The 114,259-nt window shown below is 23.4% G+C and overlaps 12 protein-coding genes across 19 annotated transcripts; 2 read left to right on the forward strand and 10 right to left on the reverse strand.

Annotated features, from left to right (window-relative positions):
* Window positions 1-17,929: 17,929 nt before the first annotated feature.
* LOC122501534 (putative leucine-rich repeat-containing protein DDB_G0290503) lies at window positions 17,930-31,287 on the reverse strand. 2 transcript variants are annotated; one of them, XM_043611079.1, is made up of 16 exons: window positions 30,928-31,287; window positions 27,316-27,488; window positions 26,752-27,042; window positions 25,299-25,688; window positions 24,904-25,098; window positions 24,697-24,837; window positions 24,319-24,501; window positions 24,028-24,228; window positions 23,574-23,768; window positions 22,770-22,903; window positions 22,114-22,486; window positions 21,718-21,915; window positions 21,484-21,552; window positions 19,998-20,104; window positions 19,715-19,889; window positions 17,930-18,695 (listed from the first exon to the last, which is right to left on the reverse strand). In XM_043611079.1, exons 1-16 carry the CDS (start codon window positions 30,971-30,973, stop codon window positions 18,456-18,458), a joined length of 3,111 nt encoding a protein of 1,036 aa, XP_043467014.1. In that variant the 5' UTR covers window positions 30,974-31,287; the 3' UTR covers window positions 17,930-18,455. The 2 variants fall into 2 exon arrangements, with proteins under 2 accessions (XP_043467014.1, XP_043467010.1); XM_043611075.1 differs by having other exon boundaries at window positions 24,697-25,098.
* A 746-nt stretch (window positions 31,288-32,033) lies between these two features.
* On the forward strand, window positions 32,034-37,476 carry LOC122501564 (tumor suppressor candidate 3). Its single transcript, XM_043611123.1, has 8 exons — window positions 32,034-32,230; window positions 32,788-32,966; window positions 33,490-33,607; window positions 34,340-34,480; window positions 34,663-34,803; window positions 34,885-35,035; window positions 35,235-35,400; window positions 37,385-37,476. Exons 1-8 carry the CDS (start codon window positions 32,147-32,149, stop codon window positions 37,398-37,400), a joined length of 996 nt encoding a protein of 331 aa, XP_043467058.1. The 5' UTR covers window positions 32,034-32,146; the 3' UTR covers window positions 37,401-37,476.
* Window positions 37,477-37,570: 94 nt separating this feature from the next.
* Window positions 37,571-42,723, reverse strand: LOC122501578 (polyprenol reductase). Of its 2 annotated transcripts, XM_043611155.1 has the most exons (6): window positions 42,311-42,723; window positions 41,254-41,255; window positions 39,324-39,472; window positions 38,994-39,182; window positions 38,237-38,529; window positions 37,571-38,076 (listed from the first exon to the last, which is right to left on the reverse strand). In XM_043611155.1, exons 3-6 carry the CDS (start codon window positions 39,409-39,411, stop codon window positions 37,984-37,986), a joined length of 663 nt encoding a protein of 220 aa, XP_043467090.1. In that variant the 5' UTR covers window positions 39,412-39,472; window positions 41,254-41,255; window positions 42,311-42,723; the 3' UTR covers window positions 37,571-37,983. The 2 variants fall into 2 exon arrangements, with proteins under 2 accessions (XP_043467090.1, XP_043467082.1); XM_043611147.1 differs by lacking the exon at window positions 41,254-41,255.
* Window positions 42,724-43,440: 717 nt separating this feature from the next.
* Window positions 43,441-48,151, reverse strand: LOC122501589 (polyprenol reductase-like). The gene is made up of 5 exons (XM_043611170.1): window positions 47,686-48,151; window positions 47,270-47,418; window positions 46,811-46,999; window positions 45,657-45,949; window positions 43,441-43,592 (listed from the first exon to the last, which is right to left on the reverse strand). The coding sequence occupies exons 1-5, from the start codon at window positions 47,859-47,861 to the stop codon at window positions 43,500-43,502; spliced, it is 900 nt and encodes a 299-aa protein (XP_043467105.1). The 5' UTR covers window positions 47,862-48,151; the 3' UTR covers window positions 43,441-43,499.
* A 147-nt stretch (window positions 48,152-48,298) lies between these two features.
* Window positions 48,299-54,636, reverse strand: LOC122501571 (polyprenol reductase-like). Its single transcript, XM_043611135.1, has 6 exons — window positions 54,593-54,636; window positions 50,096-50,305; window positions 49,622-49,770; window positions 49,254-49,442; window positions 48,783-49,075; window positions 48,299-48,424 (listed from the first exon to the last, which is right to left on the reverse strand). The coding sequence occupies exons 2-6, from the start codon at window positions 50,293-50,295 to the stop codon at window positions 48,332-48,334; spliced, it is 924 nt and encodes a 307-aa protein (XP_043467070.1). The 5' UTR covers window positions 50,296-50,305; window positions 54,593-54,636; the 3' UTR covers window positions 48,299-48,331.
* Window positions 50,391-55,024, reverse strand: LOC122501544 (TNF receptor-associated factor 5-like). Of its 4 annotated transcripts, none has more exons than XM_043611087.1 (7): window positions 54,968-54,997; window positions 54,397-54,497; window positions 53,939-54,011; window positions 53,707-53,846; window positions 52,951-53,257; window positions 52,679-52,809; window positions 50,391-51,239 (listed from the first exon to the last, which is right to left on the reverse strand). In XM_043611087.1, exons 3-7 carry the CDS (start codon window positions 53,993-53,995, stop codon window positions 50,633-50,635), a joined length of 1,242 nt encoding a protein of 413 aa, XP_043467022.1. In that variant the 5' UTR covers window positions 53,996-54,011; window positions 54,397-54,497; window positions 54,968-54,997; the 3' UTR covers window positions 50,391-50,632. The 4 variants fall into 4 exon arrangements, with proteins under 4 accessions (XP_043467022.1, XP_043467040.1, XP_043467030.1 ...); XM_043611105.1 differs by having other exon boundaries at window positions 54,397-54,425; window positions 54,968-54,983; XM_043611095.1 differs by lacking the exon at window positions 54,397-54,497 and having other exon boundaries at window positions 54,968-55,024.
* A 667-nt stretch (window positions 55,025-55,691) lies between these two features.
* On the reverse strand, window positions 55,692-60,964 carry LOC122501696. The gene is made up of 9 exons (XM_043611364.1): window positions 60,703-60,964; window positions 58,942-59,506; window positions 58,321-58,370; window positions 58,093-58,236; window positions 57,539-57,704; window positions 57,257-57,351; window positions 56,798-57,023; window positions 56,582-56,710; window positions 55,692-56,466 (listed from the first exon to the last, which is right to left on the reverse strand). The coding sequence occupies exons 1-9, from the start codon at window positions 60,760-60,762 to the stop codon at window positions 56,111-56,113; spliced, it is 1,791 nt and encodes a 596-aa protein (XP_043467299.1). The 5' UTR covers window positions 60,763-60,964; the 3' UTR covers window positions 55,692-56,110.
* A 510-nt stretch (window positions 60,965-61,474) lies between these two features.
* LOC122501718 lies at window positions 61,475-75,749 on the forward strand. 2 transcript variants are annotated; one of them, XM_043611412.1, is made up of 3 exons: window positions 61,475-61,785; window positions 74,375-75,096; window positions 75,176-75,749. In XM_043611412.1, the coding sequence occupies exons 2-3, from the start codon at window positions 75,024-75,026 to the stop codon at window positions 75,478-75,480; spliced, it is 378 nt and encodes a 125-aa protein (XP_043467347.1). In that variant the 5' UTR covers window positions 61,475-61,785; window positions 74,375-75,023; the 3' UTR covers window positions 75,481-75,749. The 2 variants fall into 2 exon arrangements, with proteins under 2 accessions (XP_043467347.1, XP_043467357.1); XM_043611422.1 differs by having other exon boundaries at window positions 74,560-75,096.
* Window positions 67,397-82,416, reverse strand: LOC122501741 (protein sneaky-like). The gene is made up of 10 exons (XM_043611457.1): window positions 82,263-82,416; window positions 81,520-81,705; window positions 78,281-78,474; window positions 71,808-72,023; window positions 71,380-71,681; window positions 70,957-71,144; window positions 70,345-70,871; window positions 68,710-69,316; window positions 67,889-68,080; window positions 67,397-67,639 (listed from the first exon to the last, which is right to left on the reverse strand). Exons 2-10 carry the CDS (start codon window positions 81,701-81,703, stop codon window positions 67,440-67,442), a joined length of 2,610 nt encoding a protein of 869 aa, XP_043467392.1. The 5' UTR covers window positions 81,704-81,705; window positions 82,263-82,416; the 3' UTR covers window positions 67,397-67,439.
* LOC122501688 (protein sneaky-like) lies at window positions 68,098-73,084 on the reverse strand. The gene is made up of 6 exons (XM_043611350.1): window positions 72,156-73,084; window positions 71,808-72,023; window positions 71,380-71,681; window positions 70,957-71,144; window positions 70,345-70,871; window positions 68,098-69,316 (listed from the first exon to the last, which is right to left on the reverse strand). Exons 1-6 carry the CDS (start codon window positions 72,435-72,437, stop codon window positions 68,645-68,647), a joined length of 2,187 nt encoding a protein of 728 aa, XP_043467285.1. The 5' UTR covers window positions 72,438-73,084; the 3' UTR covers window positions 68,098-68,644.
* Window positions 82,417-93,007: 10,591 nt separating the features above from the next.
* LOC122501700 (transcriptional adapter 2B) lies at window positions 93,008-103,035 on the reverse strand. 2 transcript variants are annotated; one of them, XM_043611379.1, is made up of 10 exons: window positions 102,892-103,035; window positions 102,738-102,801; window positions 102,482-102,579; window positions 101,277-101,478; window positions 100,509-100,726; window positions 100,138-100,367; window positions 98,875-99,103; window positions 97,810-97,859; window positions 95,357-95,678; window positions 93,008-93,447 (listed from the first exon to the last, which is right to left on the reverse strand). In XM_043611379.1, exons 2-10 carry the CDS (start codon window positions 102,742-102,744, stop codon window positions 93,343-93,345), a joined length of 1,461 nt encoding a protein of 486 aa, XP_043467314.1. In that variant the 5' UTR covers window positions 102,745-102,801; window positions 102,892-103,035; the 3' UTR covers window positions 93,008-93,342. The 2 variants fall into 2 exon arrangements, with proteins under 2 accessions (XP_043467314.1, XP_043467323.1); XM_043611388.1 differs by lacking the exon at window positions 93,008-93,447 and having other exon boundaries at window positions 95,407-95,678; window positions 97,810-97,899; window positions 102,738-103,035.
* Window positions 103,036-105,082: 2,047 nt separating this feature from the next.
* Window positions 105,083-111,573, reverse strand: LOC122501752 (protein PFC0760c). The gene is made up of 9 exons (XM_043611470.1): window positions 110,996-111,573; window positions 110,203-110,335; window positions 109,453-109,626; window positions 109,016-109,169; window positions 108,591-108,735; window positions 107,921-108,147; window positions 107,559-107,807; window positions 105,895-107,427; window positions 105,083-105,837 (listed from the first exon to the last, which is right to left on the reverse strand). The coding sequence occupies exons 1-9, from the start codon at window positions 111,119-111,121 to the stop codon at window positions 105,192-105,194; spliced, it is 3,387 nt and encodes a 1,128-aa protein (XP_043467405.1). The 5' UTR covers window positions 111,122-111,573; the 3' UTR covers window positions 105,083-105,191.
* Window positions 111,574-114,259: the final 2,686 nt, after the last annotated feature.

The raw sequence follows: 114,259 nt of genomic DNA on the forward strand, positions 1-114,259 counted from the left end.
TATTTTCCGATAAGTTTCCTTTTTATCGTATTTATTCTGCAGTTTCGTTTCTTTCGATGCAAACTGATTTTAGAATTTTTTGAACCAGATGATTTTTTGAATCTTCTGGTAATCCGTAACCTGAATTCCAGAAGAAGAGTTTTATTAGAAACACGAAGGGTTCTGTAGTTTCTATTTTGACTATATCTCCGGCTATGATGTTGCTTTTAATTCCCGTGTTCTGGGACGCAGGAAAGGTTACATATACCACATTATTTGATGGCTGCTGCATCACCTCGAGTAAAACATCCAGACGAGAAACACGTACGATTACTAAGATATCATCTGCATAACCATATAGTTACATGGAATCCCTTATCAGTAAGGAGTCCTAATAGATCATCAATTATCAGATTGCAAAGTTAGAGTGATAATACTGCTCCTGAGTACGGAGCAGATTCCTTAGTCGACAGTCGAACAGTCATCAAGATTAGATGCTGGAGTAACTAGAGTTAGGGAAAACGCCAACGGGATATTAGTATAGTAGGAGTATTAGAAAGATGAAAATTTAAAACCACCGATAAAGTGGACCATGAATTCGAGTTTGAATGCAAACAATGGATTTAGAATTATGCTTTGAAGATAGTATAATAGTATTTCACCACTTTCACTTTAGTATTAATAGTATTTCACTTTCTTCAAAGCATAATTGTCTACTGTTACCAATTAGACCTGATATACTGAAGGGAGTTCCTAAATTCTTACCAAATTGTCGAGTTTTATAAAATAAATGCAAGTGGCAACACAAAAAAAATAGGTATCATGTTACAAGTGTGGAAAGACGGGACATATATGACAAAGGAACGTCAGCAAATTTTCACGTCTGCTGGTTGCCGGAGTGATCACCGGAAATAATCAGAGTGACACTCGAACACCAAGAGTTTTTAGACTCTTAGCCAATGATCGAGGGAAGAACAATAAATTCAAAACCACGAGGATTGTGAAACAAATGCCGAATAACAATAGTGTGTATGGACTCCTACAATCCTGCTTACGTTATCAATCCTTATTATCTTTCGCACTGATAAATTTTTTTTTGTATAATAATTCTGGTTTAGTGTTTGTTTAACAATCTAAGTTGCATAAGGACAGTCACAAATTTGTAAGGAATTTTCAATTCTAAATATCTCTAAGGCCCTTTATTTACATTTATATAAGGATAGATAGATCCGTTTCAATCTGAGGTACATTTTGGTAGCAGCATTAATTTTTTAAAAAAAGAATATTGGATTTTCTCAATTTGATTAAAATATCTTAAGCCCCTTAGTTACGTCCTATGATCATAATACTAGTCCTCATTCACGTCCTCAAATGGTTGCGAATATTAATATTCAATAACGTCCTCATAATTATCAAAACGAATATAATGAATATTATAAAATGAACACGAATACAGCAGGCGATTGTAAATTTATTTTCTCCTACTCGAATAAAGATGGCGGTAGTAATCACGCTCCTGAAATACGTCTCATTACGGCCATCGAATTGAAGGAGAGAATATAAGTGAAGTAGAGACAGTTAAAGGGGAGAAGGACAATTGTAAAATGGAGTTGCAAGTGGCACAATGAGAGGGAGAGAGAGAGGTGAGCATCCCGGAAGCTACCAACTGCCTCTTCACCTTATTCGAACTCTCGGAGGCACCCGGGGCTCTGATAAAATCTACCATGAGGTACATTTCAAGGAAGATCGAGCTAGAGGTCATCTAGAGATACGTAATTAAGGAACGTCTTTAAGAGCTCCCACTGCTCCCTCAGGACAAAATCGCGTCAGTTAATTTCAACTCCTCATAAATAGATTTTACTTCCTCTTCTTAATCGTCTTCTCCACTTCCTACTGCTTTTTGAAAGGCATTTAAAAATTTTATCCTTACCTTTTAGAGGAATTAGGAATAATTTCCCGTAAAGTGTCCCAATGGACACTTTGTAGATTCCATCAGAATTACTCCAAAAGTCCCTTTGGATTACAAGTAATTTTCTTAAAAAAAGATATATTTATACCAAAATATCTAGGTTAGAAATTACAAAAATAAAAATAATTACACTCGCAGAATTGAAAACCTTTGGAATTATAAAATTGTTTCTGAAAAAATGAACAAGGGATTTGTCAAAAGAAGTGGGATTCTTTTCCCGTTTTTTTGCTTAGTATATTGTTGTTTCAAATCACGTTCATCACGACCGCGAACAAACGATTAGTTTAGTAGTAGCAGTACGATGACCGTCTTAGTCAAGTCTCATCCTATTTCATAGCCAACGTGTTTTCTTTCTATTTCTTTCTCAATCGTTTCTCTTCCTTTCTATTATGTAGACTGTTCCTCTAGCTATATCAGTTTTTCTGCAAAAAAAAATTTTTTTTTTACCTTTCTCTTGCTCTTCTCCCGCTCCTCTTTATAATACTCTCTCGTTCTGTGCTGAGAAAGAAAGAGAGAACTATGGCGCAATAATTGCGTCACACCTTCATTTTCCTTAAGACAAATAATAATAAATTAAAATATTAAAAAAATTTTCTTTTCATAACTAAATAAATACCAGCTGTGACTCGTCATTTTATTACGCACAATATTTTTTTATCCTTTGTACTTTGAAAATATTGTTAATTTCTCATTATTCATCAGAATGGGAATCCCTTTCTTGAGTCGAAAAATTATCTATATTTTAATTTATATCATTTTTATTAATTATTTCAAGTAAATAAATAAAACAAGGTGATAATAAATTAGCCATCTTGAGTTACGAGCTATATCAGAAGGGGTTTGACTACGGATGAATTGGTGTTCTACTTTATCGACCGCGGATAATTACCGATCGTGGATAACGAAATTTATAATTCGTAATTCATTTGGGACTCACTATCTAATAGTAGGCGTTGAGTCATGACGCCTAGGTTGGCAGATCGGCCATTAAATCTCATTCTCGTCTTGGTGGTGACAGTGGGCACATCTCGAATAATTAAATTGTTGAGAGTTACAGGTAGTTTTAGTATAAAAACTAAAAAGTGCAATCGTCGCTAAGAGGAAAGGGAAAAATGATTCTTGAAAACATGAAAAAGACAAATTACAAATACCAGCACTCGTTAAAAATTCCAAATTGTGGTGAACTTAATTTAAAACATAACCTTAAAATACAAAGGGGTAAATTTTAATTATTTAGTCTTGTATCTATTTTAAAATCTTTAGTTTTGTTATTTTTTTTAGTTTCGAAATTATTTTTCCCCCCGTAATTTGATTCAGTCCTTGGAGTGTAATATTGCAACAATAATGTTTATTTCTTGTAACTCCTGCGTATTTTCTTATCTAATAAATATATATATATATATATATATATATATATAACCTTTTTTTATAACCTTTTTTTTCGCTAACCTTTTCTCGCGCGCCGCATAATATTCGCACCTTTCTATTTTTATGTTTATTACCAACAGAGAATTATTATGCACCTTTTCTACATCAAATACAAAACAAATATTTTTTTTATTCTTTATTTACTCTATTTAAAAAAATGTACTTTCGACTTGAATACAATATATTTATATGTACACGTATACATTTAATGCGTATGTACACCATATTTCACGTGGATGTTTTATGCCCCCTTATTGTTTACCTTATATTTTAGTATCCTTTTGAAATTTTACTTTTTACAATAAAAAAATTTATTGGAATTTGTATGGTAAAATTTTGAAATCTCTCAAGTGTGTCAGGAATAATATTTAACGATTTTTCTTCTCTTATTTTTAAGGCACTTATATACATAAAAGGGAATAATATTATATATATATGAAAAGCTATAGATATTGACCGCGCCACTTTTGCCAATGCGGAGAAATTCTTTTGGCATTCAAGGTGGAATTCACAATGCGACCAAGTTCCGTTCTCTTGAATCAAGAAAAGATGCTCGCCGCATCGTGGATGATGATGATGCGTCAACCTCTTAGTGAATCCCGTGGGAATTCCTAAGGCGATCTCCGCCTTCCTCTGATTCCTCAACTTTTTGCCAATTACCTTTGATAATATAATACCTTCACGGGACTATTGAGATCGTGATTAGTCCTCCAGGAACTGTCTCTTCTCAACATCATCTTTGCCATTTCCTAGAATAATCCTCTTGGTGGAAGTCTTACTTTAAAATAACAATTTCCACTTATTTTTTTTTTAAATTTACAAAAGTTAAAATTTTTTTTCTTATTATAAATATCATTTTTCGCAATATTTAATCAGATTTATTTATTTACAGATCGAGATTTACTATCATTATACTGATGGGCTCTTTATTTAAGATGGAGGATCCAAGACACGGAACAATCTATTGTAAGACATCATTATTATTATTATCTAATTCTCCAAAGAGAATTATTTATGAAAAACTGAAAAAGACAATTCCAAAAATTCCCAAAAAAGAAGTATTTATGAAAAACTGAAAAAGACAATTCCAAAAATCCCCAAAAAGAATTATTTTTGAAAAACTAAAAAAGACAATTCGATATGGCCCCAAAAATAATTATTTATGAAAAACTGAAAAAGACAATTCCAAAAATCTCCAAACAGAATTATTTCTGAAAAACTGAAAAAGACAATTCTGAGAGGCCCCAAAACGAATTATTTATGAAAAATTGAAAAAGACAATTCCAAAAGTCCCTAAAAAGAATTATTTTTGAAAAACTAAAAAAGACAATTGGATAAGACCCCAAAAATAATTATTTATGAAAAACTGAGAAAGACAATAGTGTATTTTTAACCCCAGTTCCAGGGTCAGTTAGTCACCATTTTATTAATTTATTAATTTAAGTACTTATATAGTAATTTATTTATTTAATGTTTTATCCATTCAGTACTTTATTTATATTTAGGGCTACATTCATTTAGTAATTTAATTATTTTATTTTATTACAAAACAAAATTTTTTTACATATAAACCGTTGCTATTTTTGTATATTTAAAGTCACCGCTCGATCGTTGGGTGGTGGAGTAAAATAAAAATTTTTTTATTTGCAGACACATCCGGTTCCTCAAAGGCAATAAAATTCGCCGATACGCGTATCGTACAGGGGGTAATGTGTATTTTTTTTCATTTTTTTTTTTATTTTTTTGCTTATACATGTCGCGATGTTCACCATTTGAACCATTAGTATTCTATGGTGGAAGAAAGCCTTGTTGTACGGTGCTTGTAAAGGCTGTGAATACCACTCCACGTGAGTGGCCTGCTGAGGTGCGTGCATCAGCGTGAATCTCGATTCGTTGCCTCCTCAAAAAGTTTACATAACATATAACTCTAACTATTTACGAATTCATATAAAGTTCTGCATTCACCTCGAGCCAATTGCTTTGCACTCGGAAAACAAATTAAAAATAACCTTTTTAAGTAACTGTATATTTTTTATTATTATTATTATTAAATTTGCCTTTTAAATAATCTACACGAACTTTTGAACATAGAATTTTTATTTATTTTCTCAGTTCTTTTTAGTTTACTCTTTATATCTACTTTCGAATTTAGTTGTTATTATTTATTTCTAGACGCAATTGAGGATTTTTGGTATTTCGTTCTTAAGCAAATATTTAGTGAAATCCGGGACGTTTCTGATTTACCACTTGCGAGAAAGTTTTAATCTGCCCTGCCGTGAAAAACAGACCAGGACTTTAAATATTTGAAACTGTTGAACCACTTGTGAGAGTAGTCCAAAAGGTCAATTTTTAAATTGAAAAATGCAAGAAAAATTACGTCAAATAGTGGAAATTTATTTACCGCTTGTGAGAGAATAGACCAAACGCCAATTTTTAAATTGAAAAATGCAAAATACGTCAAATATTACAAAAATATTTCACCTCTTGTGAGAGAATAGATCATCTTTCTAATTTTTAAATCTATTATGCCAAAATCTTTAAAAATTCAAAATCAATGTCAAATGTAAGAAAATAATTTACCACTTGTGAGAGAATAATTCCTATGTAAAAAAATCTCTAAGGTCTTCATTTTTTTAAATGTTTGTAATAAGTATAAACGATATGCAACAATCATGTTAACTCCGGATTTCCTTGAAAGATTGTTTTAAAGAGTGTTTTATAATAATAAATATAATGGAGTCGGCACTTAATTCTCAAGCACGACTTCCGCGTGAAGTGCCTCGGGCATTTCTGTTCGACTTCGCGACATGACCAATTTCCTCGATTTTAATTGCTGGTTCAGATGCACTTCAGTAACGGTAAACAGTTGGCAAACATTGAATGCTTCGTTTTTATAAATCTTCTCTTACAAAAGTATGTATTACACACTACTATCGAGACGATATGTACGTGACCCTTTTTTAAAAAATTATTTTCTTCTTCAATATATATCGATAAAACCGCAATTTAACTAATTAGGCTAATTGATGATGTTAATATCATAGTAATTTAATATAAATCTATATATTGATAATTAATTACTAATTACTGTCGTTAATTATACTTTTTGTTACCTACTCTAAATTTTTTATGAATTTAGAAATTTTTAAATTTGTATTCTAGAAATTAAAATTTGAATAATTTTAACTTAATTAGAATTTTTTTTTGCTTTGTTATGTAATGTCGAGAGTAGGCGAGAATGAATATATTTTAATTTAAGATGAAGTGTAATTTGGTAAATGTTAATTTTTTCTTGAAGAAAAGAAAATGTTATTTCTTGAGCAACATTTGAGACGTAGTGAGAGGAATATTTAGAGGAAATAAAATATCTATAATGGCTCTCTCGTCCATGATGAAGTCGCGATTATGAAAAGGTGCTATATAGACGTTGATATTTAAACGCCCCGTACACTATGCGCTCATAATCATTGTAATTAGTACCGTACTGTTAAGTTTGATTACGAGACTTCTTCTTGAATCTTGACTGTCATCGCTCGCGGTTAAAGTTTACGCGAAGGAACAAAAAAAATTTTATCTCAAAAATTATATTTATATATGTGAAATTTATTATTATTTATCAATCAAAATAAATAGTAATTATTAGAAACTGTCTGTTGGAAGCAGAAAAGTTAATTTTTTTTTATTTCCTTAGAAATTAAAAATTTTTTAATACATAGAAGGTAAAGGAAGGTGTATCGACCTCGGTTTTAGTTACATGTGGCGTCATCTACGAACTCACGGAAGAAACTTTATTCCGTATAGTCAGGAATTGACTCTTAATTTTCACTTAGACGTTAAAATTTAATTTTAAATATAAAAAATGATAAAAATATATTTTTTCAAGGGAGAAATGAATATTAAAAAAGAAAAATTTGCAAAAAAATGTTAGAATTTCAAAAAAAAAAAAACACTCTCGATGATCTCATGATAATGATTGACCCACTAACGGGGAATACCTGCGAAGAAGTGCTAATCAAAAGCATGCGAATTGCATGCAATTGAAATAATCATGTATTTTTTTTTTCTTTAAAGGGGGGTTTCTTGAAGAATCATCGTTTTATAGGTCAGACTAGACACGACATGAAAACACTCCTACATTTAGAAATACCGCGCACACCTCTTTATAGAAGCTCGAAATCTCGATATTATGCTGAGGAAATAAAGGAGTAGAGAAGAGAGCGAAGACTCATCCCATAGTTGTTGGAATGTCGAGGAATAATCGAAGAGCATTGCTAAGGTTGTGTTGATGCTGATGTAATGATTGTCGTGACAAAGGAATGCTCCTATACACTAGTCAACAATATAAATGCGAAAGAATATAGGAATTTTTCTTATACAAACGTCTTCATAAAAATGGGGAAATCGGATGAGACTTCACTCTCTTCATTATCCATCAAGTGATCTTGTTAATTTAAATAATCAAAAAAATTAATAATAACCAACAAAAAAAAGCGCTGGAAATCGTTAAATTATTGACTTTCAACCCCATAATACAAAATCCTGAGAGGTTTCAAAAGCAAATCGTAAGTTTATTGAATTATGTGCCATGTTCATATTTACTAATAGACTATATCGAAATAACAGTTTAAAAAATTCAATAAATATTGATCGTACGGCTAAAAATTTTATTATTCCGCATTGGAGATAAATCCACTTGAATTATTTAGTTATTTTTCAAATAAATTCCTCAAAACGAATAACATTTTAATTAGACTAATTCATAAGTTACAGTTGTAACGTCCCTAATATAATTAAGAAAAAATGTCAAATTTTTAAAAGCTCGAACTAAAGACCAATAAAATTTCTTACAAATACTAAATTTATTTTATTAAAATTAGCAAACACTGATTATTGAAAATAAGTACATGACTCATTCAGACATGTAGTATACAAAATATTAACAGTAATAAAACATTTACAATTCTTTTTGTACAATATAGGATAGTAAAATAGAATGTTGACTTTATCGTGATACAGATGCTGACGTGCTGCGACAGTGTCTAGAAATTATAAATTTTGTCCTGTGAATTCCAGGTGCTTATCATTTTTCGATATTTAGAAAAACTCCCAATCTGATGCATCACTTCAACTAAAAATAAAGATTTCGAAACTTCAGTTAGATTCAGCATTAGAAGAATAAAGTATAAAATTTAAAAACAAAATTGTTAAATGTATGAAAAATCAAATTAGACGTTTTCCATATATTTACTGCAAAACTTAAGATTACAATTGACAAAGTTCTACAAAAACAATTAATTTATGAAAAACTGAAAAAGACAAGTTCGCAAGTACCCGAACAGAATTATTTGTGAAAAACTGAAAAAGACAATTCCGAACGTCCCCAAAAAGACTTATTTATGAAAAACTAGAAAAGACAATTTAATAAGACACCAAAATGAATTTTTCATGAAAAGCTGAAAAAGACAATTCTGAAAGTCCCCAAAATGAATTATTTTTGAAAAAACTGAAAAAGACAATTCCAAAAGTCCCCAAAAAGAATTATTTTTGAAAAACTGAAAAAGACAATTCCAAAAGTCCCTAAAAATAATTATTTTTGAAAAACTGAAAAAGACAATTCCAAAAGTCCGCAAAAAGAATTATTTTTGAAAAACTGAAAAAGACAATTCCAAAAATTCCCAAAAAGAATTATTTATGAAAAACTAGAAAAGACAATTTAATAAGACCCCAAAATGAATTTTTCATGAAAAACTAAAAAAGACAATTCTGAAAGTCCCCAAAATGAATTATTTTTGAAAAACTGAAAAAGATTATTCGATAAGACCCCAAAATGAATTATTTTTGAAAAACTGAAAAAGACAATTCCAAAAGTCCCCAAAATGAATTATTTTTGAAAAACTGAAAAAGACAATTCCGAACGTCCCCAAAAAGACTTATTTATGAAAAACTAGAAAAGACAATTTAATAAGACCCCAAAATGAATTTTTCATGAAAAGCTGAAAAAGACAATTCTGAAAGTCCCCAAAATGAATTATTTTTGAAAAAACTGAAAAAGACAATTCCAAAAGTCCCCAAAAAGAATTATTTTTGAAAAACTGAAAATGACAATTCCAAAAGTCCCTAAAAATAATTATTTTTGAAAAACTGAAAAAGACAATTCCAAAAGTCCGCAAAAAGAATTATTTTTGAAAAACTGAAAAAGACAATTCCAAAAATTCCCAAAAAGAATTATTTATGAAAAACTAGAAAAGACAATTTAATAAGACCCCAAAATGAATTTTTCATGAAAAACTAAAAAAGACAATTCTGAAAGTCCCCAAAATGAATTATTTTTGAAAAACTGAAAAAGATTATTCGATAAGACCCCAAAATGAATTATTTTTGAAAAACTGAAAAAGACAATTCCAAAAGTCCCCAAAATGAATTATTTTTGAAAAACTGAAAAAGACAATTCCGAACGTCCCCAAAAAGAAGTATTTATGAAAAACTAGAAAAGACAATTTAATAAGACCCCAAAATGAATTTTTCATGAAAAACTAAAAAAGACAATTCTGAAAGTCCCCAAAATGAATTATTTTTGAAAAACTGAAAAAGATTATTCGATAAGACCCCAAAAATAATTATTTATAAAAAACTGAAAAATACAATTCCGAACGTTCCCAAAAAGAATTATTTTTAAAAAACTAAAAAAGACAATTCCAAAAGTCTCCAAAAAGAATTATTTATGAAAAACTGAAAAAGACAATTCGATAAGACCCTAAAAATAATTATTTATGAAAAACTGAAAAAGACAATTCCAAAAGTCCCCAAAATGAATTATTTTTGAAAAACTGAAAAAGACAATTCTGAACGTCCCCAAAAAGAAGTGTTTATGACAAATTGTAAAAGACAAGTCCAAAAAATTAGTTATTAAGGAAATACTGAAAATGATATTTTCCATGATCCCTAGAAATATTATTTATAAAAATCAGAAAAAGACGATAGAAGTCGTCTGACTATGCTAATTAAAAACCACTGAAATTCTCTTACCCTCTAAGAAATTCGACTTCCATCCAGTTCTGCAACATTTTTTTAATTTACATCTCGAAATTTCCAAGATTTCATAAATTTGTCTGCAATTACTTCAAGAAGAAAAGCAATGATAGAAAGAGAATATCCAACCGCCAAAACACAACACAGAACAACTGGTAGTCCATCTTTAGTGATCACGTTCGGTGACAAATTGACACTTTTCAAATATTTTCCAAACCGATGAATATACTTAACAAAGTTGAATTTTGACACCTTTGGAATTATTTCATTCAAACGATCAATATAGGGTGAAAAAGTTCTTGACACTGAGGTAGATACCAAATGTCCAATAGTTTGAATGTTTGAATAAAAGTAACAGACATAGACGATGCTTGCAATCAATAGGAAGCCAAAAATTATCCGTTTAAACCAGTTCCTAGATTTTCGATTAGTAACCATTTCCATTATAATTCGACTGATCTTCAAAGTTTGCCATGTTGATTTTTTAAGTTTAAGCAATTTAGAATATAGCTTGAATCGTATAGTAGCAATCGTACAGATTGTTATCAAGATCATGTACCAAAGTTCTGGTGATATTCGATCTTCAGTTGCTCTATCATTAGAAGCAATTTTCGAATCCGTAAATTCTTCAATTCGTACATTCCAACCTGTCATAAAATCATGAAGACGGTACCACAGTAATAGTGAATTCATTTCGAGAAACATTTTCTGACGCTTTGCATTTTCATTAGTTTTGTCAATTTCGTTCGTTGGTTGTCGATTGTTATTCTTAAAAATCCCTCTGGGTATAAATTTCCTTCTCTTGGATCGATTTCCTTCTATTGTTTGATTTGAGAATTTGGGAAAGGAACTATTCTGATTGGGCACTTTATTCGGCAACCATTCACTTTTTGATGATTGCATCCGAGTTGTATTCTTGTTTATACAAAATTTTAGGTAACCAAAAGTTTTTGTGATATTTCCCTGAAGTGTTTCTTGATTGGAAAATGACAAACTTCTGCGTGGAGAGGAACTAATGTTCAAATTCTGATATTCCGAGAAGGGATGCAAAGTATTGTTGATAACACCAAGAGTTGAGTGATAATTCCATCTTGGTTTTGATGACATATCGTCACTCAGGGAATCCATTTCCCATTTTCGTGAATACTTTATCAATCCATCATTGTAATTAATTACCGAAGATGACAATCCCTGAATTCCGATAAGCAATTTAGGTAAAGGGTTCAGAATCAGAATGCGGAAAATATTTATTAACTTCATTGTACACAACCACCTTGTTCAGGTAACGGGAACTGACTGCTTGTTTTTTTACCTCAAGACCCTAGTTTTCGAAATATTATTTTAATTCCGAAAAAAAGAATATTAAGAAATTGAATAGTGATCGATAAAGCCAAAGCATATTGGATAATTGGAATAAGTACTCCACCATTTCGTTTCAGGCTATTTTAATTAAAAGAAAAGTGAAGTGTTTTTCGTTCACTGTAATTTTTGACATTAAGGGGAACTCGAAAATTAGGGTAATAATATTTCTAACTACCTTTAGACCCTATTGTCGTTCCCCTCGTTTCCTTGACGTCCTGAAGGTTTTCCCCTCTTTGCTCTTTCTCCATTCTTCAGTTCCATTATTTTCGATTTTGCAAAATTTGACCATCTTTGCGGATTCCACTTCGATGACTTCGAAAATACTCTGCCTTCACCAAAACATCCTAAATAATTACCGTATAATTCTTTACTGTGTAGGAATTCCAAAGAATCATCCATAATAGTAGATACAATTTTCTTGGTATAAATATTGGAGAATTTAGCGCAAATGTGGAATTCATGAGTGTGGGTTGAACATAACTTTTGAGATTTAAAGCGCCACACCCTTGACTTGTACTGACAAGATTTCCTGAAGAAAGGTACGGATGTGCTAACAAGTAGCGTTGTACGAACATGTCGTACGTGTACCTTTAAGTTGTAAGGTGCACAATTCCAGTATAATAATTGTCAGTCAGAGCACGCATAACCGTCCTGCTGTAATACTTGGAACAGGACGACCCACACATTTCAAACTGTCTATTGCTGCCTACACGTGATGGGCAATTCTAAATCAGATACCACACTGGTGGTAGTAGTACATCATCTAGGAAATACTCTCTCACAATCCAACTTTCCTTCCCAAAAACACGTCCTCAATATATTCACTAATTTAATTTCAATATTTCCAGTCTTAAGGTCTTAAAAAAAATTATTAATAGAAACAGAAGAAGGAAATTTCTAAAGTCCCTAAAGGAAATCGATGTCAAATGAAAATTTCCAAAAAACAGGAAAATTAAAAAATAACTCTTCGGATCTAGAATGAAAGGTGAGATCTAGAAGAATTTCTAACAGTCCCACTTCAAAAAAAAGATTCTTGAAAAACTGAAAAAGACAACTCAAAAAACTTAATAATTACAGGAATACTGACAATGCCGTTTTCCATGATCCCCAAAAATAATTATTTATGAAAAACTGAAAAAGACTTCCGAAAGTCCCCGAAAATAATATTTTATGAAAAACTGAAAAATTCAATTCCCAAAGCCCCCAAAAAGAATTATTTATAAAAAACTGAAAAATACAATTCCAAAAGTTCCTAAAAATAATTATTTATGAAAAACTGAAAAAGACATTTCAATAAGACCCTAAAAAGAATTATTTATGAAAAACTGAAAAAGAAAATTCCAAAAGTCCCTAAAAAGAATTATTGTTAAAAGACTGAAAAAGACAATTCTGAAAGTCCCCAAAATGAATTATTTTTGAAAAACTGAAAAAGACAATTCGATAAGACCCCAAAATGATTTTTTCATGAAAAGCTAAAAAAGACAATTCTGAAAGTCCCCAAAATGAATTATTTTTGAAAAACTGAAAAAGACAATTCGATAAGACCCCAAAAATAATTATTTATGAAAAACTGAAAAAGACAATTTCAAAAATCCCCAAAAAGAATTATTTTTGAAAAACTGAAAAAGACAATTCTGAGAGTCCCCAAAAAGAATTAATTATGAAAAATTGAAAAAACAATTCCAAAAGACCTTAAAAAGAATTATTTTTGAAAAACTAAAAAAGACAATTCGATAAGACCCCAAAAATAATTATTTATGAAAAACTGAAAAAGACAATTTCCAGAGTCCCAAAAATTAGTTATTAATACAAAACTATAAAAGAAGATTCCTAAAGTCCCTAAAAAAATTTAAAAAGGCAATTTTCAATTTTTTGAAAAATTTGAAAACGATAATTTCCAAAAGCCCCCCCCCCCCCCGAAAATGGTATTAATAAAAATCTGTAAGAAACAATATTACAAAAAATTTCCAGAGATTTAAATTAAATTGAAATATGGCATATTTTCCATTTTTCTTTTGCAAAAATTTAATCCCCCTTGACGATAGAGAACGAAAATACGAAATTATTTCCATTTGACCGATAAATTAAAAATTCTGACGTACTGTCTGCACCGATAATAAAAACCTTTTTATGTCCCACATATCGATTGTCATGAAAATAAACCCTCTCTCGTGATACGTTAAATTATATGTTACATCAAGAATAAATTTAAACGTATTATATCGTTTTTGTTTAAATTATCACTTTGTCTGGGAAAAATGAATTTTCTCCAGAAACGATATAATACACGTATATGTTCAAAATAAAATTGGGTCGAAATATATATGAAAATAATTTCTCGTGGTCTTTGAACCTAATAATTTATTATCTTATATATTTATTATTTCTCGCCAAGTTGGAGAGAGAACGAATTTTTATAATTAATTAATTTTCTCAACTGCATACGTTTGTATATATAAAATTTTCACGAAATTGAAGATTTTATAAGAAAATTATAATTTTATATTCTGTCGATATTCGATAATTTAATATTCATTTCGTCTACAGGTTTTTTTTTCTCAAATTTGTTATGAATGATTAAAAATTTCGAACAGTTTTTTTAATTACTCTAAAAAATTTATCTCCGAACAGAAATGGAGAAACGTTTTTTAATTACAAATTCTGTGGAGGTGACATATCCTCTTTAATTAGAATCCTGATATAAAAAATTTTATGAAAAATAATTTTTAACATAAATATAATTTTTTTCGAATAGAAATTAAACACTTTTTTCTTAAATTATGAATATTATTATTAATGTTAGTATTATTATTTTTTATTATTATTAATTAATAATATTATTATTGATTCTATTATGATGATTTCTATTTTTATAATTATTATTATAATACGAAAAAATTGTCCCACATAGCACAATAGTATGAGGTAAGGTTATGTTGAGTACTAATCGAAAGGCACATAAGGTTACACAATATTGCTGCGGTAGACCTGAGGTGAACTAAAAACTTCCGCCATGGAGGTAAGGTTACATGTTAGGGTGTGGTGAGTATATATGATAAGGCCATGGTAACCTTACACGTTAAGGTTAAGGTAACCTTACACGTTAAGGTTGATGTAACCTTACACGTTAAGGTTGAGGTAACGTTACATGTTAAGGTTGAGGTAAGGTTACATGTCAAGGTTGAGGTAAGGTAATTATTAAGTTGTAAGGTTGAAGTAAGGTTGTGATAAATTTACCAGTTATGGAAAATATTGAAAAAATAATTAATAAATAAATATTCAATTAAAAAGTTAGTTTGTTGCTCTTCTCTATTTTGGAAACCTGACATGAAGCAGAAAATTTTAAAAACAAATTTGGGGGGACTGGGATTTGAACCCGGGATCGACGCGCATAAACCTATCATTCTAACTAACTGAGCTAAGTAGAGAACTGGTAGAAGGAAAATTAATATTGCCTTTAAGGAGTTAATCATCTTCTTGGTTCACCTTAAAGGCAACATTAATTTTCCTTCTGCCAGTTCTCTACTTAGCTCAGTTAGTTAGAATGATAGGTTTATGCGCGTCGATCCCGGGTTCGAATCCCAGTCCCCCCAAATTTGTTTTCAAAATTTTCTGCTTTATGTCAGGTTTCCAAAATAGAGAAGAGCAACAAACTTAACTTTCTAATTTAATATTTATTTATTATATTATTAATTATTTTTTCAATATTTTCCATAACTGGTAAGCTTATCACAACCTTACCTTAACCTTACAACTTATTAATTACCTTACCTCAACCTTGACATGTAACCTTACCTCAACCTTAACATGTAACGTTACCTCAACCTTAACGTGTAAGGTTACATCAACCTTAACGTGTAAGGTTACCTTAACCTTAACGTGTAAGGTTACCATGGCCTTATCATATATACTCACCACACCCTAACATGTAACCTTACCTCCATGGCGGAAGTTTTTAGTTCACCTCAGGTCTACCGCAGCAATATTGTGTAACCTTATGTGCCTTACGATTAGTACTCAACATAACCTTACCTCATACTATGGTGCTATGTGGGGTATTAACTTTCTTTTGTATATTTAATATTTTTCCTTGCTTTTTTAATAAAGAAAATGAAGTAGGGATTTGAAAAATTCGAATATTTTTTGTAATTTACGGAGATACTTTATTCGAGGAGGAAAATAACTTTGACTTATCGTCTAATAAAACGTCCAAGAATTATGACTTTACCAGGCAATTGTTAAGTCCGAGTAGTTCGTTTCGACTCGACGGTTTTTCCATATTAGTGACGTCAAAAATATTCCCTGACAGTAAATAATTTCCACGAAAATATAAAATTTTTATTCTTTTGTTTATTCTTCTGTTTGTGTTTTATTCTGTATTCTCAATTTCCTCGGTTGTATACAAATTGCAGAATTGTGTATAGATGATTTTATTTTTGAATAATTTTAATTTTATTCTTGATATTATTAATCTGCTTGTCGGATTTTTTACATTAAATAACAAAAATAAAAGTTTGCAATTAAAAGTTTGTCGTGGGTACCACGATATCTGCTTACGGCCCTGGCGTCCGATCGACAGTGCCACGTCTACTGCGCATGCGCCTCTCCCCTCCAGCAACCGTTTTCCGAGAAGTGAAGTTCTAACTCCCGACTATAAAAGTCAAACGCACCACACGAGATCTCCATTCTACTAGAAGCAGCCCTAACGTAAGCAGCTCTCAAACAATAAAATTAAATAATTAATAATAAATTATTAATAAAAAACTAAAAAAAAGAGTAAAAAAAGTATTCATGAAAAAATGAAAAAGACAAATTCCAGAATCCCTAAAATTAGTTATTAAAGGAAAACTTAAAAATACGTTTCCCAAGGTTCATTACTTAATATATTTTTATATTTTTTAAGTAAAACTGAAAAAGGCAATTTCCTGCGTCCCAAAAAAGTATTTATGAAAAAAATGAAAACCAACAGATAAACTAAAATGAATAAATTTAATTTTTAAAAAATTTATTTCAAAAACTAATTTTTATATATTAAATTAAAAGATGGAATTATAATTATCAGTTTTTATTTTCAATTAATAAAAAAGTGAATTTTCAAAATTACTTTTTTTACATATCAGAACGTAACATATAATAATAATAATTAATAAATAGTATACCCACAATTTTCATCAAGTTTTTCATTGATTTCAAAGTTATATAATTTTGAAAAACCAGCAAAATTTTCGTCTTTGCAAAATCAATAAATAACCGCAAATGTTACATATTTTTACTATCTTATATATAAAATAGAATAAAATGTATAATAAATAAATACGACCGCATAAAAAATATAACGTTGATTAATAATTTTTTCCCACTCTATTTCATACAAATATTCGCAAGAAAAAAAAATTTTTTTTTCTTTAAATTTTACCTAATATTAAAAATTAAACTTTAAAATTAACGATCAAGATATTTTATGAATCTTAATAGCGAATTCTTCTAAAAATAATAATTATTATTATAGTGAATAAATTCAATTATTTTATTTTTATTAAAGAGTAAAATAAATAAATTAAAAATGCAATTTGAAAATTAATTAAACATTAAATAGAAATTATTGAAAAATTAAATACAAGTTAATTAATAAATAATTGATTGCATTATTGGATTAATTAATTATTGAATCGCTAAAATACTTGATTGGGTATTAATTATACAGCGATTGATTTAATTAGTAGAACATTAAAACAATTATAAAGCGAAATAAATAATTAAATAGATGAAAAAAATATTAATTACAAGAATAAATATATTTATTTATCGTCAAACTAATTTATTAATCAATTATGAATCTAATTAATTAATCGATTATTCAACTAATTTATAAATTAAAGATTTGAATATCAATTAAAAATTGAAAATTATTTATCAATTAATAATTGAAAAATTAATCTAATTTAGTAATTAATTATTAATTTGTTATTCAATTATTGTATTAATATTCATTCAAAAGCTTAAGAATTTACCCATTAAACTATAAAAAAAATCTTAAAATAATTGTACATTTAATTGAGAATTATACAAATATATTGGTAAATGTAGTTTTTAATTTTTTTTTAATTAAATAATATTAATTTACTTTATAAAATATTAGTCGGAAATTTTAAAGTTTAAATATAACTTTTGGACGTTGATTTAAAACAAGTGTTTAAAAAATTTAATTTAAAAATTTAAGAATAGAAAAAAGAAAATATTAATTCTCTTTTAATCTTATTGTCTATAAAAATATATGATATTGTTTTCTTAGTGATATAAAAATTTCCCTCGTTGGGAAAAATGTAAATTGTTATCTAATATAATATATAATTTTTTTTTCGACTCTCTGAATTTTTTGTCGACTGTCGAAAGTAACAAAAACGAATTTGAAACTCCAATATAAAAATTATTTACAGAATTGCATATTATTTCTTTTTTTTTTGTAAATTATTATTTCTTTTCATTTAAAGAATTAAAATATTTTTTTCATTTAAAATAATTTTCTCTAGAAGTCTGTTTCTTGTGATTGCAAATGTTTTCTTTTTAACAGTTATTTCCTTATAATGATGAATATTAATTTTACTTATAAAATATAATTATAGTTTTTCTTGTGATTTTTTTTGTATTTTTATAGTTTTTTTTAATGAAATTTTATATTTTCTTTTTGTTAGTCGTTTCGATTACGTAGAGGCGTTAAGGGTTTACTTGGCGATGCTGTTGGCGTTGTATTTGCACTTTTCGATAGTGCAGTAGAAGAATTTGTACGTATTTTTTGCGGCGCCGACGTTTTTCCCAAAGAGCACACATTCTCCTTTCCTTTGGCCAATTTAACAATTTTCTCTGTGCTTAATTTTGTCGTCGTTGTCATCGTTAATTGTTCAATTAGCTTCGTCTTGCATTCAAGTTCCTAAAAAAATTTCAAAAATATGGAAATGACAAAAAAAGAAAGAAATAAAGACAAATTTCGCGAGGAAATGAGTTTTTATTTTCATCAGGAAATAAATCCTCTATTTCAATGTAATACAAAATACAAAAAATATAGATTTTCGGATAAAAAAAAAAGATTTACTATTTACTTATATAACTAACATATTGTTTTTTTTAAATATATTAAATTTTACAGGATCGCAGACCCTTTTCTTGTTCTCTTAGAATGAGAAAGTTTAAAAAAAAAATTTTTTTATAACAAAATTTTAACAAAGAAAGTTTTACTTTTGAAAGCAAATTTTTGAAATTTACTTTTTTTTTAAAGCTTTTTGGAATTTAATACCTAAAATTTAAAAAATTTGTTTAATTTTTAAAAGTTGCAAACAATTATTTTTCAAAATGAAAACAAATTTTGAAAGTTGCAAACGATTATTTTTCAAAATGAAAACAAATTTTTAAAGTTGCAAACAATTGTTTTTTTAAAATGAAAACAAATTTTGAAAGTTATAAACTATTTTTAAATTAAAATAATAAAATTTTTAAAAGAAAAGCTTTTTTGAAACTTTAAAACAACTTTAGTATGAAACAATTTTTTTTTTTGAATTTGCAACATTAAAAAATTTAAATTATATTCTTCTTTGAAAATATTAGCTTTTAAAAAATCTTAAAACTGTTGCTGAAATTCAAAAAATTCTTTTGAACTTTAAATAATTCTTTGAGAATTCAAATAATTTCTTTAGAACATTTTTTCTAAAATTCTAAATTAATAAAAATGAAAAAACTTCTTTTTTTCTGCTAATAATGCAAGCTCCGGGCTCTTAAAGTATAAAAAAGTTATATAAAAAAAATAAAATTGAACAATTGGCTTTGTCTTTTTGTTCTTTTGATTTAGTCTTTAAAAAGGACTTTTGGAACGTTGAACGATAATTGTTTAGATGTAAAATTCAACCAAATCCAATAAAGGCCGAGCAGAACGCCAACGGCAAGGAGCAAACGAACCTGTTTTAATTTTAGATTATCCTTTTGTTGACTGAGAATTTTATCCTTCAATTTTGAGATGTGCTTGATCCTTTGATGATTGTTGTGATGTCCCAAAACTTCGGCATATTTCTCATTTAATTCTTCGTATTCACTTTTAATTCGCTCGAAAGTATCCGAAAGTACGTTCAATTCTCTGAAATTAAGAAAATAAAAACAATTAATATCTATATTCATAAATAAAATATTTAATTTAAAAAAAATTATTGATAAAAGAAAGGAAGAACAAAATTTTACTAGTTACCTTTCACTATTCTCTCGGAATAATTTTTCTTTCTTCAAATTTTCCATTAATGACGTTTCCACTGTTTTCCAACTTTTCTTCTCTTCCTCGGATTTTTCAATTTTTTCCTAGAAACCAAAAAAAAAAATGTCACTAAGTGAAATTTAAATTTATTGTATAGTTCAGATAAAATTCTTCGAAATAATTCAATTATTTTTATGAATAAAATAAAAATAACAAAAAACCCTCCACAAGAATTAATTTATTTTCCTATATAATAAAATTCTTCGCAAAAATTAGAATATTTTCGTAAATAATAAAATTCTTCAATGGAATTCAATTATTTTCATAAATAATAAAAGGTTTCGGAGGAATTTAATTATTTTCAATACAATTTTATTATAATTTCTCGCAAAAATACAATTATTTTTAAAAATATTTAAATTCAATTATTTTCAAGAGTTTTAATAAAAATTCAATTATTTTCAAAATTATTTTTAAAAAAAATCCTTTCTTTCCAAAAAAATTGAAATAAATTCAATTATTTTCAAGAGTTTTAATAAAAATTCAATTATTTTCAAAATTATTTTTAAAAAAACTCCTTTATTTCAAAAAAAAATTGAAATAAATTCTTCAAAACAATTATTGAAAAAAATGTTGATGAAATTCTTCAAATGAATTCAATTATTTTCAAATTTTTTTTATAAATACTTTCGAAGAATTCATTGATTTTCAGTACATCGACAATTTAATTATTTCTGAAAATAATTGAATTCTTGAAAAGAATTTTATTAAAACCTTATTAAATAATTGAATCCCTGCGAGAAAATTTATTATTTCTGCAAATAATTGAATTTTTGAGAAGAATTTTATTAGAATTGAATTTAAAATAATTGAATTCCTGTGAAAAATTTACTATTTATTGTTATTATTGAATTCTTTCGATGAATTTAAAAAAAATGTTTAAAAATAATTTAATTTTCCCTGGAATTCAAATGAAATTTTATTTAAAATAATTGAATTGCATCGAAAATTTAATTATTTTCAAAAATAATGGAATTCTTCAATTGGATTTTATTAAAAGTTTTTTAAATAATTGAACTTCTGTGAAAAATTGAATTATTCTTTAAAATAATTGCATTTTCTCGGAGAGTTTTTACAAGATTTTTAAAAATAATTGAAATTTTCGAAGAAATCAATTAAAATTTTATTGAAAATAAGTGAATTCCTGTTAAGAATTTTATTATTTATATAAAAATAATTGAATTTTTTACGAAGATTTTTATTATTTAGAAAGTGAATAAACAATTTTATTACAATTATTGAAAATAATTGAATTTTTCATAAAATTCAATTATTACAATGATTATTAAAATAGATTGTATTTTTAATTTTAATTATAAAATTTTGTTTTCTATAATTCTAATTTTAATTTTAATTAAAATTTTAATTACGATTTTAAAAATCTTTCTTCGACAGAATATATTTCAATTTGTAAAAAATTTACCTTCATATGAAGATTCGTTGCTTGTATATCTTCAATTTTCACTCGCAGTTCTTTCAACTTTTGTAGATTCTAAAATTGAAAATAATAAATTACTAATTTAGTCGGTAATTTAGTTTAGTAATTAAAAAAATCAAGTTTAAAACCGTAAATACTAATAAATAAATAAAAAATAAACAATTTAAATTTTTTTCGTGAAAATTGCAAAAACGGTAAATTTACATTCTGTTTATTTACCTCTTCATTTTCGAATTCTCGCGTTTTGCTCTCATTTAAAAGATTCACTTGATTTTTGAGCTCGATTTCCAATTTTGCATTTTTAATCTCTAAATTTGCAATTTCAATCGATTGCTCGTCCATTTGTTCTTCGAATTGCAATAACATTATTTGCACATCATTCCATTTTGTTGACATTTCGTCCAACATTTTTTTCAACTGGAAAATTCAAAATAAAATAAGTAAAATTTCTTAAAAGTAAAGTAAAAGTAAAAGTAAATAAGAAACAAAAAGCAAATAAAAAATTTACTTAAAATTAAATAGAAGAAAATAAGATAGAAAATATGGAAAAACTAGACAAAAAAAATATAGAAAAAAATATGAATACAATGAATTTTTCGTTTTCTATTCATTTACCTCAATATTGAGTTTAGTTTTATTTGTGCATTCCTCTTGTAGTCGTGACACTTCATTTGCAGTTGTCTCCATGACAGTGTCAATTTTTTTCTCAAGTGACAATTTTATCGTTTGAATTTCAACGCGACAATTTTCCTCAATTTCATCAATGAGATTCTCCTTTGTTTTCAATTGTTCGGAAATTAATTGCATTTGTTCCTGATGATGTTTCACATTATTTTGCATTGTTGACAATAAATCACGATAATCGCTAATTGAAGTATCACTAATTTCCAATTCACGCTGAAGTCTTTTCACTTCATTGTCACTTTGTGCGAGACGATTTGATAGGGCTGCAAGAGACGCTTGATTCTCTGACATTACCACCTCGAATCTGTGGAAAAAAATCAATATTTTTTTATGGTAGAAAATGTTTTGTACCTACTTTTTTCTATTTTCTTTTAAAAAGATGAAATATTTGTATTTTTCTCTGTCTTTCAAAAGAGAAATCATTTCAATCTTTTTTCTGTTTTCCGAAAGAGAATATTTTTCTTTATTTTTCATTTTTCTCTCGATTTTTCAAAAAGGAAAATTTATTTCCTTTTTTTCTATGTTCAAAGGGAAAGAAAAGGTGACAAATTGTAAAATTTAAACAGATGGGAGATGAAAATTTTTACCTTCTTCTTCGCGAAACCATTTCTGCAGCTTCAGTTCTGATGTGATCCTTAAAATTGCGAAATTCTTCTTTCTTCTCCGCTAATTCGGCCTCGGCTCGATCCAATTCCGCTTGTAAACTTTGACTGAAACTCTCCTAGGGGATTAATTTAAAAATTATTAAAAAAATTTTCGGTTTTTAATTAATAATTAACAAGCAAATATATTTAAGAATCAATAAAACTAATTCAATCAAGTTAGTGAAAATCTTATAATTTAATTCTTATCCTTAATTAACTTTATATTTTCATTAATTTCCTTAATTAATTTTGTGAATTATATTATAAAACTGATAATTATAATAATAAGGAACAAAATAAATAATAAAATTATAAACTTAAGTTAGTAAATCAGTTTTTGTAATTCTTTTTCTTAAATTAACTCTATAGTTTTATTAATTTCGTTAATTATTTTGTAACTTAATTTTGTTAATTAAATTTTTCTTTTTAAATATTTTTAATTTTGAAATTAATTAATTTTGAAAATAATTGAATGTTTTGAAAAAATTGTAATAAAAATTTTTGAAATATAAATTTAAAAATTTAAATTTGAATAAATAAAACCATACAGTTAAAGAACGAAATGAATTAAATTATAAAAATGATTTAATACAACTTGATTAAAATTTTATCTATTTCGTTAATCGCTTTATAATTTAATTAAAGGCGTTAATTAATTTTTATGATTTATAAAATTTCCTTAATTTTCCACTTTTATACACACATCGTTAATTTCATAAATTAATTAAAGTAATTTTTCTTAATTACCTGAGTTTCAGCGGCATTTTTCAACTCCTCGAGAGTCGACTTGAGTTGAGTAATTTCTAAATTTGCCTCCGACAATTTTTCCTCAAGAGATAATTTCTCAGTCTCAACACATTTTAAGGAAGTTGTAAATTTTTCATTAGCCAAACGAATTTCGTTGTCCGTAACTTTTTCCATCTCTCGCACCATATTATTCACCTACGAAGAATAAAAAAATTAATATTGTCCAAGTTTTTTTATTGTTATCTTTGTTTTACTTTCTCAAAAAAAGTTATCGAAATTTTTTTACTGTAATTTTTATTTTTTGAATCATTAGAGGAGAGAATTTATTGTAATTTTTATTTTAATTTCTTTTTTTATCGTTAGGGGACAAAAATGTGTAAAAATTTTTAGTTTTAAAAAAAATTAAATTAAATTAAATTTCATTAAATTCAATAAAAGAATTTTTATCCCCTACTTTTGTGTCCGATTCCGTAATCACTCTTTTCACTCGTTCTTCACTTTCGGCCCGACACGCCGCCAAAGTTTCCCGCGTAATTGCTTCAGCATTTTCCACAAGTTTATCGGCGTGCTCCTTTACTCGCTTTCGTTCATCGTCAATAGTTTTCTCCATTTTCTCCTCCAATTCCTTTAATTCCTGATTTCTTGCATTCGACATCTGGGGATGAAAAAAATTTTTATTCAAATCTTCATTTAAATAAAGCAATTAATTGGTAAATTAAAAGCACAAGAGAAGATAATTTTTTACGTTTTCGATTTGTTGAAGATATTCCAATCTTGCTTCCTCCATTAAGTTCCTCAATATTTTCTTCTCGTCTTCATAAAATATCGAAAGATCCTCCACTTTTATTTTGTGCTCAGTTTCCATTTCCATTTGCCTCTCGTTTGCAGTTTCCAATTTTGCATTCGCCATTTGCAGTTGAAGAGAAGCCTATAGAATTTTTTTTTTCAAAATAAAAACCAAATTTTTGGTTTTTACAAGCAACTAATTTTATTTCAATGAAAAAAAAATCCAGCCAGAAATTGCAAAAAGAATTTTTCTAATTTAATCAAATTTAAATCAAATTAAAAAAAATCTCAGCATTTAAGTAAAAAAAAGAATTAAAAGATAAAAAGAAAAACTTACATCTTTGTAAAGCATTTGGATTTTTTCCAATTCTTCAGTTAAAAATTGTAAAGTTTCATTTGATTCCTTGTGTTTGACGTCGTATTCGTGCCTCATAAATTTTTCCGCTTCACATTCTTTTTCCAGATTCTCAAATTTCGCCTTTAAATCATCGATTTCCTTATTTTTTGTTTGTTTAAAATTTTCTATGATTTCTTTAAATCTCACCTCAATTTCCTTATCCTCCATTAAAATATTCACATTCTCCTCGTTCGTATTTAATGAGTTTAGTGAAAAATCAATAAAATCAAGAATTTCCGATGTAAATTTACTTTTTGATGATGCTAAATTCGATTCTAAACTTTCCGTTAAATTCTCCAAATTTCGCTCCAAATCATTTGCTCTCTGTTGGCTTTCCTGAAACTATTAAAATATTACATTTAAATAATTGCAAAGATAAATTTTATCTCTTTTTGGAAATTTTCAATTAAAATTCTTATATAAAATCAAAATTTTAGTTTTTTTTCAATTGTAATCTTTTTTTAATTAAGAATTTTAAATAAATTAGCAAAAAAGATGGAATTTAAAAAAATTGCAAAGGAAAAATATCTTAAAATTTATACTTCTTCGCGTATGATGTTTAATTCGTCTTCAATTTCACTTTTTAGATCCATGAGAGTTTCTAATTCGTGATCTTTATTATCGATAATGTCCAACATTTCAGTAGATAATTCATTTAATCTTTCCTCGGCTTTCTTTAAATTCAATGCCAATTCCTCGACACCCTGTGCATTTGATAAATTATTTTCCAACATATGAATTCGATTATTTAATTCGGCTTCTTTGCATTTAAATGCGACAATTTCATCCATAAATTCAACTTCACGTCGATTGAATCCAAGAATTTCTTCTTTCTTAAAATTCGCCAATTCCAATAATTGTGAACGCAAAAAATCCAATTCAACTTTATGCTTCTCCTGATGACTAAGCAATACTTCCTGCTGTAATTTTGCCTGAAAAAAAGAAGAAAAAAACTTTTCAAAATTAATCGCATATTGCGAATAAAACACAGGGTTTTCATAAAAAATTAAATTTGTTTTTCCCTGATTTTCAGACAAAATTTTCACTTTTTCCCTAACCCTAAAGAATATTCTGATTAAAAATTATTAGATATTAAAAAAAAATTTTCTATTACATTTATTTACGAATTTCTTTAATTGGAAAATTATTACAAAATATCAATAGTTTTATTTAAATAAAATGATAATAGATATTTAATGAATTATTATTTTTCCATAGTAATTAGGATTATCAACAATTTTAATTCAAACCTTTGGAAATTCAATAACGTATAAGAATATTGTTACTGTAACTTTTTCAAAATTATTTTCATCATTTTAATTAAATTATTATTTTCTAGAATTTTTAATTAAAAATCTTCTCTAAATTAATTATTTTTAATAATTAATTAAATATAATACAAAATTGAACTAATTTCAAAAGAATTTGAATTATTAAAATTTTTTCTAAAACTGTATTATACAATTCTTTCGAGAAATTTTATAGAAAATAATTAAAGTTCTTCAAAATTTCTAATTAAATTCATTCAAAATTCAAAATTTCTAAAATTTCAAACTGAAACCTTTTGAAATTCATTTATTTGTTAAAACTGTAAACGCACCTCTTATAAAATTCAATTATTTTTTAAGATTTAAGTAAAATTTTTCAGTAAATAATTTATAATTAATTAATTGTTGATATTTCTTCAAGAAGTAAATTATTTAAAATAAATTATTATTGATAGAAATATAGAAAAAATTTAAGGTTTTGTACTAAAATTCGTGATAGTTTTATAGTTTATGAGTCAAACAAAAAAAAAACCAAAATTCAAAATTTACTTTTTTTCCAGTACTTTTGATAAAATTCCCTGTTCCTGTGGTAACTCTGATACAATTAAAAAAATTTTTGAATATTTTCCTTGACTCTGCTTTATAATTTAATAAATTCAGCAAATATTTTCGAAATTAAGGGAAAATTTTGTATTTTTAAAGAACTAAAGAATTATTTTCCACCCACCATGGACTCGATATCACGTCGATATTGCTCTTCATCGTTAATACATTTTTCATTGAGTTCAATTAATCGTTTTTTAAAATCCGTTATCTCTTCAATCATATCCTCGATATGTTTTTCCTGATCCTGAATTGTTTTGTCTTTATTTGAACATTCAACTTTCAAATCGGCCAATTCATTTTTCATATCGTATTGTGCTTTCGATTCCTTTGGACAAATTAACAGCTTTGTTTTTGCTCTTGGACAAGACATTGTTCCATGTTTTACAAGAACTTTTCTCCTTGGCACTGGTGGCTGCAAAAAAGAAATTTTTTTAATTTTATTTATAACAAAGGCAGAAAGAAAATTTTTATTTTATTTATATAACAAAAAAGGCAAAAAAATATGAATTTTTTTTTTGAAGGATTGATTCTTTTTTAAGGGAAGAGAAAAATAATTTTGGAATGGAATCAATATAAAGAGATTGGATTTATAATCGTCTCGAGAAAAAAAGATCGAAGGGGACGGAAAGTTCAGTGTACTTGAAAAAAAATCGTTTATATTTATTAGCGTAACCCTCTTCTTTACCGTTTTGAATTTGAGACCAGAGGTACTGCCGGCCCCTTTGCTTGACACTGACATGCATTCTGCGCTGCTCGATACACTTTTTGAATCTTGAAATCTCTCCGTTTTCTCAATTGCAAGTCCTTTGACTTTGTTTTCGAATTTTGGATCGTAAGCTCCGGGCGGCGGTGCCTCACCTTTAAAAAAAATTCAAATTACTACACTATTCTTTCCTTTTTTTAAAATTAATTTTAGACATTATTTCGTTATAAAATAATTTTAGTTTAATTCCAATTATTATATAATAATAATCTTAATTTAATTATAATAGTACAATTTTTAATTAATTACAATATTATAATTAAATTAATATCCAAAAATTTATTCATTTTCTTGTAAATTTGTAATAAATAAGTAAACGTTTACAGTAGCCGCGGGGATTAACACACTGCTCTGTAACTTTGATAGACAGGGCTCGAATCCCGTGTCGATTTAAATTTTTAAAAATAAAATACATAATGAATTTTTATTTAATTAATAATAAATGGTCTACAAAATAATATAAATCTAAATAATTATAAATAAATATAGAAGTAAAAGTAATTATATACGTAAAAATAAATATATAAATAAAAGTAAATAATTATATAAATAAAAATAAACAAAATTTGAAAACAAAAATAAAAGCAAATATGTAAATAAAGAAAAATAGAAAGAAAAACAAATGTGACAATAAAAAGAATAAATAAATAAGAAATATGTAAAAAAGTACACCAGTATATGGCAAAAAATGTCACCCCTTCTACAAAGACGAATTTTAAACCCCCTCCCCCCTCTAAGAGGTAATTTTTCAAAAATGTCGCGTCAATTCTGCAAAGTCTGCATAAAATAAAGATAAAAAAAAAAGGTGAAGACGAAGAGAAGGAAAGAAAAATGAGCAAAGACACATCTGCCTGAGCACGGAAGCGACCAAGTTCCGCCCCTGAAAAATATATATATGCACAAATACATATAAACCAAAAAAGAAAATATCATTTGCGACAAGCATAATATCTCTCTCTCTCTCTCTCTCTCTCTCTCTCTCTCTCTTCACACATATAAATGTTTTTTTTTTCTTTTCCTAACGAGTACCAAGACAAAATTCCAGTGTCTCTCAATTTTTACCCCAGGGTTCCTCTACTTTTACCCCCACGGAAATTTTAAGCAAAATTGAAAAAAAATTTCAAATTATATAATATTTTCCAATATAAAGCAAAAAAAACAAAATTTACGTTTTATTTACATAAAGAAAAAATTATAATAAAAGAAAATTGTCTTATTTATTAACAAGAAATTGTAAATAAATAACAAGAGTGTGTGACAATTTCGGGTGAATTTTAAAAAAGAAATATTGATGAGAATCACTGGGAATAAACTGGGAGCTAAAAATGGGGGACAGCTGGTGATGTAATGTTAAGGGGTCGTCCTTATGGGGTACATAGAATTACCAGGTGTTCCCCCCTATATTTCACCCCACACCCCATGACAACTTCAAGTCTCTTTTCCCCCCCCTGGCACCCCCCCCCCTCTATTTTTCACCTACGTGTGGTCTCTTTAGAAGTGACGACAATGTAAACATTTAAAAATTAAATGCTTTTTTTTTATTTTTGAAAAATGATTTAGTTTAAAGGTATTATATAAATCCTATTATATTTTGTGGGAAAATTAGGGTCAGGAGAAAAGTTAAATTTGAAAATGAGAGAATTTTTCCGTTTTGTTTCGCTTTTAAGTGCGGAATTAGTTTTCAAGGGTGAGACGCGATCAACAGGTATAAACGTTTCATATAAAGACTGGGAATTTATTTTTTTTTTTTTAAATTTTTCGATTCTTTTTTTTTAAATTAAAAAATAAAATAAGACGAAAACATTCGGACAATGAATAAAAATATTTATTTACTTCAACGTTTCGAAATCTAAATGATTTCCTCTTCACCAGGGAGTAAAAAATTAATAAGTAAAATTAACGAGGACTTAAATTTTATGCCCTGACGATTGAGTAGAATCATAAATAAATAATCCGTCTTTGTATAAAAACAGTAAATAATAAATAAATAAATAACAGTTCACAATACAATAATTCACAATAAAATAATATAAAAATAATTTGTCAAATTAAGTAAAAACATATTGCAAACTGCAAAGTTTTCCTATTTTAATAAAATAATATAATTTTAATAAAAAGTTTCTTAAAATAAGAATATTTTTGAGTTTAAGAATTTCTTATTTAAGAAATATTATATTATAACTTTAAAAATAAAATACATGAAAAAAAATATTTAAATAGGAGCCAAGATTGTATTTCTAAATTAAGAATATGATTTTTTCGGTGTAATAATATTAATAATCTGTTGAAACAAAAAATTCGAATATTTATTTAAGATTCATATTAATTAATATTAAAATTAATAGTGAAGAGTTTTCATTTATTAAAATTAATATTTAATTAATTATACTATTGAAATACCACAGAGAGCTAAATTTATGTCATACTATTAATTAACAATAATATTAAAATATTTATTAATTTAATATTTAAATTAATATAATATAAATTTATTATTATAAATTTAGTAAATATTCAAAAATTTTAATTAAATTAAATAAATTTAATTTTCAAAATAAAATATTTTTCGTGGTCTTCAAATGTATAGCTTACTTTGCGCCCTTTAAAACTAGTCTAGACACAACTGAGTGTGAAAATGACAAAATTTAATTCCCAGCTGCCCATGAAATTTTTCTAATGTAAACTCGAACTTTCGTCTTCTTTAAATTGACATAAATTTTTATGTATGCAAAATATGATATTCTTAGTGATCTCAAATTGAAAATTAACTTTTTTTCCTTTTTAACTACTACGAGTGGGGGGGGGGGTGAAAAATTGAAGAATTTACAGCTGTTTAAAGATCGTCTTGTGAATTTTTGACTTTTTTTGCCTGTAAACTAGTACTTTCTTCAAATATCCATAAGTTTTTATGTATGTAAGATATAATGTCGTGAGTAATCTCAAATTAAGTCTCAACTCTTTTTCTAACCAACAACAATAAACATGTTGGGGTTAAAATGAAAATTGATCCGCTGTATCGCAGAAGGCACGTTAATTTTTTCTTATCCAAAATCAAAGTCCTCCGGGGAACTCAAAACTTAACTTTTGATTTTTAAATATTTTATATGCACAATGACATTTTCTATAATGATATGCATTCAAAATATTTAAACTCAAAAGTTGAATTGAATTTAATTAATATTAATATTTATATAATATTAATATTAAATTCAATCCAGAAGAGCTTGAATTTCGGTCAAGAAAAGTCTACGTGCTCTTCTACGATTCAGCGAAAAAAAAAGAAAAAACCTATGTAAAACCGACCTGTAAAACAGAAAAATGTATTATTATATTTTTAACTTAGTTATTATCCTTAGAATTAATTTTTATAATTACATAAATTAATTAATAATATTTATTAAGTATTTATTAATTAATAATAAAATGATTATTAATTAATTAATAATATAATAATTATTAATTAATTTAATATAATTAATACATTATTATACATTAATACATAATAATATAAATTAATTTAACAAAAAAACTCACTTCCAAGTTCGTTGAATCGTTGAATTCTCGCCTTGGAAAAAGACATTTTGTGAGGGGAGATATTTATGAAACGTAACAATTAGAAAAAAAAACACTCGATATATTGAAACAATAACGCGTTACACTTGTAAAAATAATCACTTTTTTCAAGAATTAAACAAAACTTTAAACACTAATCACTTGTAAAACACTCGCGAAAACGAAAGGAAAAAAATCCTAACCCCCTTTAAACCCTAAACCATCTTGACCCCTTGAATTCAAGTTTCTATATGAGAAAATATTTCGTTCTCCACCACCGGGTCCCCCCCTTTTTGGCTTTTTAACGTTTTTTCGAGGCGGGATTCTCCTTGTGTGTGTATTCCTCTCTCTTTCTATTCCAGGGTACGGAACTTAGTCCCAATGCTCCTAACCTTCAGAATCAGAAGTTTTTTATTGTCCCTATGCCCATTTTCACAAGAATAATCAAATAGAGAACAAAAAAACTATAAAAATGTAAAATCTTAATTTAACTTATACTTTATTTTCCTTTTTTTCATTTTCTTTTATCAAATTAATTTTTTTGACACCTGTTTCCCAACCTTGATGTTTTGAATTGACCGTTTTTCGAAGAAAAACAAACCGTCACTAACCAATCAGCGCTCAACTTCGTGTTAACAAATTCGACAAATCAGAATGCAGAGTTCAAAAATTACCAGTAGCGTAAATTCAACAATGAAAATTGTAATTGATAATAATATCCAAACACGTGGATAAATTAGAATTCGGCTTCATTTGAAAAATTTATATTAAAATTATCATTTCATCTTGATGAAAATTAATAAAAAATGATAATTTTCAAAAATTCCTAACAAAAAATTTTTGCAAAAAAACGAGAAATTAATTTACTTGGTACATTCCTGCTTCGGGTTCAAAATAAACACTGTGCTTTTCGTTAATTTGATAATTAATTAATTTTTACTTGTTAAATTGATATTTAAAAAATACCAGCTATCATCTAGTGAGAATAAACTACAGTGTTGTTAAATTTCTCCTTATGGAATCGATAATAAATAAATAGACGCTCATTTGATTGCCACGTCAAACCCTTGCCACCGATAAATTCGTCTGCTTCTTTGGTGTCGTGTCCCGGTTTTCAATACTACGCGCACAGTGTATATCTTTTTTTTAACCTGTGTGCGCGATTTTGACACAAGCTTGTCAAAATCGCCTCTGCAAAAAAATGGAGTTCAAATTTTATTTTGCTCTATTAGGACTCTTTTTATATTATACAAATCATGTCACCTGTCAATATAGAACGAAAAGTGTAAGTATTTTTCATTTTTTACTTATTTGCGATTAGAGAAAAATTTATAAATTAGAAGAGACGAATCTTTACTTGACACGTCACTTCAAGTGTAAACGTAAACAATTTTATTTTCCCTTTCGAATTTATTTATTTTTCCTTTTATAACTAATATCAAAATGTTTTTCTTTTAATAAACCCAAATAAAAATGATCTTTTTCTCATATTTTCGAGATTTTTATCTCTATGATTTTCACAAATCGTAAAACATAACCTCAAAATATTTTCTTCCAAAACTTATCTTTTTATGTATAAATGATTTAAAAATATGAAATAAATGAAAAATATTTCGAAAATATTCCTTTAGATTGAAAGGGATTTATTTCCTCTTTTTTTTCTTGGAATTTTGAGAAATTCGAGAAATTTGATGCTTTATAGGTTATGAGAGGTAGAAAGACTCTTTTTTGCAATTTTTCATTCTATTTAAAAAAAATTTGACATGTAAATGATTTTAAGAACTTAAAATAGCTTAGGAATGGAAAAAAATAGATAATATTGAAATAAAATAATATTCACAGAGTCAGAGTGCCTCATTGGCTGAACGTGTACAACAATTGACTGATATGGCTATGAAACGATCTGTTATTAAATTTGATGGAGCAAAATTTAAAAGATTTATAAAAACAACACCGAGAAATTATTCTGTCGTTGTTATGTTTACTGCCATGGCACCACAAAGACAGTGTCAACTTTGCAGGTAATATTTTTTATATCGTTTTTTTTTTTAATAAAAAATTGTTATTAACTTGCCACTTTATCTACAATTATTACTATAATTTATTAATTTTTGAAACAAAATTGAATTGTTTCGAAGAATTTTATTGAAAACCTCATTTTTTAAATTTTATAATCTTTAAAAAAAAAATTGAATTGTTTCGAAGAATTTTGAAACATTTTATTATTTATGAAAGTAAGAAAATAAAAAATAATATAATTTGTAAAAAAAAAAGAAAAAACAAATTCAATTGTTTTGATAAAAATTACAATTTTTCCAAAGAATTTTATTAAAATTTTACTGATAAAACTAAATTCTTCTAAAGAATTTAAATAAAACTTGAAAATAATTGAATTCTTTGAAGGAATTTTATAAAAAATTTTGTATAATAAATTAAATTATTTTCCATAATTTTTCATTAATACGTAGATTTTTTTTATTTGCGAAGATTATTTTATTTGTTAGCAGAAAATTAATAATTTTTCTTTTTTGTTATAATTTTCAGTATAGCGAAGGATGAATTCACGATAGTAGCAAATTCGTTTAGATACTCTCAATCTTTTTCGAATAAATTATTCTTCGCATCCGTGGATTTCGACGAAGGATCTGATGTTTTTCAATTGGTAAATAATATTCATTTTATTAATATTATTTAGATTCTTTTTTTGCTTATTTCAATTTTTTTTTTTTTTAAGTAAGACAAGCATTAATTTATTCTTTAAAAAATGTAGGTGAACATTTATTTTTACTATAGAATTAAGATAAGCATTTATTTGCTTATTAAAATTTTGAGATAAAAAATTTATTTACTCTTTGAAAAGTTCTTAAAGTATATTTTTTTATTTACAAAAAATTAACTATTTTTATTTTTTTTTTTATTTTTATTTACAAAAATTTAACTATTTTTTATTTAATTTTATAATTTTCTTTATTTTAATTGACAAAAATTTAACTATTTCTATTTCATTAAAAAATTTTTTTTTATTTTTATTTACAAAAAATTTAACTATTTTTATTTAATTTTATAATTTCCTTATTTTAATTTACAGAAATTGAACTATTTTTATTTAATTTTAAATTTTCCTTATAATAATTTACAAAAATTTAACTATTTTTATTTAATTTTTAATTTCCCTTATTTTAATTGATAAAAATTTATTTAATTTTTTTTCAAATTTCCTTTATTCTAATTGAGAAACAATTTTTTCTATTTAATTTATTTAGTGTTAATGGGCTTGTAAAGAAAAACGCATCATCATTACTATCTAGAATAGTAAATTAAATATTTATTTATGACTAAATTTAATTTTTAGGTAATTTTCTTTTTGTTTTAATTTTAATGAATTTTATTTTAGATGAGACTCAATACTGCGCCTGTTTATATGCATTTCCCGGCTAAAGGAAAGCCAAAACCAGGTGACACAATGGACATTCAGAGAGTTGGTTTTGGAGCCGATGCTATGGTTAAATGGATTTCTGAACGAACTGATATTCAGGTATTTTTTTTTATTATTCCGTTTTTTAATTAATATATATAAAATTTACTCAAATTTATACTTTAATAGTATAAAAATTCCTATTATTATATAGGATTAAAATTCTACTTTGATAGTCTTTTTAATGTCAATAAACGTTATTTAGAAGAAAGTTTAATTGAAATTAATTTTTGAAATTTCAGATACAAGTTTTCCGTCCACCAAATTATTCGGGAACAGTTGTGGTTACTATTCTATCTCTTTTCATTGGTGGTTTCTTGTACTTAAGGAGAAATAATTTGGACTTTATTTATAATAAAACACTCTGGGGCCTAGGTGCTATGGTAAATAACTATAAATAATAAAGTAAAAATAAAATTTTAAGAATTCTAAATAAATTCTAAATTCTAAATTAAAATTTTCAGTTCTTCACATTAACGATGATCTCCGGACAAATGTGGAATCACATTCGAAGTCCGCCGTTTGTTCATAGATCGCCAAACGGAAATGTTGCCTACATTCACGGATCATCGCAGGGGCAATTCATTTTAGAAACCTACATCGTTCTGATGCTCTGTATCCTTTTTTATCAAAATTATTTTAAACTTTCAATTTTCACATTTGCTTTTTTAAAAATTTACATAAAAAAAATCAAAATTGTGTTCGTTTCTTTCTTTTTAATTTTAAATAGAAAGAAATGTAAATGTTGGTTTTATTTTTCTTTTTATTAACAAACACAAATTTTTATTTTCCTTAATTTTGTAAAAATTAACAGACGCTGCTGTTGTTTTTGGAATGATTCTCATGACAGAAGCTGCGGCACGTAAAGGAGATGTAAAGAAGCGAAGAATTTTTGCTGTGATAGGTGTGGGATTAGTCACCGTTTTCTTTAGCTTTCTTTTATCCATATTCAGAAATAAAACTCAGGGATATCCTTACAGGTAATTATTTAAAAAAATTATTGTTTTCTTGTAATTTTCTACCAAAAAAACACAATTTCAGGCCTCGGATATTATAACTTTTTTGACTTTTTTACACTATTTTCAAAAAATGCGATTTTTTTCGACTTATTTTAAAAAATTACGACTTTTTCGACTTTTTTTTCCAAATATTGCAATAATTTTTAGTATAAAATGCAACTTATTAATAATTTTTCTAATTAAATTTTCGAAATTTACAATTAAAAAAAGTTTCAATACAATTGAAATTTTATAAAATTTAATTGAAAATAATTGATTTTTTTCAAAGTGTTTTATAAAAATTTTTGAAAATCAACTTTAGAAGAATTTTAAATTTTGAAAATAATTGAAATTGAATAATTAAATTTTAATTGAATTCCTCGAAAGAATTCAATTTCTAAAGAAAATTTTAATATATTTCGAATAAATTCAATTATTTTCTAAATTCTTAATAAATCCTTCGAAGTAATTCAATTATTTTTATAAATAATAAAATTCTTTGCAAGAATTCAATTATTTTTATAAATAGTAAAATTCTTTGCAGGAATTCAATTATTTTCAAAACATCTTTAATTGAATTTCTTGGAAGAATTCAAATATTTCCATAAAATTCAATTATTTCCTAAAATTTTAATAATTTCTTCGAGTCAAATCAACTATTTTTATAAATACTAAATAAATTTTCAAAATTTACAATAAAAAAAGAGTTTCAATAATTGAAATTTTATAAAATTTAATTGAAAATAATTGATTTTTTTCAAAGTGTTTTATAAAAATTTTTGAAAATCAACTTTTAAAGAATTTTATTTGCAAATTTTTGAAAAAAACAGATTTCTCAAAAATTTAATGAAAAATCTTTAAGTGTAAATTCAAAAATGGTAATTAATGAAAATTAACTTCTAAAAATTATATTAAAAAGTATTTTTGAAGAAAATAATTCTTAGAATTTTTGCATTATAATTTTTTTAAAATTCAATTATTTTTGATATTTTTTAAAATTTACTTTTTTTTATTAATTATAATTTTGTAGAAATCACGTTCATATTAATAATTAAAATTCTTTAAGAATTCAATTATTTTTTTGAATAAAATTTACCAAATTTTAATTGTTTTGGAAATTTTTCAATTGTATATAACATTTAAAAACTATTATATTTCATAAACTATTTTTAAAATATTTTTGAAAAATTAATTTTAAGAATTTCTTTATTATTATGAAAATTAATTAATAACTTAAAACACATGGACAGTTACAATCATTATAAAAAAAATGAATTTTTATATTTAAATAATTGAATACTCTAAGAACTTTTGGAAAATTATAAAAAATAATTGATTTCGAGAAGAAGTTTAATTAAAAATTGTAGAAAATAATTGAATTTTAAGAGAATTAAAGTTGTAATTTTTAGAAGTTATTAAATTTCAGAAAGTTTTAAAAAATAGGAATTTTTAAAATTTTATTTCCGTATAAAAACAAACAAGAAGTATTTAAATATTTATTTAACGAAATTATTCTAGTTTTGAATAATTAAATTTAGAAATCAGTGAAAGATCAGAAAAATACAAAATAAAATTTTTGTGACGACGCTGAATTAAATAAACGACTTTTTTTCTATTTTAAATCGACTAAAGCGACTTTTTTTGCAGCTTAAAGTCGATCCGAGGCCTGCAATTTAGTCAAATGTGAAATTTTTTTTTTAACAAAATAATAATTCGTAGATTCTAATTGAAAATAAACTACTATTTGAAGTAAAGAAGAGTGAGAAATAAAATAAAATCGAGTAAAAAAAAAAGATCAAAATAGATAAAATAGAGTGAAAATAGTTAAAATAGACGAAATGAAAGAAATTAGAGAAAAATACAAATAATTCCTTCTGGACAAAGTTTTTTCACATTTGACTAAATTCACTTTTTTTAGTTACATTTAATTACTTATTACTAAATAAAAAAAATTATTTTGTTTCAGCCTTCTATTTAGATAACTGTCCCATTAAATCTAAAAAATAAAGAAAACACAAAAAAAGAAAAATGAGTGATTTATACAAAAAAAAAAGAAAATTTTGTTGACCAAAATCATAATTTTCTCATTCCATTTATCAAGAATATTATTTTTCATCATCCGTATTCTGTTTTTTTTTTTTTTTTTTTTTTTTTTTGCCCAATACAGAAAAGTTTAATATAATTGTAAATGTGACGAGCGTGTACAATTTTTTAGGAAGTTTTACTCTCAATTGTGTGTATGAAATGCGTATTAAGTGTTATACTTGTTATAAATAACTATGGATAATATTATTAAAAAAAAAAACAAAGAAAAAATAGTGTAATTATAATTCATTCTTATTTTATTTACACTTTCGGTAAAAAGTTTTTGTTTACATTTTTTGTTAACGAAAAAAAATTACTAAACGAAACAAAAGAAAATTTAAGAAAAATTAAAATAGTAAAAAAAGGAAGAGAAGTTAATGAATAATAGTCGAAGAAAGGTGCAATTTGCAGTCTTGTTATTAAAAATTCTTTTTTTTCATACCTTATATGAAATATTGTATAAAAAAAATAAATAATAATTTATAATAAATAAGGGACAATTATTTTACGCGTTGGTGGATAATCTTTAAAAGTGTTTCTATGCCATTGATGTGAGAGAAGACCGGTTATAAACTGAAATAAAGAAACTAATTAGTTTTTTAATTAAAACTATAATTAAAAATTAATTTTTTTTATTCAATAATTATATTTATTTTTAATTATAATTTTTAAATTGAATTTTATTCAATAATTAATTTTAGTTGATTTGAAAGTTGAGTGAATAATTTCTCACCTGATTACTGATTACCCAGAGACAAACGAAAAAGTACGCTTCGCCTTGACTGAGAAGAATTTGTAAAGCTACGTACATTCCAATTTCGGTGAATTGTAAAGGCGCGGAAATATAATCGAAAAGTCCTCCTCGAGGAATTTTGTGCTCCTTTGTCACGACAACACCATTTTTATCTTTCCGTAAATTTGCCAATATTAAATTCGTCTGTAATTGCTGATAACTCATCCAAAGAAAAATTAGAGCCGCAATCCAATCTTTCAATTTCAATGATTCCTGATAATTTGTTACTAAATCTGCAATTTTTCGAAAAGAAGAAAAAAATTATTATTAATCAAAATAATTATTACTAAGCAAATTAATATTATTAGTTGTTTAAATTATTAGTCAAATTAATATTATTAATTGTTTAAATTATTAATCAAATTAATATTATTAAAAAAATTATCAATAATTGATTAAATTATTATTAATCAAACTAATTATTGTTATTAATAGATTAAAATATTATTAATTAAATAATTTAATAAATTACAATATAGAATTTCAATTGTTTATTAAAATTTTTCAATTTACAATTTTTTTACATTTATTGTTAGTTCCAGAAGAAAAGTAATTTTTTCTCTTACAAGAAGAAAAAAAAAAGTATTGGCAATTTTTTTTTTAAATATACAGAAAAAAATATTTATCAATTTTACTTTTTTAATTTTCAAATAAAAAAAAGTAATGAATTTTTGATTTCATTTCTTTTTTCTCCTACCTTTGTGAAATCCTTCCGATTCGCCTAAAATTGAAGCGGGCAATAGAGTATAATGAATAAAGCCAACAAGATAGTGAGAAATATTTATTTTTCCATCGCTAAAAATATTGATGTAATGAGTTTCATAGAGTCGTCTTGTTGTTTGAATAACGACAAGTAACATTGCAAGTGTTGCCTGTGGCAAAGAAACTAAAAAACGATTATTTTTTTTTAAAAACCAAAAAAGGAATAATAATTTATTTTCTTATTAATATTATTATCATTGAAAATAGTAATATTATTGAAAATAATAATATTATTTATTTATTAAATTATTTAATTATTATTTACTTAAAGGCTTTCTTTCACTCCCAATTATTAAATCCAAAAATGCGTAAATAAATTCCGGGACATTTTCGTTGAAAAAATATTTTCTCATTGTTATAAATAAACAATACGTCGCAACAGGTGATGCGAAAATATAATAATGTTGAAACCACCTGAAAATGAAGTGTTTTTCTATTTGTAATTTTTTTTCTATAGAATCAAAATTTAGAAAAAAAGTTTCAAATTTTATTAAAATGATTATAATAAATTAATAATAATAATAAGTATTATTATTATTATTATTATTATTATTATTATTATTATTATTATTATTATTATTATTATTATTATTATATTATAATAATAGGTAATTATTATTATTATATTATAAATATTTGTTATGCGAAAAAAAATGTGTTTCAAAATATATTGAAAAATTTGAAATTTAGAAAATACGATTTTTTTTGTTCTCTGAATGAAAAGACAAAAAAATATTAATAAATATACTCAAAAGAACATATATATTATATAATGATAATTCAAAATTTATTTCACAGCATTATAAATATTCAGTTCAACTTTTATCCTTCACATTGTTTAAAAAAGTTCAAAAAAATTTACATTTTGATAAAATGTTGCAAATTATAAAATCGATATACATTCTTAACTTAGACAATGTATTGATAAATTTTTTTTGAAATTCACAATTTCCAAACTAATATATAAAAAAAAATTTTTCTTTTCAATTTTAATTCGACAACTTAAAAAATTTTTTTGGAATTAATCAAATCGAAGCTAGTTATTTTATAACAATAATTATAAGGTACAAATAGCAATACTATTTTAGTTTTAATTTATATTTTTCTAATTAATAAATTTATAATTATATTAATTAAAAAAATTGAATTAATTAAAATAATTAATTTAAATAACTATATATGTAGAAAATCATTTAAAATAACTAATTAGAATAATAATTTAAAACAACTATTTACAATAATTAAAAATTGAAGTTAACGATCATTCCGAGTCAAGGTTTAGAATAGAGAAAAAAATAACAATTCTTTTTATCATTTTTACAGCACAGATGTCTTCTTCAGTAACGTAAAAATATTAAAAAAATGAATTATTTTAAAAATTCATATATTTAAAAAAAAGACAAAAACTAAACAAATAATTAATTGTTAGAATGTTAAAAAGAATTGTTCTTTTTTTCTATCCTTAACCGTGACTAGAGATGATCACATTTGCCGTTGTTACTTAAACAAAATTTTTTTTTTAATTTAATGACAATTCATTTTTTAAAAAATATAATTTTTCTAATAGATAGTTTTTCTTTAAAAATATTATAAAAAAAATTAAGAATTATTTGTTCAACTCGTGTAAAAATCGCCAAGATTTTTTTAACAACAATTTGGATGTAAAATATTTTTGATTAAATAATTGAACTTTCCAGTACCCCTCGAAAAATCCTGGTAAAAAGTTAAATTCATTAAAATTTAATTATTTTCCAAATTTTCAATTAGAATTCTTCAAAAATACGATTATATTGCAAAATAATTTTTAAAAGTAAACAAATAAAATTCGTTAAAACATATAAAATTTATTTCAATAAAATTTGACGAAATTTTCAATTGTTTCAATTTTTTTAAAAATTATTTTCAGAAATACAATTTTATTTTTAAAACATTTCAATTACATTTTTTTTAGGAATTTCTAAATTAAATTTTTAAACAAGAATTAGAATTTTCAATTTCCACTGAAATTCGTTGTTAAATCAATTCTTATTAGAAAATTAAATGAAATTCAACTATTTAAATACAAATAACTAACTAATATATTAAATAATTGAATGTTTCTCAAAATTTAATTCTTTTAAAGAATTTATCAATTTTTTAAAAAATAATTCAATTTCTGAGAAGAATTTTATTTAATTCTTTTTTAAACTATTGACTTCTCGTGAAAAATTTTATTATTTGGGAAAATAATTGAATTTTTAAGAAAAATTTTATTATTTATGAAAATAATTGAATTTTTGCGAAGAATTTAATTTAATTTTTTTTTTAAATAATTGAATTCTTGTGGAAAATTTTATTATTTGGTAAAATAATTGAATTCTTTCAAAGAATTTATCAATTTTTTAAAAAATAATTGAATTTCTGAGAAAAATTTTATTATTTATAAAAATAATTGAATTCTTGCAAAAAATTTTATTTAATTCTTTTAAAACAATTGAATTCTCGTGAAAAATTTTATTATTTGGGAAAAAAATTGAATTCTTGTGAAGAAGTGAAGAAAGAATTCATGAATTTATTAATTTTTAAAAAAAGAATTGAATTTCTGAGAAAAAATTTATTATTCCTGAAAATAATTGAATTCTCGTGAAAAATTTTATTATTTAGGAAAATAATTAAATAATTGTGAAGAATTAAAGAAAGAATTCAAGAATTTATCAATTTTTAAAAAAATAATTGAATTTTTGAGAATAATTTAATTTAATTTATTTTTTTTAATAATTGAATTATTGCGAAGAATTTTATTTAAAATAATTTAATTCTCGTGAAAAATTTTATTATTTAGGAAAATAATTGAAAAGTTGTGAAGAATTGAAGAAAGAATTCAAGACTTTATAAAATTTTTAAAAATATAATTCAATTTCTGAGACGAATTTTATTTATTTATTTTTTTTAATAATTTACATAATTCTTATGATAAATGTCATTATTTGGGAAAAGAATTGCATTAGTCTTGTGAAGAATTTTATAAAAAGTTTTTAAATTACTGATTGTGAAAATTTGTATTACTTATAAAAAAAAATTGAAACTTTGCAAAGAATTTTATCAAAAATATTTTGTGGAATTTTTTAAAATTTGAATAGTTATTGAAAATAATATTTAAATATATCATGTAATAAATAAAGTTTAGTTAATAAATTTTTCCACTTAAAACCAAAAAAAAAAAAAAAAAAAATTAGATAAAATAATAATGGAAAGAAAGTTGAGAAAACTCACTTTTTTGGAAATTCAATCATGTGAAGAAGTGATTTTTTCTTTTTTTCTGACGTTTTTCCATAAAAGAAGGCCTGCTTTAAAATTTCCGGTAAATAATTTTTAAATAAATAAACAAGCACTCCATTAATAATAAGATAAAGAGAGAGAATTGTAAAAGTAATTGCAATCAAGTTCATGGCTAAAATATACTCTCCTCTCTTTCTTTTTTGTGCGCGCGAATAATTTTCTTACAACTATTGTAGATGTGAATTTAATACAGTGAAAGAGACTAAACACATAGAGGAGAATAATTCTTCTTGAGTTAAAATTTGTAATATACTTTAGAAAGTTTGCAGTGTACTAGAACTCACTGCGAGAGTTGTACCACACACTGTTGTGTGTCCTACTCTTTGTACATCTACAAAATACTCTAACTGGGGATTTGCCATTTTCATTTATATATACAATCATAATTTCTGTATTTCAATAATATGGAAAAGAAAAGCAATAAATTATAAATTTTATATTCTCTCTTCTGATTTGATTTTTGATTTAAATACATTTATCAAGGTTCAAGTATTATTTAATGACAAAATTTTCCTGTGAATTAAATATTTATTAATATTGAATTTGTTCTTTAAAACTTTTGAAATTAATTATTAAAATATTCCTCATAATAAATACGATTTTATGTTTGTAATGCATATTTATATACAATTTGAAATAAAATGTCTATAATATTTTTTTTTGTGATATTTGTTTACGTATTTAAGGAGAGTGTAAATATTTTTCAAAATACGATAAATAAAATTTTTGAAAGAATCTATTTTTTGAATTAAATAAAATAAAAAACAAATTTTTATAAGAATTTTTTTGTATAAAATTTAAAATGTTTAAAAATTTTTCAATTTAAATTTTACTTTGAAAAATAAATTAAAATAAATTCAAAAAATTCATTAAAATTAATTTTTCTCACTCTATTGGATTTATTCTAATAAACAAAGAAATAAATTCAAAATTAGAATTGAAAGAAAATCGTTTCAATACGGAATCAAAATTCAAAATTACAATTAATTGAAAACAATATTTTGAAATTAAATTCTAATAGCAATAAAACACTTCAATTAAAAGAAATATTTATTACAGGATAACGAAAACAATTTTTTTTGTGAATAATTTTAGGTCATCAATAATTAAAATATTCGTAGTATTATAATAAATAGGGAATAATAATTTTACGAGATGGTGGATAATCTTTGAATGTGTTTTTATGCCATTTATGCGAAAGAAGGCCAGATATAAACTGTAAAAGAAAAGAATCAAATATTAATTTTCATATTTGAATCAATTAAATTATTATTAAATTAAATATTAAAAATTAAATTTATTATTATTTTTTCTTATTATTTTAACTATTTTAATTATTTCTTATTATAATACGAATCATTAATTACTTAATTATCAATTTAAAAAAATACTTTTCCAAATACTAACTTATTAATTTGAATTTAAAAATATTTTTTTTTATTTTTCTCAATATTTCCTAATTTTTAATAGGAGAATTTGCGATTCAAAATTTTTGAAAAATTCACTTATTAAGTACATTAGTAATTATTATTGTTTATTATTTTCAAAAATTCTAATAAAAATTCTTCGACAAAATTCAATTCTTATTTTCATAAATAATAAAATTCTTCGGAAGAATTCAATTAGTTAGATAAATAATTTTAAATTTCTTCTGACGAATTCAATTATTTTCAATACAATTTTAATAAAATTTCTCTAAAGGATTTAATTTTTTTTAAATAGTAATAAAATTTTTCTAAAGAATTTTATTCTATTCTCAAAAGTTATGATAAAAAAATGTTTTTAAAAATTCAATTATTATTCCATTTTCTTCGCATGAATTCAATTATTTGTAGTAAATTTTTTATAAAATTCTTCGAAAGAATTCAATAAAAAAAAAAAAATTGTAATAAAATTCTGGAAGTATTCAATTATTTTCTAAAAATTTCGATAAAATTCGATAATCAAATTTTTAATTACAATATTAATAACAAAAACCATAATTTTAAAAACTTGACAGAATTTTTTTTATAGAATTCAATTGGTTTCAAAATTTCCAGTTAAAATTATTAAAAGAATAATTCCATTGTTATCAAAAAAATAAAAAAAGAAATACAAAGAAATTCTTCAAAAAAAAATTTAATCATTTTCATAATTAATAAAATTCTTTTGGGAGAATTCAATTATTTTTAATACAATTTTAAAGAAATTTCAAGTGTTTCCAAAACTTTTGATAAAATACTTCTAAGGAATTCAATTATTTTCAATAAAATTCTTCTAAGGAATTCAATTATTTTCAATAAAATTTCTAAAAAGAATTCAATTATTTTTAGAAATTTTTTAAAACTCTTGGCAAAAATTCAATTATTTTGAAAAATTTTGTTTAAAATCTTTATGAGAATTGAAACATTTTGAATTGCAATTTTAATAAAATTCTTAGTAAAATTCCAATTATTTTTAGAATTTATAAAATTTTTCGCAGGAAGTTAATTATTTTAAAGTATTTTAATACAATTCTTCGCAGAAATTCAATAAATTTGAAAATTTCCCATAAAATTATTTATGAGAATTGAATTATTAAAAATAAATAATTGAATTTATAAAATTTTTCGCTGGAATTTACTTATTTTAAAGAATTTTAATAAAATTCTTCGCAAAAATGTTATTATTTTGAAACATTTTAATGAAATTCTTTATAAGAAAAGAATTTAATTAAATACTTTGAATAAATTTAATTCCTTTCTTAAATGATGAAATTCTACGTAAAAATTCAATTATTATGAAAATTTTCGATTAAATTCTTTAGGAGAAATGAAATATTTTTATAACAATTTTAATTAAATTCCTCTAGAAAACTAAATTATTTCCGAAAATTTTATTAAAAATTCTTTGCAGAACTACAATTATTTTCAATTTTTTAAAAACATTCAATAAAATTCTTTATGAGAAAAAATTAACTTATTTTTAAGGATTTTAATTAAATTTTTCACAAGAAATTTAATTATGTATTTCAAAAGATGTCGATAAATTTCTTTACAAGATTTCAATTATTTACAGATTCATAATGAAAAAAAAATTAATAATATAAAAAAATTATTTTTAATTAAAAACAATTTGGTTTAATTAATTTTTGATACTTTTTAATCTTCAAGGATTTCATTAATTTTAAAATTCAAAACGTTAAAAAGAAAAATTATAGAAAACAAAAACAACAGATTACTGGAATACAATGATTTTTAAAATAGAAGAAAAAGAAGAAGATTGTAATTATTAGTTGTGTTAATTAGAAAATTTTGTTTACCTGATTTATGACGACCCAAATACAAAGAATAAAATAAGTTTTATTCTCGCAAATAATTAATTGCACAGCCATGTACATTCCAATTTCGGTGAATTGTAAAGGTGCAGAAATATAATCGAAAAGTCCACCTCGAGGTATTTTGTGCTCCTTCGTCACAACAACGCCATCCTTATTTTTTCGTAAATTCGCCAATATTATATTCGTTTGTAATTGTTGATAACTCATCCAGAGGAAAATTAATGCCGCAATCCAATCTTTTGTTTTCAATGAATCGCGTGACATTTTTTCGAATCCTGTAAATATTTTCTCGATTTTAATAATTATTATTATATACAAATATATACTTAAATTGTTTTCAAGATTTCAATTCAATTATTTTCTAGATATTTTGACTAAAATTCTTCTCTAATTCAATTATTTTCAATATTTCAATTCAATTATTTTCTAGATATTTTGACTAAAGTTCTTCTCTAATTAAATTATTTTGAATATTTTAATTCAATTATTTTCTAGATATTTTGACTAAAATTTTTCTCTAATTCAATTATTTTCAATATTTTTTGAGAAAGTTCCTTAAAAGTTCAATTATTTAATTTATAAATTAATTCATTTTTCATTATTTTGTATTAATTTTTATGTTACTTTTTGTAACTTTTTATAATTTTAAATCTTACATCATTTAATTTTTACTTTGAATTTTATTAAAAGTTTTGAAAATAATTTGTTTTAAAGAATTTTATGGAAATTTTATTGTGAAAATAATTAAATTTTTATCATTGACTTCTTTCGAGAAATTTTTTTATTAAAATTATATTGAAAATAATTTATTTCCTGTCAAGAATTTTATTATATAAATAGTTGAATTTTTGAACGAATTTAATTAAAATTGTATTTGAAAATAATTGAATTGTTTTGAAGAATTTTATTAAATTTGAATTTTTCTACATTTTATAAATAAAATTATATTCAAAAATTGAAAAAAATTAGTTTATTCTCATTTATTTGATTAGAAATAAATTTTTCTGAATAAAAAAAAAATTTGCTCTAAAGAAAGAAAGAAATTTTTCTAAATGAAGGAATTTTTGCTAGAAATAAAAAAAAATGATTCCTTCTTTATTGATTAGAGAAGAAAATAAAATAAAAGAAAATATTACCTCTGACTAATCCTTCCGATTCTCCTAAAATGGCAGCGACGAAACTTACATAGTGAAAATATGCGACGAGATAGTGAAAAATATTTATTTTCACATCGCTAAAGATATTTATTTTTATGGTTTCAAAAATTCTTCTTATAAGATGTGTTGTTACCAAAAACATCGCAAGAATCGTCTGCGGCATTGAAACTGAAAAAAATTAAAATTTTAATAATTTAATTATTGTAATAATAGAAAATAATAAATAATAATTTATTATAATAATAGAAAATAGTAATAATAATGTATGATAATAATAATATTAATAATAATAATAATAATTACATAAAATATTTTTAATTTATTATCATATGAGAAAATATTTTAATAAAAAAAAAATTATCTCCAAAAATAGAAAAAAAATAATTGAATATTAATTAAAAAAGAAAAAATAAAATAAACTAAAATTAATAAACCTACCCAAAGGTTTTCTTTTGTGTCCCATTAGAAAATCCAAAATAAGATAAACAATTTCCGGAATATTTTCATTATAAAAATACTTGTAGATTAATGTAATTAATGAATAAATAGCAATTGGAGCGGTGAAAATATAAAAATGTCGAAAACATCTGGAAAAAAGAACAGTTCATTATAATAATTTCTTAGTTCATAATAATTTATAATAAAGTTAACAAACATTTTAAATAAAGAAATAAATTTTACATTTAAGTAAAGAATTTTCTTTACCAAAAAAAGGTAATTTTTTCTAAAGAAACTTTTTCCAAAACAAAAAAATAAATTCTTCTAAATAAAGATTTCTTTATTTATTTATTTTTTTGTTTTAAAATTAAACTTAAAAATAAATTCAAAATATTAACGACAATAATAATACTCACTTTTTCGGTAATTCGAGCTTGGAAATGAATTGACTTCGCATATTAATATTACATTTTCCATAGCTGAATGTTTGTTTAATAACATTCGGTAAATAATTGTCAAAAAAATAAATAATTATTCCATTAATTCCAATGTAAATGGACAAAGTACTTAAAATAATTTTCACAAAATTCATTTCTGTGATTTGTGAATTTACCGTATGACTTGAAAAATATTTCAACTAAAATTTTCTTTAGCACACTCTCCGCTTTTTTTTTTATTACTCGTATGAGCGATTGCGACGCATTTAATTTAAATAAATTAGAAAAAAAATTTTTTTAGTTTAAATTATTTTTATATTATGTTAATTTTTACTATGAATATATAGTAATTTTTTTTAGAAAAAATTGAAATGTATTTTTTTTTGCTTAGTGTAAAAAATTGGTTCTATTTTTCTTCGTTAGTTATACTTATAAATTATAACATTTTATTTTGATTTTGGTTTTTTACGATTTAATTTGTCGTTTTTTTCTGTTGAGAATTTATTGTACTTGTGATTTTTCCCTCAAAATTTGGAGATCAACTTTCTCTGAATAAAAAAATTATTTAAAAATTGTCTTTCATTTTTTTTTATTTATAGAAAAAGTTTTCATTAAATTATAATCATTATAATAAAAATGGAATAATTATTTTTCTCGATTGGGGATAATTTTTAAAGTTCTTTTTGTTCCATTGGTGAGAGAGAAAGGCGCACAGAAACTGTAAGAAAATTATTCATTAATAATTTTTTATTATTTTTCTATTTTCAATTTTTTTATTTTATTAATCAATTAATTAAATTAAAACTTCAAAAATCGATTATTAATTATTTAACTATTGAGAAACAATTTATTTTATTATTATTGACTTTTGAACTTTTAAATTTAATTAAAAACTTTTGAAACTCGTAAATTATATTAAAATAGAAATATTCTTTTATATTTATTATTTAATTATTTATTCAATTAATTGTCAATTTATTAATTTATAGTCAATTTAATTGAAACGAATGTTAATTAAAATATCTTATAAAACTTTTAATTAAAAAGAAAAAATTAAATTTGCATTTTTTTCTCACCTGATTTTCAACGATCCATAAATAAATAAACAAATACGATGAACTGTCGCTTAATATAATTTGCAATGCTCCATAAACGGCGATTTCAGTCAATTGCAATGGCGATGAAATATAATTGAAGAGTCTTCCTTGGGGAATTTTGTATTCTTTCGTCACGACAATGCCATTTTCATTTTTTCTTAAATTCGAAAGAATTTGATTCGTTTTCAATTGTTCGTAAGTCATTAGAATAAAAATTAATCCAGCAAACCAATCTTTTAACTGCAGTGAATTTTCCCAATTCACCTCAGAATCTGAAAAAATATTTTTATTAATAAATAATAATTGCCAAAAAAAATTTAATAAAAAATTTTCGAATAACTTTTTAAGAATGAAAATTAATATAAATTATTTTTTAAATTAAAAAAATCTCTTTTTAAAATTAAAAATTTTTTTTCTTAAAAAAATTTTAATGATTCACTGTTTCGATACCTTTTACGATTCCCTCCGATTCGCCGAGAATAATAATCATTAAACTGGAATAATGCAAAAAAGTGATAAGATAATGTGCAATATTAATTTTTGCATCGCTGAATACATTAACACTTTGAGTCTCGTACAATCTTTTTGTTAAATGACCGGTGAGAAGAATAAGTGCAAAAATAGTATTTGCAGGAGGCACTGAAAGCAGAGAATTTCTTTCGTGAAAATTAATTGAAAATAATTGAATTTTTGCAAAGATTTTACTATTTAAAAAATAATTGGATTGCTTCCAAGAATTTATTAAAGATTTGAGAAAATAATTGAAATTTTTTGTGAATTATTATTTATTTTATTTTTAGTTAAATGTAATAATTTACCTGATGTTTCTCTCTGTTTTCCTAAAGAGAGATCCAAAATGTCAAAAATATAGTTCGGAATCTCTTTATTGTAAAAATATTTGTTTGTCACTAAATATAATGCAAACATGGAAAGTGGAGCCGCAAAAATGTAGAAATGTCGAAACCATCTGAAAAAAACAATTTTCTTTCATTCTTTCATTTCTTTTAGAAAATTATTTCAATTTATTTTCAATTATTTCAATTATTTATTATTCAAATTCAATTATTTACTTATAATCATTCTTATTTATAAAAAAAAATGTGTTGTTTAATCAAAAAATGTCTTTTAAATGAAAAAAATATTTTTTTGTGAAAGCAAAACTGTTTTTTTTATGAAAAGAATATTTTTTAAAATGAAAAATTGTTCATTTCATACAAAATTCGTTTTTAATGAAAAATTCAATTTTTTAAGAAAAAAAAATTTTTTTCCTTATAAACAATGTAAAAACTCACCGCTTTGGAACTTCCAGTCGACTGATAAATAAATTCGATGCATTGTCAACAAGTTTTCCATAGCAAACAGTTTGTCTCAAAAAATTGGTTAACAAATTTTGTCCAAATGAAAGAAATCCAATTGTAACTCCAAGATAAATAATAACAGCAGTAAAGAAAATTTTAATAAAATTAATTTCTTCAATTTCAAGTCCAATCATTGCGAAATAACTGAAATCAAAGAAGAAAATTAAAACTTTCTTTTTTTTGAATAAAAAAAATAATATTTACCTTCATAAACGAAAAGAACATTCCGAAGTGGAAAAAGAAAATTTTCAGTGATTTTTAGCCACAAAAAAAAATTATGTAATTTCGTTGAACAATTTTTTTTAAACAACTAGAAATTTAGAATCAATTAAAATTACAATTTTATTTAATCTCTCGAAGAAAATAATCTCAAGACGTAAAAAAAAGGGAATGACAGAAAAAATTAATTCCCTGAGAATATTTACAATTAAAAAATAATAATTTCACAAAAAAAATTCACAAAAAAAAAAATTAAACTTCGGTATGAATTTGCAATGTCTCTTCACTAATCATTGAATCGCCGCTAATTTCCTTCTCCAATCGAGTCAATGTTTTCACATCAATTCTTATAATTAGTGTGTCATTTTTAACAAATGTCTCTAAATATTTGATGAGAATAAATTCCGTGAAGCCATAACTACGTCGATTAATATTGTAAACGGGTTTTTTGAATGCCTCAAGATTTGATTGTGTTCTTGCTGTTTCTAAAATATTTTTCCTCGTATCATCAGGATTGATTAGTAAAAATGAAATCCAACCCTCAAATGGCCAATCGAGTGTATCGTCATTTTCCGATTTAACAAGATGTAATACAAGTGAAAGAAAATCGGAATTATTGTGCGAAACATTAATGCGAGCACAAACTTTATAGCCCATTGGACTTGTATAAAATGATGGACTAAAAAACATATTCATACGATTTGACGCCATATTATTTAATTTTTGATTAAATGATTCCAATTTCCATATGTATGAGCCATTGCATGTGCGCTCAATTATTGATGATTGTGAATTTTCCAGGGCAAATGTTAATTCACGATTTTTTTGCTCCAACATCACTACTTTCTCGCAGAGTTCACTGTAAACATTTTTAATTTATTAATAATTATTATTAAAATATTTTTAATATATTATGAGGCATTTTCATTTTTTCATTTTTTTTTTCATGTTTTCATTTTTAATTCGTTTTTAAATTAATTTTGATTAGACAATTCTACGAGAATTTAATTATTTAAATATGGAAAAAAAATTATTGAATAATTGAATTTTTCTTAAAATTCAATTCTAATAAAGAATTTTGTCAACAAATTTTTTAATAATTGAATTCTTTCGACGAATTTTAATAAAATTTTTACAAATAAATACATTGTTCGAGGAATTCGATTAAAATTGCATTAAAAATAATTGAAATACTGCAATGAGTTTTAATATTCATGAAAAAACTTAAATTCCTAAAAATTATTTTATTATTTATGAAAATAATTGAATCTTATAAAAAATTTGTCAATAATAATTGAAGAAGGAGAAGAATTGTATTATTTATAAAGACAATTGAAATTTTGACGTAAATTTTTAAGAATTGTAGAAAGTAATTGAATTTTTGCGAAACGTTTTATTAAAATTTTTCAAAATAGAAATTTAATTATTTTTTAACACAATTTTAATAATATTTCTAGAAAGAATTGAATTATTTTTAAAAAATTGTAATACAATTCGCAGCAAGAATTGAATTGTTTTTGTAAATTATAAAATTCTGTAGAGGAATTGAATTAATTTTAATGCAAATTTTATTTTAAATAATTAAATTCCTGCGAAATTTTTATTTTTGTGGAAAATAATGGAAAGTTTGTGTAGAATTTTACTAAATTTTTTTTTTTAAATAATTCAATTCTTTTGGGAAATTTGATTAAAATAGTAGAATATTAAAAATCAATGAATTACGAAAATTTTTTTGAAAATAATTGAAATTTTGACATAAATTTTATTAATATTATTTAAAAAAATTAAATTTTGCAATTAATAAGATTCTTCAAATAGATTCAATTTTATTAGAATTTTTGAAAATAATTTGAATGTTTCGCAGAAAATTAAAATTCTTTCGAGGAATTTAATTAAAATTATTTTCAAAATACATAATTAAATGCTTCTAAAGAATTTTTTTCAAATTATATTCAAATTTTTGAAAATAATTTAATTCTTTTAAGGAATTTTATTAATTTTATTTTATTAATTTTATTAATGATTTTAAAAATAATTGAATTCTAATACATTTTTTTTTAAATTGTATTGAAAGCAATTAAATTCCCATTTTTAAATATTTTAATAAAATTCTTCACAAGAATTCAATTATTTCGATGAGTAATAAAATTCTTCGCAAAAATTCAATTATTTTCGTAAATTTTTAATAAAAATCTTCAAAATAATTCAATTTTTTTTATATAAATAATAAAATTCTATATAAAAAATAAATTCTATTTTTGAGTCTTGGAAGTTTTTGTATGAAAATAATTGACTCACTGTATTAAAGGTTGAGATTCACTTTGAGCTTGAATTTCTTCTTTTGATGGAGGATCCCATGATTTTGCTTCGGCAGCTTTTGCGTCAATGTTCGATTTCAGTGTCAAATGAGACAAAGAATTGGCAATCATCTGAAAAGTATGATTCAAAAATTACATTAATTATATTAAACAAAAATAGGAAACGAAATTAAAATAAATTTTCAAAAAAAATGCTAAATTAAAATAAATATTCAATTAAATTAAATATTAGATTGAAAAAGAAAATTCTACCGTCATGTGGGAGTTCATTCCATCTTCTAAATGATGTTTCAATGTATCGGTGGATTTAAATATTTCCCTACATCCAATGTCCTTGAATGGACAATTTTGCTGCGATTCAATGGCATGTTTTTTATATGAACATTCATTTAAATGATTTTCCAAATCAATCGGTGAAATTTCAATTTGACAACCATATTCCCGATAAAGACAGTGCGTTCTCTGTTGAGCAATTTCTCTTTTTGTAAAAAGATCCTTAAATAAATCGACTTCTGGATTTAAAGGTTTACTATCGACTGGACAACTCGAACCTCGTTTTCTGCAAAGGAAAGAAAAATTTATTATCATTAAATTATTTTTTTAAATAAAAACCTCTTTTTGCTTTTTTTTTTAAATAAAACTTCGCTTTTTTCTTCTTTTACTAAAATTCTCCTTTTATTTTTATTAAATAATTTTTTAAATAAAAACCTCTTTTTGCTTTTTTTAAAAATAAAACTTCGCTTTTTTCTTCTTTTACTAAAATTCTCCCTTTTTTTCTCTTTTCTTTAGAATTTAATCATTATTTTCTTAAATTTGACTTTAAAAAGTATTTTAATTTAAATTCTCGAACCGCGATTTGCTCCTATTTTTCTTAATTTTCGCTAAGGAAATAAATTACTTTTTAGTAGCGATTTAAATCCTAGAGTCATGTGAGATTTAATCTTGATTTTTAATTAAATATTCCAACTAAAAAAATGAATTATATTTTTTTTTCAATTATTTAAATACTTGAGCCATGTGTTGATGCAATCGGAGCAAAATCTATGACCGCAGGAAGTAAGAACAGGATCCTTGAGCCAACTTATGCAAATTGGACATTCAAAACGTGGTTCCATGGTTTCTTTGTCAGATCTTTCAGCATCTCCACACTTTATTCAAAAAGAATTAATAAGAATTATTAAAAAAAAATTTTTTTTTAAATTTAGAAAAAAAGACAATTATTTTTATATATATAACTCACCAGGGAACTTTCCTCCGCTATTTTCACCATTTCCTTTTCCTTCTCATCTTCTGCCATTTTAGAAAATTATAAACTGCAAAAGAAAAAAAGTAATATTTTAATATTTCGAAAAATTTAAATTTCAACGATTGGAAATTTTTAATATAATAAAAAACATAATGTTATTAATAACAATAAAAGGAAGTTTTTCGTTCCATAAGCCCTTTGAAAGTAAATAAATAAATAATAATAACATTTATAATAATAGCAAATAATAATAGAAATAATAATAATAATAATAAAATAAAAATGAAAAATAATTATAGAAAAAGAATAAAGAAAAGTTAATAATAATTATAGCAACAAACGAATATTTTAAAAAGGTGTAAAAATATTAATATTATTATTATCATTATTTTTATTTATACTTTGCTATTGTTTGGAAATAAGTGTTAATAAAGAAATTAATTGCTAATTACTTTATAAGAAACAGGAGACAATTTTTCTTCTTGAAAATTCGATGAAACGAATATAAAAAATGAGATAAATAAAATGTTTATTCTATAATTTATAATTTTTGCTAAACAAAAAAAAAAAATGAGACAATAAAAATTCACTGAAATCCACTTCGGAAGTATTAACAAATTATGACATCATGAATTATATATACATTACGCTCGTGTCTTTTTTGCGAAAATTTGTGCTCCAAAAAACAAATAATAGTTAACAAAGAAACAAATAAAAATACAACACATTTATTTTAATAATTAAACATTAATTTTCCTTTTTTGAAAAGAAAAAGTAAAACAAAAATTCTAAACACTTTTTTTTTTCTTCTCACTTACTGCAATATAATTTTATAATTTTTTTTAAATAAACTAAAAGACGCACATGTTATTCGTAACCTAAAAATTCAAATTGCTAAGAAAGAAAAAAATGGAAAAAAATTAAGGAAATATTATTTTTTAGTAAAAATTTAAATCTATTAAAGAGGTGAAAAAAATTTGATAAATTATATTTTTTAATGAAAAAAGAAATAGATTTCTTTACTTTTTCTTTATGAAAATCACGAGAATATACTTTTTCAAAACAAAATTTATACCGAATGTAGTAAATTGTACTTACTATATTCAAGATAAATAGGGGATCTACGTGATTGTCTTATTTACTTTATTGATTGTTGTTATAATTTTTTTTTTATTTTTTAATTTCTATTATTTACAATTTTTTTATTTTTAAATATCAACTTTGAATTTTTGAATGAATTCAGATTTAAAAATTTAAAAAAATTAGTTTTTATTAACTAATTAATTATTATTTATTATTTTCTAAAATAATTAATAACATTTTTTAAAACGATTCAATTTTCAACAAATTTAGTAAATTTTTTTGCAAGAATAAAATTATTTTTATAAAATAATAAAAATTCGTCGTTAGAATTTAATTATTTTCAAAAATTTTTTTTTCCATTTCTTTATAAGAATTCAATTATTTTCAATTATAGTATTTTAACTAAATTCCTGAAAAGAATTTTAAATTTCCTCGAAATAATCAAATTATTTTCAAAAATCCTTCAGGGGAAAAAGCTGCTAATAATAATAAACAAATAATTAAAATTAAATAATCAAATAAAAATATGTTAATTAATGAAGAAATAAATAAAGTAGTAATAGTAGACAAAAAAATAGCAAAAGATAAAAAAGTAATCTAATTATGAAAGAACCTAATTAGAATATTTGAAAACTGAATAATTAAATCAATAAATTATTCAAAGTTTACAAAAAAGTCTCCGTTTTATTTTCCTTTTTTCTCTCTCTCTCCTTGTCTCTTTACATTAAGGAAATATTATCACTTAGAAATCATTCCATTCTTTTAATCGACATTTTGGAATAATATATAGAAAAAAAAATTAATATAATAATATTACATCCAATGAAAAATAAAAAAAAAAAAAAAAACAAAATATAATTTTCGGTAACGTCAAGAAAAAATAAAAACAATTTCTTCTAAAGAGGTAAAAAAATATATCTATACCATAATAAACAAATCATATAATACTTACAGATTGTTCCGTAAAAAAAATATTATTCCAATGTCAAAAATTGTTTTTTTTTTAAAAAAAGATAAATTTTGGAATCATTTCTTTTTTTTACGAAATTTTCTTCTTTTTTTTCTTTTTTAAAGAAAGAAAAATTATAAATAAGAAATAAACGAATCGTCCTCAACATTATTGACATCGTCATTAACATCATCAACTGATAGTCCATTAACATTTGATTGTTTATCTTCTTCTGTTATAAAAACAGCTTCACTCGCACAATTCAATGTTTCTTCATTTGCCTCGTTTGTCTCACTTTTTACATTTACCATTAACATATCATAATTCTCGGAATTTCTATCGTAAACCAATGTCGTCGATCTCGGGGCACTTTGTGTATCACGTTGATAATTATTTTGATGATAAATTTCCGGTGTTCGTTGATATTGTTCGGCACGTTGAAATTCTTCCCCTGTTCGATTAAAATCCTCCGACGATCTTTGTGTTTCTTCTATAAAAAATAATAATTTTCCACTTCGTTAAACACAAAATAAACAAATATTTTTCATTAATAATTCATTAATAATAAATTTTCTATAATTAAAAAAATATTATTAAATTATTACCAGTGTCTTTCTTTCTGCGATTTAAATCGGCAATTTTGTGTCCAATGTAAGAACCAACTTTTCTTAATTCAATGTCAGTCGTGCACTCGTCAACTTTTTTAATTTCTTGCAGCCAATATCGAAAAACGTCTGCAAAAGAAAAAAAAATTTTAAATTGTACAAAAAAGAAATAGAAATTTTTCTTCTTCTTTTGGAAAATGAACAATTTTTTAGTACCCTTTATCGCCAGTAATTTTGTGGGATCGAGTTTTTGTTTTGGTGGTCCCTCGTAGAATTTTCTTGTCCTGTTCGATAATTGTCCGGTAACTGAACTTCTCTCCAATGTTTCATGTCCAAATACTGCGAGGGCCATATTTTTAATAAAAATACTTGGATTTCTTGCCGTACACATCACTGTGTCGTAAGTTGATTTTGGTATCCAAACATCACGTCCCAAATGCACCTAGAATTGAAACAATTTTTTTAATAAAATTCTATTTTTATTCCATTTCTATTTTTTTTCATTTCTATTTTTAATCTACTTTTATTTTTATTCAATATCTATTTTTATACCATTTTTATTTTTATACCATTTCTATTCCTATTTTTATTCCATTTCTACTTTGAAATTTTATTTAATTCATTTAAAAAAAATAATTCTACATCTTTTAAAAAATGAAGTTATAAAAAAATTACGTTTTTGTCGAGTCTTCGCACGTAACCAATTGGTAAAAATACATCAGTTAATTGTTGATGATTTACATCTGTGGCGCAAACATTTGCAAGTGACGCTGAAATATTAGAAAACTTTTTTAGAAAGTTAATAAAAGCTATTTGAATAATAATTAGAAAATATTATAAATTGTTTGAAGAAAATTAAAAAAAATAATGCAGTAAAAAAAGGTATGTACATATTTTTATATTTAAAATTTTTGTGAGTAAATGAAAATATAAAAATTAATAATTAATAATTATTACTTCGTAACTCTTCATAATCATTGACGAGTCGACTTTGTAAGTCCCGATTGAGAACTGTTAATTCCTTTTGCATTCTATTTGTTTCCTCGAGTTCCAATCGTAATTTTTTATTTTCTAATTTTAAATTGTGCATTTCCGTTTCGTCCTCGCTTGTTTCCTTTCTTTCCTGAAATTCAAGGAGAAATTAAAAAAAAAACTAATTGGGAAGTATTTTTTTAAACTATTTTAAAAATTTTAATAAAATGAAAAATTATTTAAAATAAAATTAAATTAAAAAAATAAAATAAATAACTATTCAAAATATAATAAGACTGTTAAAAAAAGAAAAAGTAAAACTATTAAAAATAAAAAGTATCTAAAAAAATAGTAAAATTGAAAATAAAAAACTGAAACTATTAAAAATAAAAATAAAACAGTAAAATTAATAAAAATAAAAACACTCTTAATAATAGTAAAAAAATATTAATAGTAGAAAAAATTTTCAAAATTCAACATCAAGAAATAAGAGAATAAAATTCTTTTTAATTTTAAGCAAAATAAATTTAAAGACTGACGTTATTAATTTTCTGTCGTTTAGCTGTTAAATTTTCATAAGCATAATCTTCAGCCTCGTGTCTTTTTGTAATTCTTCCGGATCTGCGAGTTTCCTTCTGATCGCCTCTAATTTCAGTAGATTCACTTCTACCTTTGAAATTTTCCTAAAATAGGCAAAAAAAATCAAAAATTAATTTTTATTTAATAAAAATAAACGCGTCGATTTATTTAAAAAAACAACTATTTACCGTTTGATTTTCCACAGGTTTTGAAACTAGCTGCATTTTTAAAACATCGTCTGCAATTTCAAAGGTAATTTTAAAATTATCAATTTTTATATTATTAATAGTGTTAATTATATTATTATTATTAATTATATTACTAATAGAATTTGTAAAAAGAATCGAATTATATACAAAAATATTAAAATTCTTCGCATGAATTCAATTATTTTTTCTTAAATAAACAAAATTCTTGCCAAGAATTCAATTAGTTTTATAAATAATATAATTCTTTGCAGGAATTTAATTACTTTCAATACAAATTTAATTAAATTCCTCAAAAGAATTTAAATTTTCTTCATGAAACTTTAATAAAATTCTTTGAAAGAATTCAATTATTTTCGAAAATTTTCATAAAATTCGTCGCAAGAATTCAATTATTTTTATAAATAAATATAATTTTTCGGAGTTATTTTTCTCAGAAATTTAATTATTTTCAATACAAATTTAAAAAATTTTTTCAAGAGACTTCAATTCTTTTAAAAATTTTTAACAAAATTTAAGAGAAGAATTCAATTTTTTAATACAATTTTAATTATTTCCTCAAAAAAATTGAATTTTTATCGATAAAAATAAAAAAAAATTTACCATCGTTAATAAATTCATCATTCATAACTGCCGCAATTTTCACAGACTTATTCCAAGTCAAATGTTTCTCGATTAATAGCCGATTTCGAATTCTCTCCGATTTTAATCCAAGTAAAAATTGATCACGTAATCTCGACATAATATCCTCACCACTGTAATCACATTTCAATGCCAATTGTTTTAATTTTTCAATATAATCCCTTAATAATTCATTCTCCTCCTGTCGACAATTGCCAAATTTTAAACGTTCCATGTAAATTGTCGACGATTTTGGCTCTAAATGTTGTCCAATCATTTGTACAATTTTTTCAAAACCATAATGTCGTGGCTTCTCAGGTAGGCAAATATCACGAAATTTATTATACAATTTAGAGCCCATTGCCGTTAATAGCATAACTGATTTTTTTTGCGCTGGCACATCGTTTGCCTCGCAATATAATTCAAATCTTTCAATATAATTTGTCCACGTTTCCATTTTTTCATTAAACGGCTCAATTTTGCCGATTGACAATTTTTTTGTCGCATAAACTTCAAGACTTTGCTCGATAAAACGAACAATTGAGGCCTAGAAAAATAATTTTATTAAATTCAATTATTTTCGAATAAATAAATAAAATGTTTCGTGGAATTCAATTATTTTCAATACAATTTCAATAAAAATTTCTCTAATTACAATTTCTCTAAATACAATTTTTTTAAAATATTATTTAAATTCAATTATTTTCAAAATTTTCAGTAAAAATTATTTTAAAAAACTCCTTTATTTAAATAAAAAAATGGAAATAAATTCTTCAAAACAATTGAATTATTTTAAAGAATTTTAATAAAAAATTTTGACAAGAATTAAATTATTTTCAATACAATTTTAATTATAAATTTTTTCGAAAGAATTCAATTATTGAAAAAAATGTTGATAAACTTCTTGAAATGAATTCAATTGAATTTTCAAATTTTTTCATTATTTCTACAAATAATTGAATTTTTGCAAAACTTTAAAAAATAATAGTGAACTTTTGAGAAGAATTTTATGAAAATTGAATTTAAAATAATTGAATTCCTGTGAAAAATTTACTATTTATTGTTATTATTGAATTCTTTCGATGAATTTAAAAAAAATTAATTTTCTCTGCAATTCAATTAAAATTGTATTTAAAATAATTGAATTCCAGCGAAAATTTAATTATTTTTAAAAATAATTGAATTCTTGAATTGGATTTTATTAAAAGTTTTTTAAATAATTGAACTCCTGTGAAAAATTCAATTATTTTTTTAAATAATTGAATTTTCTCGGAGAATTTTTACAAGATTTTTAAGAAAAATTGAAATTTTCGAAAAAATTAATTAAAATTGTATTGAACTCGATTTTTTTTTTGCTAAAATTGTAAAATTTTTTGTAAATTTAACTGTTTATTTACTTTTTGAACACCCGGTAAATATGGCAAAAAAAATTATTTACAATAAATTAGAATAAAAGTAATAAATTAGAATTTCACTGGTTTTATTTGTAACACTTGTTAGTAATTGTAGAGAGAGCAAAGAACCATCAATTGCTACCAATTAGTATCAATTTTAACGAATCATTTTTCTATAGATTCAATGAAACGAAAAGAATAATTGTCAATTAAAAATATTGTCAAACTTCTATTAATATCGTAAAAATATGTCACAATAATAAAAATAATAAACAATCACTATTGATTTTCAATTTTATAATTTTTCTACTTAATTTAACCAAAAATTTATAATTTTGTTTGTAAATACCTGTAATTCCCGTACAACTTGCAAGCCATCATTGTTTTCTAATGAATCTTCGATTTCCATTTTATTTCTATTTCTCTTTCTAAGTTTCTTTTTGGGGAAAATTATATAATTTCCTGCAGTTTCCAATTCATGAATTTACAAATGTTCTTAACATTAATTCACAAATTTTTTAAAGAATCATATAATAAGGGGCAAGAATTGAAAAATAAGTAAACAATTATTAATGGATCAATTATCAGCTGATTATACATGCGATACTAGCGCCTACACGGCTAATAAAAAAATTGATAGAGAGGAAACTCTCAATTGTTACGTATATTACGTAAGTAATGATAAAATTTTATCGATATTAAAGAGCACTACCGAATTTTGAATTTATTAAATATTACTGAATTATTTTAATTATTTAATTTACCGTAATTTTAATTTTACCATTATTTTATTTACTGTCATTAATTCGTTTGAATTTTTAATAATAATAATATTCGAACAAAATTTTACATTAAATCGATATTATTTTTAATTATAAATTTCCCCTGTTAAAATATGTTACGACTCACGTTTGATTTAATTCACTTTTAGATTAATTACAATGAGAAAAAATACTTAGAAGATTGTTATTTAAATTTTTTGAAGAAAGAAATTATTTTAAATAAACGCGCGTGCTATCTTTTGACCAATGAGATAAGAGCAGAGCTGCCAACCTAGAAACTTTTTTCTACTTGCTGTTTATCTCACTGCGCATGCGCATCCGCCATTTTCATTACAATGGTGTCGCATCCTCTGAGCTTTCTTTCTCCGTTAAAATCCAGTTTTATCGCAATAATCATACAGTTTTTTTTAATAAATACTCTTTAATCGTTTTATTAAATAGTTTCTGATTAGTGTGAATGTAAAAGTATTGTCAGTAGTAGTGTAAAATTTACAAAATAGTTGAAAGAAAATTTTATATATTTTTGAGGTTATGTTTTGTCAATCAAGAAATAATATGCAAAATATTGTATTTACTGGCACGAAATGTCGAAATCCACGAAATTATTTATGAAATCTGCAAATTTTTTATGCATCGTGCAATGAAATGAGGTTTGATTATTATTTTATTACTTTTATTATTATAAATTGTGATTACTTTTTTATATACGGGCTCTATTGCATTATTGACGAGAAATGTCTGAAAAATCGAGCAAATAATAATGAATCGTGTAATAATGTGAAGTAGGTGATTATTATATTCGTATTTATGAAGATACAATATATTTCTCACCTTTTGTTGAGATTATGTTGCTTCGAAGACCAAAACGTTAAATTTTTTTTCTTCCAAAAAAGTAATTACGTCCCAAAGGCGTAAATTTAGGGAAAAAAACAAGTTTTTTCGAATTGAATTAGTTAATTTTTGCCCCCCCCCCCCTCTTTTTTTCCGGAAATACTAAATATTTCCGATCAAATTATATTTATAAAAATTTGTGAATTTGTTTCAAAATAACAAATTGCAATATTTCGGGAAACTTGTCTTTGAAAATGAATATATTCAATTTACCGAAATATTAAATTTAATTATTTCGTTTCTGAAAATTATTCATTTGTTACTTATCGTTTATTATTGTTTATTCGATTTTACATGTTTTAGCCGAAATTTCACAAAAATTTGTAAATTTATTTTTCCTTTATGTACTTATTGTGAAATATTTTTACATTTATTTATTCTAATTATTAGCTTCAACCATTAATTATTCTAATTATTATTATTTAAATGTTTTGATAAAATTGTAAAGATATATATTTTTTTATTTATTTCTCTTTTTTATTATTTATCAATGTCATTATTAATCATTAATATAATATAAAAATTATTTTTTTGTTATAAAATAGACATTTTTTTATCACAAAATAATTAAAAAAACAATTTTAACAAAAGGCAAATTAAATTAGTATTTTAATATCAAAAAATTGTAAAATACATAAAAAGACAAACATTGGATTCTACTATATTTAAAATATTTAAAAATTTAAAAAAATTTATTTATATAAGAAGTGTTGACTTCAACACTCTAATTAGAAAATTCGTGATTTTAGAAGATTTTTTAAAGTTAAAAAAAAAATAAAAACTGAAATATTTTAATAATATATCAGTTTCTTTAATATTTTCTAACTTTTTAATAATTTTTCTTCTAAAATATTTTCAGTATTAAAATTAACTTATTGAAAATCATTGAATTCTTGCAAAGAATTTTATTAAAAAATTTGAAAATACTTGAATTCCTTCGAAGAACTTTATTATTTATAAAAAACAATTGAATTCTTGCTAAGCAATTTATTAAAATTTTCGAAAATTCTAATTAAATTTTTTTTGAAGACTTTCTTTGAATTTTTTTTTTAAATAATGGAATTTCTTTAATAATTTTAATTGAAAATTTTGAAAGTAATATTGAGTTTTATGAACAATTTCTTTCAAGTTTTTAAAATAATCATGTTTTTTTAATAATTAAAGTTGAACATTTAATAAATATTGAATTTTATTCAAGTTTTTAGAAAATAACTAAATTCTTCTCAGAAATTTATCACAATTTTTTTAAATAATTAAATTCATTCAAGAAATTTTATTAAAATATAGAAAGTAATTAAATTCGTTCGAAGAATAGATACTACTAAAGATTTTGACAATAATTGAATTCTTTCAAAAAATTTCTTTAATTTATACTTTTAATTTAATCAATTTTGTTAATAATTGTAATTAATAATTTTCCTATCAAAATATTATTAAAATTATTGATAGAAAATTAAACTCTTCAATTTTACAAGAGTTTTAATAAATAATTAAATTCTTTTCAAGAATTTCTTTAAGTTTTTTTTTAAAATAATGTATTTTTTTTGAATAATTTAATTGAAAATAATTAAATTAAACAATGAATTTTTTTAAAATTATTGTGTCTGTTAATAATTATAATTAAATATTTGATTATTGAAGTTTATTAAAATTGTATTGAAAATAATTGAATTTCTCAGAAGAATTTTATTATTTTAAATAATTAAGAATTAAATTATTTTTTATAATATAAATAATAATTTAATTCTTGCGATGAATTTTACTGCTCTAAAAATATAATTCGCTTATTTCGAAAGAATTTATTAAAATTTAAGAAAATAATTTGATTCTTTCGAAAAATTTTTTTTTTTTAATTAAAAAAAAATTAAATTGTTTTGAAAAATATGAAAATTTATTTTTTTAAAAATTGAATTCTTTTATGAAATTTTATTAAAAATAATTGAATTTTTGCAAAGAATTTTACTATTTATAAAAATATTTGACTTATTGTTTCGAAGAATTTATTAAAATTTTAGAAAATAATTGAATTCTTGTAAAATTTTATAACGAATCAAGAAAAAATTGAAATCAATTCTTTCTTGCAATTTTATTGAAAATAATTGAATTTTTGCAAAGAGTTTACTATTTATAAAAATAATTAAATTCTTCCGAAGTGAATTTAAAAAAATTTTATTTGAATTAAAGTAAAATTTATGACATAAATATTTCTTTTTTATTCATATTAATTATTTCTTGATACACTGATTAAAAAAATTCAACAGTATATTTTATTATACATTAATTCACATTGAGGTTACAATTTTCAATATTAAGGCCAGGTTTTAGCGAAATTGAGAAATCTAAAATCCTTTACATCAACAACCGATGTGTTCTGCATTTCATTGATCATTTTATCTGAAAAAAAAATTTTAAGCATTTATTTTAATTAAAAGAGAAAAAATTTAGAATCAGAATCGAAGTGAATAATAAAGAAAAATGTCACTCCCTAATAAGAAATTATGAATATTTTAGAAAATTTCATTCACTTGAAAGTTGAAATTTTAAGGGGAACCTTTTAGTGTAAAAGTAAAATTAAATTTTCTTACCTATAATGAATTATTTTTTGTCGCAATTTTTTCATCTTTGAAATTGTAATAAATCTCGATCTTCTTTTAAACAAATTTCTCCTGCCGTACTTCGCTATGATAATTTCAATCAAAAATACTATCATCGAGAGAGAATATCCAATGACTGCCACATAAAATAGAACAAGAAAAAGTTTTTCTTTCTCAATTAATTCTATTTCCGGTGGATCATTATATGTGCGTATGTCTGAATCATAAAAACTTTTAAGTAATCCAAATTCCGTTGCTCTCAAAATTATTTCATTGAAACGATCAATGTATGGCGAATTTGGTTCAGACATAAAAGAAGTAAAAGCAAGTGCAAAAGTTTCTTGTAATATTTTACCATTAATTTTGCCATTTTTCTTTTCATACTCATTAACATTTAATTTGGGATTATGAAAAATACATGTTATATTTTGATGAATAGATAAATTCTTTAAGCACTCCAGTGTATCAAAAGGTTTCCATTCAGGAGTTTTCGCTACTAATTTTTTAATATCATTTATTGGACTGTTGGACAATAAATGATATAAACGTTGATCTATAATTGGTATTAAATTTAAATCAACAACTTCTGCGAGAGTTGAAATTTCAGATGATTGTCCATAATTAATGTCAAGAATAACAGAATAAAAATAACTTGTATAGAGAATGCATGTAATTAATAGTGAGCCAAAAACCATTCTTTCTTTGAAATTATCAGGTTCTTCATTTGTCGACATTCCCATTATAATTTGAATCAAATTTAATATTTTCCATTTGGATTTGTCGAATTTCATACAAAATGCAATGAAACAAATAATGAGAATTGTACCAATTGTCACTAAAATCATGCACCAAAATTGTGACGAAACTTGAAGATCATTGTTATTTGCCAATTTTGGAACAATAGCCGAGGTACCGTCAATTTTTAAAATACGTATATTTCTCCGTTCCATTAAAATATCGTCATAAAATGATAATGCACTGAGCCAAATTTGCGGAGCTATTTCAAGAAATTTCTTATCAAAGTAATCATCAATTTTAGTTTCATTATTTGCAGAAATATTTTCAAAGTTATACATATTTGATGGTATTACAACAGGTTCAAAATTCATTGCGGTTGATAAAATGTTTGCAAATTTTTTTGATTTTTCCCATTCAATTGGTTTTGTATCTGTAGCTGGTTCACAGGAGAAATTTAATTTGTGTCCATTTAGATTGAGCAGTTTATTTGGAAACCAAATGGTTTCAGATGACAGTGCTTGCTTCGAATATTTCCCCCTAAAAGGATTCAATCGATTCAAAAATAATTTTCCATCACTTTTCTTGATTTTCACTTCGGTGGTATTATCGTATGTGAGTAGAGTTGTGTCCAAATAGTTATTCAACCAGAAAGAATGTAAAATTCCGTTGATTTTCTCTCGTGATAGAATGGAATTTAGAATTAAACATCTTGGCTTTGATGATCCTTGGAGTAAATTATTGTTTGTCAAAAATTTATCAAATGAAAGTAGTGTGTTGTTATTTATCAACTGTAAAACGAAAAGTGTTGTTCTTCTAGGACGATTGAGGGATTTTAGGTGGGTTTCCACCATTCGTTTAGAATTAAGTTCACTGTAGTTGATGCTCAAAGATGGAAATTGCGAATTTACTGTTGTCACAAGTGAATTTATTATTGGGTCCGTATTTTTTGAATCTAAGATGAACACAACCTGATGCAATTTTGATTCTTCTTTTAGATACTTTAGCAGTCCATCAAAGTGGTTGGGTTTTAAAGACACTTGTAGAATTCCACTCGAAAAAATGAGGGAAAAAATGTATATTCTTAAAATCATGGTGTATGACTTTCGAAGTACGAAATCAATCTGATTTCCTGATTGTATTTCTTTTTTTGGTAACTCTTCTTTTTTGGTAACTAATCCCAAACGATGACTGGTGAATGTATTTATGCGATTAGTTTTTAACGAAAGATTATTTTTATTTACCTTTGTATTGAGATACAATGGAATAAAAATAGTCTGACAATTTTGACATAGAAAGGGAATTATTTTTAATGATACTGTTTTGTTCAGAGGGGACAAAACTGTCTTGTTAGTGCTGACATATACCGAAAAGGAAGGTGCCTTGTTCTTTTAATGAACCTTTATGAATATAGTGGACTATGAAATTATTAAATTCCAAACGCAATTTTGGTCATTGTTGTAAAGAACGAATTTTATTTGTTAACTGAAATAAGTTGATATAAAATATTAATAAACAGTAATAAGGTGAAAATTTAAGAGCTGATAGATAAAAATAGCTATGTAAACCTGACAGAACTCCATGAGAAAAATAGTAAAAGTTAGAAGAAATAAATTTTTAATTACTGCCTTCAATAAATTTTGATTGTCTGCTGAATGGCGGATGGTTTTAAATACTACTTAAATGTTAAAATAAAATACACTTATAAAGGTGTTAAACGTTACGAATACAACATGCAAATTTTATTGAAACAAGTATTTTACTTACAGAAGTTAAAAAAAACCTTTTATTTACATGTAGGGACTTTTGGAAAATCTGCATACAGATACCTTGGATTCCGCAATTTAAAATTATGTGGGTATTGGTATAATAGAATATTAAAAAAAAGAATATATAAAATAAATAGAAGATAATATGCGCTTCAAAAAAATTTTATTATTTTTGTAAAATATAGTTCAAGTAGCAATAAGAAGGGTACATAATAGCAATACAGAATAGTATATTAGTATCGTAATGGTAATAATAGAAAAGAAAGAAAATCAAAATAGTTACAATATGTTCTCTTGTGTATAGAAAAAATGAATTTACTTTTTCTTCGATTTTTCATTTTCCTTTCTTGCCATATACTTTGCTCTATAGGCTCCTGTTGGATCATACTTTGCTTCCAATTTCTCCCAATCTTCTTTTCGATTATCAATCAAAAATTCACAAAATTTGTCCGAACCGATTTTTTGCGCTTCACTGCAACTCGCACAATCTGTTGCTAATGCATCCGGAAGATTTTCTAAACAAGAAAAATTTTAATTGCAATTTTTAAATGTTTATAATAGAACAAAGCTGATGTAAAATTAATAAAAGAGGATTTGGAAGAATTGAATTGAAACTTTCTTTTTTAAATTGAAGCTCATGTACTTTTTTAGAATTTTGAAAAGAATTTAATAGTTTCTTTAGAAAATGGACCTTTTTCGGGTTACAACTGAATAATTGAGAGAGAGAGAGGTGCAAATAATTAAAGAGAAAAATAAAATCTCACTTTTAAGTTCAGTAGCATCAGGAGTACAAGAATTTTTATCAAGAAGACATCCAACGTAGTTACTAACGAGTCTGTCACTTTTAATGACCTCATCGACATCCAAATCGTCATATTTTGTCGTATACTTTTCTTCCTCAGCGTTGACAAAAACAACTAGGGAAAAGAAAAACAGAAAAGCGGTGCCTCTCATTTTGTTTCAAACTTGTGATAGTACTTCTATTTTATTTTATCAAAAAAGAAACTGCAACATCTCGAGCGTTGAATGTTCTTTATAAGTCTCTGCATAAAATATTCCCTTTCCCCCCGTCGATTAGAGGCCACGAGCAAACTATCAAAGTCAAACAAATAAACGAATTATCCTTTGCACGCGATTTATGGTAAATTAGAGTCACTTCTTTGTGCTCTCGTGCATGGAAAATGAAGCACATGAACGATTTTCTATAATTTTTGGAATCATTATGAAAAAAAAAACGGTAGGAAGTTGATTAGATTCTGAAGAATGTATTTGTCCTCGATTATATGGACTTTAATAGTGAGTCTTAGATAAGAGGGATTTTGTAATGAACGGAAATTGAATTTTTGCTGTTTTTCCAAGTCGAGCAGATTGAGGTGAGAGGAAATTTTTAAAAATTAAGAGACGGTTTCACCAACTCCGATTAAAAGTTAATTAATAATATTATAACATTACTAAAGACTCGGATGTTTTTATGTTTGAATTTTTTGGTACAATTGAAAAAGAATTAAAGTTCGAAGTGTTTAAAATTCGTCATCTTCATCATCGTCATCATCTTCATTGTCCGTTTCCTCGGAATTGGAACCACTTTCGTAAGGATCGGCACAAGCTAAACAAATTTCCCCCACGTCTCTCCAACACTCCTGACAGTGTAAAAATGGACATCCTGGTGTATCACATTTACGAAATTTTGGCTCCTTTCTTGGTTCAGTTTCCTCGCAAACTAGACACTTTTCCCTTGCACAGGCGAAAAATTGTAGCCATCCGAAAATTTTTGGATATCTCTTTCTCAAGCCCAACCAAAGATCAATGTCCTTCTCGAGATTTCGTGTCCTCACGAGATTTTTTACTTTTGCCTTCATAAATCGAAGGTATCCGAAACGTTTGCGGGTCGATTCGTTGTATAAATAGAGGACACGACGCTTTTCTCTTTTACGATAGAAGAATGAGCATATGACACGTCTCATTCTTTGGGTGTAAGCAGTAGCTAGGAGCATGAGCCAAATTGCAAAATAGGTGCCATAGATCTTGAATATAATGTAGCCGGGAAGTTTTCTAGCTCTTGGGAGACATTCTTCATTACTCACAACTGTATTTATTCGCTTTTTGATATTAAAACCGCGAATTACACTTCGTACTAAGGAAGCTATTAGTCCTGATCCTCGGACTTCTATTGACATGTCGTGATGACCTTTCTAAAAGAATTTTAATGTTTTAATTTTAGATTTTAAATTCTGAAGAATTAAATGTTAAAATTAAGTTTGCAGGGTTGCCACCCAACCTGGAAACCTGGAAATGTCAGGGAATTTAACTAATCTTGAAAAAAGCTACAAAAAATAATTTTTCATCTTCTGCTGATTATCGGCTGTGGTTATTTTTTATGAATTGTGAATTAAATTAATTTTGATGGCCCAGATATTAATTGGAATTATTCTAACAATAGTTTGGAGCCAGTAAACAATTGTTTGAGTATAACAACTGTTATTAAACAGAATATTAAGTTCCCTTTAAAATTAATTTTTCATCATCTGCTGATTGTCGGCTGTGGTTACTTTTTATGAATTGTGAATTAAATAAATTTTGATGACCCAGATATTAATTGGAATTATTCTAACAATAGTTATAGCAATAGTTTTTAAGAAAATTTTAACTTAAAATTAAAAAATGGTTTCATCTCATCACCATATAAAAATCTCTAAGGAAGTAAAATTGTTGTTTTGTAATTCTTAGTATAAAATAATGATTTTATCTCTCGATCATTTTTAATTATTATAAAACATGAAGACATCGATTGCTCCGAGTCGAAGACTCGGAGTGATTGATTTCTTCATGTTTTATAACAATTTTTTAAAAATTGTTTAATTTTCACAAAAGGTTTAAGTTTGAATGTTTTGAAAATCTTAATTTTTATGGAAAAAATAATAATGATTATAAATATTTATATTTAAAAAAGAAGCAACAGAACATTTTCCTGAGTAATAATTTTTAAAGTGAATGAAAATATTCTTTAAGTCAAGGAAAAGTAAGATGTCTAAAATTAAAGGGAAAGTCAGGGAAAAACAAAATTAAATTTTTTTGTCAACAAATATAGTTTTAAAAAACTGGAAAAGTCAGGGAATTTGAAATGTGCAAAAGCGTGGCAACCCTGAATTTTAAATTCTGAAGAATTAAATCTCAAAATTAAATTAGATAATAGTTAAGCACAGATAAGAAACGTCCTGACCTGAGAAAATTCCAAATGAAAGTGTCTTTTGATGATGTCCAAAGTTTCGTAAAAGAGAATATCGAGGAGGACAAAGGTGGTGACGGTGGCGATTTCTAAAATTAATTTCGCCGTCTGACCAACGAGACTCTTTCTTTCGAATTTACTCTGTTTGATTTTGTAAGGATCGACAAATTTTTGTCTCTCACATTTACGTAATGGCAAAAGGGTCGAACTGCCTCGTGCTTTACGACGAGCGTCAATTTTTCGGAAATACGACGTTATGTAAAAATTATCGTGTTCTATTTTAGTTAAGTATTCATCATGATATCTTTGAGCGCCGAGTATTATTTTCAAGAAAACAAGTGCCAGACAACGTTTAATTAACGTTGTTATGGTATCGAACATTTTTTTCTTTGAATCGAATTCGTGTAATATTGCCTTCGCCGTATCTTTTGCATCATGTACATCAATTGGCATTCGCGGTTTCTTCACTTGGTACTGAAGAGTTGCTTTTCTCATATTCTCGCCAAATACTTTTTTTGTTTCTGAATTAATAGAGAAAATTGATTTTCGTAGTTCTGTATTGTTTCTAATGAGATGATTTGATTATTTGATTATTTTAGGTGGTACCTTTTAATTGAGCGTATCCTTCGCCAATTCCGGAATCGACATTTCCTTCTGGATTGCAAATGTTGGGTCCGCCGAGTGCTTGGACAATGTTGCAGATAAATGTCAATTTCATCGGCCAACAAAGTAGCCAAGCTGCGACTGGAGATACTTTAATGTAGCATTTATCATAGGCGTTGGCAAACATTTTTCTGCAACGAATAGGGTTCGAAAAAAATTTGTTTCTCTAAACATGGCTCGAACCAGTGAAAGTATTTAAAAGTACGACCAAAAATTAAAAATTACCGACAAAAATATAATCAGGTCAAGTCAAATAAGATAACATATTACGGACTTACGGACGTTTTCTCAAAAAAAATCTGTTCGTAAGTGTAGTAATTTTATGTTCTTGAATTTTAAGTAAAAATTTTTTAAATATTTCTGTACCGACAATTTTCAGTGCCATGACTCAGTTGATCCTCACAACGAGTTTCAATTTTAGCCTTGTAATTCGCCTCATAAATTTCGCCCTCCGATTTGGCGTTCAATTGTGCCTTCAATCGTTTTTGTTCAATTTCCTCGCTTCTCTTTGTATCATTTTGCAATTCATCTAAATAATCGTTTTCCTCCTGAAGTCGTTGCATTTCCTCTTGACCCTCGATCTCCTCGACAATCGGACTTATCAAATCTTTTACCGATGACAATGTGTCCTTTATCTCCTCGGCGTTTGTTTTCATACTCATTAGAGCCTAATTTTTATTTATTAATTCGAAAAATCAATTACTAGTAATTATTAATTAACTATTTTTAATAATTATTATATATTTTTTATATTTATTTATATTTGTAAAGAAAAATTTGAAAATAAGTCTCACTTGCTTAAATGGTTGGATCATAAGATTGTATCTAGTTTTGGACATATTTTGAGTGAGTTGATTTGTACACGAAAATGTTCTGACAACTTCTTTTCCATTTAAAGTTAAATTAAAAATTGGACCTGCGATTACGTAACCGAAAACTAGGGCTTTCAGTACACTTCGACCGGAGCGACCGAAAAATGCCGGAATTGTCAATAAGCCAATGCATCTCGCCTATTTAGGTGTTTTTTTTCTCACTTTTGTTGTTTTGGTAAATTTATACTTTTAATTATTATAAAATTGACAAATGGTAAAGAATTTTAAAAATATGATTAGAATTAAAAAAAACGAAGATTAAAAATAAACCTGAATTGAAATAGCGAATCCAAAAGAGAGCATGGTTATGATAAGAGCACCAAAAATTAGACTTGTTATCTGATCGAATTGAAAGTCAACAATGACGAATTCGTAGAAAGAAAATCCCATAAAAAAGCCCAGTAGAAATCCAAAGAAGGTACGACTCTTCTTGTGTGTTCCAATTGGATCGTAGCATAAATGATACAAGGTTGGAAATTTTGTAAAATAAATCTCCGACGTTCTTTTACTCAAATATTCAATTCCTTTGCCAATCCAATTTAGTTCGTCCATTTTTTTTACAATGTTAAATTGTAATTTGCAGTTCAAATTAAACTATATCTAAAACTATTTACACATTTTTTATTTTTAATATTTCGGTTTGACATTTGACTGACGTTCTTTTGTTATCATTTTGCTTATCTTTTTAATTTTATACATTATAAACAAAAACCACTTGTAATAGTTTAGCAATGTTTGTTAACGACTGAAATAGATCTTAAACAAACATAATTTTAAGTATATATATATCCACGTAATTTGAATCGACATCTACATTTTCCTAAAGTTTAAGTTTAATTTCAAGTGGCATACAATGAAATTTTTACTATTTTTTACACTGTCTGCAACGTTTATAGGCTCATCTTTAAGTACCAATGGTAGGTAGGAGCCGGGTTCTGTAAAACTTATTAAATTGCATTTAAACTCTTTGTAATCGTTACATCTTAATTTATAGACAAACCTGATAAACCGAATGAAAATATATTTTATATTTCATTCGCGGATATAATAGGCACGATAAAATTGCGTATTATTACCGAATACCTAAACTGCGATATTTGGTACACAATCGGAATTTTAGACACTACGGAAAATATTAAAAGTGAAGAGGTTAGGAACCTAACATGTAAGGATGAATTCATAAATGTTCGAAATCTCACGAGAGGAAATATTTATAAAGTTGAAATTAAAGCTTGTAACGAACATGGATGCTCTGATCCAATGATGAGCGAGAAATACAGAAATGACATTTCCTCGGGTATGGAAAATTCTATAATTGAAAAATTTAATTTCTAATTGGAAAATTTCTAATTGAAAATTATGATTATACTTTGGAAAACTGGAATTCGACTTTGATTAGTGAAACTATTTTTATTGCAAGTTTTTATTGTAGGTCATATGACACTGGATTATGTGAATGCTTATTGGGTGGCTGAAGCAACAGGAACCAGAGTTCTATTAGTGGTTCCTTCAAAAAGAGCTGAATACTCAGCAAGTAATTATTATTTCGTTGTAGAGAATAGAAATGCTTCCACGTTTAGTTATTACGAACATAAAAATAAGGCTGATGTTACTCACATTATCGGTAGTGCAATTGTAACACTTTATGATGTTACTCCAAGTACTGCATATAAATTCCGAATTGTTGATAAAAGCAAAGGTATTTTATGAGTCATCAAAATTAATTTAATTCACAATTCATAAAAAGTAACCACAGCCGATAATCAGCAGAAGATGATAAATTATTTTTTGAGCGAACTTTATTTTCTTTCTACTAACAATTGTTAGTCGCAAAACTTTTTACTGATCCCAAACTATTGCTAGAACAATTCCAATTAATATCTGCGTCATCAAAATTAATTTAATTCACAATTCATAAAAAGTAACCACAGCCGATAATCAGCAGGAGATGAAAAATTAATTTTAAAGGGAACTTTATCTTCTGTTTGCTAACAATTGTTAGTCGCAAAACTTTTTACTGGTTCTAAACTATTACTAGAAAAATTCCAAATTAATATCTGGGTCATCAAAAATAATTTAATTCACAATTTATAAAAACAAAAATAGTAGCTTTTAGTGGCTGAAAGTTAAAGAAAAGTACCCAAATAGTAGCATAACGTAAAAAAAGTTGTAAATAGTAGGTTTTGGTAGATGAGTGCGAAGCCTGCTAAAGTGTCATGGCAAAAATTTGACGGACAAAATATTTGCCATTAAAGATTTGAGGCACTTGTGGGGTTAAAATATTAATATTGTTATTGTTATTTTATTATAACAGAGCTACGATATTAAAATTTAAGTTCGTATTTTAACAGAACGTTCAAATTCATTGGTGAGTAAAGACTTGAAAGTAGGTGCGTATCATACAGGAACATTATTAATCAATTAAGAAACTGCTAGGCTTTATTAAAGAAAATTAATGTTTTCAATTTTTTGCGCATTTTAATTTACAGAACAAGTACTTAAACCTAACATTAAAGTTATCAATGTCACGGATTTATCATGTGAAGTCGTGTACACAATAGGACCAAATAGTTTTTTAAACATTGTAAGAGAAAAATACAATATTGTCAATAATAGTAAATTTTCCGTAGCTTTGTCGTATAGTAAGTGATCGATTTTCTTTGAATCTTTGCAGAATAGAGCATACTATTATGATTTTACTATTTATCCTGGTGAATCGTACACAATTGATTGTACTATCATTGGAGACGAAACATATTTTGATATAAATCTTGCCAAGGACGAATGCTTAGCTGAACTTTACAAATGTATATGAGTGTGACATTATTTATCTTGGTAAACTTTCTAATTCGCTAAAGTTAACTCTTAACTCTCGTATTTTAATTTATAGTCAAACCTGCTGCGCCGAAAATATCTGACTTTGATATTTCATTTTCGGACAGAGTAGCCACTGTCAAGTTGCACAACAGTACTAATAATAATAATAATAATAAATCGTGTGAGATTTGGTATTTAATTAGTTTGAAGAAAATTAGGTTACCTGATCGATGGACAAAGAAAGTGTTCTTGAATTGCACGGACGAATATGCAAATATTGAAAATCTGGAAATAGAAGATGGTTTCTATCATGTTTATATTATGGTGTGTAATGAGAGAGGATGTTTCAAGGGAATAACTAGCGAGGAAGATTATAAAACTGACGCTTCGTTAGGTATGAGTTTCTATTAAAATCTATTGTTGATTTAGTTTTCAGTTTCTATTTCTTCACAAAAAAATTTGTTGATTTTTAGTGAGTCCTCTAGGACCAGAAGGTACATTGAAAGTACTAGAAACGACAAACACAACTTGTAGGATCCAGTGGAATAAACCTGGGTATAATTTTAAAAATGTGAGGTACTATATAAAATCTTACATCGAAGGGGATTCTTCTTCTGAAGTTACTAGGAATTACGTTTCATCTGATTTTGTACCATCTGTTACGATTAAAGATCTTCGACCTGGAAACAAACATAATATTGTCGTTGGTTGCATAAATAACAAAGGCAGATCTAAAACTTCTATCCAAACGGAATGCAACACTCATGATCATTTGTAAGATACGGAACTAAGTGTTGTCAGAATGATGAATAACTTATAAGCTACTACAAAATTTACCAGCTTTACTATAATTGTAAAATTTTTAAAAATTATGATGTACTTATTAATAGAGCTGTTTCTTAAAATTATATAAGTAACCTTGATAATTTCGTATATATATTGATTGAATAAACACAATATTACTTACAATCAGGTAATAAAATAATATATTAGTAATCAAAAATAATAGACTTCGAATTTTTTAGAATTTTTAGAATTTATACTACTTTAAATTCAATTATTTAAAAAAAAAAAATTAATCAAATTCATACAAAAATCAATTATTTTAAAAAATAACAAAATTTTTTGCAGGTATTCAATTATTTGCAAAATTTACATAAAATTCTTAGCAGAAATTCAATTATTATTAAAAAAAATATAATACAATAAATTCATGTCAAGAATTCAATTATCTTTTCATAAATAACAGAATTCTTCCCAAAAATTCAATTATTTTAAAAAATAACAAACTTTTTAGCAGGTATTCAATTATTTGCAAAAATGTCATAAAATTCTACCCAAAAATTCAATTGTTTTCAGAAATATCAAAATTTTCAGCAGGAATTCAATTATTTTCAAAAATTACATAAAATTCTTAGCAGAAATTCAATTATTATTAAAAAAAATATAATACAATAAATTCATGTCAAGAATTAAATTATCTTTTCATATTCAATTATTTGCAAAATTTCATAAAATTCTTAGCAAAAATTCAATTATTTTCAAAAATAACAAAATTTTTTGCAGGAATTCAATTATTTTCAAAAATTGCATACAATTATTAGCAGAAATTCAATTATTTTCTAAGCAGATATTCAATTATTATTAAAAAATATAATACAATAAATTCATGTCAAGAATTCAATTATCTTTTTATAAATAACAGAATTCTTCAGAAAAATTCAATTATTTTTAAAAATAACAAACTTTTTAGCAGGAATTCAATTATTTGCAAAAATATCAGAAAATTCTTTCCTAAAATTCAATTATTTTCAAAAATAACAAAATTTTTAGCAGGAATTCAATTATTATTAAAATTTACATAAAATTCTTTGCAGAAATTCAATTATTTTCTAAACTTTTCTTAATTTTCTTCGCATATATTCAATTATTTTCAAAACTTTCAAATAAAGTTCTTAGAAAGAATTCAATTATCTTTCCATAAAGAACAGAATTCTTCTCAAAAATCTAATTCTTTTAAAAAATAACAACTTTTTTGAAAGGAATTCAATTATTTTCTAAACTTTTCCTAATGTTCTTCAGTCTTCACAGTAATTCAATTATTTTAAAAAATTTTATTAAACTTCTTGGAATAAATTCAATTATCTTTATAATAAATAATTAAATTCTCTATCAAAAATTTTCCTGAATTCAGCGATTTTTAATATATATTAATAAAATTTTCAACAAGCATTCCATTATTTAAAAAAAAATTTTGATAAAATTCTGCACAAACTTTTAATTATTTTCATAAATAATAAAAATTCTACATAAATATTTTTAAAAAATTCAATCAATTCAATTATTTTCATAAATAATAAAATTCATCGCAGGATTTCAATTATTTTTAATACAATTTTAATTGAATTTCTCGAAAAATGTAATTATTCTTGAAAATTTGATTAAAATTCGTCGAAATAATTCAATTATTCTTTTAGATTTTAATCAAATTCTTCACAATCAATTATTTACATAAATAATTCTTCGAAATAATTCAATTATTTTGAGGCAGTTTAATAAAATTATTTGCAAAATTTAATTATTTTCATAAATAACAATATTCCTCACAAGAATTTAATTATTTTCATAAATAATAATATTCAGCACAAGAATTCAATTATTTATAAAAGTAATAAATTTCTTCTTGGAAATTCAATTATTTTAAAAAATTCTAATAAAATCGTTCGAAAGAATTCAATTATTTTCATAAATAATAAAATGCGTTTTAGGAATTCAATTATTCTCAAAAATTTTTATAGAATTCTTTGTGAAATTTAATTATTTTTAAACACTTTTCGCAATTCAATGAATATTTTAATATCTACTATTTTCATAAAATTTCCAAACAGAATTCAATTATTTAAAAATTTATTGTAAAGATTTTCGTAAAAATTCAATTTTTTTCATGAATAATAAAAATTTCTCAGGAATTCAATTATTTAAATTAGAATTTGCATAAAATTAGTCGAAAGAAATCAATTATTTAAAAAATTTTATAAAATTTAAATTATTTTTATATTTAATTATATAATTAATTAAATAAATAAATAAATTAATTAAATTATATAATTATTTTTATAAATATATATTAAAATTCTTTCATGAATAATAAAATTCGTTGCAGGAATTCAATTTATTATATATTTACTACTTTTTTTTAGTTTGAATGGTACTTTTTCCTTCTTCTTTTAAAATTAATTATCGAGTGCAAAGTCTGTACTTATTAAGGTATTAAACGTTACGAATACAACATGCAAAATTTTGTGAACACAAACGTGACAAAAAAGAAATTTTTTTTTAAACAAATAATTGAATTAGAATTTTATTAAATTATCTGTGACATATATGTATACTCTTCATAGAAATATAAATAAGATGTACATAGCAGAAATATACAAAAGGAAAGAAATAAATAGAAATTTTTGTTGGTTTAAACACATGGAGGTAATAGAGGTTGTTGAGATTTTTTAGACTCAGGAAAAATAATAATATTGTCTTCTCTTTTACTTAAATCTAATTATTCAAATAATTATAATTTAAGTGGAGATTCCCAATTCTTTAGCCTTATCGCCATATTTCGCCCTGTATTGTCCGTCTTTATCGTATTTCTCCAAAATTTCCTTCCATACTTCAGGTTTGTTCTTTGACAAAAATTTGATCACTTTCTCAGAGCCCTCCTTTTGTTTTGGAGAGCATTTAGAGCATTCACTTGCTATTGCGTCAGGAAGAACGGCTAAAAAAAATTTACTACTGGTAATTATCAAAATTGAAGCATAGTAAAAACATTAATTAATTAATTAACATTGATTAACATTAATTAACATTACATTAATTAGTAGCCATTATCAATGGTAATCTCGTAATTACTAATATTCATTTCTTAACAAAAAAAAAAAAAAATTAGAAGCAAATTAATAAATTTATCTCTTGTTTTTTTTTTATAAATTCTTACAGAAAACTTGGAAAATTAATTTTTCGCATATTCCTTTATTGACACTCGAGAGTAGTTGTAACAAAAAACACCATTAATGTTGAGAGAAAAAAAAGTTGGATACTGTCGACACGTTTATAATTCACATTTTTTTTTACTTTCGTATTTGTAATTTAGCATTATATAAACAAAACTTGTTTTTGTAAAAAAGAAAATTTTTTTCACAAAAAAATGTTAGAAAACTTCTATTCAAATATTTCTAATAATGATTTTGCAAAATATTCGTCGCTTGTGTGTACATATGCATTAATCATATTCGAGGAAAATGTCTTTAAAATAATGAAAAAATTTTTATAAACATAGTAATAATGCTAAAATTGTAAATGAATACTAACAAAGTTTTACGATAGTTTTGTCTTTTTTTTACGAAAGAAACAAATTACTATATAATTTATTGGCAGATTGTAATATTATGTTTTACCAAATGTCAATTTCTTTCGTAAGAAACTATTTTGCATATTAAATGAATTTAAATTTTTTATATACAATAGATAAATGTTGAATTAATAATATAATTGCAAAACTGTTTTGATTATGAAAAATTTGCATAATTAACGAAATTTAAAAAATTACGCTTTTAAAATGTTTCTTATGAAATTTCTTTATCGTTTATAATAATCATTTATATGTTGAACAATATTGTTGAGAATATTTCAATATTTTTGCGTAAATTTTTTTATTGCAACTCAATTTAATTATTTAATTTTTAATTACATCTGTTATATTTAATTAATTTAAATAACGATTTTTTTCTGTATGAAAATTTGTTTTTTATTAATTAAATTAATTATTAATGTGAAATAAAATTAAAATTTAATTATTACATATTAATTTAGTCCATTAAGAAAAGAATTTAAAACATTTTTTATAATAAAAATTGAGATTTTAAATTTGGACTTGAGATTCAATTAATTAAAATTAAATGTTATATCAGGCTTCGCACTCATCTACTAAAACCTACTAGTTACTACTTTTTTTACGTTATGCTACTATTTGGGTACTTTTTTTAAACTTCAGCCACTAAAAGCTACTATTTCTGTTATTTTTGAGAATTTACACTACATACTTTAAATTCAATTATTTAAAAAAAAATTTATAAAACTCATCCAAAATTAAATTATTTTCGTAAATAATAAAATTTCCACAAGAATTCAATTAATTTAGAATATAATTTTCAAACAAATCAATTCAAAATTTGTATACAATTCTTCTCAATAATTCAATTATTTTCACTAATAATATTTTTCATGGAAATTCAATTTTTTAAAAAATTTTTTGATAGAATTCTAAGCAAAAATTCAATTATTTTCATAAATAATAAAACTCATCGAAGAATTTCAATTATTTTTAATACTATTTTAAATTAATTAAACGAAAAATTCAATTATTTTCACAAATAAAGTTTTCCACAAGAATTCAATTATTTAAAATAAAATTTTCATAATATTTATTATATTTCGAAAAAATTAATTATTCAAAACAATGTTTATGACATTCTTCAGAAAAATTCAATTATTTTCAAAAATAACGAAATTTTTTACAGAAATTCAATTCTTTTTAAACATTTCAATAAAATTTTTCGCAATTATTCAATTATTTTTATAAATAATAAAATTCATTACAAGAATTCAATTATTTTTGAAAATTTTAATAAAATTCTTTGCAACTATTCAATTATTTTCATAAATAATAAAATTCATCGCTGGATTTTAATTATTTTTAATACAATTTTACAGGAATTGCTCAAAAAATGTGTTTATTCTTAAAAATTTAATTTCAGTTCCTCGAAAAAATTAATTATTTAAAAAAATGTTTTTTTAAAATTCTTTGGAAGAATTCAATTATTTACAAAAATATTAGATTTTTTCACGAGAATTCATTTATTTTCAAATATTTTAATAAAATTTTTCGAAATAAATCAATTATTTTAAACACAATTTTAATTAAATTTTTTAAAATAATTCAATTATTCTTTTAGATTTTGATAAAATTTTTACCAAGAATTCAATTATTTACATAAATAACAAAATTATTCCCGAGAATTCAATTCTTTTGAGGCATTTGTAATAAAATTCTTTGCAAAATTCAATTATTTTTATAAATAACAATATTCATCGCAGGAATTCAATTGTTTTAATTTTAATTTAATTTTAATTTTTTTTTAAGTAATAAATTTTTTCTTGGTAATTCAATTATTTATAAAAATTCTAATAAAATCGTTCGTAAGAATTCAATTATTTTAAAAAAAATTAAAATATTTTTTAGGAATTCAATTATTTAAATTAGAATTTGCATAAAATTTGTCGAAAGAAATGAATTATTTAAAAATTTTTATAAAATTCTTCGCAAGAATTAAATTATTTTTATAAATATTTAAATTGTTTCATGAATAATAAAATTCGTTGCAGGAACTCAATTTTTTAACAGGATAAGAAAAAAGTAAATATTTTTAATGAAAGTTAGGAAAAAGTCATGAAAATAAAAAAAGGAATGGAATTTTTGTCATTTTTGTGAAGTTTCTAAAACGTGTTTTTTTGGTCGTCAAGTTTAATTTTTCGACAGCTACTTTTTTACTACTTTTTTTTTAGTTTGAAAGATACTTTTTGCTATTTTTTAAAAATTAATTATCGAGTGCTAAGTCTGTATATAGAAAATTTTTTTTTAAAAATACAATTAAATAAAAGTCAAATTTTCATTTAGAAAAAAAATTAAATTTAAACAAAAAATTAATTTAGACAAATTAATAAAAATTAAATTAATTGCACTAAAATTAAATTATTAGAGTACCTTTAAGTTCCTTTCCATCAGCAGTGCAGGTGCCATCGTGTAAAAGACAATTAACGTAATTGTTTAACAATCGGTTATTATTCAAAATTTGATCTATATCGATATTATCGAATTTCGTCGTGTATTGTGGAGCTGCCGAAACTGCAGCCACCAAAACGGCAAGAAAAATGACGGCGAACTTCATGACTGAAAGAAAAATTTTTATTAAAAAATCATTTTCTTAGCTTTTTTTTTCTTTTTTCACTTCACTATTCTTTAAATTCTTCACAAAGCACAAAATTTAAAATTCACTTTCATTTTACTCCACTTTTTTAAATTAACGCCTGTTGTTAAATTATTTTAGTACCAAAAAAAAAAAAAAACTGCATTCTATTTCAAGTGAAAGGGAAATTTTATCGTAGGCACACATAGTAATTATTTAAATAGTTTAAATATTTGTAAAATTAAATTTTTTTTTAATTTTCATTTTTCTAATCACAATAATTACTTAATTTTCCTCTTTCTAATTATTGTGATTAGAAAAATGAAAAGTAGACAATTCCAGTTCAATATAAAAAAAATTAGGTATCTAAATTTTGAAAAATTTGAAATATAAAGTTCAAATTTTTGAAAATTTAATTTAATTGAAAATTTTAGTGTTGAATTTTTTTTTTTTAGTTTTTTTGGTCCCTAAATTGAATAGCAATTTTTTGTGAAAGGGGAGGAGGGAGGGTTGGTATTCAAATTCCATAAACTTGTCTCACCTGAGTATTAGCAGTAATCAGGAGCAAGTGTGCGATTAAGTTTCTTGAACATGAGAGGTTTATATATACGTCTTAACCATGACGTTGATTGCGCAAAAAACCCTGAGGGGGGTTCAATGAGGTGGGAATCGGTGTATGGACAAACTTACAATGTCGACCCCCACCTTCACCTTTTGTTCTTGCAGAAAAGAACTCTAAAACACATTGATGGTCAACTTACTAATGCATATCATTTCTATCGAGACGATAACTATACAATCATCCATTTTGCATGACGAGGATAAATTTTTCTTATTCAACGACAATATATACATATATACAATTTATAAATGACGAAGGTTCCTCCTCATTGCTCTAGAAAAGTGATTATATTCTTATAAATATATCCTCGCATCTCATTCTCATTCTCTGTGCATGTCGCACATTTCATTATTAACATCCCAAGACAACCTCTCGATTGTTGAACATTTATTTTTATTCATATCTTTTTTGGATAGTTCAGTAAAAATTACAATAGTTTAAAAAAAGGGAATATTTTCAAAAATTAGTAGAAAATTATCATCTTTAACTAGTTTTGTGTTAATGTTAACAATTTTAGGAAATTTCGGGATAAATTTTCACAGGAATTCAATTATTTTCAATAATATTTTAATAAAATTGTTCGTAAGAAATCAATTATTTTCAAATATTTTAATAAAATTGTTCATAAGAAATCAATTATTTTAAATACAAATTGAATTAAATTATTCTTTTAGATTTTAAAAAAATTCTTGCCACGAATTCAATTATTAAAGATAAATAACAAAATTATTCCCGAAAATTCAATTATCTTTGAGGGATTTTAATTAAAATTCATTGCAAAATTTAATTACTTTCAAAAAAAGACAATATTCATCACAAGAATTCAATTATTTTCAAATATTTTAATAAAATTGTTCGAAAGAAATGAATTATTTGAAATACAATTTTAATTAAATTTTTTTTTTGAAATAATTCAATTATTCTTTTAGATTTTAATAAAATTCTTCCCAAGAATTCAATTCTTTACGTAAATAATTCTTCGAAAGAATTCAATTATTAAAGATAAATAACAAAATTATTCCCGAGAATTCAATTCTTTTGAGGCATTTGTAATAAAATTCTTTGCAAAATTCAATTATTATCATAAATAACAATATTCATCACAAGAATTCAATTATTTTTAAAAGTAATAATTTTTTTCTTGGAAATTCAATTATTTTTCGAAGTTGGGAAAATTTATTAGTAAAATTTACTTAAGTTTAATTTTTTTAAATTTAATTAGTAAATTTTAAATTCAAACTACAGTAGAAATTACTATTTAGTAGTAAAATTTACTAATGCAAAAATAAAAAGTCAGTCACTAATTCAAATTAGTAAACATTTTTATAAACTAATTCAAATTTAGAGAGAATATATTTTACTAATGCAAAAATAAAAAGTCAGTCACTAATTCGAATTAGTAAACATTTTTATAAACTAATTCAAATTTAGAGAGAATATATGAAGTAAACATTGCAATTGCTATAAATTAAAAACAACCGCATACATTAAAATTATTATAAATTAAAACTGATATATTTAGAATTCAAATTTCGTATCTCGATAATAAATTAAAAAGTAGCAAAAAGTAGCTTAAAGACAGAAAAAAAAGTATTAAAAAAGTATCTATCGAAAAATTAAACTTGACTCAATTTTTTTATTATTTCTTAATTACATTCAAAAATAGAAACATTTTTTTAAATAAATATTTAAATGCCTAGGTAATTTATTTTCTCTACGGAATTAAAAATATTTCAAATGATTTCAATGTAACGAATTTTGGAAATTTAAGTTCTATTTCTAAAAATTACAAAAGTAATTCTTTTAAAATTGAATCATTTTTCTGTTGAAATTTATAAATAAAATTATTCAAAACTCTAATCAATTTATTTTATTCAATTATAAATGAATTCGTATTAGAAAGCTCTACGTGGATGAAATTAATTTAAATACAAAAATAAATAATTTATTGAATAATTGAATATTTCTTAAATTTGAATTCTTATAAAGAACTTTATCAACATTTTTTGAAAATAATTGAATTTTTACAAAGAATTGCATTAAAATTTTTGAAAATAATTAAATTCATTAAAGAAATTTAATTAAAAATAAATTGAAAATAATTATTACCCTCAAAAGAAACAAACTATATCAAATTGTTAAAATAATTGAAATTATTTTTGAATAATTTTATTCAAATTCTTAAGAATAACTGCGTTTTTAGCAGAATTAATTTAAAATTATATTAAAAATAATTGAAATCCTACTATGAGTTTTATTATTTATGAAAATAATTGAATTTTTGTCACCGAACTGAAATAAAGTTTTTAAAATCATTACATTCTTGAAATTTTTTTTTAAAATCATTTTTAAAAAAAATTTTATGAAAATTGTGTTTTAAATAATTGAATTTCTTTGAAAATTGTATATTATTTATGAAAATAATTGAATTCTTTCGAACGATTTTATTAGAATTTTTTAAAATAATTGAATTTCCAAGAAGAAATTTATTACTTTTATAAATAATTGAATTCTTGTGCTGAATATTGTTATTTATGAAAATAATTAAATTCTTGTGATGAATATTGTTATTTATGAAAATAATTAAATTTTGCAAATAATTTTATTAAACTGCCTCAAAATAATTGAATTATTTCGAAGAATTATTTATGTAAATAATTGAATTCTTGGGAAGAATTTTATTAAAATCTAAAAGAATAATTGAATTATTTCAAAAAAAATTAAATTAAAATTGTATTTAAAATAATTTATTTCTTTCGAACAATTTTATGAAAATAATTCAATTCCCGTGAAAAAATCTAATATTTTTGTAAATAATTAAATTCTTCCAAAGAATTTAAAAAATTAAATTTTTTTAAAAAATTGTATTAAAATTTTTTTAAATAATTGAATTATTTAAAAAAAAATGTTAATATTTATAAAAATAATTGAAATTTCCAAATAATTTTATTAAAATGCCTCAAAATGATTGAATTTTCGGGAATAATTTTGTTATTTATCGATTGAATTGAATTCTTTTGAAGAATTTTATAAAAATCTATTAAAATAATTGATTTTTTTCGAAAAATATTAGGAAAATTATGTTTTAAATAATTAGACGTCTGAAAATTTTTTTATTTATAAAAATAATTGAATGTTTGCGAAGAATTTTATAAACATTTTTTTTTAAATTATTCAAATCTTTTTGGAAATTTTTTATTAAAAAAAGTAGTAAATAAATAATTTGGTCGATAGCAGTTAATTAACGAGTTCCTAAAAAAAATCAAAGTATAAATTAAAATTATACGAAGGATAAATTTTCATTTTTAATTTAATTCTAATTTATCAAAGTAGAAAAATTTGTACGTATTTCCTGATATGAATATCGAAAATTAATTGAAGGACATTTGAATTTGATAAAATCGAAGGAAAAAATCAGTTTAAAAAATATTGTAATTAAAAAAAAAGGAATGCGTGAGCTTTTTTTTAATTACAAAGTACGGGATAATTCAAAGTGTTTATTTTATCGTTCCGCCCATGAATATTAAGGCCATATAATTGAATGTAACTTCTTTGTAAACCTATTGACACGTTCTAATTAGTCACAATTGGAAGAAAAAGATGTTACAAGGGAAAAAGGAAATTTATTTTTCCATCGGTGTCTTTTTCTTCTTGTATTTCTCATGTAATTATTCGCATTTAACTGACATCTCTTATTCCCATCTCTATATATAAATAAAAAAAATTGTTATTACCTAACATTTAACATATTTGAAATTTTATTCCTAATTATTATTATTGTTTATAACAATGTTTGAGTAATACTTTTTAATTAAAAAGTTTTTCTTTAATTAAACGGTTTTTTAAATTAAAATGTATTAAATTAAACGCTTTTTTAAAATTAAAAGGTTTTTTTATACTAAACGTTATTTTAAACTGAATCGTTTTTTTTAAATTAATAATTTTTTAATTAAATGGTTCTTTTTATTAAAATTTTCCGCATCAAATTAAAATTTATTTCAAGTCAGATTTTTTTTTTAGCTAGAACTACTTTTTTAATAATTAAATTTTGTTTTAATTTACCGAAATTAAAAAATATTTTTAAATCGACTTTACGACAATAAATTGAATAATAATAATTTAAAGAATATATTCGAATAAAAAGGAGATTGATAAAAACAAAGTCATGAGTCTAGTGACAAAAACAAATGTCTAAATTTGCATAATTGTTTATGACCAACTCGGGTTAAAACTCATAACACGGTGTACGTAATTATTATTATTTTTTTTTATTTATTATTCCGAATAATACGCGGAGAAAAATAATTTTCATTCTAAGATTGATTTTTACTATTTTCTTAAATTATCAACGTGCGGCTAAATAGATTTTCCATTTACATTTTTTTTTCTCTATCTATGAGGTCATTACAATTTGCACACATTTTTCTGTTTGTACAAATTATTATCGTGATACTTTTGGCCCATTTTATAAATCTCACTAATTTTTTGTCCCTTTTTTTGTTAGTTTTTTTTTTAATTATTTCTCTTCGCTACCATTCATCAATTAATTATTAATTTTATGATTTCGATTTTTATTTATTTTCGCTGTTCTTCATTACTTTCCTTTTGAAATTGAACATTTTTCGTACTTTTTTCTTTTTGTAAATAAATATTTGCAATTACAATCTAATTTTTTTCAATTACCATTAAGCTTGCTATTTTTACATAATTAATGTCTAGACTTCATTAAAAACAATGTTTGATCTCATATAAAAACAAATTTGCATTAATAGCTTTTAAATTGCATTTAAAATGTTAAAATTTGTTTTTACTTTGCCTCATCAGTTTCTAGACTTAGTCATCATTTTAATATTATTTCTTAGAAAGGAAATAACCTTTGAAATTGAAAAAATTTTAATTTTAATATCTGTCAAAGAAATTTAACAATGTAAGAGGAAGTATTAACGTAAATGAACTATTATTAATTATGAGTAGAGGAAAAATATTTTTAATTATATATTCAATATGTAAGATTTTGTTGATATGAACTATGAGAATGGAATTAATGGCTTTGTGCGGAAATAATATTAATGTGACTTGAATTCAAAAAGTTTTTTAATGAAATGTAAAAGAGACTAAAATCGTTATTATAAATTCAACAGTTAAAAGGTTTACAAAAAAAAATTTATAAGCAGGTAACTTCGGAGATTCAGATGCTTTGATTAATAGTTATCTTGTAATATTTGTCATTGACAATTATTACAAATGCCATTTATTTTAAAATGTCCTTTAAACTGTCATTAGTTATAAAAAAAAATACAGGCCTCGAACTCATCTACTAAAATTATTTTTTTAAATTTCAATAATAATCGTTGCAAGAATTCAATTATTTTTATAAATATTAAAAATCATCGCAGGATTTCAATTATTTTTGGAAATTTTAATAAAAATCTTTGCAAGAATTCAATTATTTTATAAATATATATTAAAATTCATTGCACGATTTCAATTATTTTTAATACAATTATAAATAAATTGCGCTAAAAATATTGCTACTATTCTTAAAAGTTTTAATAAAATCCTTTGAAAGATTTCAATTATTTTAAAAAAAATTTAATGACATTCTTTATAATAGATAATTAAATTGTTTTCAATATAATATTAACAAAATCTTTTAAAAGAATTCAATTATTTTCATAAATAAAAAAATTTTCAAAGGAATTCAATTATTTAAAACAGAATTTTCCTAATATTTTTCGAAAAAAATCAATTATTTAAATAGATTTTTATAAAATTCTTCGCAAGAATTCAATTATTTTTGAAAATTTTAATAAAAAATCTTCTCAAGAATTCAATTAAATTTTAAAAATTTTATTACAGTTCGGTGACCGAAATTCAATTATTTTCATAAATAATAAAACTTATCCCAGAATTTCAATTATTTTTAATATGATTTTAAATTAATTTCGCTAAAAACGCAATTATTCTTAAAAAATTTGAATAAAATTCTTCGAAAAAATTCAATTATTTAAAACAAAATTAATTTAATTTGTTTCTTAAAGTGTAATAATTTATTATATGCAAATAAATAAATAAATTCATTTTTAATTACATTTCTTGAATTAATTTAATTATTATCAAAAATTTTAATGCAATTCTTCGTAAAAATTCAATTTTTTTAATAACAATTTTGATAAAGTTCTTTATAAGAATTCAAATTTAATAAATATTCAATTATTCAATAAATTATTTATTTTTGTATTTAAATATTTTCATTCTCGTAGAACTTTCCAATAGAAATTGATTTAGAATTGAATAAAATAAAATGATTAGAGTTTTGGATAATTTTATGCATTTATATAAATTTCAAAAAAAAATTATTAAATTTTGAAAGAATTACTTTTGTAATTTTTAGAAATAGAACTTAAATTTCAAAAATGCGTTACATTGAAATCATTTGAAATATTTTAATTCCTGTAGAAAAAATAAATTGGGTATTTAAATATTTATTTTTAAAAATTATTCTATTGTTGAATGTAATTAAGAAATTATAAAAATATTGAGTCAAGTTTAGTTTTTCGATAGCTACTTTTTTCTGTCTTTAAGCTACATTTTTAAAATTACTTATCGAAGTAGCCAATTTTATTTTTTTTCTAATTGCAATACTGATTGGCAATTTTTGAATTAGCAAAGAGAGATTGTCACTTGAGATGGTCAGACAGGAAACAAGTTTAGTTAATGAGTAAATACTTTCTCCTCCTTTGGATTGCATAATTTTTTCGACATATTCACGAACGAGTGTGTTTATACGATAAATTGCAAGTGCCCTTTGCACCTATTTGGATACAATTATGTCCAGGTCATCAATTTTATTTCATCTTGTCACAATGATTTAATTTTCATTTCATTTCAATTCATCATTCACAGTCGTGACTTGGTAAATCAAAATTTCATCCTTTTGAGTCTCTTGTTTCAATGATTTTTTTTATGTAAATGTCATTCTGAAACAAAAAGTAAAAAATTTAAATATTTATAAAAATAATTGAATTGAAAAAAAATTTTTAAATAAATGATTTTTTTTCGAAAAAATGTAAGACAATTCTTTTTTAAATAACTGATTTCCTGTAAAATTTTTAGTATTTATGAATAATAATTCAATGTTTGCTTAGAACTTTGTCAATCTTTTTTTGAAATAATTTTATTTTTTGGGGAATTTTTATTAAGTAGAAATATTAAAAATCATTTAATTGAGAAACATTTATGAAAAAAATTGAATTTCGGAGAAGAATTTTGATATTTAAAAAGATAATTGAAATGTTGACGATAATTTTTTTTAAATATTTAAAAATAATTGAATTGTAGCCAAGGATTTAAAAAAAAAATTCTATTTGATTTTTTTCGAAAAAATTTATGACATTTCTTTTAAAATAATTGAATTCCTTTTAAAATTTTTATTATTTATGAAAATAATTGAATGTCTGAAAATAAAATAATAATATTTATAAATAATTACTGAAAATTATTGAATTGAAAAATATTTTTCGAAAATAATGGAAAATTTGCCGAGAATTTTATGAAATTAACTTTTTTGAAAATAATTGAATTTCGGAAAAAAAAAATTCTGGATAATAAATAACATTTCACATTCAATCTCATAATTGATTTTATTCATCGATGCTTCTTCACAACCAAAAAATACATAACATCGAATGTATAGAATTCGTATATTTTATTTTTTTCTCTGAAAAGAGAGCACGATTTTTTTTCAGCAGTCTTGATCATTTTGAAAATATAATATTTTAAATATACATATGTCTATAATTTTTTTTTCACAATTCTATAAATCGAGATTTTTTTTCGAACAAATGTGTCAAAGTATATGCAGTTTGGAATACTATTCGTTAAGGGTACAATGCACATTTTGAATCACATAAGCATCTTATTTTTTTTCAGTGCCATATAATATTAGGAAAGACAATTAGGAAGGAGCAAAAGTTTATCATTGTCTCGCTCTTTTTTTTTGTTTTTGTATCAATGAAAATCAAAAAGAAGAAAGAAAAATATACAATTCTGGATTAGATTTTTTTCTTTCTGTTTTCAAAAGAAATTGAAGAACAGAAGGAAAAAAAATTATTTTTGCACCTTTTAGTGAACTGAAGAAAAAAAGAGTGGAAATTCGGATAATTTATATATATATATATTTTTTTTTCTGTACACAATAATATAATTATTAATTCTTTCTTTTTTTTACATCCTTCAAAATTCTAAATAGAATAAAAGTAAAATAAATTACTTGGCCTTTTGTTACAATCTAATCTGCTTTTGGCAGTGCCAATTTAACAAAGAAAAAAAATTAATAAATAACTAAAATCGTTTGTAATATTATTACAAAAAAAAATCAATTTAAAAAAAGTTGATGGTATCTTTGAAGAGGAAAACAAAAAAAAATAATCACTTTTCAAAGACATTTTTTTCAAAATGAAAACTAAAACTTTTCGTCTTGCTTCCTATTAAAATTATGAGCAATAATTAACTACTTAAATAATATTACAAATATCGTTCTTTTTACAGTAATTCTAATAATTATATACAGGAGAAAAAAAATTTTTTTTAAGTATTCATTGATACTCAAAGCGTCTTTTTTTCCGTTTCGATTTGTTTTTTTTCTAATTATTTTTTTTAAAGATAGTTCACGTGCTACAGTAAAGTAAAAAAAATCCTGGAAATAAAATTTTCCAACTCATAATTATTTATTATAAACTTTATTTTATTTTTCATTCAATAAAATTGAAACAATAGGGGAAAATCTGTAAATTTTTTTTTAAATCTAATCAAAGAGAAAAATATTTATTCTAAAATAAAAAACATATTTTTAAATAAAAATAAATTAACTTTTAAATAAAGATCAAGTAATTTTTAAATTTAAAAAAGTTTGTTTAAAAAAAAAACTTTTGTCACTAACTGTAAGGGCACATGAACAATCTTAAAAAAATCACTTAATTATATAGATTCTTAGACACTTAATAAGCGTGGATTTTTTTTTGGCGGGAGTAGTTACTTTTTCATTGTTTAAAAATTTTTTTTTCTTTTCTAATTTTAACAATTATATTTATTATTTTAGTCCGAAGAGCGCAGTGGAAGAATAGAGATTCGCTTTTATCTCTATTTAAAATTAAAAGAAATTTCACTTTAATCAAATTTCAGAATATTAAAATAATTTAAAACGTGTTTTTTTTCTATAAATTCTAAAGAAAAATCACGAAAATTTGTTTTTATAAGTAAATATTCGATGCGCTTGAATAAATTCACTTTTAAATTTGTTTGCGATGAAAAAGAAAATTTTTTCTAGTATTTCAATATTAATTTAAATGAAATTTTATACAATAGTTCTTTTAATTTAATTTTATTTTCTTTTAATTAAAAGAAGAATTCAAGAACAATTTAAAAGTAATTAATGTAATTGTTGTAAACGTTGGATTAATATTTTCTTTGTTATTATTTCTTCGTAGAAAATACGTTTTTTTCTTGTTATTTTTATTTTCTTTAAATAGTAAATTGAAAAAATTTACTAAATAGTATTTTAATTTTTACTAAATAGTATTTTAATTTTTACTAAATAGAATTTTAATTTTTACTAAATAGTATTTTAATTTTTACTAAATAGAATTTTAATTTTTACTAAATAGAATTTTAATTTTTACTAAATAGAATTTTAATTTTTACTAAATAGTATTTTAATTTTTACAAAGTAGCATTTTAGTTTTTACTAGTCAGAATTTTAATTTTACTAAATAGTATTTTAATCATATCACTGAATACTAATTTAATTCGACTAAATAAAAATTTAATTATTTACCTAAATAATAATTTAATAAATTTTATTAAATTATAAACATAGTAATTAATTAATTATAATTTTATTAATACTAAAATTTAAGTCAATGTTTTTAAATTTTCCGTAAATGAACTTTTTTTTTCTTTTCTAAAAAGAGGAAAATATTCAAGCGCATCTTTTAGTGGAAATAAAATTAAACTTTTTTTTTAAACTAAGAAGACTAATTAATGGAAGTTTCAATTAATTTCATTTATTTTTGTTTTTTGTAATCTTCACTGTTTTCTCTTCTGCTGCGAGATTAAAATTATTTTCTGAATTTTTTTTTCAATTGGAAAATTTTACAATTCAAGTCGCACACAAAAACGATTTAAAATTTTTTTTTTGTTTTTCATTTAAATATCACTCGACACGTACTAATTTTTACACTAGACACATCTTTTTCTTCACTAAAAAACAAATCGTATTTTTTGTGTTCCCAAGCGTGAAAAACGCTCATTATATTTCTAAGAAAGGTACTAGTTTTTTTTTTATTTACAAGAAAAAAAAATTATCCCAAGATAATTTTTTTTGTTTTAATAAACCGAGTTTTATATTCAGCATTAAAAATACCAAAGAGACGATTCTTTGGATTTTTTAATGTTAAATCAATGAATTTGAAACAGGCGAAAATTATAAATCAATTAAAAATTTTTTAAATTCACTACAATTACCGACAAACACTGAACAGATTTCAAAAAAAGAATTCTTTCTCCCGGAAGATAAAAATTTTTCTAATATTTTATTGTTAAAATATTTTCTACCTAAAATTTCTTATTCGAGGACAAAAAAAAAACATTTTTCAAGACGCGGAAATTATCATTAAGTTTATTTTTCAATTAATTTTTATTCTAAATTCATGTTTTGGAATTAGAGAAACTTTTTTTTGGAAATTTTAATTGAAAATAGTTTCAGTGAATGTTCTTTTTTTATTCTTCTAATCTTTCTTCTTGTGTATTTCTCTTTGGTAAAATTATCAATAAAAATCTAGATTTTTTTTTCGACTGCTCCATAATTCAGAGATATTAAAATTTTAGAGATATAATATTTTTTTTTGTGTTTCAATTTTTTCTTCTTAAAGATAATAAAGACTTAGCTGTCGATACACAGAGGTTGACTTAGAGGCAAACTTAAAACGAATTCAAGCAATCAGTTGGCAGCGATCCAGCCGTTGGCAACCAAATAATGGAGGATTTTGCTCTCGGGTTCCGATTGCGGGACAATATTCGATTTTCTATTGCCAGTCAAATATTCCTTAAAGAAAAAACAGGGGGAAAAATTAGACAAATTAAAAAAAGTCTTCGACTCGGAGCAATTGATATCTTCATGTTTTATAAAAATTTTAATTTTTATAAAATTTTTCAAAAAAAAATTAAATTACACTTCCAAAAATTATAATACAATTCGTTGCAAGAATTCAATTATTTTCATAAATAATAAAATTCTTCACAGGATTTCAATTATTTTATTTTTAATACAATTTTAAGTAAATTTCTCGAAAAATGAAATTATCTTCAAAAATTTCTTGCAATAATTCAATTACATTTCACAAATAATGAAATTCTTCGCTGAAATTTAAAAATTTTCAAAATTTAATATTTTAATAATAGTTCTCAAAAGAATTCAATTATTTAAAATAAATGTAGTAAAATTCGTTGCAGTAATTCAATTATTTTCATAAATAATAAGATTCTTTACATTATTTCAATTATTTAAAAAAAATTTCTTTTAATTGATTGCAAGAATTCAATTACTTCCATAAATTAATAAAATTCTTCACAGGATTTCAATTATTTTTTTAATACAATTTTAAGTAAAATTCTCGAAAAATGAAATTATCTTCAAAAATTTTTTGCAAGAATTAAATTACATTTCACAAATAATGAAATTCTTCGTTGAAATTCAAAAATTTTCAAAATTTACTATTTTAATAAAAGTTCTCAAAAGAATTTAATTATTTAAATAAAATGTAATAAAATTTATTGCAGGAATTCAATTATTTTTACAAGTAATAAAATTTTCCACATGAATTCAATTATTTAAAAAAATTGATAAAAATCGTTGTAAGAATTTCATTATTTTCATAAATTATAAAATTTTTCTGAGGATTTCAATTATTTTTAATCCAATTTAAAGTAAATTCTTAGAAAAATGGAATTATTTTCTTAAATTTTATTAAAATTCTTCGAAAGAATTCAATTATCAATTATTTTTAAGAATTCATGCTATAATGTTTTTAATATTCAATTATTATCTAAAATTTTATCTAAAATTCAATTTTAAATCAATTTTTATTGGAAAATTCTACGAGAATTCAATTATTTAAATACAAAAATAAATAATTTATTGAATAAATGAATATTTCTCGAAATTGAATTATCATAAAAAATTTTTTCATCAAAATTGAATTTTTTCAAGGAATTTTAATAAAATTTTCAGGAATAATTACATTTTTCGAGGAATTCAATTAAAAATGTATTAAAAATAATTGAAATTCTATGATGAGTTTTATTATTCAATGAAAATAATTGAATTCTTTTAAAAAATGTTATTATTTATGAAAATAATTGAATTATTGCGAAGAAATTTATAAAAAATTTGTAAATAGTTGAATTTCTGTGAAATTCTTATTATTTATGAAAATAATTTAATGTTTGCTTAGATTTTTACCAACATTTTTTTTTAAATAATTGAATTCTTTTGAAAAATTTTATTAAACTAGTAGATATTGAAAATCATTGAATTGGTGAAAATTTTTCGACAATAATTGAAATTTTGCAAAGAATTTTATTAAAATTTTTTAAAATAATTGAAATTTGGAGAAGAATTTTATTATTTTTAAAGACAATTGAATTTTGACGGGAATTTTTTTTTAATTTTTGAACATAATTGAATTTATGCGAAAAATTTTATTACTTTTGAAATTATAATTGAATGTCTGTTTTGAATAATTTTATTTCAAAAATTCAACAACAAAATTTTTGCGAATTTTGAAAGAATGAAAGTTGTAATTTTTAGAAAGAATAAGATTTTACATTGAAATTATTTAAAATATTAATTCCTGTCGAAAAATTAATATTTAACAATTAAATTATTCAAGTCTAGAATAATTTAATTTATAAAATAGTTAATATAGAAAAGTAAATAGAAATAATTTTTTTACCTGAAGTAAAATTGTTTTCTGCGTCAAATACTGTGTTGGTTTTAAATCGAGTTGAAGACAAAGTGTTTTCTCTTGTTTAGTGAGTAGATGAGAGGCAGCCTCTGCCTCGACATCGCGCTCCTCTGAATCCTCATTTTTGCCCGAATTCATAAAGTCCCTCTCTGCATCGTAATTTAAAGCGGAATATGACCGATTGTTATCCTGCTCCACCCACTGATTGGCTGGAGTCGTCGTCCGATTGTGACTGATTAATGAGCTGGTGCTGGCTGATTCTCTTGACATGGACTTTCGGTCGATGAAAGAGGAGCTTTTTTCTTCTTCTCTGTAAAAATTTCAAAATTCACCATTTTAACATTTTTTTTTCTCCACTTTTTCCACCAACAAAAAAAAAATTAGAAACAATCTCAAACAATATAAAAGAAGGCAAATTAAAAAAAATACATATCAAAATATTTTTTTTTTTTTGACAATCGTACAGAAAAAAAACATTCGAAAGATTACTATCAATTACAATTACTATTACTATAAAATAATTGAAATTGTATTTACTATAAATAATTAACTGAAAAAAACTATTATTTCAACGAACAAATTACAACAATTATTTCTTTTGTGTTACAAGCATTTGTAAAATTCCATAAGAATTATTATTATAAATATAATTATAATTGTTATGGTCTTTTTCAATTGCTTGTTTAATAATTATATATCTTTTTTATTAAATTTGTTAATAATTGTTAACAATAATAATTTATAAAAATTAAAGTAGTTAATGAAAAATGAATTTTTGTTTTGAAAATTGTTTTATACAGCAACGCTTTTGTTTTTTAAAAGCATTCGATTTTTCCGTTCCTTTAGCAAGCAACAGGCAAAAAAAAGTTAAATTAAAATCAAAAATATGCGAATTACTCATTTTTTATAAGAAAATAATAAACAATACTTTTTCTATTTATGAAATTAATATTTTACATTGTAATTGAATCCTTTTTTTATATTTTTTCTTCAAATTTATAAAATTAAAAATTTTTTTATTACATACTTTCGCTATAATAAATAAATGTTTATAATAAATGTTTTTTTAATTAATATTTATAATCAATATTTATTTTTTGTTTTGGAAATAAATATTAATAAATATTCAGTTATTAATTTATCAACAGTAATAAACATAAAATTTATAATTTACTTTTGAAATTAAATAATTGAAGAATTTTGACTTACATTTTTGTATAATGAAATTTTTTTTTTGTATTTTCTTTTAGATTTTAATTTAGAGAATAGAAAAAATATTCTTTTCTTTAAATTAGGAAGTAAATTACTTTCTTGATTTATATATAGGAATAAACGATTGTTTTCTTTGCAATAATTATAATATAATTAAAATTATTTATTACTAATTTTAATTAGAGTAAAAAAAAAGTGTTCTTCCTACTTCTCGGTCCGTGAAAAATTTCATTAAAAAATGAAACTTAAAATATGGTGCAAATGATATTGATTGATGTGCGCTAAAAATGGAGAAATCATATTTGTTTTTTCTAAAAAGAAATTTTTTTTGTAAATTTTCATGCGATTCTAGAAAAAGAAGCGAAAATAATTTATTTTTTTCGAAAAAGAAAAATAAAGCAGAAAACCAAACAAGCTCAGCGCTATTTAGCAAAATAAAAATAAATTGACATTTAAGTGTTTTTGTGCGTGTGCGACATTTAGAATATATTTTTTTTTAAATAAAAAATTGAGAATGTAAAACATTTTTTGCGCTGATGCTTCTTTAGTTTTTACCTTATTTATAAAAAATCTGATCCCATGCAATATTTCTACTTTCGATAAGCGCATGCTCCTTCAACTTTTACAAACTGGAACGTCAAAAAATATTTACTTTTTATTATTTTAAAAAAATATTTATTTTTTATTATTTTAAAAAATAATTTAAATATTAAATAAATTTACAAAAATTTTACAATGAAGAGAATTTAGAATTTTGAATTCTGAATTCAAATTAAAACTTTCGATAGAAAGGAAAATAATATTTTGATATTTATGGCAAAAAAAAAAGGAAGAAATAGAATTTCGAAATTGTTCAAATTAACTTAAAATTTTGATTTTCTTTTATGCGACCAAAAAAATAGTTTCAATAACTTTATCTTCAAGTGGATATTTTCTTTCAATTTCTTTGTAAAAACTGAAAGTTTTAAAAAAGTTTTGAATGTAAAATTTTTTCAAAAAATTGAAATCTTTAGAGAACTTGAAAATTTTAGAATTTTAGAATTATTTTATAAGTTAGACAAAATTTTATGAATATTGTTTAAAATTGTGGATTTGTGATTCGAAAAAAAATTCTGATTCAAAAAAATTGAGGGGAAAGGAGGGAAAATAAAAAATAAAAATAGGAGAGAGACGGAAAGAGAAAACTAGGAAAAAATATACTAAATTAAAAAAAAAATGAAAATTCTTACCTTTTTCTTGAGGTTTGACGGTGAATTGTTGTGGACGGCCCACTGCTGCCCTAAGTGAAATGCAAACTGATACAATCTGTTAACAAACTCCTAGCAACACGCACAACAAACAATAGAATTAGTGATTGGAAAGCATAATTGTTATTTTTAAATATATTTTTATGTTAAATTTTAATTCTAATTATTAATAATAATAAAACAGTATTTGAATAAAAATTTAAAAAGAAAATCATAACAGTAGAAATGCGAGGGAAAAAAGAACGCGAAAAATAAAATAAAAATTAAAATCCAAAAAATTTCTTTTGTCTGTCATTGCGTTATTTGCCAGGAAATAAAATAATCACCGATAGTGATTAAAATTTTTCAATTTCAAATAATTTTTAATCACTCAAAAAAAGGAAAAATTTTTTGTGTTACTTAACATTTTTTCTATTTTTTTATTTTCAATTAATTTTTATTTTTCATTTTTAGTAAATACTTTTTTTTTCTCCTTCGTTCAAAAATCGAAAAACAATTTAGTTTTCAATGTAAAAACTAAATGAAGTAAAAAAATAGTTTTTTTTATAGAAATAACAATTCTTTGTTTATATTTCTTTTTGTTTTGATGAATTTTTTTACTCGAGTTATTTGAATATTAATTAAATCATTAATAATAATGATAGTGAATAATAATAGTTTAAAAAATTTTGATAATTAAATAAAAAGAGAAGAATAAAAAAATCGTGATTTTTGTCTAATAAATCTACGACAAAAAGCAATGAATTTTGTTGCAAAAAATAATTCGGTGCAAATTTGTTTGTTCCTTTTTTTAAAATATATTTTGTAGCTGAAACATTAACATGAAACAACCATTGCTGTATAAATAATAATTCCTTTTTTTTTATTAGTGAAAATTTTGAAATTTCAATTTTTCTTTTTTCTTGCATTAAAATAAATGAGAGATAATAAAATATTGGATTTAGTAAAAAAGAAAAAAATGGTTACGAATTGTTAATTAAAAAGAAAAGAAAAATAAACAATGAAACAAACAATGAAGAAAGAAAGAAAATTTTGAAAAATACTTACAGATTTTTTATCTGACCAATGATCAACGTCAGTTTGTCCCTGTGATTGCAAGATAACTTGCTCAAAATGTGCGCATTCCTCATGTTTTGTAACGCCATTCTCTCTATAACGATGCAATTCCGAGAGTCTTAAGCGTAATTCACGTTCACGTTCAAGATTCGCAAGAAATTGCTCGTATTCCTGGGCAGTGTAAAATTGCGCAAACACCCTCATTCGCTCTCTAAAGTCTCTGTTTTTAATTATAATTCAATATTAGTAAATTTTTATTATCTATGATGCAAGCAAAATTATTCAATTTATTAACTATTATTATTATTACTAGCAAATGATTTATTATTATTTTGTGAATTAAAAAACTTTGTTTTTTCAAGAATAAACATCAATTTTTAAATGATTACAGATTCAAAATTTAAAGAATTCACTTATTAAGTACATTGTATTAAATATTCTTGTTTATTATTATTCAAAAATTTTAATACAAGTTTTCGCAAGAATTTAATTATTCTCATGAATAATAAAATTCTTTAGAGCAATTCAATTATTTTTAATACAATTTTAATAAAGTTTTTTTAAAGAATACAATTATTTTTTTAAATATCAATTAAATTAGATTATTTAATTATAAATAATCAATTATTTTTAAAAATTGCAATAAAATTTGTCTAAACAATTCAATTGTTCTCAAAAGTTTTTAATAAAATTCTTTGTAAATTTAAATTATTTTCATGATTTTCAATTACAAATTACTTTTAAAAGTAAGCAAGACCCGTTTATAATAAATGAAATGAAATGAAATGAAAAATTACATTATTTTTACGAAATGCAATGAAATTTTTCAAAAAAAAGAAAGAAAGAAAAGAAATGTAATTATTTACAAAAACTCTAATTAAATTGTTTAAAAGAATTTAATTTTTTATGAATGATTTTAATATAATTAAATAGGAAAATTTATTATTTTTACAAATAATTGAATTTTTGCAAAATTAAAAAAAAAATTGAATTTTTGAGAATAAATTTATTAAAATTGTATTTAAAATAAATGAATTCCAGCGAAATTTTCATTATTTTTAAAAATAATTGAATTTTTGAATTGAATTTTATTAAAAGTTTTTTAAATAATTGAACTCCTGTAAAAAATTCAATTATTTTTTTTAAAGGAGGGACTTTTTTTATGATTTTATAGCAAAAATAAAAAAGGTGGGATTCTCTGAAAGTTATTAGAAAATTTTTTTTTTTTAGTAAAAAGAAGAAAGTTTTTCTTACTTATCCTCCTTTGTTCGTTTCCTCTTGACACCACGTTCTTTTCGCGAGGAAGAAAAAAACGCTGAAACTAATTGATAATCACGAACGACACGTTTTCTTCTCGCTCTTTCCCTGAGATTATTTGTATACATATCGACTTGTGCGAGCTTTAGGGCAATGTCAAGATCGTCATCCTCAGTTGGATTTAAAAACAATGATGAAACGAGAGATTCAGCTTCGTGATTGTAGTCCTGAAAGACAGTTTTTTGATTATTAGAAAATTACAAAAAAAAAGAAAAAAAAAATGAACTGAAAGAAATAGGGAAATGAAAAATCAAAAAAAAGAGGGAAGTAAATTTTTTGATTCGAGAAGGAAATTAATGAAATTTTACCCATTCGAAATCATCTCGTTGTGGCATGTAACCAAGTTGTGCGGCTTCCTCTTTTGTTATGTCTAATGGAGGCAGACGTGAAGTGACGTCAGGTGATAAAGGCCCGTGGTCAGAATTTGTTTGATCGGTTAGATTTGGTTTATAAATCTCCGTTGAAGGCCATGTGTGCTTTCCTATGTTTCCGTCTAAATACCTGGCTATGTATTCTTCTTTCGCCTCTGCGAGAAAAAGAAAAAAATAATTATTTATCGACACCCTTGGTTTGTAATTGTATAAAAAAAATTCTTCTTTCTTAAAAATCTTTCTATATTATTTCTCCGAGTATTTAAACTTGGAAATTTTTTTATAAAAGGTAACAAATATAAAATAATTTTTACTTCTAAAAAAATCCATATAGTTTGGAATTTTTGACAAATTGTATTATTTACAGAATTTTAACTAAATTCAAAGTATTTTACTAATTTTCCATAAAATCTACGAAGAAATCATTTAAAATTGTATTAAAAATAATTGAAATATTGCGAAGAAATTTGTTATTAATGAAAATAATTAAATTTTTGCAACGAATTTTAATTAAATTTTGTTTTGAAATAATTGAATTTTTTGAATAAATTTTTATAAATAGTTGAAAATAATTGAATTTAATTGTTTGGGAAAATAATTAAAATTAATTATTTGGGAAAATAATTATTCAATTCAAATTAGAATAAAATCGTAAATAACTAAGTTTTTTTTTGTTTTGAGAAGGAGATTTTAATTAATTTTTACCTTCCGGAGTACGTGTTTCGATATGTTTACTGATATCTTCCCAATTTCCGAAACCAAATTGCTCGATCGCGTCCAATAATCGTAATTCTTCCCTCGCTGTCCAGTTACCTCGGCCATTGAATAAACTAACTGTCCCCGAGTCCATAAATTGATAAGCGTGATCATTTTTGTGGGGACCGATTTCCGAGCCCGATGAAAAGCACTGTAAACAATTTTTTATTATTTTTATCACAATTTTCCCAAAAGAAAGTTTTTTTTTGAATTTCACTAAATATTTTGAAGGTTTAAAAATTTATTTATTTATTTATTTTGAGAAAATATACTTTTTAAAAAAAACTTTTTAGCATTTTTAAATCCACAATTTAATTATTTTTGTTAAATTTTAATTTTTGCAAAATTCTAATAAATTTATAGTTTAATTTTTATTTTCGCAAAATTTTACAAGAATTTTTAAGTTATATTTTAATGTTTGCAAAATATAAAAAACCATAATTTAAAAATTTTCAGTTTTGCAAAATACTAAAGAAAATTTTAATTTAATTTTGAATTGTTGAAAAATTAAAAAAATTTAGTTTTGATAAATATAAAAAAAAAATGTAAAAATACATTTACATTTTTGAAAACCAGTTAATAATTTAAGTTGAATGTACACTTTAATATTTTCGAAAAGAATATTTTTATTTTTAAAAAAATATTCATTTATTTAATAACATTAATTTAATATTTTAAATTTTCAAAAAGTAGTGAAAAATTCCATTGGGGAAGTCAATTTGCAAATAACATTTATTTTCCCGCTAAAAATTATAAAAAGAAAAACTAATCAAAATATCGAATGTAATTTTTAAAAATCTCTTCAATTAATGTTAAAAATTATTTCAATTTTGAAATTAACGAGAACTAACAAAATTACAATAGTAATAACAATAAAAATAATTAATTATTTTCTATTTATCCTCTTATTTTAAACTAGAAACGAAAAACCGCTTTTTAATAAGTACAAACATAACCTAAAATTTAGTTGAGATAATAATTAAAATCAAAAAAGCCGGTTGGAAAAATAACAAATAAAGATTGAGTAGTTTGTCAACGAGAAATAGAAGCACAAAAATAGGGGTTTAATAAATAAATCCAAGTTTACGTCGCCTGACAATCACAAATATAAGTAAATATTTGCAAAAAAATTATTTTTATTAATTTTCACTCACCTGCAAACATAGGTCGAAATCAGTGCATTCTGCACATTTGATCCGCAATCCTGAGATGTCTTCTTGACAATAAGTGCATTTATAAGTTGCGTAGAGATCTGTAATAAATAAAAAAAAAATTCACAATTATATTTTTTACAATCAATTTTTAAAAATTAAAAATCGAAATTGCTTTTTTGAAAATTCAAAGAGGAAAAAAAAAATTTTTTTTCTTTCCAGATAGACGTGTTTGACGCCCTTTCCGAAAAACACCCACCCGCCATTTTTGTCCTGGTTTTAGCGTTCTTTCAAGAACGATTTACGATGACGTCACCGCATAACTAGGAGAATTACAACAGAAAGAAAGGTAAATTATTAAAATTTATCTCTATTAAATTAGTAAACGCAGCATTTTCACTTGTATAATTTACTCGAGAATGTGAAATTAAGCACTGAAAGCTTTATTTTAACGTGCGATTCCGCTTGATTTCCGAAGTTAACAGTTTCACGGAAATGGTGGTGTGTATATTGGAAAAAAAAATGTTGTTTACGACGATAAATTCTTGAACACAAGTGCGCATGCGCGAAACTCCTACCCCCCAAGGCCCCCAAGCAAAACACCGGAAGTATCGTTATTTTACTTGACTCGAGTCGTGAGCAGTGTTGCCACAATAGGGAAACAAAATTTCAAGTAATTTAAAATCTTTAAGGGCATTTAAACCTTGATGACGTCACACATGCTTTGCACAATCTGTAACGTCATCAAGGTTCAAATGCCCTTAATATTAAAATAAAAACAAATATAGAAAATAATATTAATAAAAAATGGTTAAACAATTTTTTGGAAATTTAGAATTTAAAAAATGTGTAATTAATTAAAATAGAAAATAGTTAAAAGTTTATTTTTATAATAAAAAGTACTCTGAAGTAGCTGCATTGAATTTTCTCGGTTTAAAATTTGAGCTCAAGTGGCGCGAAATTTTAAATGATTTCAAACACAAGAATGAAATAAAAATTAAAAAAAATTTAAATAATTGAAAACAATAGAAAAAATTAATTATTTAATAAAATAAGAAAAATTTAATATGAAATAATTGAATGGTTGGAATTTAATGTTAAATAAAAAAATAGTAAAAATTTTGAATAAAAAATAGTAAAAATTAAAAATTATTTAATTATGTAAAGAAATAAATTTTCATAATTCATAATTGAATAAGTCAATAATTCTAAAGTGTATTTTTTTAATAATATTTTAATATTTTTTTTTTAAATACATTTTTGTTGTATATACAAAATATCTTAATTATTAATTATCGTTTTTTTACACCAATAAATTCAATTTGAATCGAATTTAATTGGAAAAAGGAAGAAAATGTTCTCTATAAGGCACATGGCTCGCGCAAAAGTCTTTTAAACAAAAATTCTATTAGAAATAAAAAAAAGGAAAGAAAAAATATTTTTCTACGTTAAATATTTAATAAACATATTGTCAAGTCATGCGATAAAAGTTGGTATCACAGAATACGTCGTATTTACAAAATATTTGCTATTGTACAGGGAATCTACTAAAAAAAATTTAACTATATTTTTTGGAATTTTGCAAAAGTAAAAATTTTTAAATTAATTTTTCTTTAGAATTTTGCAACAATTAAAAATTAACTTTAAAATTTTTTCGAGTTTGTGAAAATTAAAATTTTGTATTTTTTACAATTTTTAAACATTTAAATTTAGAATTTTCAACAATTAATATTAAACTATAAATTTTTTTAGAATTTGGCAAAAATTAAAATTTTATTTAAAAATATTTTTAGAATTTTGCAAAAATAAAAATTTTATTTAAAAGTATTCTTAGAATTTTGAGAAAATAAAAATTTATCCATTAATTTCTTAGAGTGCTTGAGTGAATGAAAGTTTAATAAAAAATTTTTATATTAGAATTTTACAGAAACGAAAATTTTAATTAAGTTTTATAATTTTAAAAACAATTTTTAAATTAAATTTTCTTCATAATTTTACAAGAATTAAAATTTAATTGTAAATTTTTTAAAAAGATTTTTTGTAAAAATAAAAAATTTAATGGTAAATTTTCAAGAATTTTACAACAATTAAATTTAACTTGAAAACTTTTTTACAATTTTATGTAAACAAAAATTATTTAGAATTTTGCATTAAAATAAATCATCGAAATAAAAATCAATTTAAAAAAAATAAATGCAATAAAAGAAAAAAAAATATAAAAGTAAAATAAATTTGCAATGAATAAAAAATTATTCAAATTAAAAATAGTCTTGAATAAAATTTCAGTTAAATATTAAAATTTTTGTTGAATTAAAATTCGATTAAATATGAAAATTCTATTAAATTAACGTTCGACAAATTAAAAAAATATTTGGCAAAATATTTGTAATAATTGGAAAAAAAAATTGTATAGCAAATTTTTCAGTTACTAGATCTCCTGTAATAACATATTCAAGGACTTTGAATACAAAAGTACTAATAATGTACTTTTTTTTAATAAAAAATGTCAAAAATTAAAAAATTGTATAAAATTTAAAAATTAAAAACTGTATACAATTCAAAAAATTAAAAATTCGTTTTAAATGCTAAAAAATTTAAAGTGATTAAAATTTGGAAATTCTACAAAATTTTAAATTACATTTTTCATTAAAAAAAGTGCATTTTACATTTTTTTCCACATTCGAAAAGAAAAAAGGAAAAAAAAATCACTCACTCACAATTTTCTATTTCTCCAAATTTCCCTTTCGCTTTTATGCTCGTGAATAATTTCATTACTTCTAGTATTTATTCTTCTCTTTTCTACATTACTATTAAATGTTTTTCTCGTATTTTTTTCACTCAATTCACTCTGAATTAATTTGTTTTCCTGAATTTTTCGCCGTTGCACTAAATTTTTTAATGCCTCATTAAAATGCATTAGAGTCTCGGCAATTGATTGTGTCAAATAATTATTAGCAATTTCATCAAATTCATTGTCCTCATCGTTGCTTAATAATTCACTTCTAAGTATTTTAAATTGATTCATTATTTCACCTAAAGTTTCGCGAGCATTCTTTAAATCTTTAGAATCAAAAATATTTTCATTACTCTCAATTGAATTTTTTGTGAAAATTTCTTGTTCTGAAGATTTCTTTTTAAGATCTTTTATTTTTTCATTAGATTCTTCATTGTTATCGTAGTCGGTGTTTTCATCGATGATGAAATTTTCCTCGAATTCTTTGAATTGTTGGATTATTTTTTGTATACTCTCTTTTATGTTTGATAATTTTTTTCGATTTGAAAGATTTATTTCTTTATTTCTTTTCTCGTTTAATTGATTATTTTGATTATTAAATTCGATTTTTTCCTTATCGAGGTAATTTTTTTCTTTTTTATTATTTTTTTCTCTGTCGTAATAATTTTTTTCTACTTCAAACTGATTTTTTTTGGCATTAAAAGAGGTTTTTTCTTTTAAAAAAAGATTTTCTTGAGATTCAAATTTATTTTCGCTATCGAAATAATTATTTTCTATTGCAAATTTATTTTCTTTGACAAATTTAATTTCTTTGGGAAAAGTTTCTTTTGTAAAACTCACTTTTTCTTTCGGAAATTGATTTTCTTGAGATTCCGATTTAATTTCGTTATCGAAATAATTATTTTCTTTTGCAATCTTATTGTTTTCTTTCAAAAAATGATTTTCTTCAGCTTCTAATTTATTTTTCTTAGAAAAATTATTTTCCTCTTGGTCAAAATTATTCTCTCTTGCAAAATTCCTTTTTTCATTGGGAAAATAACTTTTTTCCTTCAAAAACACTTTTTCCTCGGCGTCAATTTGATTTCTATCGTGAAGATAATTTTTTTCTTTTAAAAATCGATTTTCTCTTGAGTCCAAGTTTTGTTTGTTGGGAAAATAATTTTTTCCCTTTTCAAACTGATTTTTTTCCTCAAGAAAATAATTTTCCTCTTCTTCTTCTTCTTCTTCTTCTTCTTCTTCTTCTTCTTCTTCTTCTTCTTCTTCTTCTTCTTCCTCTTCATCATCATTGAAATAAGATTTTTCCCTGGAAAATTGATTTTCTTCATCGTTGCTTTCATTTTCTCTTTCCAAATAATTGTCTTCATTATCAAATTGTTTTTGATTTCTTGCCAATTGATTTTTTTCCTTCTGTTGCTGTAAATTTTCCTTTTTCGCCCTCAATTCCATTTTTTCCTGAATAATTTTCTTCACCGCTTCCTTAATACTTCCCGATTTTTGTTTCTCACTTTTCTCCCTTGATTTGATTTTCAAATGTTTTTTCGGACCATTTTCCGCGGAAGTTGATTCGATTTGTTCACTATTCTCATCGTCGTTTAATTTTCCTTTATTAACATATTCTTTAGAATTATTATTTTCATTATTTTCATTATTTACATCATTAATTTGAAATTCTCCATTTTTTTCCAATTCATCGTGAAGAAAATTATTCTCCATTTCGTATTTTTCGATAAATTCCTTGATATTTAATAATTCGGAGGAAAATTGCTCATTGGAATTAAAATTTTCCAGGGAATTTTCAATGTATGGAAAATTTTCACCAGTGAATAAATCATTTTCCGTACCAATTTCTCTTAATGATCCAACGATATCGTGAAATATTGGTTTTATATTTTGTAAATTTTCGTCTGAATTTAAAAATTCGATTTCATTGGAATTTCTTTGAATTGAACGCTTTGATCGTGTATTCAATGAATTGTACATTTCACTTGATTTCCGTCGCATGAGATAAATTGCTGGTTTTGTATTAATTTGTATTGGCGGTAATGAATTGTAATTTAATGCAATGTGAGAAAATCCATCAACAGAATCGAGAATTTCGTGCGTTTTCAAATAGGATTTTATGTTTGGTGAATATTTACTTTTTGCCTCCATCAATAAATGAGTGAATTTCAACACTTCCGGACTGTCGATGGTTAAATTTTCCTCCTTCGAGTAACTGCATTAAAAAGAAAAAGAAAGAGAATTATTTCTTTTCAAAAATAAAAATATTTTTTCAAATTTAAATAAAATGAATTTTTTTTATTTTGTTAATTAAATTTAATTAAATTTAAATGAGAGGAAACTCACATCCACTTGGGATTTGTTTGTGTGAATCGTGAGATTCCGGTTTGTGCGGAAAAAACATCGATATGAACATAAACTGGTTCAATTCTCTCTTTTTCGATTCTATGGAGACGAGCGATTGCCATTCCGCCGGGATAATTAGCACCGGCGACGCAGAGAAGAAACATTGAAAATGTTGCATTTAACACCAAATGTCCTAGAATCGCCAGAGCCAATAGTCCATTAAAAAATGATTTTTCTCGATTTTCCCAACTGTAAAGCAGAAAAATATAATTTATTATTTTTTTGGTAATATTTAGTTAATTTTTTTTTCTTTTTTTAATTGTATTTTTATATTTATCGAATAAATTACAACAAAAACTTACATACGGTGACAAGCAGCAGCGGCACCGACATTTAATAATGGAAACACATAGATGATAAATCGTAGTTCTTTGTGAGGGAGAAATGAGAATAAAATAACGAATGTTATGCCAGGAATGGTGAGGGCTCGAACTCGTGAGTCCCACAAAATTCCCAGTGGAATTAGAAAATAGGAAAGTGCCAATCCTCGTGGTAGAGCCGAATAAAAGTACCATAAAAATGGCGAAGTCTATTTTTTCACCGTTAAGGTTGATGATAATTGTAATAATAAAAAACTATTTAACAATAATAAGTAATAAAAGAAAGTAATAATAATGATGATAGAAATTAAAAAAATAACAGCGATAATAAAAAATAATAATATTAATAAAAAAAAATAATGAAAATAATAAAAAGAACAGTAATGAAAAGTATAAAATATAAATAATGACAAAAATAATATTTAATAGAAACAATAATAAAATAAATAAATTAAATTGAAAATTTTAGATAAAAATAATAAAAATTAACAATAATGGTAATAAAATAAAAAAGCCTTTTCGAATGTAAATAATAACTAATACAAAATTAAGATAAAAAAACGTAAATTAATATAGTTACCTAATTATTTAAAAAAGCTTCAAAAAAAAACCTTTTTCTTATTTTTACGTCTTTTTTCATTATAAAGGATACGCCCCATTCGCTACTTTTGTTCAAAATTGTATTAAAGTAGAAAACTTCTCCCTCCGGCCATACGATTCGTTTCCAAAAAAATGAATCCACAATTATTGTTAGTGAGAGAAAAAATATTCCAGAAGGCACTGCAATTTTTAATAATCTGCAAAAAAATAATTATTTATTATTTTAACAAAGTAATTTAAATTTCTTATTAATTTATTTTTTTTCTAACAGAAAAAAAGATTAAAAGAAAAATGTTTTTTGTGTCCATTACAAAAAACACAAGTGTTTTTCTACTGAACAACAAAAATCTTGTTTTCTTTTATGAAAAACCGTTTAGCCCGTATAAATTGTTAAAATAAAAATAAAATAAAAAATAAAACGAAAATTGAAAATTAAATATTAATAATTGAAATTTCTAATCGTTTAAAATAAAATACCTATGAATTGTAATTTTTGAATTGGCAATATCGTAAAAGAGAAACATTCCCAATAGCATGGCTAATTCGGCGCGAAAAATAATTATAACGGCAGCCGAAGAAATGATGAAGAGAACATGATTTCGCCTCATCCATCCATAAAGAGCAAGTAGAACTGAAATTGAAAACGAAAACTATTTTAATATTATGTTTTAATGATTAATTTCAAAAAAAGAAAAAAGCCTTTTTTTCGTTATAAAAAATTGATTATCAATTAATTTACTAATAAAATAGTCAATAGACAATTCTAAATCTAAAAAAAAATCTAAATCTAGTCAATAAAAAATTAGTTTACAAGTAAAAGTATTAATAATGAATTAGTTCACGAATAAAATAATTAACAGTAAATTAATTAATAAAAAATTAATTTACATTTCTTTTATTTTGTGATTATTTACCTAAAGGCATTGCCATAATATTCGGCAATGGTCGACTGAGATAATATAAAAAATGAAACTGAGTGACGGTAATTCCGACAAACCATTTTACAAATTTAACGCCAAAAATTGATTGCAATGCTCTTCGATAAAGACTCAGAGTCACTATTATAGTTAAACCCAGTACAGCTCTCACTGAAAACAAAAAAAACAATTAAATTAAAGTAAAAAAGTAAATAAATGAAATGAAAAAAATTACAAATCATTATTTTTATTATATTATTAAAACAATAATTTCCATAAATTTTAAAGAAAAAATAAGAAATTTCTATTTTGAAAATTAAATTGAAAATAAAAAAATTAAATTAAAAAAATAATCAAAAAATGAATAAATTAAATGAAAAAAATTGCAAATAATTATTTTTATCACATTATTAAAACAATAATTTCCATAGATTTTAAAGAAAAAATAAAAAATTTTTATTTTGAAAATCAAAGTGAAAAAAAAAAATTCTACATTAAAATTGTTTCAACTACAATAAAAGAATTTTTTGAAAATTCAATTAATTATTAAACAAATGATTTTAACATTTTTTTTCTTTTGTAATTTATTGTTTAATTTTTTTTGAATTTTTCTTTTTCTTTATTTTATAGGTAAAGTGATTTGTTTTTAAATGTTTTTAAATTGTTTTTAAATATTATTTTAAGGAGAGAATGAAAAACTAAAAAAAATTCAAGAGTTTATTACTTTTTTTCAAATTTAAAACTTACCAATATATTGGGAATAAAATTTATTTATATTAAAATGTTTAACGGCAGCAACTGCAGGTGCGGCTAAACTTGAAATTGCAATTGGTCCCAAAAATGTTCTGGGCACGACTCCCGGAAATTCATGATGATCATACTGAAAAAAAATGTTTTCTCTTTAATTTTAAAAGGAAAAATTGAAATATCGTTAATTAATAAAGTAATTATTATTTATTATTAACAATACTAATAAATAATAATAATATATTCATTTATAAGTTAATAATTTATAATATTTAGTAAAAATAAATTCCAATCATAAATTACAATTAAATAAAAGTATAAACAATCATTTTTCAAAAAAAAGAAACAATAAAAAACAAAAAGAAACAATAAATTACAGATTGAAAATTAAATTAACAAAACAATAGTTAGCAAGTGGCAAGTGTATTTATTATTTAAAATAAAAAAAACATTCTGTAATTAATAAAATAAAAATAATAAATTAATAAAATTCAAAAAGCAAAGAGGAAAATTAACATAAGGAAGAAAACATAAATTTTGGAAATCGGAAATACTTTTAAGTTTAGAAAAGCCGGATCACAGAGTTTATAAATACGTGGCATGTTTTTTTTCCTTTTATTATTCTAAATTTACATACAATTTTTCAGTAATTTTGTTTGTTTCTTCAGTTTAAAAAAAATTGACACTTCCGGTTATGAAATAAATTTAAAAAAATTTTCTTTTATTTTTAGAATATTTTAGAAATATAAAGTTAAAAAAAGCAAAAAAAAAAAAAAAAAAGAAAGAAACTTACCTCACTTAGGTTAGAAGCGTGATAAAGAAGATCGTGAATTGCTTGAAGATTAAAACTTTCCTCGACTTTTGTAAATGGAGAATAAAATAAATGTAGAATTGCCACTAATATAATTAAATGGTCCATTATGACATTTGAAAATGATTATTATTCAGTCATAATAATACAAAAAAAGAGGATTTTTATTATTAGAATACAAAAAAAAACAACTGCTTCTCTCATTCCACCTGATAAATATGTCGTCTGCTACTGTAGTTGAAAGTCCCTTTAAAAAAATGTTTATGCCCATCCCTGAGATATTTGTGTTAGCTACCCAACCCTGACGTTGTGCATGTTGTCTAGTGGCTAACTTCATGGTATTTACATCATTGAAAAAAAGGAAAAAAAGTGAACAAAACAAGAATACCGGTGATTTTCTAAACAAAGTATAGGAATAAAAGTACAGACAGTTTTAATCCAAATAATGTAAAGTTAAGGAAAAGAGTATTATGTCAATCGAAAATGAATAAAAATACAATTGGAACATGGAGAAATAAATTGTTTACCTTAGAGGACGCAATTAGATTATACACTTTAGAGGTTAGAAAATAATTTCATTTCATTATTTCAATTATAGTTTTTATTATTAATTAAATTAATAATCTATAATACGTATAAAATTGTCAAAATCTGATTCATCTATATATAAAAATCGAGTATAGGAGAATTTCTAGGTTATGTTGGGTAATTATATTTTTTCTCCTTATAGAAAATTTTAATTTTTTAAAAAAATGCAATTTTTAACGGATAAATATTACAATATTTACACTTATTCTACTAAAAAATAGTTCAAATTTAATTTGTTTCTCTAAATATTTCAACAAAAATATGGATTTGGACCAAAATTAAAGTAAACTTTAAAAAAAGGGTTAATTGATAAAAATAATATTTTGTAAGTGTAAAATCACTGTAAAATATATTTTTATTATTTAGAGAACTTCGAAAACTAGTTTATTACTAATTAATTAATTAAATAATCAAAAGAACTAATTAATTAATTAATCAAAAAAAGTAAAATTATTCTTATTACTCAGAGAACTTCATAAACTTCATGTTTTATAATAATTGAAATTTCGATAAAATTTTTCAACAAAAAATTAAATTATTTACAAAGTTTTAATAAAATTATTAGCAAAGATTCAATTATTTTCATAAATAAAATTCTTTACATGATTTCAATTATTTAAAAAAATCTAATAAAAATTCGTTGCGAGAATTCAATTATTCTTCTAATTAATAAAATTCTTCACAGGATTTCAATTATTTAAAAAAATGTAATAAAAATTCGTTGCAAGAATTCAATTATTCTCCTAATTAATAAAATGCTTCATGCAGGATTTCAATTATTTTTAATACAATTTTAAGTAATATCTTCGAAAAATGTAATTATTTTCAAAAATTTTATGAAAATTCTTCGAAAGAATTCAATTATCAATTACTTTTAATAATTTTTGCAAAAGTTCTTTGCGAATTTTTAAATCCATTTGTTTATAATTCAATTTTACGAAAAATTTCGATTATTCGGAAATTCTTCAATTAATAATAAGTAAATAAATAAATTAAATATTTAGAAAATAAAAACTTGAAATAATTTCAAAAAAATTCAATTAAACTTTTACAAAAAAAATTAATTCTACAGAATTGCCAGTTAAAAGTATGAAAAATTCAAATTTTAGAGATTTTAATTTGAAACCTTTTCAAAATTCAATTTTTTTAAAAATTTATGCTATAATGCTTTTAATATTCAATTATTATCTAAATTGTTAACTGAAATTCGTTTTTCAATTAATTTTTATTAGAAAATTCAACGGGAATTCAATTCTTTAAATACAAAAATAAATCATTTATTGAATAATTGAATATTTTTAAAATTCAATTCCAATAAAGAAATTTCGATGATTTCGATTTCGATTTCGAATCTTTTCGATGAATTTAAAAAAAATGTTCAAGAATAATTACAATTTTTCGAGGAATTCGATTAAAATTGTATTAAAAATAATTGAAATTCTATGATAAGTTTTATTATTTATGAAAATAATTGAATCAATAAAAAGAATATTAAAATTTTTGAAAATCATTTAATTTAGGCGAAAAATTTTGCAATTTATAAAGATAATTGAAATCTTGACAAGAATTTAAAAAAAAATTTCGAAAATAATTGAATTTCGGCGAAAAATTTTGCAATTTATAAAGATAATTGTAATCTTGACGAGAATTTAAAAAAAAATTTCAAAAATAATTGAATTTCTACGAAGAATTTTTATTTCTTTAAGAAATAAAAATTCTTCGTAGAAATTCAATTATTTTCGAAATGTTTTTTCGAAAGATTTTTTATTTTTTTGAAAAATAAAAATTCTTCGTAGAAATTCAATTATTTTCGAAATTTTTTTTCGAAAGATTTTTTATTTTTTTGAGAAATAAAAAATTCTTCGTAGAAATTCAATTATTTTCGATTTTTTTTTTAAATTTTCGTCATAATTGAATTTACAAAGAATTTTATTAAATTTCTGAAAATAATTGAATTTCAAAGAAGAATTTTGATATTTATCAAGACATTTGATTTCTTTCGAAGAATTGCTTTAAAATCCTTATTAATAAAATCAGATGTCTGTCTGTACATTGCTTAAAACTTCAAAATGTTAACATGATTAGTTATTATGGACATCAGAGATTCCAAAAATGTTCTTAAAAAATTTAATGTATGTATGTATGTATGTATGTATGTATGTATGTATGTATGTATGTATGTATGTTTGTCTGTCACAAAAACTTTGTACCCCAATCACACAAAAACATGTGAATCGATTTAAGTCCAACTTGGTAGGTTATTAGGTATTGACCCAAGGAAGGTTTATAAATTTACAGATTTAAAAAATATTAATTAGAACGGGAGATATTCAATTTTTTCAAAAAATTCAAAAAATCGAAAATTTCAAAATTTTTTATTTTTCATGGATTGCTTTTGAAGTTTATATACTTGAGTATTATATGTTATTTAGTCACATTATAGCATAACTTTGCAAAAAATAAAGTCCTATAACTAATATGTAAGTATAAAAATGTTTTCAAAAAATCGAAAATTTCAAAATTTTACATTTTTTTATGGATTGCTTTTAAACTTTCTATATTTGAGTATTACATGTTATTTGGTCACATTTTAGCATAATTTTTCAAAAAATACTATTCTACAACTAAGATGTAAATATAAAAATATTTTCAAAAACT

Source organism: Leptopilina heterotoma, unplaced genomic scaffold (assembly GCF_015476425.1).
Source record: "Leptopilina heterotoma isolate Lh14 unplaced genomic scaffold, ASM1547642v1 Lhet_105, whole genome shotgun sequence".
Lineage (NCBI taxonomy): Eukaryota > Metazoa > Arthropoda > Insecta > Hymenoptera > Figitidae > Leptopilina > Leptopilina heterotoma.

What these genes read in the sequence shown, in the direction of transcription:
- LOC122501700 (XM_043611379.1), bottom strand. An exon ending in AAACGAACAAAGGAGGATAA is followed by an intron (nt 99,104 to 100,137) that starts GTAAGAAAAACT and finishes AATTAAAAACAG; the next exon opens with AGACTTTAGAGAGCGAATGA. An exon ending in ATTGGTCAGATAAAAAATCT is followed by an intron (nt 97,860 to 98,874) that starts GTAAGTATTTTT and finishes CATTTCACTTAG; the next exon opens with GGCAGCAGTGGGCCGTCCAC.
- LOC122501544 (XM_043611095.1), bottom strand. Translation starts at nt 53,995, where the DNA reads ATGGCAGAAGATGAGAAGGAAAAGGAAATGGTGAAAATAGCGGAGGAA. An exon ending in TGCATCAACACATGGCTCAA is followed by an intron (nt 53,258 to 53,706) that starts GTATTTAAATAA and finishes TTTCCTTTGCAG; the next exon opens with AAAACGAGGTTCGAGTTGTC. An exon ending in GAATCTCAACCTTTAATACA is followed by an intron (nt 51,240 to 52,678) that starts GTGAGTCAATTA and finishes AAATGTTTACAG; the next exon opens with TGAACTCTGCGAGAAAGTAG.
- LOC122501718 (XM_043611412.1), top strand. Translation starts at nt 75,024, where the DNA reads ATGGTGTGTAATGAGAGAGGATGTTTCAAGGGAATAACTAGCGAGGAA. An exon ending in TAAAACTGACGCTTCGTTAG is followed by an intron (nt 75,097 to 75,175) that starts GTATGAGTTTCT and finishes GTTGATTTTTAG; the next exon opens with TGAGTCCTCTAGGACCAGAA.
- LOC122501688 (XM_043611350.1), bottom strand. Translation starts at nt 72,437, where the DNA reads ATGGACGAACTAAATTGGATTGGCAAAGGAATTGAATATTTGAGTAAA. An exon ending in GATTCGCTATTTCAATTCAG is followed by an intron (nt 72,024 to 72,155) that starts GTTTATTTTTAA and finishes ACACCTAAATAG; the next exon opens with GCGAGATGCATTGGCTTATT. An exon ending in CATGGCACTGAAAATTGTCG is followed by an intron (nt 71,145 to 71,379) that starts GTACAGAAATAT and finishes TATTCGTTGCAG; the next exon opens with AAAAATGTTTGCCAACGCCT.
- LOC122501578 (XM_043611147.1), bottom strand. Translation starts at nt 42,486, where the DNA reads ATGAACTTGATTGCAATTACTTTTACAATTCTCTCTCTTTATCTTATT. An exon ending in ATGATTGAATTTCCAAAAAA is followed by an intron (nt 39,473 to 42,310) that starts GTGAGTTTTCTC and finishes CTTCATTTTCAG; the next exon opens with GTGGTTTCAACATTATTATA. An exon ending in TCTGGGTAATCAGTAATCAG is followed by an intron (nt 38,077 to 38,236) that starts GTGAGAAATTAT and finishes TCTTTATTTCAG; the next exon opens with TTTATAACCGGTCTTCTCTC.
- LOC122501571 (XM_043611135.1), bottom strand. Translation starts at nt 50,295, where the DNA reads ATGATTGGACTTGAAATTGAAGAAATTAATTTTATTAAAATTTTCTTT. An exon ending in CGACTGGAAGTTCCAAAGCG is followed by an intron (nt 49,771 to 50,095) that starts GTGAGTTTTTAC and finishes TGTTTTTTTCAG; the next exon opens with ATGGTTTCGACATTTCTACA. An exon ending in ATCGGAGGGAATCGTAAAAG is followed by an intron (nt 49,076 to 49,253) that starts GTATCGAAACAG and finishes ATATTTTTTCAG; the next exon opens with ATTCTGAGGTGAATTGGGAA.
- LOC122501589 (XM_043611170.1), bottom strand. Translation starts at nt 47,861, where the DNA reads ATGAATTTTGTGAAAATTATTTTAAGTACTTTGTCCATTTACATTGGA. An exon ending in ATCGGAAGGATTAGTCAGAG is followed by an intron (nt 45,950 to 46,810) that starts GTAATATTTTCT and finishes AAATATTTACAG; the next exon opens with GATTCGAAAAAATGTCACGC. An exon ending in TTTGGGTCGTCATAAATCAG is followed by an intron (nt 43,593 to 45,656) that starts GTAAACAAAATT and finishes TTTCTTTTACAG; the next exon opens with TTTATATCTGGCCTTCTTTC.
- LOC122501534 (XM_043611075.1), bottom strand. Translation starts at nt 30,973, where the DNA reads ATGTCTTTTTCCAAGGCGAGAATTCAACGATTCAACGAACTTGGAA. An exon ending in ATGGTTTCGCGAAGAAGAAG is followed by an intron (nt 22,487 to 22,769) that starts GTAAAAATTTTC and finishes TTTTTTCCACAG; the next exon opens with ATTCGAGGTGGTAATGTCAG. An exon ending in AAACTAAACTCAATATTGAG is followed by an intron (nt 21,916 to 22,113) that starts GTAAATGAATAG and finishes TGAATTTTCCAG; the next exon opens with TTGAAAAAAATGTTGGACGA.
- LOC122501752 (XM_043611470.1), bottom strand. Translation starts at nt 111,121, where the DNA reads ATGGACCATTTAATTATATTAGTGGCAATTCTACATTTATTTTATTCT. An exon ending in TATTATGGCAATGCCTTTAG is followed by an intron (nt 109,170 to 109,452) that starts GTAAATAATCAC and finishes TTTCAATTTCAG; the next exon opens with TTCTACTTGCTCTTTATGGA. An exon ending in TTTAATGCCAAAAAAAATCA is followed by an intron (nt 105,838 to 105,894) that starts GTTTGAAGTAGA and finishes AAAAGAAAAAAA; the next exon opens with TTACCTCGATAAGGAAAAAA.
- LOC122501564 (XM_043611123.1), top strand. Translation starts at nt 32,147, where the DNA reads ATGGAGTTCAAATTTTATTTTGCTCTATTAGGACTCTTTTTATATTAT. An exon ending in GATCTGATGTTTTTCAATTG is followed by an intron (nt 33,608 to 34,339) that starts GTAAATAATATT and finishes ATTTTATTTTAG; the next exon opens with ATGAGACTCAATACTGCGCC. An exon ending in CTACATCGTTCTGATGCTCT is followed by an intron (nt 35,036 to 35,234) that starts GTATCCTTTTTT and finishes AAAAATTAACAG; the next exon opens with ACGCTGCTGTTGTTTTTGGA.
- LOC122501741 (XM_043611457.1), bottom strand. Translation starts at nt 81,703, where the DNA reads ATGAAGTTCGCCGTCATTTTTCTTGCCGTTTTGGTGGCTGCAGTTTCG. An exon ending in AGGATACGCTCAATTAAAAG is followed by an intron (nt 70,872 to 70,956) that starts GTACCACCTAAA and finishes CTATTAATTCAG; the next exon opens with AAACAAAAAAAGTATTTGGC. An exon ending in TTCATTTGGAATTTTCTCAG is followed by an intron (nt 69,317 to 70,344) that starts GTCAGGACGTTT and finishes AAATTCTTTTAG; the next exon opens with AAAGGTCATCACGACATGTC.
- LOC122501696 (XM_043611364.1), bottom strand. Translation starts at nt 60,762, where the DNA reads ATGGAAATCGAAGATTCATTAGAAAACAATGATGGCTTGCAAGTTGTA. An exon ending in AACCTGTGGAAAATCAAACG is followed by an intron (nt 58,237 to 58,320) that starts GTAAATAGTTGT and finishes TGCCTATTTTAG; the next exon opens with GAAAATTTCAAAGGTAGAAG. An exon ending in TGATTATGAAGAGTTACGAA is followed by an intron (nt 57,352 to 57,538) that starts GTAATAATTATT and finishes CTAATATTTCAG; the next exon opens with CGTCACTTGCAAATGTTTGC.